This window comes from Vanessa tameamea, chromosome 23, assembly GCF_037043105.1.
Source record: "Vanessa tameamea isolate UH-Manoa-2023 chromosome 23, ilVanTame1 primary haplotype, whole genome shotgun sequence".
Lineage (NCBI taxonomy): Eukaryota > Metazoa > Arthropoda > Insecta > Lepidoptera > Nymphalidae > Vanessa > Vanessa tameamea.
The window spans coordinates 9,544,402-9,682,500 of record NC_087331.1 but is presented as its reverse complement, the minus strand read 5'-3'; the positions used below and the strand labels follow the sequence as shown (position 1 = coordinate 9,682,500).

General features: G+C 37.1%; 15 protein-coding genes across 28 annotated transcripts; 8 read left to right on the top strand and 7 right to left on the bottom strand.

The window, feature by feature from the left end:
* Positions 1 to 7,981: 7,981 nt before the first annotated feature.
* Positions 7,982 to 14,144, bottom strand: LOC113403646 (carboxylic ester hydrolase-like). Its single transcript, XM_026644233.2, has 11 exons — positions 13,936 to 14,144; positions 12,003 to 12,133; positions 11,430 to 11,572; positions 10,882 to 11,024; positions 10,522 to 10,707; positions 10,201 to 10,391; positions 9,838 to 10,006; positions 9,217 to 9,436; positions 8,878 to 8,987; positions 8,556 to 8,688; positions 7,982 to 8,292 (listed from the first exon to the last, which is right to left on the bottom strand). Exons 1-11 carry the CDS (start codon positions 14,108 to 14,110, stop codon positions 8,127 to 8,129), a joined length of 1,767 nt encoding a protein of 588 aa, XP_026500018.2. The 5' UTR covers positions 14,111 to 14,144; the 3' UTR covers positions 7,982 to 8,126.
* A 5,533-nt stretch (positions 14,145 to 19,677) lies between these two features.
* LOC113403645 (beta-1,3-galactosyltransferase 5-like) lies at positions 19,678 to 43,013 on the bottom strand. Its single transcript, XM_064218671.1, has 2 exons — positions 42,769 to 43,013; positions 19,678 to 23,219 (listed from the first exon to the last, which is right to left on the bottom strand). The coding sequence occupies exon 2, from the start codon at positions 23,173 to 23,175 to the stop codon at positions 22,033 to 22,035; it is 1,143 nt and encodes a 380-aa protein (XP_064074741.1). The 5' UTR covers positions 23,176 to 23,219; positions 42,769 to 43,013; the 3' UTR covers positions 19,678 to 22,032.
* A 2,083-nt stretch (positions 43,014 to 45,096) lies between these two features.
* Positions 45,097 to 49,357, top strand: LOC113403648 (synaptic vesicular amine transporter-like). The gene is made up of 8 exons (XM_064218589.1): positions 45,097 to 45,403; positions 45,650 to 45,766; positions 46,725 to 46,946; positions 47,595 to 47,744; positions 47,873 to 47,971; positions 48,050 to 48,093; positions 48,488 to 48,664; positions 49,025 to 49,357. Exons 1-8 carry the CDS (start codon positions 45,313 to 45,315, stop codon positions 49,241 to 49,243), a joined length of 1,119 nt encoding a protein of 372 aa, XP_064074659.1. The 5' UTR covers positions 45,097 to 45,312; the 3' UTR covers positions 49,244 to 49,357.
* A 10-nt stretch (positions 49,358 to 49,367) lies between these two features.
* On the top strand, positions 49,368 to 50,588 carry LOC135193979 (uncharacterized). Its single transcript, XM_064218685.1, has 3 exons — positions 49,368 to 49,564; positions 49,657 to 49,787; positions 50,496 to 50,588. Exons 1-3 carry the CDS (start codon positions 49,387 to 49,389, stop codon positions 50,580 to 50,582), a joined length of 396 nt encoding a protein of 131 aa, XP_064074755.1. The 5' UTR covers positions 49,368 to 49,386; the 3' UTR covers positions 50,583 to 50,588.
* A 2,015-nt stretch (positions 50,589 to 52,603) lies between these two features.
* On the top strand, positions 52,604 to 54,847 carry LOC113403647 (ciliary microtubule associated protein 1A-like). The gene is made up of 5 exons (XM_026644234.2): positions 52,604 to 52,718; positions 52,909 to 53,110; positions 53,410 to 53,688; positions 54,107 to 54,209; positions 54,471 to 54,847. Exons 1-5 carry the CDS (start codon positions 52,697 to 52,699, stop codon positions 54,555 to 54,557), a joined length of 693 nt encoding a protein of 230 aa, XP_026500019.1. The 5' UTR covers positions 52,604 to 52,696; the 3' UTR covers positions 54,558 to 54,847.
* On the bottom strand, positions 54,836 to 56,153 carry LOC113403644 (large ribosomal subunit protein mL54). The gene is made up of 3 exons (XM_026644231.2): positions 55,946 to 56,153; positions 55,398 to 55,543; positions 54,836 to 55,157 (listed from the first exon to the last, which is right to left on the bottom strand). The coding sequence occupies exons 1-3, from the start codon at positions 56,100 to 56,102 to the stop codon at positions 54,996 to 54,998; spliced, it is 465 nt and encodes a 154-aa protein (XP_026500016.1). The 5' UTR covers positions 56,103 to 56,153; the 3' UTR covers positions 54,836 to 54,995.
* A 407-nt stretch (positions 56,154 to 56,560) lies between these two features.
* On the top strand, positions 56,561 to 69,360 carry LOC135193977 (nematocyst expressed protein 4-like). 6 transcript variants are annotated; one of them, XM_064218668.1, is made up of 6 exons: positions 56,567 to 56,754; positions 58,561 to 58,687; positions 59,705 to 59,782; positions 60,202 to 60,444; positions 60,536 to 60,574; positions 66,383 to 69,360. In XM_064218668.1, exons 2-6 carry the CDS (start codon positions 58,582 to 58,584, stop codon positions 66,457 to 66,459), a joined length of 543 nt encoding a protein of 180 aa, XP_064074738.1. In that variant the 5' UTR covers positions 56,567 to 56,754; positions 58,561 to 58,581; the 3' UTR covers positions 66,460 to 69,360. The 6 variants fall into 6 exon arrangements, with proteins under 6 accessions (XP_064074740.1, XP_064074738.1, XP_064074735.1 ...); XM_064218665.1 differs by having other exon boundaries at positions 56,568 to 56,934; XM_064218669.1 differs by lacking the exon at positions 56,567 to 56,754 and adding an exon at positions 56,941 to 57,207.
* Positions 69,361 to 77,569: 8,209 nt separating this feature from the next.
* On the bottom strand, positions 77,570 to 83,530 carry LOC113402170 (uncharacterized). Its single transcript, XM_064218588.1, has 6 exons — positions 83,480 to 83,530; positions 81,724 to 81,847; positions 80,049 to 80,135; positions 79,010 to 79,708; positions 78,681 to 78,851; positions 77,570 to 78,033 (listed from the first exon to the last, which is right to left on the bottom strand). The coding sequence occupies exons 1-6, from the start codon at positions 83,528 to 83,530 to the stop codon at positions 77,930 to 77,932; spliced, it is 1,236 nt and encodes a 411-aa protein (XP_064074658.1). The 3' UTR covers positions 77,570 to 77,929.
* A 1,582-nt stretch (positions 83,531 to 85,112) lies between these two features.
* Positions 85,113 to 94,765, top strand: LOC113402161 (uncharacterized). Of its 3 annotated transcripts, none has more exons than XM_064218646.1 (7): positions 85,113 to 85,123; positions 91,676 to 91,798; positions 91,914 to 92,017; positions 92,362 to 92,464; positions 92,841 to 92,985; positions 93,634 to 93,687; positions 93,763 to 94,765. In XM_064218646.1, exons 2-7 carry the CDS (start codon positions 91,679 to 91,681, stop codon positions 94,371 to 94,373), a joined length of 1,137 nt encoding a protein of 378 aa, XP_064074716.1. In that variant the 5' UTR covers positions 85,113 to 85,123; positions 91,676 to 91,678; the 3' UTR covers positions 94,374 to 94,765. The 3 variants fall into 3 exon arrangements, with proteins under 3 accessions (XP_064074716.1, XP_026498121.2, XP_064074715.1); XM_026642336.2 differs by lacking the exon at positions 85,113 to 85,123 and adding an exon at positions 85,130 to 85,352 and having other exon boundaries at positions 93,784 to 94,765; XM_064218645.1 differs by lacking the exon at positions 85,113 to 85,123 and adding an exon at positions 85,130 to 85,352.
* A 169-nt stretch (positions 94,766 to 94,934) lies between these two features.
* LOC113402160 (uncharacterized) lies at positions 94,935 to 115,041 on the bottom strand. The gene is made up of 10 exons (XM_026642335.2): positions 114,906 to 115,041; positions 104,695 to 104,822; positions 103,318 to 103,473; positions 102,394 to 102,519; positions 101,404 to 101,520; positions 97,298 to 97,412; positions 96,771 to 96,904; positions 96,406 to 96,523; positions 96,189 to 96,287; positions 94,935 to 95,809 (listed from the first exon to the last, which is right to left on the bottom strand). The coding sequence occupies exons 1-10, from the start codon at positions 114,936 to 114,938 to the stop codon at positions 95,708 to 95,710; spliced, it is 1,128 nt and encodes a 375-aa protein (XP_026498120.2). The 5' UTR covers positions 114,939 to 115,041; the 3' UTR covers positions 94,935 to 95,707.
* Positions 97,627 to 100,996, top strand: LOC113402163 (nicotinamide riboside kinase 1). Of its 3 annotated transcripts, XM_064218648.1 has the most exons (7): positions 97,627 to 97,784; positions 97,871 to 97,933; positions 98,211 to 98,350; positions 99,197 to 99,560; positions 99,640 to 100,176; positions 100,305 to 100,431; positions 100,553 to 100,996. In XM_064218648.1, exons 5-7 carry the CDS (start codon positions 99,791 to 99,793, stop codon positions 100,652 to 100,654), a joined length of 615 nt encoding a protein of 204 aa, XP_064074718.1. In that variant the 5' UTR covers positions 97,627 to 97,784; positions 97,871 to 97,933; positions 98,211 to 98,350; positions 99,197 to 99,560; positions 99,640 to 99,790; the 3' UTR covers positions 100,655 to 100,996. The 3 variants fall into 3 exon arrangements, with proteins under 3 accessions (XP_064074718.1, XP_064074719.1, XP_026498129.1); XM_064218649.1 differs by lacking the exons at positions 97,627 to 97,784; positions 97,871 to 97,933 and adding an exon at positions 97,951 to 98,018; XM_026642344.2 differs by lacking the exons at positions 97,627 to 97,784; positions 97,871 to 97,933; positions 98,211 to 98,350 and adding an exon at positions 99,111 to 99,134.
* On the top strand, positions 106,469 to 121,588 carry LOC113402162 (uncharacterized protein). 4 transcript variants are annotated; one of them, XM_026642337.2, is made up of 7 exons: positions 106,469 to 106,606; positions 116,727 to 116,793; positions 117,728 to 117,879; positions 118,196 to 118,342; positions 118,498 to 118,582; positions 118,844 to 119,043; positions 119,544 to 121,588. In XM_026642337.2, exons 1-7 carry the CDS (start codon positions 106,550 to 106,552, stop codon positions 119,679 to 119,681), a joined length of 846 nt encoding a protein of 281 aa, XP_026498122.2. In that variant the 5' UTR covers positions 106,469 to 106,549; the 3' UTR covers positions 119,682 to 121,588. The 4 variants fall into 4 exon arrangements, with proteins under 4 accessions (XP_026498122.2, XP_064074717.1, XP_026498128.1 ...); XM_064218647.1 differs by lacking the exons at positions 106,469 to 106,606; positions 116,727 to 116,793 and adding an exon at positions 116,286 to 116,442; XM_026642343.2 differs by lacking the exons at positions 106,469 to 106,606; positions 116,727 to 116,793 and adding an exon at positions 116,286 to 116,446 and having other exon boundaries at positions 117,733 to 117,879.
* Positions 121,589 to 122,678: 1,090 nt separating this feature from the next.
* Positions 122,679 to 126,880, top strand: LOC113402179 (RNA-binding protein 5-A-like). 2 transcript variants are annotated; one of them, XR_003369201.2, is made up of 3 exons: positions 122,697 to 125,183; positions 125,614 to 125,671; positions 126,205 to 126,880. XR_003369201.2 is itself a non-coding variant. In XM_026642362.2 (2 exons), exon 2 carries the CDS (start codon positions 122,976 to 122,978, stop codon positions 125,181 to 125,183), a length of 2,208 nt encoding a protein of 735 aa, XP_026498147.1. In that variant the 5' UTR covers positions 122,679 to 122,839; positions 122,968 to 122,975; the 3' UTR covers positions 125,184 to 126,880. The 2 variants fall into 2 exon arrangements, 1 of the variants encoding a protein (XP_026498147.1); XM_026642362.2 differs by having other exon boundaries at positions 122,679 to 122,839; positions 122,968 to 126,880.
* A 578-nt stretch (positions 126,881 to 127,458) lies between these two features.
* LOC113402168 (5-hydroxyisourate hydrolase) lies at positions 127,459 to 128,579 on the bottom strand. Its single transcript, XM_026642352.2, has 2 exons — positions 128,254 to 128,579; positions 127,459 to 127,633 (listed from the first exon to the last, which is right to left on the bottom strand). Exons 1-2 carry the CDS (start codon positions 128,545 to 128,547, stop codon positions 127,547 to 127,549), a joined length of 381 nt encoding a protein of 126 aa, XP_026498137.1. The 5' UTR covers positions 128,548 to 128,579; the 3' UTR covers positions 127,459 to 127,546.
* Positions 128,580 to 130,264: 1,685 nt separating this feature from the next.
* Positions 130,265 to 131,153, bottom strand: LOC113402169 (uncharacterized). The gene has a single exon (XM_026642353.2). It carries the CDS (start codon positions 131,136 to 131,138, stop codon positions 130,284 to 130,286), a length of 855 nt encoding a protein of 284 aa, XP_026498138.2. The 5' UTR covers positions 131,139 to 131,153; the 3' UTR covers positions 130,265 to 130,283.
* Positions 131,154 to 138,099: the final 6,946 nt, after the last annotated feature.

Genomic DNA, 138,099 nt, shown 5'->3' with positions numbered 1-138,099 from the left:
AAGAAGTAAGGGTATAAAAATTGAAAGAACTACAAGGATTTTCAATACTAAAAAAGCAAATTGGCACCTCTTTGTTGAAACTCTAGCGCAGGCAAAGATGGAAAAAGAAATCAACCATGAAAATATAAAAAGAATATGCAACAAAGAGGACCTTAAGCACGTGATAATTAAATATATACACGCTATCACGACAGCATGCAACAAAAGTATACCCTTACAGAGCAATAAAATAGTACTTACCATCCCGTGGTGGAGCGAAGAGTTATCTCAACTAAAGAGGACCATGGTGAGATACAGACGCAGGATCAAGAATGCCGCGATATCCCGAAGAGAGCATGTAGTCGAAGAGTACCTGAAAAAGAAAGAAGAATATGAGTGCCAAGCCAAGAAAGCCCAAATAAAAAGCTGGAAACAGTTCTGTGAGAAACAGGATAGGGAAGGAATATGGGATGGAGTTTATAGAATTATAAGGAAAACCACCAGGAGACAAGAAGACTTGACCCTAACCAAAGACGGAGCACACCTAAACCCCAAAGAGTCAGCTGACTTGCTAGCTGAGACGTTCTACCCCGAAGATCTCGCTAGCGCAGACAATGTCCACCATCGCCGCACCAGAGAGGCGGCAGAGCGAATAAACGACAGGCAGGATGATGAGCATCACGACCCGCCGTTTATTATGCTGGAACTAAAGACCGCGATCGGAGGATTTAATCCAAAGAAGGCTCCAGGGGCGGATGGTTTCACCGCGGACATATGTGGTCGAGCTATATGCCAGGACCCGGACGCCTTCCTTGCCCTATACAACAAATGCCTAGAAATAGGATACTTCCCGGACATCTGGAAGGAAGCCACAGTGGTGGCTTTGAGAAAACCGGGCAAGGAAGATTACACGAACCCCAAATCCTATAGACCTATAGGCCTGCTGCCGGTGTTGGGGAAGGTCCTGGAAAAGATGACAGTAGCAAGGATTAAATGGCAGCTGATACCGCGTTTTAGTACTCGCCAGTTCGGATTCATGCCCCAGAAGAGCACTGAAGACGCCCTCTATACCCTGATACACCATATTAGAGGGCTGATAAAGCTCAAAAAGCTTGTCACCCTGGTGTCACTGGACATAGAGGGTGCCTTCGACAGCGCATGGTGGCCAGCTATTAGAATCCGTCTGGCTGAGGAAAAAGTACCGGTAAATATCAGGAGGCTACTAGATAGTTATCTCGACGAAAGGAAAGTCAGACTCAGGTACGCAGGGGAAGAAACGGCAAGAGCCACAAACAAAGGATGTGTGCAAGGGTCAATAGGTGGCCCTATCCTGTGGAATCTCTTGTTAGACCCACTATTACAGGAAATGGAGAAAAGAAAATTTTTCTGCCAGGCGTTCGCGGATGACGTCGTATTAGTTTTTGCGGGAGACACCGCTTTAGAGATAGAGGGACAGGCCGGAGCCGCCCTGAGCTTTGCTCACGAATGGGGTGTTGCGAATAAATTGAAATTCGCACCACAAAAGACCTGCGCCATGGTAATGACGAATAAATTAAAATATGACACCCCACGTTTGAGCATGGCCGGGGTGGATATCGGAATGTCCGACGAGATAAAGATCCTGGGGCTCACGATAGATAAAAAGCTTACCTTTAACAAACACGTCGCGAATATATGTGCCAAAGGCACAGACATATATAAAAGATTGTCGAAAGCCGCGAGAGTGAGCTGGGGTTTACACCCAGAAATAATTAGGCTTATATACAAAGCAGCAGTAGAACCGATAATTACATATGCAGCAGCGGCGTGGGCACCTGCGGCGGGGAAACTTGGGGTACAAAAACACTTAAACGCGGTTCAGAGAGGTTTCGCTCAGAAGCTCTGTAAATCCTACCGCACAGTCTCCCTGAACGCGGCACTAGTACTGGCCGGGATACTGCCTCTTGACCTAAGAGTAAAGGAAGCAGCCGCCCTTTACGAGGCACGGAGAGGGTCATCCCGTTTAGTGCTGGGCGATCGAGAGACCGAACGAGCGGCTGGATTTGCGGACGCTCCTCACCCGGCGATGCAGATGGACCTGGAGATCCGAAGTCTCTCAGACCAGAACCAGGTAGACCAAAACAATGTGCAGCAGGTGCGAATCTTCACCGACGGGAGCAAGATTGACGGCCGGGTCGGGGCCGCATTATCCTTATGGAATAATGAGGTCGAGACCAAGGCGGTCAAACTCAGCTTACCCGCGTACTGCACAGTCTACCAGGCGGAACTCCTGGCCATCTGCAGAGCCACAGGCGAAATCATCAAAAGCGGTGGGAGTTCCTTTGGTCTGTACAGTGACTCCAGAGCAGCGCTGGAGACTGTAACGAGCCAATGGAATCTTCACCCGTTAGCGGTGGAGATCAGACGCAACTTACATCGGGCTTTGGTACAAAGCAAGATGGTATCCTTGTTTTGGATCAAAGCCCACGCGGGTCTCCCCGGTAATGAACGCGCAGACTGCCTGGCGAAGGAAGCAGCGCTCTCGAGCCGGAGAAAGCCGGACTACGACCAGGTTCCGGTTTCATTCGTCAAGAGGAACATTCGTGAGAAGACTCTCGATGAATGGAACCGGCGATACCAGTCGGGAGGGACGGCTTCCGTAACGAGAGCGTTCTTTCCGGACGCGGTAAAGGCACACAAAACAATTCGGAACATTAAACCCCAAGGCTACCTAACGCAGATGCTCACGGGCCATGGTGGATTCTCCGATTACTTGTACCGGTTCAAGTGCAGAGAGAATCCATCATGCCTATGCGATCCACAGGCGGTGGAATCGACGCTGCATTGCATATTAGAGTGCCCTATCCATCAAACGGACAGATTTAACTTAGAACAAAAGACGGGGGTGAAACTTGATAAGAGTAACCTACCGGATTTGATTGACAATAAAGAACACAGTACTGATTTTATGCGCTACTGTGAGAAAATATGCAAAATTGTAAACATAAGAAATGTAGATAAATAGGAAATTATATTATTGGTTTAGCTGTAAGTATTTATAAAATGTTTTTAGATTAGATGTAAGCTTTTAAATTGTGTATAGTATATTGAAATTTAATTGTATTATTATTTGAATTGTATATAGTATATTGAAATTGTAAATTGAAAAATAGCAAATAAAGACCCTGAAAGAATATCAGGGGTAACGGGAGAACAAAAATGAGCATAGAAATTGATTTGCTGACAACGGGGTTTTTAGCCGGTAAGAGTCCGGCACTGCCTGGGCCCTCCATTCCCAGGCGTCCATGATGGATTTTCCCCGTTTGTCTTTAATTTAGTAAATAATATAGAGGGAGCAAAGTTTTAAAAAAAAAAAAAAAAAAAAAAAAAAAACCTAACCTAACCTAACCTAACCTAACCTAACCTAACCTAACCTAACCTAACCTAACCTAACCTAACCTAACCTAACCTAACCTAACCTAACCTAACCTAACCTAACCTAACCTAACCTAACCTAACCTAACCTAACCTAACCTAACCTAACCTAACCTAACCTAACCTAACCTAACCTAACCTAACCTAACCTAACCTAACCTAACCTAACCTAACCTAACCTAACCTAACCTAACCTAACCTAACCTAACCTAACCTAACCTAACCTAACCTAACCTAACCTAACCTAACCTTTTTTTTTTTTTTTTTTTGTTTAACGAGGAGGAAATGCATTTACGCATGCCGCCCGGTCGGGGGACCGGGACGGGTATGTGGGACTCAACCGGGGCCTAATGCCCCGTGCCAGGGCACGCTGATGCTAATGCCCTGTCCTACCCACTAAAACCATCCTCGGGTTTCCACCATGCCGCCGAGTGGTGAGGCAACGGGATCGCCAAGGGCATGCAACCGCGACCCCACCAGCGGCAGCCGCCGTGAGGCGGCTGAATATTCATGGAAAGCGCGCCTAGTGCGCGCCTTCCCCCTCATCCTCCACGTGGGAATGTGGCGAACTCCCCCGAGTCCGCCACTGGAGGCTGGGCGTCAACGAAGCTGACGCCCTGCGGCGGATAAGATGGTAGGCTCCGCCGCTGACCGCCGGTGTAAAACACCTGGGAGGCTCGAGTAGCGAGCCCTCCCACTCCCTCCCAGCCAACGAGGCCACTCACACGGTCCGCCCTGACGCCGATCAGGGACGTACCAGGAGCGGCCCCGCGGCCTCCCTCCCGCCAGTCTTAGCCGCGGCCGACGAGCAAGCTCAAGCCGGCCCCGTTGCCCAGGGTACACCACGAGGAGGTGACTGACATGTACCCCAACCTAACCTAACCTAACCTAACCTAACCTAACCTAACCTAACCTAACCTAACCTAACCTAACCTAACCTAACCTAACCTAACCTAACCTAACCTACCTACCTACCTACCTACCTACCTACCTACCTACCTACCTACCTACCTACCTACCTACCTACCTACCTACCTACCTACCTACCTACCTACCTACCTACCTACCTACCTACCTACCTACCTACCTACCTACCTACCTACCTACCTACCTACCTACCTACCTACCTACCTACCTACCTACCTACCTACCTACCTACCTACCTACCTACCTACCTACCTACCTACCTACCTACCTACCTACCTACCTACCTACCTACCTACCTACCTACCTACCTACCTACCTACCTACCTACCTACCTACCTACCTACCTACCTACCTACCTACCTACCTACCTACCTACCTACCTACCTACCTACCTACCTACCTACCTACCTACCTACCTACCTACCTACCTACCTACCTACCTACCTACCTACCTACCTACCTACCTACCTACCTACCTACCTACCTACCTACCAACCACATAAATATCTAAAATCCAATATTCGTAAGGCTTATTATGCTTTTGATGAGACCGTAACTATAGCGCGATTCAGGAGTATAACAGCGCCATCTATTGCGCGGAGGTTGAATTACTAAAATCAGTTTTTTTTTTTTTGCAAGTTGTTAGTTAAGTAAACATCATAACTTGCTATATAATATAATATATGTCGGCGATTCGCCAGAATTCTCCCCGGGATCCATATAGGAGTCCAAAAAAAAAAACTCTTTTTGCATTAATAAATTTTATATTCATAGTAACAATTGTATAGTGATTTGTTCTACAATAGTCCGAAGAATGCCCGCCTGCACTTACTTCCTTTTCTACTAACTAAACTACGACATCCTTTTTTATATCAACAAGACCATATTTATTTTGTTACAAACATAATATCTATTAATGGCTTATAATAATAAAAAAAAATAATATAAAATTATTTTTGATCTTAATTAAAAATCCAAATATATTGTAATTAGCTTAATTATTTATCACTATCTATATTAAAAAAAATATATACCGGACAAATCAAATTTACGCCTTTCTTGACAAAAACAAATCATATTTATATTTCAAAATTATTAAAACAAATTTTATGACAAAAATAGATCATATTTATATTTCTAAATTATTTAAACAGTATTAGTTAATAATTGCCATAACCAAAACTTCTATTAAATCTTAATTTATTTAATTCCTTACTTATTATAATAAATCTGTCCGGAAATCATAGGTTTAACGCCATAGGTACAAAACAAATGTTAATTACTTGCTTAATACATTCTACATTCCAAAATAAGAAATATAACTTAGTATTATCTAAGATTGATTCTAAAATATGAATTACAATTTATTATTCTAAATTTTGCTTACTTTATTGCTAAGAGTAGATAATAATATTTCCTGTATTATTAAGTCCCAAATTAGCTGATAGATGTCTCTTTACAAATTATAAGTTTTATTCGATTTGTTACATATATTGACAACAGATGGCAGCACGGCGAACGCTCATGGATATAGTTTTGTTTTGTTACATACATTGAAACCAGATGGCAGCACGGCCGAGCGCCCATATATACTAGTCGCCCAGTGGTCGTATCGTACCGTGGTGGTTTTTGGAGTTGCCGCGCAGACTTCGTTCAGTTAATAGTTTTAAATAAAATTTAGCGTCTATTCCTACTTATTATTATCTGTAACAGTAATTATAATTTAATTTAAGTTAATTATGAATTGTATTGATAACATTGATATTAAATAAGAGTGTACTTCGACTTTTCTGTTCAATATTGTGAGTCACGTGGTTTGTTGATAGGATAACTGAGGTTAAGTGAGGATAAGTGATGGAAGGGGTACATGTCAGTCACCTCCTCGTGGTGTACCCTGGGCAACGGGGCCGGCTTGAGCTTGCTCGTCGGCCACGGCTAAGACTGGCGGGAGGGATGCCGCGGGGCCGCTCCTGGTACGTCCCTGATCGGCGTCAGGGCGAACCATGTGAGTGGCCTCGTTGGCTAGGAGGGAGTGGGAGGGCTCGCTACTCGAGCCTCCCAGGTGTTTTACACCGGCGGTCAGCGGCGGAGCCTACCATCTTATCCGCCGCAGGGCGTCAGCTTCGTTGACGCCCAGCCTCCAGTGGCGGAATCGGGGGAGTTCGTCACATTCCCACATGGAGGATGAGGGGGAAGGCGCGCACTAGGCGCGCTTTCCATGGATATTCAGCCGCCTTACGGCGGCTGCTGCTGGTGGGGTCGCGGTTGCATGCCCTTGGCGATCCCGTGGCCTCACCACTCGGCGGCATGGTGGAAACCCGAGGATGGGTTTAGTGGGTAGGACAGGGCATCTGCCCTGGCACGGGGCATTAGGCCCCGGTTGAGTCCCACATACCCGTCCCGGTCCCCCGACCGGGCGGCATGCGTAAATGCATTTCCTCCTCGTTAAACAAAAAAAAAAAAAAAGATAAGTGAAGGAAGCTCCGTACAGAGGTACTTTACACTTTACTCTGTCTGGAGCAGCAAGGTGCTAACATTTAAGGTACGATATAATTTCGTGATATAGCATAATTGTTATTGCTTGTTAAATTATTGACGAATGTATGAATTGTGTTTTTTGCAATTATCAAGATACAAAGTTAGTATTAACGTAATTGGTTTTAATGTAAATATTAATTGATACAACATTACGATTACTTCAACTATTATAATGGTTAAATAAATATTTGTATTCATATATAATCTTTTATTGTCTTAAAACCTTAAAATATAATAAAGTAATTAAGAAATAGAAATTATCTTAAAATATCCTGACAAAAGTATTAAGTATCTATAAAAAAAATCTAACACACGTTGCAAGTGCTGATGATGCAGAGATATTCTTTATATAAAAGGGATCTTCAAAGAAGTCAGGTTTTGAGTACAATAAAGGTATTGTGGTAATATCTTATTTATGTTACATTTATTATTTTATGTATGATAAATAATTATGTAGGAATTGCATTCAACATTATTGTTCATACATGCGTCGACGTCCAGAGACGCGCTCCGACTAAATTAAAAACCAAATTCGGGAGCTATTTATACTACGCGAAAATCGGCAAACGCATACGGCGCTTACCAGCGCGCTCTATCGGATTTTCGTGTCAACACACGAAATGAACATACTAAATTGCGGCGTCGTCATTGGTCGAAAAATCGAACATTTAATTCGTAGTTTAATTTCCAAAATATTTTCAATTGTAATGTATAACTTTTAATTGGCTGAATCATAATTTTTATCATTGTAAATTGTGTAACTTTCTATTGGTAGAAAAGTAAGCGTTTTCTTTGGACGAAAGAATTTATGAATATGCATTGTAATTATTTCATTGGATAATATTATTCCTAGTTTTTGTATATATATCAACACATTTTTGAAATAAAATCATTCCGATCCGACCAGCAAGAAAGTGTTCTTTTACTCAAGAAATATCTACGAATAGTAACAACAAGTAAGCTAGGGACCAGTACCCCTACAGATATATAAGATATTATATGATTATATATATAATGTTTTATTTATATAAGTTATATAGGTTGTAGGGATCTGGTAAGTGTCCGTTCGCCACAGTATTATGTACTTCCTCCCTTATTATAATTATTTCAATCAAACTACGGATGGTATTTAAAATTAAGTTTTATTTGTTTGACCATAAATATCACTTATTCGACTAACAATTATAATCAGACATTAACCTAACATGCCTAAAACAAATACATATGTAAGCAACTAAAAGCACTAAGGAAAGAACACATATAATATCTTAATAAGTTAGAGGATAAAGTTCTTCCCAAAATTTGAGCCTGTCTTCCTTTAGATTTTTGTGCACGCTGAGATCTCTGTCGATGCGCAAATATTGGCGGTTGTCGGGCAGGACGCGGGGCCACTTAACTCCCTCCAGTTCAGGCAGGTCTCCATGGTTGGGGTCTCTGAAATTAAAAAAAATATATATGTTAAGGTATCATATTTTAGTCTTTAGTCTCATCGATTATAATTTCAATGTATCTGTGTGGCACTTTCTTGTAATGTTTACAGTTCTATCTCATGATTTAACAATTAAATTCTTTTGTTTTTAATTTCTAAATCAAAACATAAATATTGATTTAAATAAGTAAATAACGTATAATTAATATTCCTGAAAGAAAGTTTCAAAGGTTAGTGTAGTTGTTTATCACCAAACCCTCGTCCTTACCCGTGTTTAGCGAAGTTGTGCCACAGCGCGGTCATCCTGTCGACGAGGCGCGCGTCGCCGCCGGCCGCGCCCACGTCGGGGAAGCGGTAGCTCAGCGTGAACAGGTAGATCAGGTCGTCGTGGTGCGCCGCGCCTGCCGTTGGTCATTACATTATTACATTCGGCAGCTGGGTAACTATTGAAATGTTTCTTTGGCATTTATAACATTTTAATATACTGCAAAATTCACTCGAATCTGACTGATCATATAAGATATAATGTGCGTTTTTACTTCCTTATTTTTTACCTCTAGTATATTTTCATTTCAAACGAATATAACTACCTTCCGGTTTCTTGCTGACTGGGTCCTCGTAGTGGCTGTGGTTGCCGACGTAGGCAAACTCGTAGTACCACACGGGGTAAGGCGAGTGCCGGCACATCAAGTTCACCAATCTATGAGTATTTTAATAAGGTTCTTTATAATACCCGAAACAACGAACACCGCTTATAGTACACAATTGACATATTATTCCTAGGATTACGACTTGACAATAAAAGCTGACGCAATTAATTTAAACAGTTGTACAAAATTATTACAATTTACACAGCTGTAATCCTTCCATTCGCGCATTTCTTGAGAACTACAAAAAATTGAAGCACAAAATGATTTCATATTATGTACCTGTGAACAGGAAAACTCTCGATGGAGTCCTGGTATAGGAGACCCAGGTTCTTAGCGCTCTCCTTGTCATTCCGCAGCGCCTTGTCGTGCAAGTAGGTGGTCCGCAGAGCGCGCGTCACGCTCGACGTGCGGGCGTCACGAGGCAACAAGAAAGAGATGGGTGCTATGGACTCCCACTCAGAGTTCATTCTGTCCAACAGGGTTTGGTTTCGCAGCGGCGCTGTTAATAGTAAGAGAAATTACGACAAAGTATATAATATAAGAAACAAGAGCTGTCGCTGCACCTGTCGCATACAAGCCTCTTGGCTATTTCTATTCATATCGATTTGTGTAAATAATAAATTGACAAAAAAACAAAAAAAGAAGTCCCTTCGCCGTTTCTTTCCCCGGTTTTGGTCAGGGTATTTTCTTTTCCGAACCGGTGGTAGTGTTTCATTAGTCTAACAATAAGTAAGTGTAATGTTTCAATATTGAATAAAGGAATTTGAGTTTGAGTTTGAGTGATTTTGTTGCCGGTTTTCCTCGGCAGCACACGATACTTAAATGGCGAAAAACGCTCGATGATTCAAAGATAATTAAAGGTATAAATACTATTTGAAAAAAAATAGCACAAATACGAACTGTAGGCCATCCAAAAGAATTCGTCTCGAGTCTGACTGACGATGTAAGGAACAGCGTGCATTTTTCCTTCCTTGATAGCTTTAACTGGATCGATGGGTAGAAACCTCTCCTGTCCGAAATCCTTCTCGACGACTGGCATCCATAATCCCACTGGATCGAAGCCAAATTCCTGTGCAAATTACAATTTATGAGTATCGCGCTTATTGGGGTTTATAGTTGGCAGTTGCCATAACTCTATAATAATAATAGTAGGTATTGTTCTTTTTAAACGATATACGATAACGCGATATATTCAAGAGTTTTCCTTAGTAATTAAATTAATAGTTTTTTAATGACAGATATTTAATATAAAAAAATGTTTACATAGAAGCCGAGTAGTGAGTTTCCAAGATCCCTCCACGGCTTAGTCTTCAAGCAGTCGACGATAGCTTTAGAGTTGGTCGTGGGGCAGTTCAACAGCTCTGCTTGTTTCACGGCCAATGAATACATGTTATCCGGAGTGGGCTTAATGTTGATGGGAGAGCCACTCATGGAAATCCCTCTATGGAATAGACCTGAAAAATTGCAACAAAAACATTTGTAACCTTAATCGATTCTCTCGTAGATTTCATATCTTTAATCAATGCTATTAGGTAATTATCTTTAGAATATAACGACAGTCGAACGTGAGTCGTATGAGTCAACCTTTAGACATGGGGGAGATCATATGCAACATGACGCTGAAAGAGCCCGCGCTGCAGCCGGCGATGGTGACGCTCGCGGGGTCTCCGCCGAACGCTGCGATGTTGCGCTGGACCCACTGTAGCGCCGCCACCTGGTCTTTGTATCCGTTGTTACCGGGCGCCAATTCATCTCCTGTGCTTAAGAATCCTGAAAGGAAATCATTCAATTACAGTAAATTTATTAATATTAATATTGTTAGAACTGTATTTAAATGTGCAATTGACTTTATATTACAGAATTGGTTATAGTTAGTTGGTCTCAAAACTTTCAAGACTTATTATAGCTAAATAATTAATTATTATGTATTATGAAGCAATCTACCGAGCGAGCCCAGTCTGTAGTTGATCGTGACAAGAACGATATCTCTGTCTAGGAGGTAATGGGGTCCCGCCAGATCGCTTCTTCCAGACATGGTGTAAAATCCACCCGCGTGGATGAAAAATATCACCGGCAGAGGTTCCTTTCTGAAAATATAATGTAATGTGTATTACAATTTAATTTAACTTAAACAGCTTAAGAACTTGCATTTCGCATTCTTAATAGCACTGAAGTATTGTTGTAAATGCGAGTAAAGGCCATACCATCTTCTGTTATCGCTAAAAGCGATTGCGTTCGGTAGTTCCGATGCTAAGCAAGACAATTTAACGCGCGTAAATAATGATCACCGTAGATAAGGGATATTTGCACGTATTTTAATAACTAATTTTAAACTAGGAAGCGTATTTGTGTCGGCTCTTCTTGGCGTATAAACTCGTAAAATGGAATTTCAAATTGCTCCTGAGAATAGACCTAGACCTAGAAATCTTGAAAAAAATATTGTGTTCCTAATTAATCTCCCTCTGAATATAATGGTTCTTAGATAAAATTACCTGTCTTTCTTGAGCGGGGTGTAGACATTGATGGTCAGGCAGTCCTCGTCCACGAAGTAGCCTGGCGGGGCTGGCAGTGGACACGCCGGCCCGTCTTCACTCGCGTCCACCGGGGTCTTGTACTCCGTTATTAGTTTCGGTGGCTTACGTGTGAAATAAATTTATATAGTAGGTAAATAAAAGTCTGGTATATTGAAAATTTGTTAACAGTAATATTTCTTAATACAAAATCAAAATATACTTTATTTAAGTAGGCTTTTACGAGCACTTTTGAATCGTCCATTTTACAAACTATATTTAGTAAAGCTACTACCGGTTCGGAATGAAGATTCTACCAAGGAAAACCGGCAAGAAACTCATTAGTTACTCTTTTTCGATGTACTAATAGCATACGATTCACCTTTGTTTAATTTCAATGTATGTCCGCCCAGAGCTGCAATGTCTTTACTTTAATTTCATCTCCGGTTAAGATTTACGTGTTCTAACGGCGACGACATTTCGGATTAATACAAAAATAAATTGTTTCTATTGCAAATTTTTATCACATATTTTTATTTATCGTCACTGTCTCACCTGGAACCTCAGCTTCCCGACGGGCGGCTCGGCGTAGCGTATCCCGCGATAGGTCTCGAACTGTCGCCCGAGACGCGTCACGTTGTATCCGCCGCGGAACTCACCTGAAGCGCTTTTAGTGACGGGTGGCACTTCAGGCAGAAAGATAATTTATTCAAAAAGGGCGATGACAAACACTGTTAAAATACAAAAACCTTACACGTAACTTAGTTCCGCGACAAGGTTTGCAATTTATGAAATATTAAAAAAACCTTTAAAACATTATTTCTTTAACTATTCCAGTTTTCATAACATATTTGTTGAAAATCGCCTTCTTATGAGTCGATCATTCCTCGATAAGTAACGTTTGTTAAGTAACCGGATTAGTTAATAATATTTATATCATATCAGATATTTGTTTTGCAAAAAATAAAGACGTAAAGCAATGAGTCAAGACAGCTAAACTTATCGTTAACTTGCGATAAGTTGTGGTGAGTTAATGTCAAAAGTTACTCGAGACAAGATAAAATACTTTCCAAGCAAAGTGAAATATCCTAGGCAATTGATAAGGCGGGAACTGCTGTGATGCGACTGAACCCTTGTTTAGTAGAATTACGAAAGAAAAGGAGATTTGCCTTTAGCAAGTAAACATTAAATAGGTGTATTTATTTGTTATGTTTATTTGTTTATCATTTTATATAATTATATAATAAATGACAAATGTAAATAACATTTTATTTGGAAACATACATACGAACATAAAATTCTTCCTTGTTCGCTCATTCTATTAGGTACTGAAAACCGCAACAACATCCGTTGAATGTTATAAAAAAGTTATCAGAGATGCAAATAGAAATTCGCTATGAATTGGTATTGAACTTATTAAATTAAATTATAAACAATTTATAGTATACATATCATTAAACTGATAACATTACCTACGCCTCAACATACTACACATAACAAATTCTCGGACGCTTGATACAAAATAACTAAATTATGTTAATTATTCCGTTTAACTCAGGATAAGTGTACTTTTCCCTCAGATAACAAAACAAACGTCAGACGGAGCGCACGGAACATTACATTGAAACAACAAAGCTCCACCTGCCTTCTGTTTTATAATAGACTAAAACCACTCAATACTTTTTTAGCACTCGCGTCGAGTGCATAGAGTGATCAAAATTGGCTCATTTCAAAACGTTTTCAACTTGGTGGCAATCCTCACTTCCTCTGTTTCAGATTCTAATCTTAAATCAACCTATTAATATCTGTGGTTCATAATTCACAACTGTGGCGATATAGTGTATCTATTTAGTTTTAGACTTTACTAAATTCATATATATGTATTAAAATTCGCCTTTGACTTATATTGACTGTATTGATAAGATAAGCTCCCATTAGCTTACTGAGTGAATTCGAAACTCCTGTGTCGGTTCGCTCATTGTGCATCTTTACTGCGAGCGATAAGGCCTTGACTTTACGTTCGTCCTTGAACCCACCCGACCCGCATCACTCGTCTCGGTCGCTGTGGACAGCGGGCAGTCTGGGCAACCAAGCCGTATTTATCTTTTAAGCGATTAACGATAGATTCAAATATCATCAAAAAAATAGAGTTCTTTTGTTTATAGGCGAGGCAAAGCGCAAACCAATGATTGAATGAAATTGATATGTTTCAATGTTTGTTATGAAAAGTTATATAAGTATCTACTAAATATGTTAATTGTTTTACACGTTTATTTATACATTGGTGACCAACCACTCGACTTAATTAACGTAACACAATTACACATCGTGCAATGTAATAACGATGTATTCAAAACAAAACAAGATAAGTTAATCCGTCGAGTTCAAATTATCACTCAGTTTTGATCGTCTTATCAATTTCACTTGCCATTAACTTTTATAAATTATTTATAATAATTATGATTATTAATATAGTAAAGACACAGACCTTCATTAGGTCCATGACCGTGGCCATGATTGTGGTTATGGTGGTGATCTTGACCGTGGTCATGGTTGTGGTCGTGGTCGTGGTCGTGGTCGTGGTCGTGGTCGTGGTCGTGGTCGTGATGGGAGTGACAACACGCGAGCACCACAAGGAGCAAAATATTAAACAACGTCTTCATCTTGCGGACGAAAATATACTGACCGGAAAATTAAATAGAGCCTTTTATATATAACAGTGTAACCGCGGGCATTCTTCGAGCTGTGATAGGTATTATGTTACAATATGTAACACAATTTTGTAGTTATCGATATATATGTTGTTAAATATATTGTATGTGTTTATGGAATCAATAAGATAAAAATGAAAAAATAATATTATTTTTATATGATATAGTTAGGTGGACGAGCAAATGAGCCACCTGATCGCAAGTGGTCACCACCGCCCGTAAAAACGGGGCTGTCAAAAATATTAATCATTCCTTACATAGCAAAGTCGCCACTAACCTTGGGAACCAAGACGTTACGTCCCTTGTAGCTGTCGTTACTCTGGCTCACTCATCCTTTAAATCGTACGAATAAGCAGCACAATAAAGGGATACAAAAACTTTAACGTTTTGATGATTGAAAACTTACACATATTTGAATTCGTTTAAAAACAAACCGATACTTGGAAAGGAAAGCGAGATTGCATGAAAGGTTAAACATGTTATTGATAAGAAAGGAAAAATACAAACCTCAGTACATTGCAATTCGCACATAAATATTAAAATAACATTAAGTGATAAACAAGACTCGCCAGACGTCGATGTACTGAGTCCTGAGTACTAGTCGTGTGTCTCGGTGCTATCTTTATACGAGATGCTTAGGGGTAACTTTAGTCATAGACATTATTTTAAATCAACGAAAACTGTAAAATGCCAGATTTGTAGACCTTCGAAACTTTTACAGGAAATAATTTATACATATATATATATACAAGTCAGAACAACAAAAAATAGATTTTAGAGTTGAATATTAATATCGATCGATCGATCTGCTTGCATCAGATATCAATATAAATCAAACCATTAAAAACACCGATTCAAATAAGTGAATGTAGTTTTTCTTGAATGCAACACGTAAACACTAAATATAATAAATATGATTGAGGAAAACAGTCGCTTCGTTTCGGGAAACCCCACTCACTCAGCTCGCGAGTTGCGTAGATCGTGCGGAATTCAAAATTAACGACTAGAGAATTAATTTCAAATATAGCAATAATTATATGTATTTTTACCATAAACGTAACGTAAATAAATTATTAACCTAAATGTATAATCCATAAAGAGTTGATTTATTTATTAATCTTTGTAGTAAATTTTCGTTTATATAGGTAAATACACTACTGTTCCGACGTGCTTAGATATAAGTTGGTTGACAAATATGTAATTGTATCAAACCACAAAGCATGAAATTTTTTATATTTTGTCCGTCGCATTGAGAAAAGTGTTGTGTTTTTCTTACTATAAACAAAATGTAAGATTTAGAAATACTTAAGTTTTTTTTACAAAATACGACGAAATTAAAAGAGATGATGTGAGTTCCCGTCATAGTTCCACTTTGATCAAAACATTTTGTAAAAACCATAGAGTGCTGTAACGTTTATGAGCCGTGGTACTAAATATATTTACATTACAACTTTTTAAATATAATATTTTGTATATATATTTTTAGTTTACCTACTCGTCATATTCCCTATATGGCTAGAGTAAAAGAAACATGTGTTATTCGTATGTTACTTATAAGACGTATACGCAACAAGAATACCCAATGAGAGCTGTTTCCTTATTAATGTACTGCGAAGCTTTACTTCCTTTGTTACACTCCGCGTTTTCCTCGTTCGAGTTTGTCGCCAAACACCTTCAGCTCTGTGACGACGCGGCGCGGTTCTGCGGTAGGCACCTTATGAAACATTTAACGTAAAATACGATATGATTAATTACCAACCAATAAATGACTACTCCGTTAGTGTGCAAAAGAAAAACCCGAATAAGTCATATTTAATGACAGGCAATTTTAATTGGCTTTCGTTACATTTTCCTACGTTTTAATAAGTTAAACATAACGCCCTAAAACATGAGAATCAGCTTAATTACAGTCAGCAACCAACATTCAGAGTAGTTAATTGAAATTCGGATAAATGTAAATTGTAAAATTATTTATTTATAAATTATCCTTACAAAATTAATATACAATATTTATATACGAGACGGTGATTCAAACTTTTGCTACGATATTTTTCGCAGGCTCTAACTCTTTTGCAGCAATCAAAAACAACACGAGATGATCTTACAATTTAGGTACTTGGTTTACGAAATAGTGTTTGATTTAATTTTAAACAAATGGAAATCATTAAAATGAAAGAAATATTATGTGACTTACTTTATTGGATAACGATGTGAATTTGAAAAATGAATAAATGAAACACATAATACATTATTAATAATAAACTTTACTTTAATTTCAAAAACCTACTACTAAATACTAATAAATAAAACTAAATAAAAATATGTACATATCTATATTTATACTAATTTTATATTGAGATTTGATTGTTTGTATATTTCTTTTTAATGGATAAACGCAAAAACTACTCAACCCAATGATGTTACTCAACCGATTTGAAAAAATATTTTAACATATGGAAAGCATTATATATACATAATTGTAGTGCGTCGGGAATATTCGCGGGATATCGGGTCGATTGTTTCTAATGCCGCGATTTGTCGATGCAAACGGAAAGGTTCGAGTGTTTGTGACCTTTACGTCGCCAATAATGCGGATGGCACTACGCTGCAACCGATCCAATGAATCGATTAAGTATTAATTACCGGAGCCATCCCACAGGTGGGAGTAATATTCAACGCAAAACCACACCTGCGTTTTGTACAATAGGAGCAGTTGTTGTGGCTTGAAAGAAAGTCACACCTTGTTTTCGGGAGGCTGTTTTGATAACAGCCTCGATGTAATGGATTAAGGTCGCAGCGGATATCAATACCCAGTACGGCTATTTTGCTTTGTATCACAAGCGTAGTGCCACAGAGGAATGGAATAAGGGCAAATGGTGACTTTTTCGTAGCGAAAGCGAATACCTGCGTTTTCTTGGCATTAACCTCAACAAGATTATCAGAGCCCCATGAGAATAATAATTTCGGACGTCCTCTCGAGATTAACAATAAGATCCCTCCGCCTCACCTCGATTTCTGCTAGCACGGCTATTGTGCATCCGTGGTAACTAACCCCTATGCACTGTACTATCATCTGCATAGCAATGTAATCTATTCCCAAGAGTGAGCATATCATTGATATGCAAAAGAAACAGCGTGGGGGAAAGCACAGAACCCTGGGGAACCCCAGCATTTACTGCGTGGAATTTTGAAGTACAACCATCAACTAAAACTTTGTAGGATGCTGGTAGTCCAGGTGCAGAGCTGAGCTGGCAGACTTTATGCCGTCAGCTTGTATAGGAGACTTCTGTGCCAGACTCTGTTCAAAGCCATGGAGATATCGAGGCTAACAGCCTACGATTCTCCCCGCTTGTCGATAGCCTCACCACAGAGGTGTGTAACTTACGATAAAAGGTCACCATTGGACCGTTTTGCTCGAAACCCGCACTGACGATCATTAATTAGACTGTGATCTTCTAGGTTACGGATCAGTTGGCTGTTTAAGGTCCGTTCCATTACCAACGTACTGAGATGATAGCTATTGGCCGATAATTTGCCGGGTCAGACCGGTCCCCTTTTTCGAGAACCGCTTGCACATTAACTTCCCTCCAAGCCTCTGGCACAACCTGTAGAAAGAGACAGCTGGAACAGGCGCGTTAACACTGGAGACAGCTCCGCTGCACATTTCTTCTACACTATAGCTGGTATTTTATCAGAACCGCTAGCTTTATGTAAGTACGTCGAGTGATTGCAGCTCTGCACGCACATCCCGCTACCTGATTCCATAAATCCCATTTTAATTTTATTAACTAACTCGGATTAAGGATTCAGTGCAATATTAAATCATATTGGAATGAGCACGCATCTCCCTGCTAGATATATCGTTGTATTTTAATTGTTTTAGTAGTAAGTGAATTTTATTGTGTAGCAGTGTTTACAGTAGCCAGCTGTGAGGGGCTGAATTAAAACCTTTTTGTAATCTATCTACAGAGTGTGAATGTTTGTTTTTGTTAATTGTTCCTTACGTCCTTGACTATTTTTCCTGCATCCTTTTTGTTGCTCTGCTAGTATATTATGGTGATCTATGTATGTATAGATTAAGTGGCTGAAAAATCCTGTTATCATTTTGTATATAGTTTGGAGACAAGAAATAGCTAATCGGTGATTAGCTGGAATTTTGGGATGTTATTTTGTGGCTGTAAATGAATGAATCTACGCATGTGATTTTTTGTACCAATATAATTTGAATGTTATCAGTCCTAGGTGCTTTCCAGTAATATCTATTGCGTCTGCTGATTTTAGAAGCATTTATGTTATGTTTTAATGGGTTTTCCCATATACTTGCTGTAGGCCTTGAGGTGATAGATTGTTTGAGTTCTGAGTACCTATCTAGTATTGTCATCATGATAAGTAAGTATTCATGGTTCTGTAGAACTGTTTTCGTTATTTATAAAGGTTAGGTTCTGTTGTTTACGTTTTGTGCAATTTAAATATTATTTTAATATATTTGATGCTGCATTAAAATTCTGTTTATTTGTGTCAAGAAAGTGCTGGAGCTCTGTATTCAGTTATTTATGCTGTGAATGAGTTTTGTATTTTATTTTTATTTCAATGACAATTTTCGGTATTTGACTTCTATTTCCTGCAATGCCTTACTATTTCTAGTCTATTGTTTCTTTTTTGTTTTCAATCCTCCTTTGCCTTTGTAGGTTTTCTATTGCGACTATTTCTTATCGTATTCTCTGCAGTTTGTACAGCAGAGAATACGATAAGAAATAGTCTAGTGCCATTACAGGTGGCTGCTGTATTGTATGCTGCTAAATGAATTATTGTATATATGTACAGTGTGTTCAAATTTTGGTCATGATACTATACAATTTGAGAACAAAAATGAGAGAGAATTTTATTATTTTGGCATACATGCTCCTGTCTCTGGGTTTGTGTCACTAAACTGCTATCGCATCACTAAATTCTGTTTAACTTTTTCTCAGTAGATGGTTAATCTGTAATGTAATGTGATGTTTGTACTTGTGTAAGTGAAATTAAGATTTCCGTCTCGACTTCTGGTTGACTATAATCTAAATTTTATATTGTTGTATCATTTTACAATGTCAGTTGTTAAGGTTTACAAAACTCATAATGAGGCTATATAACCCATTTTTGTTCAAATTAGTCCGTTAAAACACGAGTAACATGAAAATATAGATATTCGTATCGTGATAATTAATCCCTATCCAATTAAATCTATATCTATACCTAAATAGTATACAACAATGAATATAGTAATATATGATTATTTTAATATTATTTTAAGTTTGTTCAGATTTTTATATTAAATGGTAAAACAGTGCTTTAAAAGCAGTCGTGCTGCCTCTTCACCTTTCTACCACATGACTACGAAGAACCCTGTGGTAGAGACACATCGGTTGTCCGATGACTATGAGCGGTGGTGACTACCACACCCTCAGTTAGCTTATTTTCCTAATGTAATTTTTTTACGTTAAAAAAAATAAAGGTGTTTATTAAATAAAATGCAAGTATTTCTTTACATAAGAGTATATTTTTACGCAGAAGAATATTTACAACTCTTACAACTGAGCCAAAATGTTATAAATGTGTACAATTTGTTACAGGACCATTTATATTCGCTTACGTCATTAAATTACACTAAGAGATTACGAGCATTCGTCTAACAGCGCTCGCACCGAGCTGCCGAGCTACCGAGCTACCGAGCTAGCGACCGCAACTACGCGCACTACGAGCGGGTCCCGCCGCCGTAATTCTCACTAATCTCTTTCAATCCAATTTAAACAAAACGTTAAAAACCTTGTTCTATTTTGTACTTATTAACTAAAAACATTAAAAAAATATTGTTATTTCATCGAAAACATCGACTTATCTATAAAAGTTACATTATTCCGACACACTATGTCATTTATTGCTGTTTAAATTGGGTTGAAAAGAAAAACAAAGCATAAATACATGCTAATAATTGTCAGGTAAACTCGCAACTCTAATCGTGTTCCGAGTGAAAATATCCAGATAGTGAAGGAACCGAAGCGGCGCTAGTGTAGTCGATTTCGTATTTTAAAGATGAGCGTCAGTTTGAGTTTCAGAACGAACACGATTGTAATCGCGAGTGAACGCCATTAGCCTGTCGGTTGTGCGCCCGTAGTTGCCGATCCTTATGAAAGCAGAAGACGCAGTCGCTCAATGCGCGAACATCTATCCCAAGAAGAACAACAGGTTCCCGACCGCGGCCGGCGCCGGGCGGGGTGATGTCTAGTGTAGACTGTGATTTAATATATAAAACTAGTTCATTTCGCTCGCTCACACACAATATACGCATCGTGTGATCGAGATAGCTACTCTTATAGATACTGTCGAATACGTGGCCATCTCGCCCGCGCGTTGTACTGCTATACCCACACACAGCACACGAACGACAATTCGTGTTCTCATTTGCAACATTCATACCAAATCAATTACAATAAAAAAAAAAAATCACAGCGAGCGAGATGCATTTCTCATATAACAGCCGCCTTCTCGAAAACGAATATATTTATATATATATTTATATAAACAGGGAACAAGGGTTGACATTTTGGAATAGTATTTACAGTATCGGTAATTACATAGTTTGTAAAACTCGTGCGGGAACAGAGTCGCGCTATGAGCAAGGCGCGGGGAGCCTCGCTCGTCCGACAACGTCATTATTATACAAATCTAATACCATTGCACTGAGAAACTCATGTATTTCTGCGGCATATCTATTACTAAAATCCAAGATGTATAAAGTAATAACAAAAAATAAAGAGTTTGTATCAGTGAACACATTCACACCACACAAGAATCGATTCGCAAGTCGGGTTTCGGCTCAGAGCAGCTCCACCGAGCCATAGAGCCGACATTGTACCGTCAGTGCTTTTGAGATTGCGATCTAGCAAATCTACAAAATTCATTAATTTAGTAAACTGGTGAACAATATTTGATGACGTATGTTCAGCGCGCCATACTTTGTACAAATTGGATTATATCGTACCGCGGCTTTGGTTGCATCGAGACGGCGCGAGGCTCACGGAGGCGGCGCAGACGCGGCGGCCGAGTGGGGGGTATTTTTCATTTTTTTTATTTTTATTTTGGTTTAAAAACATTTTTTTATCTTTTATCGTAATTTACTAAATTTACTATAACATTGCAGTTTGCACACGCATGAGACAAAATTTGCTGAAAAATACCCAGCAATACGCGGTCCGGTCCGCGCGGCTCCGGGGACTTACCTAAAGGTACATTAATTCACGTATCCTACATCTGTTACGCTCCTCTAACAGAGATCGCGACCCGCCGTGGCCGCGTGTCCGAGCGGCACGACGTTTATGGCAATCGCTTTGTATCGCAACTCGTCGCGAGTATCTTGTCTATCGCTTACCTTTACAATATTTCAATGTAAAATTTACACACGAAAGTAATATAAAAAATATAATTTGTAATAATAAGGTACAAAAATAATATCATATGGATATAAGTTTGAGTAATCGTTAGTCGCACACAACAGTACAGTGTCACGCTGTGAATGACTAGCCGTCGTTGTCACGTTCCGTCTCGCGCTCCTCCCCTCCCCACTCTTCATATTAATACTAGAAACCATTCAGTGAGATTCATTCCCAAATAATATTCTTGACTTTTACAAAAAAACTCTTCGTTCAACAAAATCAGATCTCGTTTTCTTTTTTAAAAATCGGGCTCGTATAAAACTAAAACCGAAAATATTCAGACTTAAGAGTATTCGTACGCGCCCCCGCCGGGGCGGCCGGCGCGCGACAGGCGGGCCGACCGCGGCAGGCGCAGTCTGAGTCACTACGTTTGCAACGTCAGTGTCGGCGTGGGTCGGCTGGCTAGCTGGCACACTTGGTCTTCCCATCCAGCAGCTTACGCCAGAGATCGAACTGCTCGTGGTACTGCACCATGTGTATGGCGATCCCGCGCTGCACCGCGCACGGGTGGAGCGCCACCTTCTTGTTGTAGAACTCCGGCGCGTGCTGGCGACGCAGCCGCAGCTTGCCCGCCAGCACGCCCGTCACGAACACGTCCTCCAGGCGCAGGTAGGGCTCCGCCGGCGCCGCCTCCAGCAGCGGCCGGATCGCGTCCGCCGTCAGCAGATAGGCCGGGCCCGTCGCGAAGTCAGGGAACACCTTCCCCGGAAACTGGAGCGGCGATATGTAATACTTCGACTTGGTCGTCCGCTTCGGCAGCGACTTCTTCACGACCTTCCCCCACACCGTCCGCGTCGCGTTCTCGTGCGCCGCTGCGAAGCGCAGCAGGCGCGGCACGTTAATGAACATGTCGTCGTCCGTCTTCAGAAGGCGCGGCGCGCGCGGGCAGTACGTGTCCGCCCACTCCAGCATCGACAGCGTCTTCAGCGTCAGGTTGGAGTATGAGTCCACGGAGCGGCCCACCACGAGGTCACCGTACAACGCGTCCTCCGCCTCCAGCGCCGGCCGCAGCGAGGCGGGAGGCGCCCCGAGGACGAAGGCCAGCGCCACGTCGCGCCGCGCCGCGTAGTGGCCCCACGTGAGCCGCACCGCGTCGCGGGCCGCCGCGTGCGTCGGGGCCGACGTCACCAGCACCAGCAGGCGCAGGTGCGCGCCCAGCGCCGGACACAGCTCGGGGTGCGGCCGCTCGTGGCCGGCCACGTACAGGTCGCGGGTGAGCACCACGCGCGGGTCGCGGCGCGGGGCGGGCGTGGGCGCGGGGGCGGCGGCGGCGGGCGCGGCGGACTGGGCCGTGGCGTTGTGCCCCGTCGTGTTGGCGGGCCGCGCCGTACGCGTGCTGGAGGCGATGCGGGACGCAGGCGGGACTGGGGGAGCGGAGTCGAGAGGGACGGCTGCCGGTGCGGGGGCTGGGACGGGCGCAGGGCGCGGACGCGGTGGGGGCGGGGGCGCCGAGCGCGCCAGGAGTAGCAGCAGGAGCGCCGCCAGGGCGACGAGCGCGACGGCGTGCGAACGCCGCAAGGCGCCGGCCGCGCCGAGGGCGCCCATCGCTCGCCTCACCCGCCTCCCGATAGGACGCTGCACTGCCGCGTCTGTAAATTATTTACAAACTTTGACTCTATCGATCGAATTTAAGATCCTTATAAAGCTAAATACATATATTATTGTAATAAATATAAACTCTAAAATTATATTCGTGTAATCAGTATTTATTTCTAATATAAATAACATCAGATCTCACATTACGAATGTATAATGCCTACTGACGGAAACGTATTGTGAAAAAATAAATATCAAAGCTAGTCAACAGCGGCTGCGCAGGAACAGTTTGTGTATCTTCCCTGATTTGACATCCCTAACATCAAGGACGGTTGATGAAACCACTTCAATTTGAAGATGTGTGCTTACTTATTGATACTCCACCAGAAAACAGACTTCTTCAAAGTATATTTGATTCAAAGCAATCATACACACGATTTAATTGATTTATTATTTTCTAATTACCTAATACTAATACAAATAAATCGAACAATTTATTTATTGACAATAATTGGCAACCGTCAGCTTCGAGATTCTATGTACTAAGCGCTCTCGCGTTATTAACGATGTACAAATAAATATTTCTACAAATTTTCCTCCCAAAATAAATATTCGTGAGCAATAATAATGTTATAATCAAATAATAGGTAACCGTGTCAAGGCGCCTCCGCCGGTCACGTCTCCGTTTGGCCAATATTGATCTCTCACGAACGAATCGCCTCATTTGTTAATTAGATGATATGAACACGGAATCGGCATTACGGTTATAAAGGTTATAAAATTAATTGCTTAAACATGTACATATTTAATCTCGTCTCGTCAGTCGTCACACTCGCAGGGACCTTCGTAAACTCGTATTCACTTTAAATCATTCATGTATGAAGTTGACGAGAACTTGAAGAATATTTTAAGCTGACACCACGTCGTGACTTGACATAGCTTTGATATTGACATAATAGACCGGGAGATGACACAAAATACTAGGTCATTTGTACCAGTAAGGCGGTTCTTCAGGGGTCTAATTACGTAAAGGCAAAAAGGAAAATGATGGTCATAGCGCTCGCACCGGCGACCCAATCGCGTGGGCGTTAATCGAACGCGTCGGATATTTTTTTTCGTGTCTTGCTCGAGTGTGACAGTTATAGTATGGGATTATTTTTTTTAGGTTGAATTTTATCCAAATGAACCGAATACAATGATGCCATACTGTAACAAATGATTTTATGTCTTGTACCTTGAAAACGTGTCGAAAAATCAGGTTTTTGAAGTATGGCGCCACGTTTTCCCTCTACTACAAGTATGGCAAATATAATAATGGTCACATTGTATCGTATAATTTCCAAAAATCCAAATGCCATACTGGTACAAATGGTCAACTTTTTTTTCTTTTTCACCTTTTAGCTCAAGTCCGACAGTCATCCGCCCCATGTTTACAATCTGTAATAAATTTTTTTACGTGCAATTGCATCCAAATGACGAGAATACAATGATGCCATGATATAAAAAATGATTTTACGTATTTTACAGTCGTATTTTTAAAACGTGTCAAATAAATAAGTATTTGAAGTATGGCAGCACTTTTTCCCCCTATTAGAAGTATGGGAAAAATAATAACGGTCACATTTTGCCAAATATTTTCCAAAAATTCAAATTATATATATTAATACTCGACGATGATTAGCTATGCAAAAATGAGCCTGGTACAAATGGTTGAATTGTTTTATTTAAATTAATGTATTCGCGTCGGTATGGCGGGCAGTAAGTCACACCCGAGAAGTATGGCATTACGCTACCGCCTACTTCTTTTTTTTTCGACTATCTGAAAATACAAGCATTTTTGTGGAACAAATCGTTCGACACTCGTTATTTATCCGACGCGTTCGATTAACGCCCACGCGATTGGGCCGCCGGTGCGAGCGCTATGACCATCATTTTCCTTTTTGCCTTTACGTAATTAGACCCCTGAAGAACCGCCATACTGGTACAAATGACCTAGTATTTTGTGTCATCATCTCCCGGCTTATAACAATTATAACTAATTTAAGAATATTCGTGCGATTGGGGATAAGGCCCGGATTAAAGGGCAATTCACAATATACAAATTTGATACTTTTTAGAAAATTTGCATTTAATATTCGACTAAAATATTCGGTTTTTTTAAGGGATAATACACCCACTCTGGGCCCAACATGGACATTACTTTAGAAGTAAATCATCTTATGAATTATATTTGTTACTTAAATATATGATAATTTACTTGGTGGTAGGGCTTTGTGCAGGCAATTAACCACGACGATACAATATGACAATTCTTGTACTTTATGTAGGTAATCAGCAATCACAAATTATAAAGTAGGTATATTATAAATATCCGAGTTGCGTGAACCGACGGTCCCGTTTGGAAGGCCCAAACTGTACCGCTCTCTATAATAATATTTAGCTTCCGACTCATCGCTCTCCAAAGAATTCAAAATGTGACAGTTGTCCCTTCAAACGATTCCGATCACGTGACTCATTATGTAATTAAACATCCGCCACATTAGCACGCGATAATTCGTATGAAAAAGGCTATTTATTTAATATTTGTTCAATTCATGGGGTATTCCGTTACTTAATGCTGGCAGGATTTAATAAATATTTTAAATGTACACGGTTGTCAATCAAATTTTTATAATAAAAAACAAAATGTGATATTTAAAATGGACTAATGTGGATCTCAAATATTACACTTCCAAGTCCACATTTATACAGCGTTCGATGAATTTTCTATAACGGCCTAAACACGAAACTACGACTACTACTTCTAATCAATTACATAATGTATTGATAGTGGTTTAAACCTTGCTAAGGTACAAAGCCATACGATAGAGCCCTTCGAAATCGTAGCTGTTGTAAAGCAGGTGCACCCCTTCAGGTAAATGATAATTTTTTCTTCAGAAGGTTTTTACTATTATCTACATTATTCGACAATAACTTAAAAAAATTAATCATTTTTATGGTCCCGAGAAATTAGCTTATTTGTCACAACTGCTGGCAGCAGGTACACAAGTACAAGTGAGGCACAAGTACTGACAACAATTTGCGCCTCCGTCAGATGTATCGATGGCAATCAATCTATTAGACGACTAAGAAGCCAGTTGTTGAAAACAGACACAGAAAGTGTACTAATTTAAAATTTGGTTACGGAATGGATTCAATCTCAAGAGGTGAATATTATTTACTTTTCACTACTGTGCTCCTGTCTAAGTTAACCACGAAGTGCGTTGCAAAAGATCTTCAACTACATAATATAAAGCAAATTCGCTTCCCGCTGTCTTTCTGTCCGTATGTATCCTTAGATCTTTATAACTACGCAACGGATTTTGATAGGGTTTATTTTTAAATAGATAGAATGATTCAAGAGGAAGAAGATTTTTATGTATAATACACGCACAATATAGTAGAGTAACACTGATAATTTTAGAGGTTTCTAATGTGATGTCGTAAATAAACAATTTTTTTGCGCTTAGATTGCAGACGCTGGTTGAATTAAGTGCCGTAACGACACTGTGCACGTAAGTAATATAGATGAATATGGCCTACAAAACATTTTCAGAAGATATTACAGATTTAAAATGTAGGGAAATAGCGTTTCTATTGTCTAATGACAAAAAAACGTGAACGTTGTATATAAACACATTCTGCAGTGTATTTAGTATCAGCATCACGGGTGCACCGGCTGAAGACGGGGCGGGCCGCTAGTTATTTATAAATTCAACAGGTTAGACTAGTTATGCCAGTTATTTTTATAACTGGAATATTTATTACTCATGTAGTAAATGGGCCACCTGATAATGTAAGTGGTCACCATAGCCCATAGACAATGGCGCTGTAAGAAATATTAACCATTCCTTACACCGCCAATGCACCACCAACCTTGGGAGCTGAGATGTTATGTCTCTTGTGCCTGTAGACTGGCTCACTCATCCTTCAAATTGGAATACAACAATACTAAGTATGGTGCTTGGCGGTAGAATATATGACGAGTGAGTGGTACCTACCCAGACGAACTTGCACCCTTACTCTACCAAAAAATAAAGCCTACATCCAAAAAAGCTCTAATTTTTTATACCAAAAACAATCACACTCCCTTCATAAGGAGTAAGCTTAATCTTCGAGGGGGTAAAATTGAGGATGAAGGTTTGTGTTCTATGAAGTTTTATAAATTTTACTAATAATTTTACGGATAAAACCGCGGGTTCAACTAGCCACATTATAAAACAAATTGCGGCTGCGGGTCGACACGCACCTTCATCCCTCATGGCACATGAGGTAAAAGAGCGCATCATTCGTTTCATACGGAGTTTTGTTCGCGGGCGCGGAGGCGTCGGTACAAACTTGCACAAAGCACTTCAATAGAAGTAATTACTACGAACGTGAGCTTTCATTGGTTTTCCGATTTCGTATCTGAAGTGAATAGTTCCATAAATCCTATCTAATATTGTAATACGACTCCTTCCGCGCGAATTAAAACAATAATTTTGGCTACACGAATTACCCTTTTACAACTTACTTTTAATCGCCCTCGGGCCTCGGTCGGAGTTACTTACCTAACACGAGTAGGTACTATTGAAACCTACGCAACAGATAACAGCTAGACTAATAATATTTTCATAAAATATTCTGAATTTGTCTGTGCTACATACTTGTCTAAGATTTTTCTTAACAATTATTTACCTTAGACCTTAATTGTATACAAATAGAAGTAATATACAAATCATGACCGCATGGAATGATTGCAAAACCGCTGAGGAATATTAATTTCCCTGTTGAATCGCTATTCCGATCCTCTGGGCAAAAATGAGCCAGCCCTCCTGTCACCAGTGGAGATAATAAGACAAAGTTATTTTGCTTTGAATAAAGGGTTTTGCACTCCTTTTGCACTACTCCTCCAAGCTTTCAACTGCAGAAGGTTAAAGTTTTCTAAGCTCATGTCTTTATTCATAAACATGACACGTGACTTCGGTGAGTTGATCTTCTTTCGTCTATTTTTGTGTCATAAATAGAAAACAATCGGAAGTCCATTTTATAATTTCAGTTTTGCTGTTTATTGTGGCGGTTACGTCTTTTTGTATAAATTCACAAGTTCATCTTAATTAGTACTTATTTTAAAAACATATTTAAACAAGTTTTCACGAACATTATCGTCACAGTATAAATTCTGATAATTATAATTGATTATACGGAAACAATATAATCGTGCGATACGTAACCATACTTTCAATAATTATTATTTATTCACGTATAAATAACATTTAGACATTTATTTATGAAATCGTGTTTATTCGTGTTACGATTGGATTTTGTGATCATACTAATTTACATAATGAAGCTGTTTGCGGAAATAACATATCACAGATTTGATTTTCCTAACTGGAACTGTCTAGTACGAGCACTGGCTCAATTATCCAAACACGTTAAGCGGACAATCGATTGGGACTTCTGGCAGAATCGAGGACTAGGCAACCTCGTACTCGTCCACGCCCTGGTGGATCAAGTGGTCGCGATCCTCGTAAGAGTGTTAGTTCCCTCTGGTAAAGAGGGTTCCCGTAAAAGCTAATAGAAGGTGACGTTTAGTGGAATCGCGGTCGACTCGAGGCGTGCTCGGTAAAATAGAAAAATATATGCAAATTATCCAACTAGGAAGCAGTATTCCAACACTTTCTTTTCTCTAATAAAATCAATACCAATAGGAAATGACCATGGAAAAAGTGTCTGTTGATTGTAATAATTACATTATTTTTTCCTTAACGATTGTTAACATCTCAAGACGTCAATTGTTGTATTCCGGTTTGAAGGATGAGTGAGCCATTGTTATTACACAAGGGACAGAACTTATTAGTTTCCAAGGTTGGTGGCGCGTTGGCGATGAGCGAATGGTTCATATTTCATAGAGCGCTTATGTCTATGGGCGAAGATTACCACTTGCCATCGGGTGGGCCATTTGCCAGGCCGCCTAACTATTAAAATTTAAAAATAGAGCAGCCACTTTTTATTTCCTATAATCTTAACTTAAAAAAAAGCAGCGATACATCATAAATATAAATAAAGAGTGCTAATTAGTATTCGAATTCAAGTAACCTTATTCAACATAGAACTATTACACGTTCTCATTTTTTTTAGAATTGTACGAGCGGATCGGAAACAAACCTCAGACCTGAGAAAAAACGACGGAGGAAAATCAGAATATAAAATTATTTATTAATTATAATATAACTAAGTGGGTGAATGTCAAACAAACGAATACACGAAAGAAAGCTCAAGCGAGCCGAGGAATGTTAGAAAACTATCGGACACTCTTACAAAATGATGCGACGGTAATTTATTTTGTTGAAGATAGAACAACCGTTTTGTGATAACTGAGCACTATAACGATATAACTATAATATAACTATAACCGATGTACCGATGTATTAAATAAACCTCACTTCCTTACATATACTACAAAGGCGAAAGTTCGTATGTACGGATGTTTGTTACTCTTTAACGCAGAAACCACTGAATGGATTTTAATAAAACTTTACATGAATATAGCTTATTTATAAAGATATTGTGTGAATAATACCTGATAACCGACCCCTAAAACGCAAGCGAAAACTAAGAAACTCTTAAGGGAGCTAAATATTCTTGGATAAACAGAAAAAAAATACGATATTTGGCGCTTTTTATCACTCATTTCATAAATCTTACACTCAGGAGTTAAAATCTACATAAAATTGCTCCAAACATACTCCGAATATAATATCGATAACTAGTGCTTTTTGTATATCAAATGAGGAGAATACGGTTCGTTTAAAGTAAAATAAGCCGCAAGTGTTAAATACCCGTTGCTAATACATCAAATAATTGTAAGTATTAGCTTAATGTTTATCTTTACGTGACATTGCTGATCGTGCGATCAACGACAATATTGTCTGCCTTCCGGGGTCACCGTATCTGTGCTGTGTCTGTATACACATTACGTGGAAATTGTGCCTGAGTACATGCTAGTACCGCGACGATAGTATTTACCCTGTGCTATACATGATACGGAACCATAGAATAAACACGAGAAGTGAAAAGTACCAAGTATGAGGTATTGCAAGGAGTTCGATTCGAAACTTAGTAAGTTTAAATATTTTGTTTAAAAAATCATGAATAAGGAATACTAGCCGATAGCAGATCATATGGTATATAGTAAAAAAGCGTAAAGTGTTCGTTGAGTTTGATGTGGGTTATAGATACATAAATAATTTTGTCCGGATAACAAAACATAAAATTTGGTCTATGTAAAGAGCATAGCAACTGAGCTTCTCGCTGGTTAGTTCGGTAGAATCTACATTCGGATATTACCTGTGATACCGGATAATTTTTGAATTACAAAACGATTCAAAAGAGCTGGTCGTTCACGAGCTCGGAGCAGCCAGCACCTCTCGCGCGTCGGCCGCGTCGCTGTTGCCGCGTCAATGTCAGACTTTATCAATTAGTGGAATGCTCTTAATTACAATCGCCTCGCCAATTCAAATGTTGTAGCGTTGATAAATATCATCATTTTTAAATATTTAGACTTTATTTCAGCCTAACATAAATATTACATTTAGATATGGTGTAATATAAAACGTCCTTTAATCAACTAACTACTGGGCTCCATATTTATTGTTAGCATGTATATTATATGCAATTATATATAATGTAAATGTAAATATTTTATTGTAATGTAAATATTTATTATTAACATACTATTACTTCGAATATTAGGTATTATACCTAATATTATACCTAATAGGTATTATACCTAATATTCGAAGTAATAGTATGTTAATGTTCTCGTATAAATTAACTTTCAATTTGAAAGTAAAGGAGTTACGAATTAATGCAAAAAGCATCTCACACATTCGACTGTTAAAAATAATAAAGAAATTACAAAATTATTGCATTGAAATCAGTTTTGAAATATATTAAACAAATATGGGCGAGAAGTTCTCGGGTAGCGGTTAGCTCAACACGAACGAGCGGGCACACAGGCGGCGTCGAGTCGGATCACTAGTATAGTATAGTTGAAGATGGTGATTATCACGGCGAGTGCGACAGCGGAGCGACACAAGGCTTTGTCACCAGAACCAATCAATTAAGGGGAAATTGAAATTCAATTCTATTCCGAACCGAAGTCCGCTCATCCGCCCCGTTTTTAACAATATATCCAGATAGAAATTTAAATTGGAGCGCGCTATTGCCGTTCGCGATAATCAAAGAGCGTCGAAGATATTTATGTTATATATCATTGAATAAAGTTTGCTGTTATTGAATAATAATAAATTATTATAGGTTGCGTCTGTACTGAAACATACATTACTTATCTAATTAATATATAACTCACATGGATCCTGTGAACCTGCACCTCATAAGAACAGCAAGGAGCTTGGATCCTCCTTAACGTCAGCGTCCCAAAGGGAATTAGAGTCTGGTATCAACAGTAACCGCATTGTCCATAGAAATGGTCCCGGATCGCTCCGCAGCACCAAGGGAGCCTGGCTCACGGCCTGTCGCAGTCGCGGAGGCTCGCCAGCGAAATCGTGGCAGCAGGAATGTGTTGAGCTTTGCTCTCAAGTCTCTAGCCTCAGTCAGCGCCTCGATCGGGTTGGAATACCGAGAAGTGATGTTTAGCGGGAGAATAAATGATAAGAGGGTAGTACCAACCCAAACGGGCAGTAAAACCTGCACTACGCACTACTGAAATGGGTAGTTAAATGCTATATTCACGGATCTTATTCTGCAGAATGCAAGCCATCAGAAATCTGTATTTAATTTCAATGCAACGAATGGTCTCCGCGTCCTAACAAATAATATTGCCAAGCTTTTTTTAAATTCTCTCTTTCCAAAACTGACATTGTTAACGTATAAAAGTACGTCACGTACAAATCATACTGTATAAACGGTATCCTTTTGTCATTCGTGTATATGTATGTAAGGTGACTTTACTCACAAACTGATAGACGACGTCTCTCGGCACGAAATATAACAATATTACTATCGCACACTCGTCAATTAGCGGCGGAGTATCGCTGCCCTGGAACCGCTCGGTTGTGTAACTAAGCTCGGACTGCACTATCAGCGACGGCGAGATAAATATATATGTAATATTAATATTGCTATTGGCAGTGAACCGGAGACGTTAGCTTACTAACCGTTTGTAGGTGCATTACGAGGATAACATTAAAAAACCATTACCATTAAGTTTTATGAACATAATTAAAATTAACATAATTGTCTGACAGTCACACGCCGTCTTATTTTATTCAATTGATGGTTCAGTGGATAGACAGACAATCCTAATCGTAAATAGCGACTTAAAATCCGGTCAACTATAGCTCAGTTTTATGCGCTGAATTAATGTTCAAAGTTTACCTCGTGCTCGCCTCAGGACAGAACAACCTCTTACCATAAATGTGTCCAAATTTTTTTGACATATCTGTATCCACTATCCACAATTTACAGGAGAGCACGCACTCACCTGCCGCGAAAGAGGAGCCGTTTGCAAACCGTGGGACATTAACAGGTTGCTCCTATTTATCTCAAAAGCGATTCTTAAGCCTAGCATGAAGCCTAGATTCTTCGAAGCCAATAATGAAGATGAAGACGGACGTACACAGTTTGCTTCATTTATTTAATGTAGTAATGATTCACGCCATTGTTTCCACGCGCATACATTATCTTATAAGTTAGTGCATGATTATCGCTAACTTCAATCGTAGCTTTTAACTGTTAACTGTTATTAATAAAATACGTACTGTATGTACGACTTGATTCCAGCCACAGCCAAAGTCACAGCTACGTTCAATCAGTTCTTATAACTGTTAGATATGGAGACTAATACTTCACTGTCTGGTTCGAGCACCTTTCGTCTTAATTTATTTTTAATTTACATTTTGAAATAATCGTAATAACTTACTTTCAATTTTAATTTTCTACTTTCTCCTTTCCGCTCTTTCGTCGGGTAAGTGTTTTCTAGAACTGTATCATGCACGCTTGAAAAAGTTTTAATTTTTATTGTATACAATTAAAGAAAAACGTAAAAACTGCGGTATTAACAAACCTTTTGCCTACTTCATTGAAGCATAACAAACAAATAACGCATGTTCCTAGCTCAAGATCAAGGTTTTATTGAACGACATATCAAAAGCTGTTCACCAAACCAGAACTGTGATCAGGTTGAACGGCAATAGATCAGATGCATCCTCCGGGCATGGAGGGCAAGAGGAATGTAGTTGCAGGTACAGGTAGCCGTGAGTCAGTGGTCAGCGAGGTCAAGGCCCTCGACCGCTCTAACGGAGAACACACGCACACACACACCGCTGTCACGACACGAACGGCGCACATGCCGCGTGAATAATGAACGATTCGTATAAAATTATTGAAATATGTATATTTTATTATTTCAATTTGACTAAATGGACTGCGGCGAGTTTGAAAGATACGAATAAATTGCAACTAAGCATTTGCAATTTTAATGTTGTTAAGGGATGATCCACTGTTAAACAATGCTTTGTCTTAAAAATCAATGTTTTAATCAGCGAGTATTCTGTAAGCTTAGTTAGCTTAGCCATTGAGAGTTTTTGTTTAATGTTTAGTGCCAGTGCCGCGTGTCGCCGTCGTCTCTCGCAATTGCAACACCGCCACCCAGCCGCCACCCCGCCGCCGCCAGGAGCGCGACCGCAGCACCATGCGCTAACAATTATCGCTTGTATCCAACGTGACTCTCATTTTCTGCTCTTGGGAATCATTTCAGTGAAATATACGATGTCGACAATAAATATAAAATATTATATATATAACGCGACAATTAAATTCCGTCTGATATTTATAAATGCAATTATGGACAACTCCTTAATATGAAAATCGAGGCGGTGTACCTGGGCCAAGTTAGATAAGAAGATTTCCGAGGATACAATAAAAATAGTATGCGTCCCTGATGGTAGATGTAAGAAGCACCACTCGTAATTAAATTGCAAAAATATTTTATGATGGACATAGTAGTTTGCGCTTTTACTTCAGTTTACTTCGTCTATGTGGAACTCGTTTATTGCAGGGAATGCTGCCTGTTCAACGATTCATGTTATCTGCGAAGAAATGTGGCCCGTTAACAATACAGGCACCGGCACGCCAACCATTCACGATAATAATATAATTGACAGAATAACATTCCGTTTAGAATTTCTGTAGCTCACTTTGTAAATGTAACGACCGGAAATGATTAAGTCATGACAAAACTTTTTATTACAATTTAATTTCATCCGTAATTAATTGTGTAATTACGATCCACACAAAACCTAAAATTATGTAACAATGATAATTAGAACACCGATACATAATTAGGTGCATTATATAACGGTCCGGTGCCGCAACACGTGACTTAAGGAATCATATCAATCTCTTTTGTTTTCATCCAGTCACTGAAGCGAAGTTTCGAAAAATAAATTTAGCCAATGACACATATGAGGAACATTGCCTGAAGACTCGCCTGGTTTGGTAAAGCATCAACGTGGAATGTGCATAGAGCCAGTAACTCTTTTGCGGGGCAACGTTCGGTTCAATACGGGCAATACGTATACTACAACAAGATCCCAGTAAGCGTTCAAATTGTTCTTTCTCTGTTGTGTATGTGTTTTCTCTGTTAACAAATTTAAAAAAAACGCTTGTGTGGAAGGTTGTTATACAATTAGTGAGTTCATGGTTGATAGCACACCTTCCGAATGAAACGATCACCTCCTGCTTATTTCTTTTGATATTGAATATCTGTAAATAAACACAAATTAACAAAAAAAAAGACCCGCCGAGTTTTCGCCGAAACTTCTCAGGTCAGAGTATTTTCTTTTCGGAGCCGGTGGTAGTTTTTTATTTGTCAATCAATAAATAAATGTAATACTTCTCTATTGAATAAAGGAATTTGATTTATTTTTGTCAATATCTAGCTTTTCGTCTCTGCAACCGCTGGTGATCTCGACCATGAAACGTTGAACATATCAATTGTAATTTCTTTAAATATGTAAATAATTTCGTTTCTATCGTTAAGTTTGTATGGATGATAATTATAACAACTCGTGGGCAGAGGTGAGTCGCGGCGATGAACGTATATTGCAGAAGCTCGCCAATACTCCACTTGCACTAATTTTCGAGACATTCTCTCAAGAGAATATACAATTTAGATCTATTTGTTGATGTAATATAGTCAGGGTATCGGGCATCGGGCCATCTGATGGTATGTGGTCACCACCGCCCGTAGACAGGGGCCCATAAGAAATAATAACGTTTCCTAAAAACCAACAATGCAACACCAACCTTGAGAGCTCAGATGGTTATGGCCCTTGCGTAATTTGCTATAGAATGATTGAATATAAGATAGAGTAAAAGCAGTGATGTATGTAAAAAATACGTGAGAACCCCTAAACGTACCAAAGGTGGACAATAACGGCCTCCTAAGGAAACACTTTGGGTTTTATTGTACACGCGACCCAAATGCGAATTATTATCGACCACTACATGGCTTTTAATTTAGAACTTTATTCGACGTGATCATGATCTCACTCACACTTGGCCGGGTTTGTACTCGCGATTTTCGGTGAGGATATGAGTGTTATGGCCACGTCACTTGTTCTATCCAGAGTCAGCGCGGTCCAGCGAGTACGTATGTGTGTATGTCTAAAGTTGCCGAGCGGACGCGTGTACTCACGACAAAATACAGTTACGCTAAAGCGTTCAAATTTGCTATCGCTATGAGTGTAACTAATTCACTTCTCTGTGACGAATATTAAGACATTGACTTACACTACTCGACAACGGCGGAGGCCTCTTGGAACTTCACGGCGAGGCACTTCGCTACAGTGAGATATCCTCTTTGACAAGGTTTTTTACATTCTCACCGTCGCCGTTTAATGTCGTAAATCAATAGGTATTTAATCAACGCTCGAGCATTAACAAAAGAATAAAAACATTAGTGGCTCGTTCATCCGTAACTTCTATTACCTAGGTCTTGCGACCGAAATATTCATTGAAGCATGCCAGGGTTGAAATGTACATTTATGTCGACTTTGCATGTTCGCAACAAGTTGTGGAGCGGCTTTTAATAGTAATAAAGAACGTAATACACGGGCGGTCGCCTTTTTACTTTGAACTAAATATACATGGTACGTAATAATTACTGAATCTCGACTGACTCACCGGACTGGTCCTGGACAGACGGACGGACGAGAGTTTGCGTACAAGGAAAGTGAAATTAAATTACGACTAACTGTAATGTCATCCGATTGTAAAGAGACTAAATTAAAATAAACTTGCCTGCGCTAATGTGCAACGCGATTAAACTTGCTACCAGTTTCAACGCGTACTTCCCACGTGGAAACTAATACCCATGAGAATATTAAAAAATTATCGTACTCTATTTAAAATTTATTTTTCAACATCGAAACTTCAATATTCCTTGTGTTAATTTTTTACATCTGCTCGGAGGACGTTTCCCTCGTTACCTCATTCCGCTTATCCGATATAAACTCCGAATGCCAACGCGGTGCTACACTTGCTCTAATATTTAACAGCGGCCGAGTCGAAGGTGGACGACCAGTACCTATTAGAACAGGTTTTTATTTTATTTGTTGCGTTTGCGCAGAACACGCGCGCCAGAGATACTCTGACTAACACATTACGTCAACTTAAAGCATCTACTTACATTTAACAAGTGGTTTAAGTTTAGTTTCTATTGCTTCTACTTCTCTGCTCTACTATTTATTTGAATTTCAAACATCGTCTTGTAGATATCACTATTTTATTGCTACTAATCATGACGGGATTTTGAAATATATATGTTCGTTAACCTGAGCAAGTAACAAAATAACAGATTTCATATTCAGAAGACTTTAAAAAAAAAACTTGAAACATTTTACTTTGAAGAGTATGAAAACAAACATTCATAATTCTAATGTTGAGAATTATCAAACAACAGTGAAACCTTTCAAAACGGAGAATGCGTCTCGTCGAAAGACAACTAGAAATAATGAGGTGTGCATTAAAAATAGTAGGTAGTGTGGGTTACATTAAAGTCTCGGAAGCGGCAAAGTAAAAATAAACTAGCCGCACTGTTGGTGATCGCGAAATTACAAACAGAAAGAATTCTAAAGAGTTAAGTGAATGAACAAGCATGTCATTAAGAGACATGAAATAATTTTCTATTTTCAATATTTCTTACAAAGAGATATTATGTTCTACGAATTTTTTTATCACGTTTCGCTTTACCTAGCTCGGCCAAAAAGTCCAATTACGATGCACCGCGTACTCACTCAGTTGACGATACGAAATTTCGCAGCGATGTATTTATGAAAATTACAAATACATTATAAAATACGGATTATTATACCAGTATAGTTATTATACCAGTTCTTCGTCTTTTTAATTACCCGTTCTTTTAATGATTTAACAAATTTATATATGTATGTAGTTGAGATATTCTGCGAATGGACAAATCTGTCATTAGATTCATCGCCAATTTCGCCCTCTTGGGTGATGAATTCCCAAAAACGCTGTAACAACTGTCTTTAATCATAAAATTTAACATGAACATTTCCATAAATTCTATCCCTATTTAACCCTTTTAGGAGGTTAATGTTGAAAAATACTCTTAATGCTCACAAGGAGCTCCTGTGTAAAATTTCACCCCGTTCGACCCACCGATTCAGGTTGCGCGTTTTGTGTCAGGTAGTCATTTTAAAATTTCATTACGTATTTATTAGAATAAACAATGTTAACTTCCTTATCGCTGTTTTCAATAAACATGTTTTCAATTAAAAATTGAAAAATAATGAATAATGATACTTAACGAGGACAATAATCCAATAAACCAAAACAGACTTACGAATGTTTGGCAACAGTGCCAATTCGGGTCGGGAGCGCTGCACGGAGCGCCCGACTGACAAGCAATGAAAGCGACACTAGCTCTCGTATGAATCCCTCATCCCAGCCGGCCGACCGACGACTCGTGTCAGATTGGCTGAAATACTCGGAGCAGCGGAGCCGTGGGAAAGTTCTTTCAATCGACATCTACAGGATAATGTAATTTAGAAACAATTTTCCTGTCAGATAGTCTTTAAACAAATAAAAATCTCCCTCCGAGCGGCACACTCAACTCGTCCAACAGTAGAAGTGTGCCGAGCCCGCATTACTCCGCAACTGCAACTTGCAAAGCAAAGCCCCGTGACTGTGCGCGTCTGGATTTATGTTCATTTCCATATTTATTTAATGTCAGACGGATGTTTGTTGTGACGTGACCTGAGTGTCTGTTGAATGGTTTCATACAGTTTTCAAACAGTCTAACCTAGTGAGAGCCGTCGAGTCTCAAGCAACTTACATATTAAAAAGTACTCACTGGCTTCTAATTCAGCTTTACTAAAATATGAAATAGGCATTCGACGCCGGCTCGGGCCGCTCGTTCGTATCTATTATGGAGTACTACTTCAATGAAGCAAACTTTTTGTATAATCTTTTATTTTCATTTCGGTTTCTTATCTTTTTACTAGTTTCCAGAGCTGTCAAACCACAGACCAATCATGATCCACTATAGATTATTTCTCTGCTAAAGTATTGTACGAATAGAGGGCATTGATTCAAGAGGGATCTGAAAAGTGATAAATTTAAGTAGTTTGATGAAGTATGTGAGATTAAAAATGCAATCAATTATTCATGACAACAAAAATTGATTAAAGTATTCCAACGGCCCCGCTCTTAGCCCCGGATCGCCTCGAGTCACCGAGTGTGACCGATAGCCTTGTCTCCACTGACAGACCTTAGTGTTTCTTATAATAATTAGATCATACTAGCGCTGCCCGTCGCGTCCGCGTAAAGTTAAAAATAATATTCAGAGCGTGTTCGGTGTTCGGTGCGACATGTTGGTATAATTCCAAAAACGTATATGATCTTATTCATTTGACTGGATGTGCTATGAAGAGTGGAACTTTGAACGACGCGAAGCGACCGTTATTTCTTAATTTTTTGTCGCACTTTACAAAACGAAGATCTCCTCCAAATTACAAGCTCCAGCTCTGCGTTGATTATTATCATTCAAGACTATAGAACATGGAATTGACTTAAATATTGAAAAATGATATACATATATATATATATATATATATATATATATATATATATATATATATGTATATCTATATATATTTCAATGGGTTGTAATAAAACACAATTTTCGTTATAGCATTTTAGTCGCGCATACCTAATATTTTTCTCAACTTATTTAATTAAATTGTATTTTTTATGAAATATTCTCAATAGCTTTCAGTTTGATAGAGTTTTACGATTTTTATACATGACGGCCTTTTTTGTAACTCAAGAAGCTTATGTGTTACAAGATATCCTTTTTCGTTGTATTCGATGTATTTTCATTTGAATAACCCCCGTAAAGCTATAGGCAGCCTTGTAGCCGCTTCCGCACCCGGCAGCCATTCTCAACCGATACTAGTCAACTGCATAACATACGTCTTTTAGTACACCAGTGAGTCCGCAAAGAGATGTAAACTTTATTCCCTCGTCTTATAATGTACAAGTTCAACGAGGCTGACGAATATTACAGACAGACAATATTTTCGGACAAATGGTTTATCAGTCTCTAAATCGATTTGTAAATGTACACACACGACCCAGTCATCGTCACCATGTGATTTTTTTCCGTAGAACGTACAGATAACAGAGCCGGTGGTCAACCCACACACGCGCTCCACGGCGGCGCGGCGCTCGCGAGTCCCTCGTGTCGTGTCGTGTCAATTACCTATGAATAATGTATAAACAACAGGAGGTGCCGACCATAAGCACTGATAAAAAACATAATTACGCTCGTAATAACGATTGTCTATAATTTCCGTCCAGAATAAAATGAACATTTTATTGTAATTACGACGATAGCACTTTTAGTTCGTCATAATTTGGAGTTCAATACATTCATCTCGAGCAATTTTTTTGTCCAATAGTTTTTCAATTGATTAAAATGAGTGCTTACAGTAATGACTCATTTCCGTCGAATTAAAAAAAAACTTGGAAAAATAAAAATATTGGAACAGAAGAGTAAATCTATAAATATGACAAATGGGTATCTAGCGGTGTTTTAATTAATATAATTGCAATTAGTCAATTCTACTATCGGTAAGCAAAACGGATCGTTTTGTTAATAAAATGGCCAGTCTAAGTTACATTTATGCAAATAAATGATTGTTTACGTTTACACGAAATAAGAACAATAATCATCTCGCTCTTGAATATCATATAACGTATTTCCTCAATTCACATTTTTTCAAGGACTCATTCTATTTTTGCTTTCGGTAAATTTTACATCTTTGATCAGTAATTAAATCCAAAATTGTCTAATTACGTCGTACGCATTTAAGGCACCAATTATTTCGCAACGTCCGTCTGTCGCACTTTTATATCGTGGCCGCACATTTAATTGACACGCAACCGAAAATAATTGATAGCAAGTTGAAGAGAACATCGCTTAGGACAGTAATCTGGTATTCATCTTAAGAAGCTTTACCGGATCCGTCAATTCATTTAAATTCAAATTTCAATTATACGGGTTTGGATACGAGTTCTATCGATTTTCTCGTTCATGATGTATCATGCCAATTAATAAATAGGGCAGCGCTACTTCGTAAGGTATAATGACACGTTCCCTTCGCCGTTCTATCGCCAATAATCTAATAAATTATAGTGTAACACTACTTGGGTGTCTCTCCCTTTAATTTTCCAAGTTATTTTAAATCAAATTTTTCTTCTTTTTTTTTTAATTGCACGCCAGAATGGTGTCCAATTCGTAAAAGAAGTCTTCAAATCGAATCAAATCAAAATAGGTAAGGCTTTAAAGTCCTTCTTCAAAGCCATGTAATAAATTAATACATATAAACAAGTGAATAAACTATAATATAAAATATAATATAAATAAAGGTCTTATACTTATATAAACCAGCTCAGGCGCCGTAAATCGTAGCTTAGTCGATGGCGATTGTAAAATAATTGACTAAAATGACTTGTGTTATTTTAAAGAGAAACCACTTTATAAATTACGACAGACGGACGTGGCGAACTCAAGCAATTTTAGATTAATTTATTGATGATAGATGCTAAATAAATCATACGAAAATGTATAATTATGTATTTTTTACTTTCAAACTGAAAATAAAAAAAATTAAAAATGATGTAAGAAAATTCATGCTAATTCTACACTTGCTTACTTAGGCATGTGGAAACAATGCCCTTACACAATATTACTGAAAACTGTTTATACCTTTGTTATTATACCTGAGAATTTAATTAAATAACACTCCTGATATGTTACCAGACCACACATACGACCCGACCACATATGTTCGACCCCCGTGTCTATGTTCAGTGATAATTCTAAACCTAATCAATGTTTATTATTTACAAAAACAGCATGATCATGTATCATGGTTTGTAATGATTTCACTAACTAAGTTTACAAAACATTTCCAGTTTGAAAACATTATTTATATTTTAATATGAAACAAACTATCTAATCAAAGAATGGCATGTGAATTTGAAGACCTAAGACAACATCCATATCTTTATTCAATAAAGAGTTACATTTTCTCATAAATTATTTAGTTTGGAAAGAAGTATTGATGAAAGAAACTTGTCAAATTATACATATTTCTCATTGTGGCTTGCAATAAAATTGTCATATTAACCCAATGAATATTGTAAAACATTACCAATAACAAAAACAAACACTAAAGATGCAATATAGAAAATTAGTTTCCATCTTAGCTTCATAAAAAATTATGAGAGGCCTTGACATACACAATGGATTCAATATCAGACACAGTTTCAGGAGTCTGTCCTTGATATTGGATATTGTGCTGAGAGTTGAGACATTATTAATCTTGTCTAAAATATTCTTTCATATACATTTTTTCAAACTAATGTTTTTGGAGAAAAACATTACAGACCGGTATACATACTAAATAATCAAGAGAAAATCCATCCACAAATAGATTCAAGTTGCGATACATAAGAATACAAGTGTATTCTATCATCTAAACTTTATTATTGATGATTACATTCACATTATTGTATTTGTAATATTTGTTTCTAAAAGTTATTATAAGTAATATTTTACAACAGTAACATTACCCTTGAAGACATTGATACATGTCATATTGATGAAAAATGTATCCTCAAAAACGAATAGTTTTAATTATAAAATAGTAATTGAATTCTTCAATTCGTTTTTTTAATAAGTATTATCTAATAGGAAATTTAACTTTTTACATTTTAAACTTTAGAATACAAATACTAATATAAATTATTATTTATGAAGACAGATTCATAAAAATAAATACATATATTGTACTGTAAACAAATAATATTATTTTAAAAAAGCTTGTAGGAGATTTTAAAAAGTTTTAATTTACAACTAATGTTTTTGAATTATTATTGCATATTGTATAGCTTGCTTTTCAGTAGTAATTATTTTGCAATAGATTTGTCAATTTTTAATGATTAAATATTTCGACTTACCATAATAAAACACGGAAACAGAAAGAAGCGACGATCAAAAGATCCCTTCAGTAAATCACTAATTGAAACTTAACTGATGTCTACATTACACAGATCGAAATATATAAACTTCAAAGCCCCACGACCGCTAGAAACTAGTCTCCAATAAAGCGACACCACCCTGACTGTAAGCTTGAGCCATGAACGAACCACCGCCACCCAAGCTCCGCCGACCCGAGCTGCTCTTTGACATATTTGACATTGACAATTATTTGACAATTCAAGTACGGACCAACGTTTAGTTTTTGCTATGGTAACTACGTTATTTATGAGGGTGCTAAATTCTTCCATGTATCTTTTTATAAAAATAGAAGTTGTAATAGGTGTTTATTTGAGATTTATAGCCTTTAGCGTTATTTGACTGATTACTATGAAAGTAGTTTTCATACTATCCACTTTGTTATTACTCACCGCGTGATAGCTCTGCAGAACATCAATTTCTATACCGTTCAGTTGATCGCTATAAAAATTGGTAAATACATCTACATTATAACTACATATAAGACAATGTATATACACAGACAGGACACAGAGAAATTTCAAACAAAGCTAGTACATACATAATATAATACGTATTAATTATTTATGTAATGTATGTAAATAGAAAAATATTAAAATTATTTTAATATTGTAAATTTATAAATTTTTACATCGGTATTTGTTTTTTTCATTTTATTCATAAAGTAATAATACTAATAAGATAAGATTTACACAACTACCATATTTTATTGATGTTTAAATACATGTTAGCGATACCTTTATGATAGATATGGTATCACTATATAGTATAGAACAAAGTCGCTTCCCGCTGTCCGTCTGACCCTATGTATGCTTAGAAATTTAATAGATAGAGGTTTTTTTAATAGAAAGAGTGATTCAAGAGGAAGGTAAAAGTCCGCGATGGTACATATTTATGTCTATCTCTTAGGGATAACCCACAATAACCATTTTTTTATCTTTACTTTTTACGAGAAATAATGGCTTTTACAATAAAGTACCTTAAATAGATTATGCATTTAATGTAGATCAATATGGTCCTGAACTGACTAATAACGCTGTGAACGATATATATAAAGACATTCTGTAGTAGATATATTTAGTATAAGCATTGCACCCGTGTGAAGCCGGGGCGGGTAGCTAGTATATTATAATATAATGGCTTTGAGTATTAATTTATTTAAGTGAGCTCACAATTCCCAAAAGCACTTTAAAAACATGGTGTTACATTATTTATTTTTTAATTTATTTAATAGGAAGTCAAGTTGATACGTAAAGAACTTTGAATGACGTATCATTTGACGATTATAATAATTGTTTACAATGGCGGGATCACAGACCACAGTATTGAATCACCGGGTCGAAAGTTAGATAAAACCGGCAAGAAAGTTACTCTATTCCTCCAATATTGGCATACAAACCAAATTCAATTATATATTATTTCTCGTGCTGAAAATGAACGAATACTAAAAGCTTATTCTCACTGGGACAAGTTTAAATTTTCTGCCGAACCTAAATATGAAGACGCATACCATGCTCTAACCTTTATTGACTTTGCTATGCTGGAAATTACCTTTACTTCTTCTCGTATTTATACAATTATGTCGCTGGTTCTTTGACAAGAAATGTAAATATACTCACGTTGCTCAATATCCCGAAGTTAGTCTCGAATTTCGAATTAAAATTCGTACGTACATATTTTTTTATAATGTACTTATTATATCTAGTAGTAGTCTGATAGTACTCTACTATACTACTACTACAGAAGTACAGTAGTGGTCACAATAACTACATTTGAGTTTTGAAAAAAATGTGCGATTTATATGTAATGAATACTAAATAATACTTATACCTAATATTGATGTCCTTATACTGGCGCGTATCGACGCACTATTTGCACAACGTATATAATATTTTATTTTTGTTGCATAGACTTAAAAACCTAAAAACCTAAAAAAAAAGACTTATTTATTGAAAATGTACTAAAAATTGTTTTCCTGTGACATTAATCTTTGATTGAGACATTTAAACATAAAAAAAATTAGAATTTGGCAATTAACAATATTATGCTTTAGTAATGTATTGTACAGGAAACATTTAAAGTTAGTTACTTGGTGGTAGGCCTTTGTGCAAGCCCGTCTGGGAAGGTCGTCCATACCACCCAGTCATTATATTCTACCGCCGAACAGCTAAAAAAGAATATATTTCGTTTATTTTAATTTGTTTTATTTATCCACTATTTTGTTTAAAAAATGTAAAAAAGGAAAAAGTAATCAGTCCTTTCAGATATGTCATTTAAAATGTACCTCATCTCAACCCGTGTCTCATAAACGGCACCCTTCACCGTAAAATTGTATTAAGGGGGCGCACACGCGCGAACGAGCGCTGATTGAAAACGAATTGCTTGTTATCAGCGGGTCGCACGCGCGACGCAAATGGATCCGCCGCGAGTAGTTCTGGAGCCGCAGTTCGTTGAGAACCGTCCAATGGTAAGCTCGAAGGAAGGCGATGCAGGAGTACAGCCAGTCCACTGGGCTGACGGCCTTTGCTTTGGTCTATTTGACATTTTTCTTGGACAACGTTCTGCTCACTGTACTGGGTTAGTGCCATATGTTATAGATTTTACCCCAATAGTTATCTGTTTCATATTATTAACAAGACAAAAAAATACTACATATACATGTAAATAATATGCACATGAGATAGATTTCATATGTTTAGTATTATCTTCGTGTTTGCGATACGTATGGGCTATTCTCGTACTAGCACCATATTAGTATGTTTTTTAACTGCCAGTTGATTTCATCATATTAGAATGATAGACCTGAAACTCTGTCGTCTCCAGTGCCCATAATCCCGGATTGGGTGCGCGGCGAGTCGCTGGCTCTGTGGTCGGAACACGGCACGCCGCTCGCCGCGCTCCTCAACACCACCGTGCGCCACATCACCGACGAGGACGACGGTAAGTACTAGCATTTTCTATCAAGTCCTTCGTATGAATAGGTTGTTTTATGTAACACGTTTAGGTGATGTCCTGCTTGGCATATCTATGTATGGTACAATGAAATTCCAATCATTTAAGCTTCTACATAGAACGAGCTAATATAATCTCTTACTCCTAAACAAAAATTTCTGATAACTTTGTATTGCACGAACTTATACGTAGTTTAGTCCAATAGCGGGTAGACTGCGATTCGGGTAAACTATACGTACATAGGAGTTAATTAAATTTAATGAATTATTTTGTGTGAGCCGAGATGGCCCAGTAGTTAAAACGCGTGCATCTTAACCGATGATTTCAGGTTCAAAACCAGGCAGGAACCAGTGAATTTTCATGTGCTTAATTTGTGTTTATAATTCATCTCGTGCTCGGCGATGAAGGAAAACATCGTGAGGAAACCTGCATGTATCTAATTTCAACGAAATTCTGCCACATGTGTGGCGTGTGTGGTGGAATATGCTCCAAACCCTCTCCTCAAAGGGAGAGGAGGCCTTAGCCCAGCAGTGGGAAATTTACAGGCTGCTAACGTAATGTAAATGTAATGAATTCTTTTATTATTCAAAAATATATTAAGCCCGGTCGCTCGACAGCTGATTCGAGCACAGACAGATGTGCTATGTCTGAAAAAAATCACAAAATTTTATAATTTTATTCTGTGATTCATAAAGCCTTTGATTGTGAAATACGAACAGCTTCATATAACTTAAAACATATTATTTTTGAATTCAGCTTATCGAATTGTATTCAGTGTGCGAACATCGATAAAGAGAAGATCGATTACAAGGTACCTGTTACCTGCCTCCTAGTCCTTATAACTTTATTCGTGATATTTGTTCCGTAATCTATGACAGGAACGAAGCATTTGCTTGTTAGACCAAAGACTAAGTAATTATCGAGAACCTCATTGGCTCCGTTTCAGGTAAGGGCGTGGGCACGTCGCAGGCGGTGGTGGGCGCAGTGCTGGGGGCGAAGGCGGCCACGCAGTTGGCGCTGTCGCCCGCGGCGGCGTCGCTCACCGCCGCGCGCGGCCCCGTCGTGGCGCTGCGCCTCGCCACGGCTCTGTTGGCCGCGGCCGCACTGGGTATACAACTAACATGGTTTTTGAAATCAGTCGGCAAACGGACAAAAAGACCACTCGATGGTAAGTGGTTACTATCGCCCGGGACATTGGTGGACCACACAAATAATGCGTGGTCAAAATTAAAATACATAGTTACTTCGAACTACTGCACAATTAAAATAAAACTACTGTTCCTCCTCCTAGAAACTCATCATTCCCAGCCAATAAACATTTTTGTTACTTAACTTCCTACGATATTATGCTAAAAATTCAGATCCCACATTATGGCGGCATTTATTTCACCTCGAAAAACAATGCACGTCACATTCCAGTAATTCATTGCCGCTGCGACGGGAATGTTAATTTGCAGAGCATTAGGAGTAAGTGAAAAGTACTTGAAAATGAACAAAGACAATTTATTTGTTGTTAGTAAGCACTCACGACATAAAAAAGTCATACTCACATAATATATTCACTTCAAATTCAATAAAAACTGTGTTCAAATATGCTCATACGAGTACTTTGAAAATAATATCTTTTACAAAATAAATTAAACTTAATACCTTCACTCGGCAGTTGGGCTTTGTCTTTCATTGACTCGTCGAGGACGAATTCTAACATCACGTGTAGATGTTCTAAGGAACATTTCCGATGGACAGCCAGTAGGTAACGTTATATTTAGTCTTATTGTTGTCAAAGTATTCGGGTGGTGCGCCGGTCGCGACACAGGCGGCGCACTGTGCGCGGGCGCAGGGCGCGTGGCTCACGGCGGCGGCGCGGCGCTGGGCGGCGTGGCGGGGCTGGCGCTGGCGGCGCGCGTGCTTCCGCCCGAGCGCTCTCACCGAGCGCTGGGCGCACTTCTTGGCGCCGTCGCACTGGGTACGTTATCACTGTGCTTCCATTTTTTTATATACTACTCTCTTTTTTATAACTTGTATGAGATTCCTGAATGAGAAAAGTTCACTTTATATTTATTGTACAACTCGGAACTATAATCGTTGGTACAGGTGTGTTGGTGGGATACCCCTTTGGAGGCGCCGCGTACAAACTTTGGAGTCTAGCCGCTCCCTTCCAGCTCATAGCCGTCGCCTTATTGATCAACCTCGGTGAAAAGAAATACTATTCTTAAATATTTGTAAAATTGTTTACATGAAGGGCACAATGCTTTATTGAGTTATTTGCAGGTCTCCAGTACTTGCTCCTTCAAAAAGAGGAACAGGAGAATATGGTGAGTATAAACTGAGTTGATCATACAAACTAGGTACCTACTGAATGTTATTACAAATAATGGATTATATCTCGTTAATGTATGTTTGGGGTGCTCATATCTCCCTATATTTCCGGTATAAAATACAAACTTACGAGTCGACGAGTGTGCGGCCACGTCTTCGCCGACCTACTTATGATACTCCCTATATTTTATTTTATTCTATGGCAGAAGTATCCTTCATTTGAATCACCTCACATGAACATCCCTCTACCATCAAATGTCAAGTCTGTGGAGGTCAGACAGCAGTCGTTCTATGTGAAACTAGTATCCAACACCCTGACCCTGGCGTTATTGGGCCGGAGAAGCTGGAAAGGCTGGAACGAGTCGTAATTGTTCTTCTTGGCTGATTCAGAGTACAAGCGACATGGAAGGCTCGCACGGCGCGGCTACAGGCGCGCGAGTGATGTGGGCGGAGGCGCGCCGTGACGCGACGGGCGCATGTGCGGGCGCCGTGCTGCTGACCACCAGCGTCATGGCGGCCCTCGAGCCTTGCCTGCCGCTGTGGATCATGCACAAGTTTCATCCTGAGGTACTGTTTCTGCATTCGCGATATTTTTGAGGGATGGTGATTTTAATATTTCACATTAAACATTGAAAACTAATTTCAGTTCACCTGTCTGATCATCTGCCCATAAGTACTTACAAGAAATTATTATTTTCGATGATTAGTTGTTTCAAATATTATATCCTTTTAATTAACGATACAGGGAACAATCGATGGATATGATTTTAGTTTTTTTCAAAATGTATATTATATGATATTTTATAACTCAGGACGTCTCTGCAAGATCATTTAAATGAAAAGAATCTGGAATAATTTACAATTTAGCAACGACTTTAGTCCAAAACCCAGCTCCGCTGAGTAACACGTGTTTGAAACGGCCGACAGCGCTGGGCGCTGGGCGCAGTGTTTCTTCCCGACAGCGTGGGATACCTGGTGGCTGCGAGCTCACTTAGCGCTCCGGCGCGGCGGATCGGGCCCGAACGCGTCGCCGTCACCGCCGTGGCATGCGTCGGCGTCGCCGCACTCGTGGCTCCGCTCGCTCCCTCGGTGCGTCGGCAATCGGCATACTGCTACCCTAAACGCGTATTACATTTGTATATGTAACTTTCCGTCCGTAAAGCGACCTGAAGTTTCAAGTTACATCGTCCTAGATAAATGTCCGCCCTAATGAACTTACGAAATATATTTACAGAGTTTAAAACACACAATTAACAGCGTATTCACACCATAATTTTATTTGTCATGAGATGATAGCGTCACCGTTTGCGAAGGTGGGGTGGGTGTCGCTGCCGCAGGCGCTACTGGGCGCGGGGCTGGGCGCTGCGGACGCGGCGCTGGTGCCGGCCGTGCTGGCGCGCCGCCGCCGCGCGTTGCCGCACCGCGCCGCGCTCTTACAGGCCGCCTCGAGTGCCGCTTACGCTATAGGTAACTAAAAATGAAAAGAAAATTATATTAACAGTATATGACCTCGAAGCGGGTGCGGTTAAATACTCGTAATTGAGATGCTCAATCGCCAGGCCCGGTGGTTGGCGGGCTGGTGTCGTGGTGCGCGGGTTTCGAGTCCGCGCTGCGTACGCTGGGTGTGGCCAACTTGCTATACTCCGTCTGCCTGTACCGCGCGCTGGCGGCTCACCCACTCTCCGAGCAGGTGACCTCTCCTCATTCCACTCATATTATACGGATAATTCAACACACGATTATTATGTATTGGGTAATTGTTAAAGGTCACCATTGCAATTTGACTAAACTCAATAATATTATAAAAATAAATCATTTAAATACCTCCAAAATACCTACGAGTATATTCAAATTAGCAAAACAAATACAATTACAATGCAATGGAATTATTGTACTATATGTATATTAATAGCAAAGTATAGCATTATAAGTTACTTGTTTAGCTCGTAGGACAAAAGGCTAACTTATAATCTCGAGGACCTGGCTCCAAACTCCGGGTTCTATCTATTCAAAAGTTATGGGTATTTTTTTGTTGAGAAATTTTCAGTAAACTACTGAACTCTATTCGGAAAAGGGAATTCGCAGTTTTTGCACTTTCGTAGAGCCATTGGTCCTGGGCTTCAACTGTTTCCGATCGTATCGGACCTACTGACCCATCAACGACACTGATGAAAAGGAGAGCGTTTGCGCACACATTTGTAACAGTCCCTTGAGAATGCCTGTCTCGCAGTGACGTATCGTGGTCAGGAGGACTTCATTATCGTAAGTGATTAACAATAAAAACCGATGTATCAGTATGATACATGTTGGATGTATATGTATCGACGTATATAATACGTATTCTAGTAATCTGTATTTTATTTGTGCGTAACACTATCCGCTCGGTGCTCGGCGACAGTGGGGCGCCAGCGCGACGCCGGACGACAGCGAGGCGGAGGGCGAGGAGATGACGCCGCTGGAGCCGAGCAAGCGGCCGCTGCCGTGACTCGCGTCGCGCGTCTCGCACCACAACTCGCAAGTCGTTCCTTTTAGCGACATCTACATGCTTTGTATTCTGTTGAAAAATTTAATATAAAATCTCCTATACTTAATAAATAAACCTTGTTTTCATATTCTATACATTCGTACATCGTTATTCCGATTGAGCTGAAGTCGTGCTTGTACGAAGGTAGCGCACATCATTTAATTATATAATTTTACATGAATAATTTATTATTTTGTCTTCCACGGAAAATATTTTACCACAGTGGTCAGAGGATAGACTGTTTATAATTGATGCATAATGAAATATACATATTATCAATTATTAAATAATTTTATGAATACATATAAAACTATAAGTATATAATATAAATACACACTTTGTATATAATAAGAACGAAAAAAACGATAAGACCTCAAACATAACAAGAAAGAAAAAAAAGAAAAATACAAAAACTAATAAAAATAAAATAAATTATTGTTGATAAGGCATTTGAGACAAAAAGTGATCTTTTTCACATTTTTTTAAAAATACTTTTGAATTTGGCCTCCCAAGTATTTAAAGGAATGCCGTTCCAGAGCTTAATAGCCTGAATTGTAAAATAATTATTATAAAATGTTGACATATGTTTGGACACCCTTTAAATCCATCTTTTCAAAGAACGACGCACTTCTCCAGGTTTCCCTAAAAATAAATCTTGTACGCTCTTCTTAACATCACACACAGTAAACTAGTTTAACGCGTACGGAGGATAAAGAGGAGTCGAAGTCGTGGAAAGTAAGTGAAGACTACGCGTTTAGTCGAACTATCAAATGAGTTCGAAGAAGAACAAAAATACTGACTTAAGATTAATTCTGAGAAGATTTACCAACTCCAACAGTTTCGAGAAATTTTCTATGAGGGAAAAAACTGTGAGGGTCGCCGATCTCTAGTGAAGTTTGAATATGGCGTCGTTGTGCATCCCTACATAATGAATTGCAGTGACTAACTAGCCTATGATTTAATTAGCTTTATGATACTTACTTCGATTTTCGTCAGTCATTTAATTTATATTTACTTTAAGCAACTTTTTTCCTGTATATGCACTACTTTTTATATCTTTTGTAAACCAGGGAGCAGGTAGGTGTTTCAACTTCACTGGGTGAATCGGCGCGTGAACAAAAACATCAACCACATCTTCAATACAAGACACCGACCAAGCCTCCACTGCTAACCAAACAATATTTCGGACCGTACATAGTTGTTTCACATCCATTCTAGCAAATTTACGCCGCAGAGGTATCTTAGGTTTAACTTTAGGAGTTCGCAATTTATACGAAAAAAAAAAAAACATGATAGGAAAAAGCATCGGCAGAACACTGACCGTGTTTAGAAACGAGATCAGGAGAGGACACAATTATAGGGTCAAGAAAATTAGGGTTGAAATTTTGAAATCTGTGGGTCGCTGTAAAGGGTAGAAAATGCATATTACACGCTTCACGTATGTATACAAGCTTATTATCTCTACTGCTATAATATAATTTTTTTATATCTTATATGATATAATTAACTCAAATAACACTATTATGTATGTATATTTACAATAATATAGAGCTCTTTTGAAGGAAACGGTGATATTCATTGAATACACTCGAGGAGGAGAGGTAAACTGTTAATACCTAGTTTCTGACTCCCAAAAATTAAATATTACTCAATACAAGATTATATTCAAGATAAAAATGTAGTTTACTGACATACCCTGTAGGTAATTAAAATGATGGAAAAGAGTAACTACTGAGTTTCTTGCCGATTCTTTTCAGTAGAATCTACTTTCCGAACCGGTAGATTTACGTTTCATTCAATGTAAAATGATAATAAAAAGTGCTTTTATGCGCCCATTTCAATAAAGAATACTTTGATTTTGAGTGATAATAATAATACTACAAAATATGGCAAAAATGTTAATCAAACACAATTAGTAAAAGATTAAAACCTTTTTATATAAAGTTATTCCAAATTTAAAAGGTACAACTTTAGACAGCATCATAAATTGACGAGTAACGTCAACATTACGTCGCTGCAGATGTAACGAAATTTTAGTGTATTGTACTCAAAACAAATATAATTTACCACTCAAAATGGCTTGCAAAAAACCCTTAGGTGAGCTGGATGCTAAATATAAGTTATTTAAAAGTCAATATTCAACTAACACCCTATCAAATGACATACTTATTTTCTGTCAAATGATGCTGCTAAACAGCCCTCCATAAGAAAATCTTAAATATTTACCTACAAATAACTAGACCGAAGGTATATTAATAAATTCTCCCATGCCATTCGGTAACAACAGGGCCCGGTCCGGGCGCGTACAAACTGCCAACAACAGTGGGGTTCCCATCCCACGACCCATCTCGTTATCGAAACCCAATGTTCTCTTTTGGGACCAACGCCGGATTCAGAGTGAAGCAGCTCGGTCCCGGACCGGCGTACCGGATTGACCAGATCACTCGAGAGGGACTGATGTCATCACCGGCTTGGAGCTTCGGGGCACGGTAAAAGGAAAATCACAAAAGTTAAAATATGTTAAATATGTGTGTTAATTTATGTTAAGAGCCGAGATGGCCCACTGGCACACAAAACGGAATTTTAAAACTTTAAAAAATTTAAATGTAGACTCTTGTCTTGTCTTGTCTTCTTGTTGACTAAGAGAAATGTAACATGATCGTGAAATTATGCTTCACAAGTAGATCAACTGCGGTGTACATTCTCAATAAGTAAGCACAATGGAAATAGTTAGAAAGTGTAAAGTATGATGACACAGGTAAAGAACGCCTACTGATATCACACACAGGTTTCCCACCCGCGCAACGATGCGAACCCCCGGACCTGGCGCGCACGCTCCGGAGCGCTGTCCGCCGACGCGTGAGCCCCGTGCGCCGCAATACTCGATGGGTGCCCGTCTCGGCTTTGCGCTCAAGCGGCCAGGCCCTGCATCTAACGCTTACGCCTTGCGCCTCGGGCCCGGAACCCCGGCGTATACGATGGGGGCCCGTGTCGGTTTCAATCTTAAGGCGAAATCTCCAGGACCAGCTGTCTATTTCCAGAGAGACGCTGATGTGTATAAAACAAGGTTAATATAGATATAACTGCTCTATAACAAACATAATCGAAAAAATATATTTTGGAAATTTGGTTAGCTCTGAGTTAGAAAATTATTGTAACTCATTTATATGAATTTAATAAGACTGTCTGGAAGAGATCCCTATTTGAGAGAATTTACCTTGGCCTTTGCACATATTTTTACAATACAGTATAGTACAGTATTTTATTATCTGTTGTATACTTAGGTATTTTTGTATTGCAAGTTGGTGTAACACTAACTATAATGCCTCGGAAAACAGGTAAAGCCGATGGTCCTGCTGCTACTGATCTGGCCGTGTTGTGTTGTCATCCTAGAGAGATATAAGAATGACAGAGCGAGATCACTGTCAAAAACTAAAACTATATATTTTTAATTTGTGCTTGTTTATAAAGAGACATTCGCTCAGGTCCCCACGCTACACGCTGGGCGCGCGGGCCGAGGGCGCGGGGCGCGCCACACGCACTCCCGGCCCCGCCGCCTACCCGCCTAACCTCTACAACACCAAGAAGGTCACTTCTACTTGTTTGAATTCTAATCGATAAATGCCTACTGATATATAGCTTGCTAGTTTGACATTAGATTCACGACTGGGGCGTATTGCAAAACCAATAAGTACTTTTCCTTTTATGAAATTAATGATGTATTTTATGTCTTTTTTCCCTTAAATCCTTTTTCTTGATACGAATTATGGCACACGACCTTTTGCACTAACAGTAGCGATATATGTTATTCTTCCGTCTTAACATCTATTACTTCATATGACATTGCAGAATCCCTATTCGTACTCGTTCGGCACGAAGCACGGCGACTACGCGCCGCCCATGATCATTAAGGAGGACACTATGGACTGTCTGTGATAAGATGTATGTATGGAACAATGCCAGTTATGAGTTGGATGAAATAACAGCACCTTATCAGTTTTCTTCAGACAAACTACTTGTATAGTTGTTATGTAACTTTAGTGTAAACTAACTTTGTTTTTTTAAACTGTAATCATTGTAAGTTTTAAATGAATGTGTACTTTTTGTTAAGAAGAAAAATTCAGTAATGTTAATTTCTAACAATGACTTTCCGAGATCTATGTTTTTGTATTTTGGTGAAGTAAACATGTTTTTTAAAAAAATGAAAAATATAGTCCTAAAGTCAACATCTTTATTTACTACTTAACACTAATCTTAAGATAACTAATATGTAATTTTAGATTTTATTTGAAAAAATTTAAAACAAAAGAACTATATAATAGAAGTTTATAAGTCTCTCCCAGGCACAATGTTTCATTTAGCATTTTTTGGCCACTAGAACTTGCGCATAGATCGTAGACGATTATTCCTACGCATGCCAGCAGCGCGCACGCGCAGCCAGTACTGCTTGGTGTTTGGGTCTAGTTCCTCTATATTTGGAGGTTTGCCAGTATGTAGATTCCACAACCAGTCTGGATACTCGCTGTCTTCCTTTAGCTGAAATCATGAATAAAATAATAGTTTATTTATGTTTTCAAGAAGAGGCATATATTGCAGATGGTCGATTTTCTCTAAGAGACAATAATCTAATATTAAATAAAAATCTATTTTTTATCAGAAGAATAAAATTGATGGTATATAATTATTTTGTCTGTTAAAACATCAAATTACTACAAATCTAAAGCTAACTACATAAATTCATATTTAAAAAATACCTAAGGTGTAATCTTATATCACCTTAACATCCTCTCCAGTGATGTAAATATTAGATCCACACACATAATTGACCAATTTTTCTGGATCTGTCTCCACCGGCAGCTCTTTCTTTTCCATTGCTCCGAGTTTACCTAGCTTTTTCTTTCCTTTACCCAAACCCAGCACACCTGGCAAATTTTAACAATACTTATTTTGCATTGAATAGCATAACATTATAGACATTACTTTGACATTATAATATACAAAGTATATCCTTGTGGAAGCAGAACGACTGATGTGTAGTGAAACTTTTTTGTTGGACATCAAATACTTGGTATTACTGGACTTCTTGAAGGGCCAGTAAGTCAATTAGAGACACAAACAATGAAGCAGAGTTGGTAAAATTATGCCTAAAGGTATTGATCACTCATGTTGACGTCTGATGGCCTCTTTCGTCACATACAAAAATATATACATTTGGTAATTGATTTTCAAATACAGATTTCAAATTTTCCAGAATTAATGTGATGTAATCGTGACCTCACGTCCATATGTGTATTAACTATTTGATGTTAGTGATGAAAATATACCTCCGGCGGCAGTTGTAGTTTTCTTAACAGCATAATATGTTACGTCTGTGTGAAATTTTTCATAGCAAGTTTTATTTATGCTTGCTATGTGAGGTTGGAAAACTGTCCGAGGCACTACACCTATTGTTTTTTGTAAAATATAACAAATTTTCGACATTATGAGTTATGGAACTAATTTTTAGGTTATTTATTTTGACAATTGATAATATTGATATATTGCTGTTGACAACGACATTTTACTGTGTTGTGCTATCAAACTACATCAAAAAAATCAAGTTATGATTTAATTTAATTAAGTTGATGAAAAGATGTTTTGTGCTTTATATTACCCTTGTATATTATCTATTTTATAAATATTTGAAATAAATTGTATTAACAAAACACCATGCATTATACATCGTTTATTAATAGTCTCAATTAAATATACCATTACTATAATATGGACAATCCTAATGACTGTCATTGATTTGCACAGTCATTTCGTTAACAGAACAAATGGATTGACGAATAAAATTTTTACGGACGCAAATTTTTGTCTTATATTTGACAGCACTTGTCAACAAAATGACAAATTTGACAATTTGCAATCAGTGGAGCGGTACTTACTACTTGGTAGATTGTAGTCTGTAGATTGATCTTATTCGAATTTCAACATTTATATAGTGTAAATAAATAAAGACAATTCACTGTTAATTAAAAAACCTATTTAAGCACAAATAATTAGAGCATTATGAGTTAATAATTATACGTGTAAAAGAAATAATTTTTGGTGGGTCTTTAACATTTGCGGTAAATACCCGTTTTCAAATGTGAGTCATAGAAATTTATATTATGAAACAAATTATATTTATAATTTGTACTTTTCCCTCCGTATCGTAAATCGATTAGTATAATGTGAGTTTTGGAATCAATAAGTCGTACACAGTAAATTGTATATTATGTTTGATTCTGAAGAAGAATACGACGAGGAAATCGAAAAAATTTTTAAAGTGAGTCTTGTGTGTCGATTTCAAAGCCTGTTATCAGATATTCTAAATTTGACAAATAGCTTGTGTTCGGCTGTCAGTGCGGTGGCAGTCCCCAGTTTGTTGGGTTCTATGATCGAAAATAACAAGTATCTTAGTCCTGGCCTTCACTGCATTTATGTGGTGGTTGTGACGCGACTTAGTGCCACTTTATTGTGTATTGTTTAATAATGTGTTAACCTCATTTAGTGAATTGACCTTGACGCAAGGCCAGCAGTGCTTGAGAATTCTTCACAGGTAGAAGTAGATAGTTACTAACTTCTGAATTTATAAACCTTATTAAACTCTTATCTTTAACCATTATTTATATTATTAATATACTTAATTTATAGCTGAATTCTAAACCCTTACCAAACTACAATACTTACTGGTATTATAATCTTAGTCACATCTAAATCATACATGAAATAAAAATCATTTTCAAGATATTGTTGTGTTATAAATTTATTTATATTTGAATGGTTTTGTTGATATATATTAGGCTAATAATACTATTTATGTGTGGTGCTAGAAAGAAGGAATACATTCACCTTATTGAGTTAAGTTTTCCATGTACATCAGAATTAGCCCTATTTTAAATATTTTAATTTCTTTATATTTCATATTCTAGTTGTTCTAGTAGTTAGCACCGATGAATACAATTACTAAAAAAAATATTTTCCTTGTTTTACAATAATGTAAAGATTGAGGAAGTCATATAAGAGTTGGTATGTTATTTTTGTTGTAACCTTATCTACTTTCTAACAACACGAAGAGGTTAACCATATTATTAATAATCATATTCATATCTAGACTATGTGAATATAGTGTACTACTGTAGACCTTTATAGGTGTAACTGGGTACATATTTTTTTAAACAGAATTCTATTAATTCTAATTTTTACCATGTAATAATTGGTTTTACTGAATAGTTTAGTAAGAATATATACAAAAATGTGTTGTGATGATCATAGTCAGCTTAGTTTTATCACTGTGACTTCATTATATTAATTAAAAAGTTAAAATTAAAATATTCCTCTAAAATAAATGTGTTCATGTAATTTTCAAATGAGCACTCATGAAGCAAATGGTTGCCTTTATCTAGAGCAGTTCTAATGTTATCAAATGTTGGTTTTTATAAGTTTATATAATGTGAGTCAGCATTAACAGTATGTACCTATTAAACACTAGTGGTTCTATGTTGCATTTTCAACCAACATTTTGTTTGAGTTGAATCATTTTTCAATTTTTTAATTCTATTTAAATAACTTCTGCTTCTGTTTGAGTAGTACTTATATTCACTTTAATTTTACTTTGAAAGTTTTTGTTTACAGCTTCAGCGACATTAGAAACACAATTTTTTCGTGAATCTATAATGAATAGTATTTATTCAAACTCAACAAATGTTGTTTATTTGACTTACTGCTCTAGTAGTTGGAGCAGGCTACATGCTTATACAGAGCTGAAGCCCATATGTCAAAAACTAGTAGTGCGATTTGAAACATCGTATGCGTTAAGAGGGTTATAAAACACTACTTTGGAACGACAACGATTGAAATTGCGAAGCAGCTACAATAAAATAAAGGTTTTCTATTAAAAATTTGTTGACAGATACACAATACATACCCAGATATGGATGTCAAGAGGATAGTGTACATCGTGATCGCAGTCGTGCTGCTGCTGCTGATAGTGAGCTGCTGCCTGCGCCGGAAAAGGAATCGAGGCCGAGTGCTGACGCGTGAGTATTCGCAAGTTATCGATATTAGATCAATTGACTGCTCGTCATCGGCGGGCAGACTTCAGAAGTGGGCAGTCACCACAAAACAAAACCTCTGTAGTTTAAAACGTTTGGGACGTATTTATCTCGTGCAGTATCATTGGTATCGCCTACTGAAACTGCGAGGAAAATCGCAATCACTTATCGCCGACATAATTTGCTGAAATTGTTATTTACCTACAAAGAGGAGCGTTTACAGCCGCAGACGGCGCGGCGGACATATTTATAAATACAATAAGTATAATTATATGCAGCTGTGGTTATGAGTAGCATGCCGCTATGGGTTAAACGCCGCCTAGCGACGTATGACGTCACGGGATCGACCTGGTCGTCTCCACACGAAGCTATCCAAATCAAATCATAAAATGACTTTATTTTAGTAGACTGTTACAAGCATTTTTAAATCGTTTTCAATTTTCCAGAATTGTATTAAACATACAGCTACCGCCGGTTCGAAATGTAAATTCCACCGAGAAGAACCGGCAAGAAACTGTAGAATTTGAAATACAAAGTTATAGATCCCCACTTTTTTATCACCTATATAATCTTGGGTTGAATAATATGCCTTATTTATATATTTTTTTTTTAACAAACGGTACGAATTTATGAATCGGCAAAGTTATAAATATCTGCGGGATTCATTGACTTTGCGGGTTAAAAAGTGTTCGTACAATGATCGTCACTAACTCTATCAAAGTGATCTATGTTATTGTGAATGTTTGTAACATTATCACCCGTTATTACTGAATAGTACACATTTTTACTAATATGTGCGTTTTTTCGTGATTAAGTAAGTAGGTATTACGTCGAATACGGTTCAACAATTTGCAAAACGCTCCTCAATAGAACGAATATTCGACCGAACCAAAAGGAGCCGAATATTCGAGGCATTTCTACTTCAAATGGAAGTTTACTCGATCCCTCGGCCACTCACTTGCGATGTGTTTTAGTTTTCTAATATAGTAATAAATGTCGCAGCGGCGCCCGCGCCCCCCGCGCCCCCCGCGCCCGCCCCCGCGCCCTACCCGCAGCAGCAGTACGCCGCGCCCTACCCGGGTGAGTCTATTGTGTACGGAATAGGAGACTAACGGTCAGGAGGCTGATCCGATGGAAAGTGACACCGTCCCTTCATCAGCGACACGTTCATAGCGGAGAGTTCATTGAGGTTACAGCCGATATTCCAGTGAAAAATATTGGTTTCCAACCGTAGGTTGCATGTTTAAATGCTGGGATGAATCACGGAGTTTAATTTGAATTGGAATTGATTGTTTATAATTCGTCTCATGTTCAGCGGTAAGGAAAACATTGTGTGGAAGTCAGCCTTCAATCAGTCAGCCAGGAAATAATAAACATAAGCTCAGTCGACTTACTTTATATGAACACATTTAGCGTGTTGTGTTGCGTTATTATGCGGAGGTACTTCGTGTGTCACCCATTCTTTGTGTTCTTCGTGTTTATAAAGAATCTTTTTCCAGTGCCCGTAGTGACGGCGTACCCCGTCGCACAAGCTGCCAGCCCTTACCCCGCTCCGAACCCTTATGCCACAAACACCTCGCCCTATCCCCCTTACCCGACCGGGATGCCCGTGGCCACTCACCAGGCGGAGTCTCACACTGGACAGTACCCGCAGGGCTTCGCTCCGGGAGGATATCCCGCGGCCGGGGCGCCCTATCCCACTGCGAGCTATCCCTCCGCCCCGAGCGCTCCAGACGCTAACGGTAAGCTGAACATACATAAATCGTACATGAAGATAAACAAACAGACGCGTGTGACTGTGATACTATGATTTAACACAATATTTTCCGACAGTTTTCTTCGGAATAGCAGCTCCCGGCTGGAACACGCAAGGTCGGTCTTAGAGTTCGCTTAGTGTTCTTTACTTGGGTCTGACTGATTCTAACATGTAGTCATAAGCATTGAACAAATCTGTAACAAATTTCGCATTCGTTGTAAATATTTACTATGAAAATCGACGAAGTGTGTTCTCTTATTTCTGTCACGTTTCTTTGTTCTTGAACGACATAATTGGTCGTGATTTAAATGAATCTGGTATTCATCGTGAGAGTGAAAAAAATACGAATGTTAATATAAAAGTCGATTTCTTGGAGAACCTTGAAAACCTTGGTATGGTAAATACAGATTTATTAATCAAGAACTGATTGTCGTGCATATACGAGTATGTAGCAGCATGGCAGAGCTACTCTCGATATAACTAACATTACGTCGGCCATGTCCTCAGACCGCGCCCACGTGTCAAACCCCAGTAAAGATAGGTATGTTCACTCACGAATGCGCTTCCATGTTAAATAATCGGCGTGCATTAACAAATATTGTCTAAATTGTATACTCTTGTTACGTTAGTCGTCTGACCGACACAAGGACATGTCATCAGGTGCATCTAATGCACGTCGGTATCTGAAAGCGGAGCAGCCTTCGCGAGTGAGCAGATCTGTAGCAGTAGTTCTAAATGTGTCTTTCGGTATTAACAGAGGCAACAGTAGTGCTCTCACTGTCCTTGTGTGATGGGGACTTAACTTGCGTTTCTTCGTCCTTTCGTAAAGGAACCGCTCTTATTAATACTGTAATGTTATTATGTCTACAACAATGTAACGAAATTCCAACTACAGATGGATTTACTATGTAGATAGTGCACATGACTTCGTAGTTTGCGTAGGAAGTGCATATTTTCGAATTTTTTTATACAAATACATATAAATTCTAGGTCTGCTTAGCGCCAGGGACATGTAACGTTATTTAAAACAATGTAAAGGATTGTGTGTTATTATTCAATCAGCTCGTAGATGACACCTACCTTGGGAAGTATCTCACTTGGGAAATGTCGGCAATTGACTTATGGAGATACGCCATTTTGACACGTCGTGTATCCTATAAATTTTATAATTATTATGATCACATTCTGAAATTTTACGCTCGTTTTCAGCGGTGAGAATCGAGTTTCTTGTTACAGAATAGCCCTGCAGGCTATTTCTTTATCATATTGAAAATTGTCAACAAAATAAGATTTTGTGGGTTCATCTCCGATCAGGCTTTATTCCTTTCCGAACCGGTGGAGTGTTTTACTCGAACTAGTAACCATAAGTATAACCATGTAGACGAGTGCAACGAATACTATCGCAATATGTAGCTCGATGTCAGTAGGGCGACCGTATTTTGCTACGCAAATATAATAATAGCGTTTATCGACCTTTCGGGAAACTATGGATCGTAAACATTATCGCAATATTTAAAAATTCTACAGTGCGTCTGTAGGTGATTGTCTCGTTAGCTCACAATGCTCAGCCCCTGGAGTCTTGGGTGTATAGCTCGAGTCGGGCAATTAAAACATTGTTATTATTACTGCGTTCTTCTGTCTTGAAATGCTCAGTAGTAGCCATGAGAGATAATGATGGTGGCGCTCCACGAGAAGCATTTAAAGTCAAATCGGACAAGAATGCACGAGCTGCTTGCGCCCACATTTGCGCTCTGTCATGTTGAGTACATTTGCCGCCATGGCCGACTTAGTCAGGAGAACATTATATAATGCTATAGGTATAAATATATTGTTCTTTTTTTCTAATTATTTTTCATCTGACGCATACCGGGTGCGCCTTTATTCTTTCACCGCGAGATGAATTATATAAACAAAATGTGTTATGTAGATGAATTATACATGAAAAATCAGTGATTTTGAGATGTCAGCCCGAGCATGAATCGCAATAGTCGTCAGATTTAGGAGTTCGAACCGCTGCGCCACGTCGTCTGTATATAATAATTAATAATCATATCAAATTAAAATTAGTTAATGATTCATCTGCGTGAATAGTCATTACTTACGAACGGAGCCGAGCGATCGTTATCGAGAGCTCGCCGTGCGTACGGGGCTGCTGTTCTATTGAATTTGTATATTTTATAATTATATCAAGCCAAGCAAGCAAGTAGCACAAAAATATCTTTATTACACTCAGGTTAAATACAAACACAATTACAAAGCCAAAGTTTACGGGGCTCGGAGGCTTGTCAAAGCAAAAATCTAAATATTCTTTATTCAAGTCGGCTCATATAGCCGCTTTTAAAGCGTCGTGTAATCATGTTACAGTGTTCAATCAAATGTAAAGCTACCACCGGTTCGAAAAGTATTCTACGGAGAAGAACCGGCGAGAAAGTCCGTAGTTACTCTTTTCCACAATTTTATATTACAGAGTATGTCAGTAAAGTACAAATATTTTTTTGTATATCCTGCCTAGGTATCAATAAATACTAAGCCCTCGCTTTTTATCTTCAATATAATCTTGTATTTAGTAACGCCTTATTTATCGGTGTGTTTTATTATAAATGAAAAAGACGTTTCTTATCATTCGATACGATGGTATCGTTCGTCAAATATTGGCTCTAGTAGGTGATATATTTGCGTATTGCTGTACGACATGCGATCATATGGACGCACACTCACTCCAGATATAAATTACGTACGATATCAAATCGCTTGAAGGAAGAGTAACGCGAAAAGGTTTCTTCGAATCGCGCCGGCGGCGGATCCTTGGATCAGCGCGAACAAACTCATAAAAGTGTAAACAAAAGATAACGTCGACGTGCAGTCGCTGCTATCGCACTCGGCTTTTCCGAGATCACTTACTTGACCTTGTGTTGTGGATACAAAGGACGCCTTTACATGCTTATGGTCCGTCCGTTAGTGCGCACGTCACGCGGAACCCGTTTAGCTTCTATCGAGTTATTGAGAGCGATGTAATGTAGTGATGTTCAGATACCCAAGGCTCTCGACTAACAGAAACATAATCTTCTGGTCTGGGTAGGTACCACATACTCGTCATCAATTTTACCGCCAAACGGTAATACTAAGTATTGTTGGTTGTCGGTTTTAAGGGTGAGTGAGTCAGTGTAATACAGGCATAGGGGAGTTAATTCCCAAAGTGGCGATGGCGATGTAAGGAATGGTTAATATTTCTCACAGCGCCGTGGTGTATGGGCGGTGGTGACTTACCATCAGGCGGCCCATTTGCTCGCCCGCCTACCTACGTCATAAAAAAACGACTTCCGTAGCCGCGAAAATCAGTTCATAATAGAATAATAGTCGAGATTTTAAAATCTGATGAGGTTTATTATAATTGCATAAAGCCCAGTCGTAAGCGCAGTACGAGCCGTAACAATATGGCGGCTCGTATTATCGGATTAGGTTTCTGCCGACTGCGCGCAGCCCGTGACATTCGATTCATTGCTAACAATGCATGAAGTAATAGAGCATAACTCAGTCAGAGCAGGTCAGTGTTAAACAAAACTGACCCAGCGGATCCAAAAAGTGTTGTAGACAACGCTAGGGGTAATTTTTTAAGAATTCTTAGACTTTGTAGAGCTCTTACTAAAGATTGTGATTTAAGATCTAAAGAAAAATAACAAAGAAATTAACTAAACTCAGTATCAATCAGTATAACAAAATACGAACGACGATCGAGGGCTCGGCTCTAGGTGGTCCCTCTTGCCGCCACCGGAGTTGTTCACTTACAATTTTCAATGCAAGACCATTGTAATAAAATAAAATATCATTTTGTAACTTGATGTAATTTCATTTTACACATTTTCAAACGTGTTTAAACTTATTTAACGTTCAATTTGCAATATTTTGGAATGTATGGGATTAGGTATAGAAGTCGATTATATCGTGAAATTGGACATTGCATTTATTTTTAATTAGACGCCCGTGCAGTACGATTACTGCACGGGCGTCTAATTGCCAATTGCGTTTAAAAAGCCGATGCTAACGGATAGGCTTAAAAGTGTATATGTTTGCTGATCGTTTATGGAATGTTCTAGGTAACAGAAGCTCACAAATGGTATTGTAATAAATAAGTAAAACCGTCTAAATAAACCGTGAAAATATAAATTAATGTACTGATATAGTAAGTATGATATTAAACGAAAACATGCGTAAGCATACATCGGACAAGTTACAAAGGCTCACCATAATTCGATAACTGTAATTTTAAGTAATCAAGCAATAAATATAAAAAATATTGATTAAGAAAGATGATGTCCTTCCGGCCGATTCCGGCCGCGGCGACCGTGACCGGCGCGCTGGGAAGGTTGGCGTCCGTCAGTGTGTGCGTGTGCGTAAGCACAAATGCACTCTACTCTTACTCTCACTCTCATATTCCGATAGAGATAGAACGACGAAGTAGTCTCAAAGCTACTAGACTCTTTTTGTTTGAGTTAGCAGACCTGAGAAATTCTCCGGCGAAATCTTCTCAGACCCTACTCAAAGTCAAAGTCAAAGTCATAAATCATTATTCAATATAGAAGTGTTTACACTTGCTTATTGATTGTCAAAAATCTACCACCGGTTCGGAATTTAGCACCTCGGACCTGAGAAGAACCGGCGAAAGAAACTCAGCGGGATATATATATATATATTTTTTTTTAACCACTATTATGTACAATGATAATTATATTTTAGTTATTTGAAGCAGCCTGGAGGCGATCATTTCATTCCCAAGGTGTGCAGTCAACTAAAAAGTCATTAGTGTTGTAATATCCTTTAGCACACAAACGCTCTTTAACGATTCTTTTGAATTTTATAATTGAATAATTTTGAACGTTTTCTGGGATCCTGTTGTAAAAACGTATACATTGCCCCAAAAAAGAGTTACTAACCCTGTGTAATCGGGTACTTGAAGTAACAAGTTTATTCTTGTTCCTAGTGTTAATAGTATGTACGTCACAATTTCTGGGAAAATCGTTTATGTTTTTGCGTACATACATAACATTATCAAAAACAAATTGAGAAGCGACAGTCATTATTTTAATTTCTTTAAATTTATCTCTTAACGAATCTTTTGGGCCCAGGTTATAAATTGCACGAATAGCCCTCTTCTGCAGTACAAAAAGAGTATTAATGTAATGTCAACTCGGGGTTTAAGCTGCGGTCTGCAGCATTATAAGCTAGAAACTAGACCAACGAGTGTGATGCATGCGTATGTTACATACCGTAAGGCCTTTGGAATGATCTGTGGTGCGGTGTGTCAACTAGCCTGACTGCTCGCAGCGGGGTTGTATTTCATTTCCGTGGGGTTTTCTGAACACGATTTGCTATCACCGCAAATCTGTTAATTTATACAATAAAAGATATGGATATGGAGGTAAATCTAAAACATATTTAATATTTAAAAATATATTAGTTTCTAGAGTTTATAATAGAGTATTAAATATATGTCTGTAATTGATACGCTAATACGCACACACACATCTGTATTATAATTATGCTATTCACCGATAAAGTTAAGAGACTATCTGTGAACTAATACACGACCTTTGAGTTATGACCGTGGCATTGGTTTTCGATGTCATTGATGTCGTTTTGTGAAAATAATCTTCGATATTTTGTCGCGGGAGACCCATGAAAGCTTTTAAGAGTTGCAACTCCATTTTTGACGCTATGATGCAAACTAGACTATACGCAAAAGTAGTTCCATTACAAACAATACGAAAATTGATTATGTAATGAAATATAGGGAAATAAAATATATAATAATGAAATTAATATTTGAGCATGTATAGCTTTAGTGTTCTGTTTAAGAAATTTGTATCATTTGTGTTTATATTTTGACAACCAACAGTAAGTCAATAATGTGTCGTTTGCTGTTGCAGCCATGCCGCCGTCGTACGAGCAGGCGGTCTGCGCCAAGTCGCCGCCGCCGCCGCACAACCCGTACGCGCCGCGTTAGGCACGCGCACGCACGCGCACGCACGCGCACACACGCGCACACACACGCAGCGACTCACGCGGTGCGGACACTATTCGACTTTAATTTTATTAACGTAGGAACATATCGAGGTGCGCGTTCTTATGTTAAGTCACTGCCTTCATTTAAATATTTGCATCATTCGATTGAGAAAAGATTTATAAATGGATGTTGGTCTCGTGCCGTCTCAGACGGCAGCCACTCGCACCCCTCTACGCTTTCATACGTATCCGTACAGATGCATCGCTTTGAATTATAACTTCGCATTAGTTGGAATCGCAATTGTTAAAATAGTTTCCCCAAATAATGGGCACGCTCGTTTTGTGCAGCGACGCTGACGTCATCGCTTAAAGTGTAACGAGCCATAATGACAGCGTTACAATAGAAATACTTCAAATATTTAAATAAATTGGTGCGCTACACACTGGTACGAGTTGCTACAATTGATGCACGATCGATGTTGCGCAACCGCGAACTCGTTACGTCAGAAATTACGCGAGAAAAGAAATAATTGCGTTTTAATGTCGTTGCCGTCCGTACGGGCTGAGTACTTTCCCCATTTATAGATCTTTGCCATTATCGCGTTGTGTAATATTGTTGTAAATTCTAATCACTGTGAACACATATATCGGCTCTACTGTGTGCACCTGGGTGCCATTTTATCTCTCATGTGATTACTGTCACCGAATATTGGTTGCACTGAATTGCCTTTTATTGTATGGGTAATAAAACATTATTCCTTTAATAACTACGATATTTATGTTGTTGTAAGAAAATATAGTTGTTACGATTTTGTCTCTTTCGTATAGCTGTGTAAAACTAACACGAGAAAGAGACGACTATTTAGATCGTAAGTCCTTTTAATAATAAAGTAAGGCTAAGTACATTTAGATTTCGAGGCTTTTGGCTCAAATCGAACGATTTTATCTTCCGTAGTCGAAACGCGAACGGATTGTCTCGTCGCACTGTGAAACTCATCGAGCGACACATTTGAAGTTTATTATTAAGTAGAACAATATTTGTGGTTTTTTCAAATAATGTCGTTGGATTAACTTGAGAATTTATGTATTTTTTTTTCTAAAGCGAATGGAATAAGCAGGGTTATTTTGATTTAGCGTTTTTTTGACCACTTTGCGTAAAACTTTAAGTGAATTTGTGCTAACTTTATAAATGTTTGGTTTACTTGAACAAATTTTTTATAATAATAGTTCGTAAGACTGATATTTGATGAATGTCGTAGTATTATAGTTTATTATTATAATGTTAAAACGCCACACTTCTACGTCAGGTGAGCCCGTGGTGCGCTTCGTTTCCTAATAAACTAAGAATATACAATATATGTGCTGCACATAATGTAGCGCAGCGCTCGAAACATTCCTCTCGTCTCATTAATAGATCATTATATAAAACACTCTCAATAAGACCTCCCGGTCCGGTCCGCGTGGCTACTCGTGACGTCGAGTACGCTTGCGAACATTCGTATATAATCGCATTTTTACAGGCGCTTTTGATCGTCACAAAATACAAAGTTATGTTAGTTAAACAGAACACACATGTATAATATATCCAAGTCAACGAGTATTCACTTCTCGTTTTTTATTTTCAATCACCACATCAATGGAACGAGTGTTCTGTCCGTTCGTGTCGACGTGGTCATTCGATACGACGCTGGTCCGTCTGCGTAGCGGTTTGTTACGCACGCGACGGCTCTCGTTGAACACCCTCCTGTACGTTTTATATAAGTAATTAGCGTGTAATTTGTTATTCGTTTGAAGAAGTATTATCTATAAATGTTTGATATATTATATTTTATATAATTTAATGTAAGATTAAATGTGTATTTACTTCCAAAACGCTATTAACATTTATATTTGTCACGCCATTAATAAAATATTACTATTGCTCAGATATTTAAAAGAATATAAATAAATCAAACGTATTATTATGAAACAGTCTTGATATTTATGTAATTCTCCTACAAACCCACAGTTGCCAAAATATTAAATCTGCCAAAAACAGTGAGACGCCGCAGCTCGTGAGCACGGGGCGAGTGCTCTCGGATCATTCACGATCGCCGAGTGGGCAGCTCGTCGCCCTTATCTGAAACATATCTCGGTTCGTCATCGACGCCGTTCATCTTCCTTCGTAGTGTTTACAATCTTAATACATATATTTTTTATAAAAGTAATTTTTGTAGACATTAAATAAACATTAAAAGTCAGTTAACGATGTTGAGCGAAGACGCGGGCGATGACTAACTCGATTGCTCATTACATTTGCTCGTTTTACCACAAACGAGGCGATCGCTGGAACCTGACCGGAATTTTGAACTAATCGGAATTGCTTTTAATGCGTCGTGTGTCGGTATTCGGAAACGAGGGACTGTCGGGACAAATATATGTGGTGTTACCAGATAGAAAATCATACGAGCGGCGAGCAGCGAACATCCCGTAATAGATTTAGTCTACTAACCGGCGGTTTAAAATATTCTGTCTCCCTCACACATCCTCTATGAAATGTTGTAAACAATTTACCGATACTGGAAATTGTGGCTTATGAAAATATTGTCTGTATTTTTTGAGAATAAGGAGAATGTGTCCCATCTAAATAATGTAATTCTATTGTTATAGTTTAAAGTGTTACCAATTGTTGACATTAAAGGCGCAGGACAGGTCTTATAGTTTATGTTTCAGACACAGTATTGTATTCACAAGTTATATTATTATAGAAGCTCTAAAGATTCGTTTCATGTCGTTCGAGTCTCGGCAGCTGTTCGCCGCGCGACTTCAATGCGTACACTCGTAACAGATTGGTGCATTTCTATTCCTCCCTTCGATGACTGAGAGTTTATTTTGTATTTAAATTAAACCAGATTATCTTGAATGTGAGGCTTTTATTCGTAGTTATTGTGCTGACCCAGCCTGCCTCCCTTCCTAGTTCCCAAAATTCTATATCCCTTAACGTGGTCCTCATTTTCCTAACTTAAAAAAGTATTATGTCCAGCTTGTGAGCGGAGGGCCGCTGTCGTATTGAGAGATGAAAGTTGTTCCACCGGTGTGCTCCAATGTGATGTGGTGGACGAGTAATAAAATGAATGGCAGCTGCTGCTGAGACGCGGCGACGCGACCCGACGCGCCGCCGCCGCGCGCGGCAGCTGCGGTTGCTGCTCGGACGCCGTTAAATTTCAGCCGGTTTTATTCCATAAATATGAACGTTTAAGAATTTGTTTATATGCCCTCATTCACCAGTGAGCTTACAGCATCCGATGTCTGTAAGCTGCAGAAGAGGAGAATTGACTATTTGAATGTTTTTTTTTTTTAATAAATATATGATCGTCTGTACTAATTATTGCGTAAGTACCTAGCTATGTATGTTTGTTATCTCATCACGGCTAAGTCTGAATTATATAAAAAAAGACATGTATACAATATACGCAAGTCACGGAAAGAGCAGTCTCGTTATATGTTTGATATAAGACTTATTTTCTTACTGTTGTTTTAAATATATCACTGAAAACAAAATTATAAAAAGGTTCATGGTCGATATTAGAAACTTGGACATTTTTGCGTACCAGGTACATATTTAGGACATTATTGGTATGTAAGTTGTCGCGGCGTCGAAAGCGATGTCTCTTGATACTTGCTGCTAAGGTTGATAAGGAAATTTGACTTCATGAAATAAATTGTGAGGAAACCTGAATATCTCGGGTTAAATTCTGCTAAAAGCAGCAGGCCCGTCTTAATTCACGATGTAAGGGCTGCGAACGACCTTGGCCTAGCGCCTTTGGAGGCGTCTCTCCGATGATGATACAATCTTATACTACGGGAGAGACTGAGGAGATCGCCATCACATCGTACAACATTTGCGAGCTTATATTTTCTAATGTATAAAATGGGAAGTAAAGTACTCAGAATACATTTTGCACATTGATGAATATCGGAAACAATCGTATTCTACTGTAATGTAACTTGTTCCAAAACAGTACTTACAATTAATAACCATCGATAAGTTTAAACACGATGAAGGCTTTTTATGGCAAGGAAGGTCGGGCAAAATGGTCGGTCGGCAAAACGGACAATTGGTCACCAAAGCCGTGGTCACCGTAGTCATTGGCAACGTAAACCATTCCCGACATCGCCATGCCAATGCACCACCAATCTTGTGCCTGTAGTTACTTTGGCTCACTCACCCTTAAAACCGGAACACAACAATACCTGGTATTACTTGACGGTAGAATTTATAATGAATGTGTGTTATCTGTAATTGTGTGGGTAATTATGTGTACCAAGTATAAAATACCATAATCCTAGTCGTGTAATGAGTTATTTATATCTTGCCACGCTCACTTATTATTGTTTTGAATCTACTTAATAAATATTAATAATGGCGTTTCGAATGATTTCTTATTATTATATTATGACATCATACAGTTCATTTTCATCTCCGTGATTAATTTTTTTAATGTAACATTAAGTTTTCATTTTCTGAATCGATTATGAAACTTTCCATCTTCGACCTCAAGCTCCGATATCTTGTGGGGTTAGTATTTTTTATTTTAACCAACAATTTACAAACTATTATTGTTGACCCAATTTGGAATTACTTGGCTTCAGAATACTCTTTAACTCGCGAAATGTCTATTGTTTTACTTATACAGGCAAGTTTTGTGACTCGTCCGTTAAATAATCGCGAACCTATATTTCATATTAATGTATATTGGCCTCTTATAGCGTTAAGGGGTATATTTCGGGACGAATTCTATGGAGATTTTTTTTTTTTTAGATACGCTGGATATATCTAAGAGCATTATTTAGAGATCATTTTAAATTTACTATTATTTTATTTAGTAGTAAATAGTAGCAGACAATAAAATTCGATTTAAATACGACAAAAACGTGGTATATACTTATTTTATGAATATTTCTACTTGTTAATAAGGACTGAGATGGCCTAATAGTTAGAAGATGGTTAATCTTAACCGATGATTACAAATTCAAACTGACATGATGCATCTGATCTGATGCATGTGACGGCTGTTTATATGCCACATGTGTATCCATCAACCCGCATTGGAGTAGCGTAGTGGAATACGCTACAAGCCTTCTTCTCAAACAGAGATAAAGCCTTAGCCCAGCAGTTGTTACAAATGGCAGTTACTGCAAATGGTAGTACCTATACCTTTGACGGTACATTGATCGTATTTTTTATTTTTTTTATTTGGAACACGCGGCACACTAAGAGTATTAAATTACTTTATATAGTAGTACTACTAAATTAACTTTTAAGTAAAGCGCTAGGACGTTACATCGACAAAAGCAAGCATACGAGTACATATCTGAACGGTAACGGACATTACCGCTCAGATTACTGGCAACGCACTGCAAACTACTTTCCTAAGACTTCTCTTTGTTTTGATGGCCGAGCTGATACACGCTCAACTAACCATCGGTGTCGTAGATTAATCTGTTTCGATTAACTGTTTTCCCTATTATTACTTTATCTGTGAGTACATTCAATACATAATGATGTATAGACGTCCCTCCCGATTCAGTTTTTGAGTTCGTTGACCTCTGTTAGTGCTTTCAGCGACGTTTTTCTCAGCTGATTGATGGTCCACAGTGCGTGCTGCGCATGCGTCAGTCGCCGGCGACTTCTTGACGCCGTATCCTCCATAAACACATGTAGGGGTTGACAACTCTATATGACAATTTAAATAAATAAAAAATACAATATTCGCAATTTGCGTACGATTCTGACATGCGGGATCCCTTTTTCTGCCCGCGGTTCGACCCGTGCCAAGATGACATGCAAGTTCTCACAGCTAATGCTAATCTCTACAGCTGAATGTTTATTATATTTTATCTTACTCAGCGCATCCAATTTTGTGTTTCTTTATTAAGAGTGAGTCTTCTTACATGCACAAGGGATAAGCATCTTAGATTCTATGAAGGCTTTGACGGTGCACAGAATGTTCTTGCCTTTTACACTTTTTACAAAGCCACACCGGCTTTGGTTGAGCCAATGACTACTTTACAAGGAGGGTCGACTGTCTTTCCAAAATTTATTAAAAAAAAATAGTATTTATGGTATTGATTCCGTATAGCTACCTAGTAAAATTCCAATAGCATGTTAGTTCGTTAATATTTTGTTATACGCTAATCTGCCAGCCCTGATCAAAGGCGTCGTGGCGCCGGAGCGTCGCTGACAATAGTTGCGCGTCTCGCCGCCTCACGCACGACCCCCATAACTTGACACTAAGTCACTCAGCTCTAGGCGAGACCACAAACATCTGGCTAGGAGTGATTTGCCTGCATACAAGATATTTCAATACATATTTTATAATGAGTTGGCAACAATTTTATAACGACTATACTTAAAAAATAAACTGGTTAAGTTTATTTATTTATTTATTGTACTTTTAAATTAACAATCAAATATAAAATAAAATGTATCTTCGAAGTGCAACTATATGTGAATAATTTTGTGTAAAGTGAAAACGAATTAGTTATGAAGAAACGGAGACAAAGTCGCTAGCCGATACGAGGAGCGTCAGTCAAGAGGTAACGAATACTTTAATAAACTATAAAATAAGTTTCAATCTTGTAACAATAAGACAGACTTCTGAGAATACGAAATAGTTGATTAGTTGAAACATTTCAACACAGGTAGTTCAACATGGCTAGCGACGTATGCACACTAGAACGGGATAACATGTCCCTTGTATGTCGCACTAACTCATATAAGCCAATAACAACGTATTGCTGTTTAGCGGTAGAATATATGATGAGTGACTGGCAGTCGCCACTAGCTACCCAGAATTGTACTACGAACATGTCATTAGTAGTCCGTCTCGGAGTACCCGCGGCGCGATGGGGTCGGTGCGCGGCGCGCGTCCTCCCTCGCACACCGCCTACTACGTGGCGCTGGCCGGCGTGCTCTCCTTGCTGCTGTTGCTGTGCTGCTACTTCATATATTTCTGCATACATAAATGTAAAGGTACTAATCAAATCAAATCATATCGATATTAAAAAAACTACCACCGTTTCAGAAAGCAGCCTCCAGAGAGAAGTAACGGCAAGAAACTCGCATAGTTTCTCTTTTCAAATAAACAGATTTACAATGCTGTCTTTTTTTACAAAAAATAGTGTCCTGTGATGGAACCCGAGCCTAAATCCAGGCTTTTTTTCTAAAATGTACTCATTTAATGAATATTAATTTAGTCTTAATAAACTTTTTAAATTTCGTAAATGGTAAATTGGTTACATTTCCCGGTATCTTATTATATATGCGTATACCATTGCCCAAAAACGTTCTCTTTACCGTATGCAAACGGAAAGTAGGGGTTACAAGTTTAATCTTATTTCTTGTATTAATAGTATGTATATCAGTTTTAATGGAATACTTTTGTATATTCTTCTGCATAAACATTATATTATCATAAATATATTGTGAAGCAGCCGTTAATACACCTATTTCTAGAGCTAATATTATAAATAATTCGGATAGCTCTTTTCTGCAGAATAAATACTATTTCAATATCTGCTGCATTACTCCATAACAACATTCGATATGACATAAGACTGTGAAAATTACTAAAATAAACTAGTCTAGCAGTACTTATGTCCGTGGGTTTTCTTATTGTTTACTAACAAACTGAATCCAACTACATCACTGAGAAAGAGACTTTCAGTGTCCCGAAGAGGCCGAAATGAATGAACGTAATGCTACCGACGTTTCTGACTTATAAGTTTATATTTCGTTCCACAGAGTTGGCGACGCAGCCGCTCCCGGAGCCGGTAAAGTCGGTGCGACCACCGCCACCCCCGCCGAAGCCTGTCGCTTATCCTGTGCAGCCAGGTCCGTATAATTGATATAGACATATACTGTCAAACGTCTTTAATTTTGAAAGTTTACAATTTCCTTGACGAAACAGCCCACAAAACAGTAACTAAAAACCACGAGTCACATAATATGAGTCATGGTTTTCGTTTGGCCCGCCGACGAGCCGGAAGTTCTCTGGTAACTGTCTAGAAAAGACACTTGTACTCGCGTATAAGAGTTTGTGTGAAATTTACTTAGAAATTAATTTGCCAACAAAAACGAGGCACTGAATTAAAATGACTCGGTGAATACGCGTCTCGTCCTAGGCGTCCGAGAGAGCGCCACGGCGATGGCCCGCCTGTGCCAGCTGCCGCCCTCGCACACGGACACCGTGTTCCCGGCGGCGCGCGCCGGCTCGCTGCCCGCGCCGCGCCTCGTGCCGAGCGCGCGCTGAAGGGGCCGGCGCGGCGAGTGCGATTCTGAGTGCTGTCAGTATTGTGATTTTTTTACAAAAAAACTAGCTTAAATAGAAGAAGAAGTAGTTAAAGCGAAGAGTTTATATCTTGCAATAAATGTAATCTGTGGATAAAAAAATATATTATGAAGTTGAATTTATTACATTAGCACTGATTGTGTACTTATTTTATAGGAAAATTAAAAATTTTATACGGGTACTTAATACATAATTGTCCAAGGTATATCTCGAGTACTCTTTTTATCTTTATACCTCAGAAGAGGGACCATGGACTAATGGACGATTTACGAAAACTATTTATAAATTTTTATAAGCATTTGAAATAGCAAAGCTTCGCTTAAATTTTTGGGGAACAGCTGGAATGCGTTTCGGAGTATCTACCTAACTATTCAAAACATTACCTCCCGTGGGTGTATACTACTTACACAAAAATACTCTTACAAGGCAAAAATACATCAGTCGCAGTTTTGTTTCTTTCTGTAAACTAAAGCGACACTTATTGAGATACCGTATGAAGGATAGTGGTAGCTTTTGCAGGAATATTTTTCATTGTAAGCGTTAACACTTTTCGCTGTGTGTAATAATTATTAGTTAGATAAGTTGGTTGGTGATGGAGAAGAATTAATGAACGAAGGAAGAGGAAATCATGAGTAAAGTTCGTAAAAACGTACATTAAATTCAGATTTCGAAATCACTTTATTTAAATATCGTATAATAAAATATCGCATATTTACAAGCTGAACATTGTTATTATGTGATACATGTGTATTCATTACAAAGTATATTTTACAGGACGTATTCGGTATTAGTTTTTTATGAGATAGGTAGGTAGGCCGACGAGCAAATTGACCACCTCATGGAAGGTGGTTACCGCCGCCCATAGACAATAGCGCTGTGAAAAATGTTAACCATTCCTTACATCGCTAATGCGCCACCAACCTTGGGAGCTAAGATTTTGTGTCCCTTGTGCCTGTAGTTACACTGGCTCACACACCCTTCAAACAGGACCACAATAAGTTCCACAATAAGCATCACAATAATAAAGCTGTTTAGCATTAGAAGTCTGATAAATGAGTGGTACTCACTTATCAGACTACCCAGACGGGTTTGCACAAAGCCCTACACCAAGGAAACTATACTATATTTTCAAGGAAATTTTAGAACAATTGTAAAAAAGTAAGCAATTACCTAAATACGGATGTTGACCTTTATTTTATTGTCTACATTCTAACCCAACCTGCGCGCTAGGGGTGTAAAGGATAGCTTTGTGCCAGGCTTTCATTTGAAAGCTACGTATAGCTTTGTCTAGCGAGTGACAAGCGATGTATTCACTATGTACCAAGCGTTTAGTATATAAATATAATTGATCAAGTATATGAAGTATACACCGCTACGATACCTCTACATACCGTCTAGACTAATGAAACTTTGCTATGAATCAATGTATTATTATAATGTCTCATGTGCCAAAATATTTATGCTTATTTATTTTTGAATAAAATGTTTTGAAATAAGTATAGTTTTATTTACTTATTCCCTTTTTACCAATTCTAGATACACGATCATCCATTCTACATAAAGTATGTTTTGGAAGCCATTCACAGACATTTTGAAATTGAGAATAATATATTTTTTTATTTTAAAGACATTATTATATTAAAGAGTAGCAAACCCGAAGAGGATCAAAAAAAAAACGAATGTATAATTTTCAAAAATGAACTACCGTTGCACATGCCATATTTCACGCGAAGAATAAATAACACGTCAACGAAATAAGTATATTTATATTAATAGCCACAGTTGAGTTTTTGTTTTGGTTTCGATAATTTTTTTAAGCGACAATGATTATTTACAAGAAGGCAAGAATGCTAGCAACATTTCCCCGCTGAGTCGCAGTGCCGATCCTCTGGGCAAACGCCCTCCCGTCACCAGCGGAGGCAATAAGGCGAGGTGTTATACTTTTGTAGAAGCTTTTGGCACTACTACTCCAAGGTCCACGTGTTTTAACAGCAAACGGGATAAAAAACATAATTTGGCAAACTGTTGAAATACATAGAGTATATATTATAATTTAAAAAGTTATTGCTATAAATGAGAACAAAGAAATCAGTTTGTGAACAATCAACTTTATTTCATAATACAATATCGATAAAGCAATAATCGTGATACAATAATAAGAAAAAGAACAACAAAATATTTCAATACAAACACGTCTTGTCAAATGTAAAAAAAACTAAAGTAATCAAAACATTTTAAACATTTATCAAAAAAGTAAAAACATTATCTTTATATTTCTACAGGTCATCAGTTATTTATATTAAAACTGAAGACGAACAATTCAAAAATATACAATACGTATCGAAATGCAAAAAGGTTGAAAAAGCAACGGCCGCGTTCCTCATAGATTAGTGTTTGGTAATTGACTAGAATCAGAGGTGCATTAAGCTCGCAATGGCCCGAAAGAAACAATAGGTCTATAAATGATCAGAAAATAATTTATGGAGTTTACGAGTACATCCTCAAGTACTTGGAGACAAGTGGTGAAATTAATAGACTGTTAATAGCACTCGGTAAATTATAAAAATAATCTCATTTCAAAAATACTCTCATTTCTCATTAATATATGATTTATTATAATAGTGACTGTAATGAAAGTACCGGATTGTCTGGTAATCGTGATAAGCTTTTTATTTAACGCCTTCTGTCAATTCGAAACCCTATCGTGACGTATTAATGTTTACACGTGAAACTTTTTATTATATTTTCTAAAACCAGTTTTTTTTTAAATGACTAGAGTTTAGAAATTACACTCCGTTAAATATACATTAGGTGTATTGTTAAACACAAATGTTGTTTAAAAGCTAAACAAAATTCACGATAGTCTTTGCTTACAGTCTTCTAATTGATGCTTCAGGTGTCCGAGATGATAAATGGCAAATATTAATTTCCGAACGGAAGTTCTTAGTGAGAAACAAAAACAAAAAGTGTAAATCTTTTCCATTAAAAATAATTGAAATTTTTAATACAAACTATGGAATTAAGTAAAACCTGTAATGTATTCAGTTATGAGGTTTGCAATCTAACGTTTGCTTTCAAGTTTTATAAATCAATCAAACCCGGACACCTGACGACTACTTCGCCGTACGTATGAGACGCCTATATAGCCGTCTCTTTCCTGTCCAAGGAAGCCAGCAGTTCGACCTCGTCGTAGGCGGGCGGAGGATCGTCGCAGCCATCAAGCTCGAAATCTAGATCACTCTCTAGAACATTCAATAATATTAGAAAAAAGTTTTTTTAAAATAGACTCATAAAAAATATATCATTCTATAATTGAATGGCTTCAGCAGATTCGAGTCGAGTAGAGCTAATCTACCTTTGGGTATGGTAAGGCAATGCGAGTGTTTTTTTTAAAGTAATTATCAATCGCACAAAGTGAGCACCTGAATTGGTGACGAATAATCAATGCACCAGCAAAATATTTTTTTAAGGAAAATTGGTTCACTTTTTCCATACCGTGCGCTTTAATAATAACTAAAATATTTTTTTTTCAATTTATAACAGAGAAATATTGTTAGTTATGATTAATATTTCTATAAAGTCTCCAGATCTCGATCAAAACATTGTGTACTTGCTAATGCCAATACGACACCATCGACTTCCCGTGGCAGTGTCTACGACTGAAATAATGCCGGTGACTAAACTATTTTAATGTATAAGTCAGTTTTGCATTTCCTATCTACATTTGCTCAAGAGATACTGAAAACCTCATCAGTCGCCAACAACAGGATATTATTATTATATTCATTGTGTCTGTAAATACACTGATCACTCACAATAACTATTACTGGGTACTAAATAACGTTTTTGTTTAACATTAGATATTTCAAGGATGTATGCGGCAACGTACCGGAGAGCGCGCCGGACTGCGGGCGCAGCACGGGCGCTAGCACGTCTCCGGCGCTGGCGTGACGCGCGCGCGACCAGCCCGCGGGCGGCGGCGCGACCACCGGCGCGCGCCACACGCCCGCCGCGCCGCTCTCCTCCATGTACGACGCCTCCCACTCGTACCCCACCGCCTCTGTGTTCGAGATGTTACAGTTTAAACAGGACGATATGTAACTTTGCTAAATTTATTAAATGAATTATCCCTTTAACGCTCGGTGCAGTAAAGCAGTTAGCTTAAGTTAATTATATTTTTCCGGCGAGTGCGCCAGTATTTTGTGTGAGCTCACTAACCTACGGAAGGAGGTGGAGCCGGTATGGTATGAGTGTTGTATAAACTCGACCGAGATTCGACAGTGTGATGCGTTGCCCCCGACCGGTCCAGCTCCACGTCGTCCATGTCGTTTAGCTCGAAGCCGGCCACTTGGAATTCCGTGAGCGGTACCAGCGGCTGCCTATGCCTGCCTATATCCTTGCTCTTAATGGATTCGTTAAGACATTGTTTAGCTTCCTTGGGTTTACACATTTTCTTAAGCTTATGCTCGACTTTTATTTCGTTAATGTTCTCATTAGGGCTCGCGGTGTCACTCGCGTCGCCGATATAGAAGTTAGACACGCTCTCGGTGGCATCCTTGTCTTTGATATCATCATTTAGTGATTCTTTGTTGAGATTTTTTTTACGGGACGATTTAATATTAGTGTAGTGTTTCTTGCAGGTTCTGACGACTACTTTATCCGTAGTCTCTTCAAAGGATTCGTCTTTATCTGATTTATCGGAGACATCGCTTGCATTGGAGAATTCATTGTCCGACTTTAGGGGTATGTAGAGGTCTTTGGTAGATCGTTCCCAGTCTCTTCTGTGTATGACTTCGTCGATGACGCTGGGCGCGGAGTGGTAGCGGGCGTCGGGGTCCGCTGGCTCCAAATGTGACTTTCGTCTGCACCGAATCTCCTCGTGACTCCTGTGGGAAGACAGTGGCTGTTTCGTGTGGCCTATAAATATAAAATGAAATAAATATTTTTATTTTTACACAGATATATGTATATAATATGAGACAGATTTATGTATATATAAATATTTCCAACCTTAAAAAAAGTCTGGATGTTTGGCTTAAACACAAGATGGCAACGCAGATCTCATTAGATGTTTGTATTGTATTTCTATTTATAAATAATTACAAATTTTGAAGTTGTCTAGTGGCAGGGCTTTGTGTAAACCCGTCTGAGTACTTATATTATTTGTATGAATGTTATGATCAGTTTTTTGGACGAATGAGTAGACGCTACCAGTAGTCACTAAAGTCAAGATAATAGTAAAATGTTTATAAGTTACCAGATGTACTGGGCGTGTGCAAGGACACCGCGCTACTCCCAAAACGTCTTGCGAACAACTCATTAGAGCGTTGTCGGGAATTTGATTCTGCAATGTATAATAATCAAATCAAATTTATAAAATCATAAAAAGTAAAGTCAATTTCAAAGGTGAATACTTCCTCTCTTAAAGAAAAAGCTTAGGGCTTGTTTCACCGAATTACTCCGTTGACTTGATGGACTTTCATTTCACAGAATTTCATCTGATACTTGAAGCTTTCTGTCTTATGTTTTATTCGGAGACAAATTTTACTATAAAAGCTCAGTTCATGTACTTATTGATAAGTGACAGACAGGTCTCGCTTCTTTTGACCTATATTAAAATAAGAAATAAACAATATTATTAATTTAAAAACAGGTAAAACTAAGTTACCACGTGTATTTATAAAGTCGTTTGCCCGGACTGACTATAAACGCACAGCCAAAGCTACTGAATCTAGAAAGCTGAAATCAGGAACATAGATTTATTTTATAACGTAAGTATCCGATAAGAAATAAACTTTAAGAGGGGTTAATGCCATATATTTGCCGTTGTCTATTACAATTCGTCTAGTTGCTATTATATATTTTGGCAAACAAACACACCAATCGCTTTTATACTATCAGTCAGTATGATCAGTGGATAATGGATATGATCAGTCTATAAATGTCATCGCATTGTATGTTTCCCTAAAATGAAGATTTTAATAAAAACGAAAGATAAACATTGAAATTTCTACTTAAAAATTACTTATATTTGGAAGAGTTTATATTTTCTTTTATTTTTATTATAATTTTTTCGGTTAACTGACAATCACTCATATCCTTAAATGTAGTGATTAATTAAAATTAATTATAATATTGAAAATAAAGAGGAACAATTTGAATATTCCGGTTAATAAATCGACGTCGAAGAAGTGGATCAAGCTTCTGTTTGCATATGTATGTCAACTACAAATGAGAAAATAATACATAAAAATTTAATAATGAATATAACATTACCTTCAATTTAAAGTGCGATTGATGAAATGTACTCGTGAATCGCAAAAAAAAGAATATACATTAATACATATTTCACGCACATTGACTGGTTATTGTTTCTAACACGATGATATAATGTCCAAATTAATATTGTCGAACGAAATATGTGGGAATAATAAGTTTGTGTATTAAAAACATCTTAAATTCAATGGATTTTATGATGAAATAATACTATTTTACACACACATACACAACCACTATATAAGCAAATATCTATGTTATTTACCGTTAGATATAACAGGCTTTTGAGGATACTTTTCAGAGCTAGAATCTGTAAAAAAATAATATATTTTCCTGGTAGAATAGGTATGCATAAATACAATATTAGGTACATATATAGATAAAACATGCATTATAAATATTCAAATACTAGTAATCATAAAAAATAATATTCTATAACACAGTATTATATATAGAACAGAAACTGAACGGCAAAAGAAATATGCTAGTATTACTGGTCACCCGAAACACTAAGCTTTTTATTATGCCATTCTTATGATAGGTATCTGTCTTAAAATATATTAAAGGCTTACAATTTTGTTGTTACCAAAATAGTGAAGGTCAAGCATTCAATATGCGCGGATAAACAAGCGGGATGCAGAGCATGTGCATGTTACCAGAGCGGTCGTCATCAGGCCAGCAGCAGAGCCAGCACAGCAGCAGCAGCGGTGCGCACACCTCTGCCGCGAGCACGCCCCCCGCGCCGCCCAGAGCGCCCACTCCGATGCCACCCATGCTACTCTATAACATGTACATGTAATCCTATTTTAAAAATTGTCATCCTTAAATATTTGTTTTCACTCTATAGTGTCTGCACTACACAAAAGTTTCTTTGTTCAACATCAATGACTATTGTATTTTATTTAATTAAAAAAAAAATTTTGATAAGTATAATTTTTCTTACCTCAAATTTCAAAAGTGGATTAACTTCTAAATTACAAATATAAATATTTATTCATATTTAGTTTTAGTTGTAACTCATAGAGACTAGGGAGTGTATCAAACGAGTACGAGTGAATATTTGTTACACAAAATACTCTCACTTTAGCGCGCACTATCGATTGCAAAGTTGTGAAAAAATTCAAATAATTAAGATTACGGTGTGTGTACTGATAGCGCACTGGAGTGCGGAGTGTGGTGTGCGTGAGACTGAGGGCGGCTGTGCCATTGGTCCAGCTCTACCGAGATTCAAGACGAGTAGGCCAGTGACACACTCAGCACCGCAGATTTTTTACATACATACCTATTTTTCTTTTATATTTCTTTTATAGGTAGGTGGACGAGCAAATAGGCACCTACCTATAACATGGTATGTGACGGTAGAATAGCTGAAGAGTGGGTAGTACCCGAGCTTGCACAAAGCCCTACCACCAAGTAAAGGTTATCTGTAAGTACCGGTCCATACTGTTAAATGTAAACAACAGTGATTACCTGTAAACGTGTCAGAAACGTGTAAAATTATTGTTATTAGTTTTGTTAATGAATACTAATAATAATATTAAGTCTACAACCATATATAAAACTACTAATAATTTTAAAAAACAAGCTTATACAATATTCGGGTCTATCAGTTGACTGTTGACAAGTTCCTCGCCTTTAGCCGAACCAGGATGTAGAATCCAGTCATGCAACAGTAAGGTGCATTGTCATTGGAACTGACCCACATGTAATATTCATCTTTGTAGCGTAAGAGTAATTGGTTCTAATTCAGCTTTCAAGATTGGACCTGAACAAACAAACAAACATTGCTTTTCTTTATTTTATGCTATAGATGTCAAACGAACAGGAGGCTCATCTTATAGAGCGTGACTACACCGCCCATGGACAACTGCAACACCGCGGGGCTTGCAGGTGCGTTGCCTGCCTTTAAGAAATGTGTACGCTCTTTTCTTGAAGGTTCCCAAGTGGGTTCGAAAAACCTCCGGCGAAACTGGTTCCACAGAGTGGTTGTGTGAGACAGACAATACCTTAGAAACCGCGCTGTTGTGGATTTTCGGCCACCTAGGTGGTGCAGGCGAAACCTGGAATTTCGACGCGATGTCCGAAGGTGAAATTCAGCAGGCGGGATTAATCCAAACCATTACTCGGCATTGTCCCCGTAAAAAATACGATAGAGGATACCAAGTGATCCCAACATAGAGATGTTGGCGTAGAGACGCAAAGCCAAAGGATCAAGCTGATCGGAAAGGGCTTAATCGTCCATAATTAGTACCGCTCTGCGTTAAATACAATCAAATCATATTCATTTATATTAAAAAATTGTGCCATGTCTATGAATTATATAAATATGTCATCAAATTAATTCGAACTTGTAGGTTGTTTCTCTTGATGTGCCGCCGGCGGAGGCTGAAGGCGCCGGAGTGTCGCACTCACATCGATCCTCATCCCCGACATCTTCCGTCTCTGTCCGTCGTCATATCGCATTTTCCTATTGTCCCACTATTTCCATCTCCCTTGCCAGCATCTCAATGTCTCGTCGTTGTCTTAGTCTTATGTAATTAGACAGATAATATCAGTATTCCCAGTCGTAAGATGACTTCTCACTAAAAACATAAAATGATTTTTTAATCTCAAAGATTAAAAATAAACGTATTTTTATTAATTATTCCTTGATAAAAAATAAGACTGTTTAATAATAATGAAATAATAAAAATAATATTCATTGATATTCATACATAAGAAATGACCATGACCCCTGGATTTTGACTACGAAAGACTTAATGTAGCGTTAGAGATAAATATTAAAAACGTATAATTTATTTGATCATTTAATTAATATGGAAAATATTTACAAAATATAACGAATGCCCTAAAAGTGTATGCAATTTTCAGCATAGTCAGTTGAAGTAAAGTAAAATGTGGTGCTGGTCAAAGTCAACACACGTGTCGGTAAATAAAAATAAAAACTCATTATCCAATTCATGCCGGAACCCTCAGATTCTTTTTCGCCGCCCAGAAGAAATGAAAAGGTTGTTGATCGGCTTGAACCCGCAATCTTAATATAAGGTTTGTTTTAGGCACTGGATCATCTTTGCCCTAGTTTGATGTAACTGAGTATAGAAACAGTCGGAAAAATCGAATCTAATCTTTGTGAAATCCCCTCTGCCGCCAAACAACAATACCTAGTATTGTTGTGTCCCGATTTACAGGGCAAGTGAGCCACATATAACATCTTAGTTCCCAAGATTGGTGGCGCTTCGGTGATGTGAAGAATGATTAATATTTCTTACAGGATCAATGTCTATGGACAGTGGTGACCACTTACCAGCAGGTGGCCCATTTGTCAGTCATGCAATGAATGAATGCCATGCACGTCTTAATATAATTTTAATGTCATAGTTTAGACTTTTTTAGAACATTAGAACAAATTAGAATTAAATGTACATATATAATTAACCGAATGTAAAAAATGTAATTACGATGTAGCCGCAGAGTGTACGTGTACCTTCCAGCTCTAGTGTGTACAACATGGATTCAAGCAAGACTTGAATACGTTACATGAAACGTAAAACATGAGGTCAATGTCGGGAGCGAACTTAAACTGACCTATGATGTACAACCGACTAATGAACGGTTATTTTATTCAAGAAACGATTGGTATTCCATACGGATCGTAGCATTATCGACTAGGTTTAGTTTTTTAAAGGGTCACTTCAATAAGAAGTGTGCTTTGTAAATTCGTACTCGCGAGACGTAAAATAATTGTTACTCCTAATTCAAAAACGATCGGTTACTGATGATCAATAAGGATTCGTTAAATACTTATAGAATCCGTGCATTGATGTTTGATAATTATTACCGACTGACGTGCTGAAAATTGTATATCGCCTCTAAATTGTGTAAAGTACTAAAACTGTTAAGTTGTTGTTTCAGTAAATTAATGTAGTAAACTTTTTCTCTAGCTATAAATGAATAGGTACGATTGACCTCGCAGCAAAGCATTACGGTGTCGCAAGTCGTGCAGTGAGCGCGCTAGCTTCAGCGAGTGTAACACGGGTACGGTAACGACGCAGTTGTGTAAGGATCTGGTTCGGCCGTCGGCGTGGGCCGCCACTGCGCCTGCGCGGAACACCTTCCAGCATTACCAGCATTTACTTGACACTCCGCTTTGCGTTGCACGTATTTTATGTAAAACATCAACAATATACACAATAAATACCGTTTTTACAAATAAGTGTAGTTTATGCGTCAATTGTGATGTGCTAGTCGTCAGTGCAAGTGTTCGTTCGGCGTGGAATCGCTCCCGGTGAGTTTTAAGAAATCGTTAATTTGTGCAATCAATGCTACGTGCAATGCTTAAATGAACGTCATTATTCAATAGCCAATTTGTGATTGCGTTGTTCTCGATCGTTCTAATTATATATATTTATGATTTATTCGAATTTGTTTACAATTGTTATTATACTTTAGTATAACTGTGATATATAATAGGTGATCGTTACAGTTACCTCCTTGAGATCATATTATATACTAATATATGAGGATCGAAAATAGTCAACAGTGTAACATAATTTATCAAAAATGTAGGGGATCATAACTTATCACCAAACGAAAGTATGTACCTACTATATATCTGCATAAACAATATTAGTATGAAAAAAAAAAAAATCTACAAACACTATTATTATTTAATTCTCGTATATAATATAAGTTTTAGTTATAATTTAAATTTTCGTCTACATTCTTACGTATATATGCGTTCTATTGTCTTGTACCGATAGTAATAATTGTCAGTACGCGCTATCCCTGCATTGCAGGCTGCGTTGCAAATAAATTTGACCTGTTAAGCTATTCTGTAAGAAGTGAATCGAAGCTCACCGCATGTTACATCGTGACATGTCAGAATCTGCCAAGCTACATTGACTTTAATAATGATAACGTTTAAAGGCTTCACGCATCAGAATAGCGTACAGCCGACAGCCGGTTATCCTAATTCGCTTCTTAAGATACGAGGGCAGTTCTTACAGACCCGCACCGGTGCGACTGTCTCGACACAGGGTTACAGGGTTGCAACTTTCTACACATGAAGTATTAGTATTTTCAATTAAGATCTTAGTCGAATTAATATTATTTTTTGGTATATTAATGTTTGCTTGTCTTTCCGGCGTGCATCGCAAACAAACAATTAGGAGGAATTTAGTGAAATTATATAGTTTGCTCGTCTCTACCCGTCGCGACTTCGCTTGCATAATCTTATGAAAAAAAATGTTAGTTTTCTTCGCAATCTAATCTAATCTCATTGGATTACGTTGATTCGGTTGTTTAGTATTGGTAGTTGAACGGATTAAGTCGAAGATTAAAACGGTATAAGTATTAGGCCTAATTTCAAATCCCACATCGTTTGTTAGCGCGCTCGTACAAAACAAAGGTTTCCTGAAGTTTACGCCATCTCTTATTAATCAGGATGACATTAAGTAAAAATTAACAGGCTGTAAATGTGCCGCTGCTGAGCTAAGGTCTCCCTTGGATTGATTATATATCTATAGAGTCTCGCAATACAACATAACTACAACAAACGAGCCAATTTATTATCTTTATGGGCATGACAGCTACGCTTGACACTCGTCGTACTACTTTGCCAGTGTTCGTGTACTTAGGGGCCAACTGCTGTCCATTTTTTTTTCGACGCATTCTCAGCTTTGATAGTCTATCTAAATAATCAAACCCATTTGAAGAGACGGATGACATTGCCTTACGTTAAACAAATGTCAAATCTGTTAAACCTTGTACATAATGTCGTGGATCGTGGTTGTGATGTATGAGCTGACAAAGTGTCAATATGGGGAGTACATTCACATCCAAGAGAACGTCAATGGTGCAGTCTTGTTTAACGCATCAGCTGATAGCAGGTTTGAAAAACGGTACTGAAATAGAACTTGTCAAACTTTACAAAAAGTGTCAGTTTTAGATTTCCAAAAGAACTAAACTAAACAGATATATTAGATTTTTTTTAAAAAAAGACGTATGAATGTAATTTTATATATTTGACAACGTTTTTCATTTGAGTAACTTCTTTTCGATCATCCCAATGTATAAATGTCACAAAAAACGTCGTTGTCCTACACAACATCGTATTCATTTTAAGGTCGATCAAAATCGTTCATAATCATAGCCCAAGTTTTTCTTTTGGATTAATATAAAACCGTATCTATAATTACTAGCAACGATTACATGGCATGTATCAATAACATATACTTCAATTTAAATTTAGTGGAAACAAACGAATACTACCTCCACATCTTTTTTATTATCGTTATATTTTTTGTAATTTGTATTCTATTACAGATTTTTATAACATATTTTAACAATAAAATATAAATGTATACGTATTTTATGATCAAAGCGAATGTTTACCTGAAGGCGAAACGAATAATGATGTTAATTTAATTTGAGTTAAGTCATTTAAATTACAAATTACTTTAGTTTGTCAAGGATAACAACAATTTGACAAATATTTTGTTTGTTTATCCGATTATCCAAGTCAATGGCGCAGTGGATAGGACACGTAGATCTGAAACGATCCATCGAAAGGTTTATGTCCGGAGTCCGTACACAGCGCCGAGGTCATTAGGGCACTTCATTTGTGTTAATTATTCAAGTGTAACACATTCGGATATCGGATAGTTAAGTAAACCACTTCAAATATATGTCAGATTAGAAACTTCTTCGAATATATGTCAGATTAATTATTGCCTTAGCCTGCCTTGAAAGCATTAAATAACATGTCAGGACACTTTTTTTTTTTGTGGTAGATATCTGTTATTATCTTTTTGCACCATACGTTTGGGACTTTAATATCTTGATAACGGGATCCTGAAATATCGGGATCTCCCATCCAATATTGCCCCAGTCAGTCCTTCAACTCTTTCATGACAGTTGTTCCGAACGAGTATACACTCAGCGCGAGGGTTTCAGCTGTTGGCTATCTTTTGCAAATTTTAAAAGCCTTTATAGTACCTATGAAACAATTAATGCTTTTGCACAGTTATTTTCAAATAAATCTTTAATTTGATTGTAATCGATTCAACTTTGTACCTTCAAATTAGATTTATGTTATCACGACTTGCAGGATCCCGTATATTAATTAATTTTAGTTAATTTAATTCATACACTTACCTACATAATAGAACGAAAAATTAACAATTTCAAACTTCGTTTTAACTTTTGCTGCACTTTCTATTTCAATAAGAATAACATTTTATTTATAATATTTTGAAACGAAAACCAAAGTTATTTTCTAAATGTCATCAACAGTTGCGATCCAGACGGTCTACCCTCCACACGAGGCCCGTAAGCGCAGGTCAGTCATTTCAAAAACTACCTTAAGAAATGTTATCGGTCCTACCTTTCGGGCGAGTAACTTTTAGTTTAAATTCTAGATCTTACTAGTTTCAAATAACTTTCGTGTAGTGCTGTCGTGCGAACTCGTCGGCGTACGTCTTATACTCAATTCGCACTTCTATACTACATTCCAACCCAGTCTTTACTCTCTCTAGTATTGATTTATATAAAAATAAGAACCATCTTATATCCTTGCCCGGTACTAAACTGTATCGGTACCAAATTTCATACCTATTATTATAACCACATATCAGTAGTTACTCTTAAGCAAAGTTTAAGTTTACAGAATTATTTATATTTTAATTATTGATTAGGTGGTATGTGTTTCTCGCTCGCCCGACCGCCCCCTACAGTCAAATTACTTTGTGTAAAGGACAAAGTTTATCTACTTTAAATATCAGAAGCACAATTTTTTTTTTCTTTTTATAAATGTACAAAATTTGCTTTAAAAAATAAAGTATCAAATTTTATTGTAATTATGGTTCAGTATTTTGACAATAACAGCTTATGTATAAAAGACAGAAGTATGCTGCCTCGGACTTTTTAAAGAAATATCTGAACATTTCTACCATACATTATATTCGTAAAATTCACGCCAAAATAGCTCGGAGGATGACGGATATGACGGAGTTCCTTCCGACGTACTTAACACTTATAGCTACATTTTGTCAATTTACACAATCATTACATAAATAAGTCGCTTACTGCTATCTGTCTGTCCCTGTGAGATGCTTAGGTTTTTTAAATTACACAACGGATTTTGATGTTTTTTTAATAGATAGAGTGATTCAAGAGCAAGGTTTATATGTATAATACATGCACAATATAATAGAGAAACCCTGATAAATTTAGAGGTTTCTAAGGTGATGTCGGATATAAACACAATTTTTTGCGCTTACATTGCAATCGCTGGCTGAATCCTACGGGACACACCAAATAATGTACTACAGTATTGTACCCCTTCAAAAATCTACGAAAATGTTTGCGATAGTACGTGTCTATCTCTTAGGGATAACCCACCATAACCATTTATTATCCTTTACTTTTTTCGAGAAATAATGGCTTATATTCGAAGTAATTTTAAGCAATACAGCATTAATGCTTATCCAATAAAGTATCTTAAATACATTGTGCGTTTAATATTAGATCATTATGGCAATGAATATTTACGAAGATATCACAGATTTAAAATGCAGGGACATAGCGGTTCGTATTGTCTAATGACAAAAAGCTATGAACTTTGTATATACCTAATGACATTCTGTAGTATATTTAGTATCAGTATTGGATCCGTGCGAAGCCGGGGCGGGTCGCTAGTATATTTATAGTATAGTAGAAGTTATAGCCTATGTGTTATTCTGATGTAAAAGCTATATTATTTTAAAGTTTCATTAAAATCCATCCAGTAGGTTTTTGCGTGAAATAGTAAGAAACATCTATACATCCTCTTCGATAAAAATCAAAATATTCTTTATTCAAGAAGACTCATAGAAGCACTTTTGAATCGTCATATTGAATTAATTGTAAAGCTACCACCGGTTCGGTAAGTAGATTCTACCGAGAAGAACCGGCGAGGAACTGAGTAATTACTCTTTTTCCACCATTTTAATTACAGAGTATGTCATCAAGAACAATAAAAATATTTTACGTTCGTTTCGTTCGTTACGTACGTTTTTATTAATTTTAAATATTCGTACAAATGTCGAATATTGTTTATTAATTCTGGAGGATATTTCAGTAATTTGAAATCCATTGTGCCGGGAGTTACACTAGTTCATTGAATAGAACGACGTAAAAATAGCTTAATTTGCAGGTTTGACCTTTGAAAATCAAATCAGTGGCCACTGTACGAGAGATTATAATAGGCTGTGTGGGCCCGAAACGTGCTTCGCGATACTTGTATTGATTAATAATAAAAAAAGAAAAGTACAATGTGGACGCGCTCGTGTGGATGCAGGTTCAAACCCAGGCGGCACTGAATTTGCTTGTGCTTAATTTGTGTTCATCACCTGCTCGGCAATGAAAGAAAACCTTGTGAGGAAACCTACATGTGTTTAATTTCAATGAAATTCTACCAAATGTGTCTCCACCAAACCCCATTAAAGCTGCATGGTGGAATAAGCTTCACAATCTTCTCCTGAAAGGGCCTCTCCCTTAGCCCAGCAGTGGGACATATTAATTTTTATTGTAATTATAAAAATGAATATGTAACTTCTAAAGCAATGTTGAATGAGTTATTACGAAATAAATCGCGACCTCAACTAGGAGTTGATTTTTATCCCTTATATTATATTGGGCTACAGTCGGTAGGATTCGAAACTACGCTCACCGATCTAAGTGATTGTGTAACCCGTATTTCGATCCATAACCCGTATGTCAGATCAGATGGTGGGTACGGTAATGACCTACAATACGTTTGTCTGTTTTCTTAATTTTGTTTGTTAATTAAATTTAATCACCTTAAATATTTTGTATGTACGAGTTACGGTTTGTACGGTATGCTCAGCGTGTGTTTAGTAATGTGGCATAATTGAGCATTAGGGCATTAAGCGGGGCTGCGGCGCAAACTCGATCACTTAACTGACACGCTACTGTAACAGAAATTATGTTGATGTAAATCTTAGGAGTAATATTATTTCCATTTAAATGTTGTGCGTTTTGTACGTAAGAATTATATAAGACGATGTTTTAATGGAAAGGAAATTTTAAAATATAGGCACGTACTTTCTACATACAATATATTACACAGCTCATTGCGTTGAACACCCGTGTGTCCTACCACTGCTTACAGGACTATTTGTTTTTTTAACAGCGAATCACAATCGCGGACTGCTGATAGCATTCATCCCATCAATCCTTGACGTCATCATCAGCGCATATTTAAGTAATATTTAACTTTATATTATTGTGTGGATTATTGGGATGTAGTTGTGTGTAGTTTATTATTATACTTTAATATGAGTATTCGAATGTAATAGTTATTATCCCATCCCGTTTTCTTACAAAGCTTCTATCAAAGGTTGTCTGTAAGAGATCGCTATAAGCCATAAAACTGCCATTGCACACCATTAATTTTTGATTATTATTATTTTTGGCTTCTCTTATATTATCAGTTTACTTATAAAGCATTTCAATAATAACAATAACTTTAATAATGAATAACTGTCCATATAACAATCAATTAGGCAAATCAGTGGATATTAAACAAAATGTCGTGTCAGTTGACAGAGGATGCAGGCGACCTTGCCGCCGGTATGGTCGGAAATCGAGCGCTACCGGCGGCGGCGCGGGCGCGTGACGCTAGCGGAGCTCAGCGAGATCACTGCGCGGGCGCACCAGATGCACATGCAGGTAAATCCACTGTATATAAAATAATATAAAATATACAGCTAATGTTTAACAATTAGACATGTACCTATGTAGTTACTACCTAATGTAATAACTAAAGAAGGCTACTTTCATGCAGGAGCTGCGTCGTCTCCGCGAGCTTCACGCGCGTCTGGACTGGCCGCGCGTGCACCGCCCCGAGATCCTTCTATACACGCCGAACCAACTCAGACAACTCATTCGGTAAAGATTGCATTATTTTTACATTTTCCACAACTGCTGTTATATATACTCGTATCCTCTTAAGGGGAAATTTTAGAGCTCATACGCCTCGACACTACACAATGGGTTAATGTTGATTTTTTTTATCGACACCTTTTTCCAAGAGAATATTTTTCACAAACTGAAGAATAAATTTTCGATGCACTTTTAGTAATGCTACATACAGACAGACGTATTATATAATATCCTCCTGGCTCCTGAAAAGACAGGTACATAAAATATACAGAAATATATAAATAAAAGAGGCGCTCTGCGTAATTTCTCATTGGTGTAGAATAAATATTATTATTGCGAATGTCTCGCAGACTGGGGAACTCGGCCGACACGGCGGCACAACCCACGTCGGGCAGCTCGTGGCGCCCCGGCCCGCTGGGCGCGCCCTGGCACTTGCCGGACAACGAGGCCTCGGTACTCGATCTCTCCTCACATAATACGTTGTTACAATTATTACCTATTTAGTAAAATTAAATTGTTATTTATCAATAAGAAAAGGTTTTATTGAGATGCGAAATTTTTAATCTTGATTGTTATAGTGAATACAAAAGAAAAAATATCTAAATTAAACTTGAATATAAGTATAGTTACAATTTAATAATTAAATTTCGATTTGATTTCATATAATGTGTTTGAATAAACTATGAGGTAGGTTCTACGAGAGCTTAAAAACAATCTCTAACTCTTTGCACTAGTGAATTACATTTGGTGACCTTCGACCAAATGTCCAGAATTTAAGACATTGAGTTTGAAGGAGCTAATCTCTACGGCGCGAGGTGGGTGTGCGCAGGCGGAGGGCGGTGGCGAGCGCGCGGCGAGCGAGTGGTGGTCGTGGCGCGGCTGGGGCGCGGGCGCGCTGCTGCTCGTGGCGGCGCTGCTGCTCGTGCGCGCCACCGACCGCTGCTTCACGCGCAACTACGCGCGCTGCACGAGCTGTACGGGTCGCGAGCATCTCACTATGTTTACATTTTAGTTTAACGCCGCCGGTGCAGCGGCCGTACTCCGGCAGAACATCAGATCCCGGGTGCGAACGATCCGGGCGAATGCTAATTAAAGTTATAAATAATAAGTCAAGATTGTTATTCCAGATAGAGCAGCTGCTGAACTGTGCGGCATGATATTCTCTAAGCATTTGGCTACTATTTGTTGGGAATGTCTACTGTTACAAGGATATAACATAATGGATATATTACGACCTCATTAGATTAATATTAATAACGCCTAAAGCATACGATTAGCTAACGATATAATATTTAATGGAATCCCTATCGGTTACTATCAATCGGACCGACGTTCGTAAACTCTGCCTGTTTTCACCGAACAGCAAGCCTTTGTGTAGTAATAGTTTACTAGTAACCATGTTGAGTAATATAAAATATAAATAACGTTAATTAAAGTTATCAACTCAAATCTCCTGACACACTTTATCTGTCTATATTTGATAGAGCTGGACAGTTGGACATCCGGGTCAATAGAAATATAATGACGATATTCAAAAATTGCCATATAAATTTATACGGTTCTCAATACACGGACATATTTATTATAAATAAAAATATCTCTAATAGATATCTGTTTCGCAGCTCGAAGGAGACGCTCCGAAGAGTGGCCCACGCCCAACGTGCTCGCCACGAGTAGTAAGTATCTTTGTGTTCGAAGTGAGTCCTACGTTGTTATTGTATACGGCATCGAACACTCTTAACTTTCCGTAGTACTCACACACATACTTTCAGACCGTCACCCTCTCAGCGTAGACGCGGAGACCTCTCCGAATGAATTCGAGGCTTATCCCTCTGAATCGAGCGACTCCGGCAACGATATGGTCTTCAACGCCGATCTTCCGCCGCCGTATTCCGAGTGCGCCACCGACGGCAGCAAACATATCACCAGAGAGGAACCGCCCCCGCCGTACTCCGCCTGCTACGTCGCCTTCTCCAACCCCAAGGACGGGACGCCGTCTGTCAGGTTCTTCAACGGCCAACGACAGAGCATGTTCGAGAACGAAGGCTCGCCGACCTCGACTCACTCCATAAACGTTCAGACCTCGACGGACGAACTGACGGAAATAGCGCATTCCAGCAATGGATTCAATCACTTCGACACCGGTCAGATTTCTAACAATCCGATCGGTGATCGAATATACAAGTTACCGTACTTTGATAATACCAATATCGAAACGGACGACTCCGACGAATGCAACGGAGAGTGCATCGCCAACTCGCTGGAGTGCATCAACATCGGGCCGGCGCCGCTCGCCACGCAGGACATGACCATCGACATCTGCGACGCCGGCGCCCCCGGCGCGCCCACCGAGTCCTGTTAACGCTACGACGTATGCAGACGGCTGACCGAGAGCTGTGAATGTTATTGAAACGCTTATACCCTTTAAGATCGATATTCTTATGAAAGTCATATTTTAACTATTTGTGTTTCAATAGAAACATTCGAGTAGATAAAATGAATTGTTATAGTATTATTTTACTAATCTTCGATGGCCTCCCTGCGAGGACTACAAAATCATTTTTAAATGTAAATATATCAAAATGTCGATGGAAAATTCAGGTTGTGTAGAGATAAATTTTAATAAAATATACTTTTGTAGAATCTCCTTTGTCACTGTACACAGACACACGTAGTAGATCACGATGTATACCCCCAAATACCTAACTTTGGATATAAAATTATGAACAAATAAAAATAAATAATTTCTTAAAATATCTTTAGATTAACAACCGACTCCTGTTTTGTATTCAAAGAGAAATATATTATTTACAAAAACCCTTCCCGAAATAAAAGAATCAATTAGTATTAAGTGCTTTATTTAATAAGTACATTTAAATACTAAAATACAGTTTAATTGAACTACCTTAAATATAATTATTTATAAATAAAATAAATGCACATTGAGCTGAGTATGTTGTTATAAAAATTGTCTTAAAAATTCACAAGCATCATAAAACTTTATTAAAAAAAGTTACTTATGATCTAAGAATATTGTTCATTTACAATTTTAATAAAATATTTACTTAACGATTTTATATTAAATTTAATTTAGTAAAATAAATAAAGCTTACGATTAAAAGCAATGGTATCGAGTAATATTAAATTAATAATATAATTACGGAGATCTCACCGTGCCTTTATACTTTTATCTAAAACTGTATTTACACTATGAACACGAAAAACGAAAATGCATATATTCGTAAATATATTATTATTTTAAACCTATTTTAGAGAATTTCAGAGTATAAATACATACGTCTAAAACGCTTTTAAAATCTTATATAAAATACTTTTCATAATATGAGTTAACACAGTCTTAACGTCACAAAGTCTTAGCACCAAATAGTTCACTTAGTTGATTTAAAAACGTTTGTAATTAATACTAGGAGAAAAACAAGTAAAATATACCAGACAGTTTTCGTAGTAAACTAATTACTTTTCTTAACTATGAAATAATTCTGAATTTCGAAAACATAATCCGATGTGCCTTTTTATTATTATTTTGTTTTCATAATTTGTTAATAAGAACGAGTATCTCGACATCACAATGCATCTGTCGATCTCAGTAACTTCATAAAGTCGTATAGTAATCTCTAGTGGTTTACAGTTGGATGTGGGTCAGTGTGTGCGTGAGTGTGCGCGTGTGCGTGTGGCTCACAGCTCGTGGTGGTTGCGTCGCACGTAGCGCGCGAAGTAGTCCGGCCGCCAACACTTGCACGAGCCCGGCACGAGGAACCAGTCGTAGTACAGGCGGACCTGGTAGGACATTTACGAAACGAGCTATCTAAATATCTCGATCATTTTCAGAGGTGAAAAACGTGAATGAGAATATCTAAACGATGAAATTTATCAATATTTGGTCACTTAATGATAAATTAATTTGTCTTTTGACTCTAAATCGTAATAATTCAATTACATCAAAATATATCACCGACTTAAAACTCTCTTTAAAACAAGAGTAATATTCAATTTGATAAATTCCGCCATTAATGTAACCTAATAGAATATTCATAGGGAATGAAAGTAAAAAGATGCTTGCCTGCCAGTCACGTGTAGGACGATGTGATAAAATGTAGATTTTTAGCAATGAAAGTACATAAGTATTATACTCGTTTTTAGTCATCACTTAACGTACCTGATAGCAGCCAAGTTCGTCGTGTCCGTCACAGTGCGGCGGTTTCTCGCTGCTGCTGTCGGTTTCACCCAGACGTTTCTGAGCGAACTGCTGGTACTCCTAGTTTAAAAAAAAATTAACTTATAGATATATAAAAGTATACACATAAATTGTTATCGTGCGTGTGTGCGTGTATGTGTGTGCGTGTATATGTGTGCGAGTGTGTGCGAGGGCGTACGGCAGGCGCGGGCGCGGCGGGCGGCGGCGGGTAGTGCAGCTCGGCCACGAGCAGCGACAGCCAGCGCGGAGAGCTCAGGCAGCCTCCCTCCAGGTAGTGGCAGCGGGATTGCATACATCTGGTAGTTATTTGTTTGTTAGGACTAGACAGTAGTGTTTTACAATTTTGATACAAAATAAATATTAAAACAAAAAGAAAACAGATTCTTTGCAAAACAATTTTTTATACATATATGTGATGATTTCACAATTTATTACGAATGGTCGTCATATTATTTAAATTATTATCAAAAAACGGTATTTGTTATTTTTTTGTAAATGTAACTCGCCTGTCATCATAATTTCAAAGATACAGATATATTATACCTTGTGACTTCAACAGTCTGCGTAAAATATCCCTCGTAGGGAATCTGTACTACATAGCGCCATACTCCTTGGTAGTTACGAGCAAACACGGGAGTCGCGTACTCCACGCGGGCAGGGCAGGGAGTGGGTGGACCCTGAACGATGGAAAAAAATCTTTTTAAATAATGGTGTAAATATATTATTGAAAAAAAAACTCCCAAACCTGAAGATAACAGTATTATAAAACTCTATTTGTAAGTTATAGCCTTAATTACTAAGATTCGTTTCTTTATTTAGTAATAATTAAATGTTAAAAGAGGCCTAGATCCTCTCTTAAGCATAATTTATACCAATTAAATTGATTTTCATTTTTAATTATATAATAATTATTAGATATTTCTGTTGTAATAAACAGTAAATTAAAAACACATTGCTTGTTGTGTAAATAAATAGCAATGTTGCCAAATACACGGTCGAACTCTACCTAAATATGTTTTATATTATATCCTATTCTAATTTCTAACATTTTTTATTTATGCATTTATTACCTCATATTTATGAGGTGGTGTATGAGGTGTGTGTGTGTGAGTACCCACACCAGGGTCTTCTCGACGTTCTGGTCCCGAACTCTCACCATTAATAGCTCGGTACAGCATACATAACCTAAAATATAAAATCAATAATGATTATTTTAACACATCTTGTAAATTTAGCAACGGTTGCCTGATTTTAAAAAATTGCGCATAGTAGCTGTAGCAAGGACGCCTATGTCACAAATTTAGACTTGTGATGTCACAGTCGATATTTTTGGGCTGAATATGTAGCTTTTTTGCCGATGAATAAAAGCTTATTAAAAATATTTTTTGTCAATTTGTCACTGTCAGTTGTCAAATGTCAGGCGGACGCATTTTAAGTTGAATTTATAGGTTAAAAAGTATAAATATTAGTAAAAATTGTTATGTTTTTATTAATGTTGATGATTTAAAATGTCTTCGGCGTTAGTGCGTCAGGCTCTTGCTTTAGTGGATCCTGAAGGTAAGGAATACTACATGTTTTTTGTACTAGTAAATGTTTGTAGTACTATTAAATTTCAGAGATAATTGTATTTTTCTTGTTTCTAGAAAACAAAAGTAAAGGAAAAAAGCGTCGTGCAAACCCAACTCGGCATCAGAGCGTAGGTCAAGGTTCGTAATGTAGTAATATGTTGCATCATTCATGAGTTACACAATAAACTTATCATGAAGTAGTTTATATTTATAATTCTTCGACGTAAGCCGTTTTGCGTAAATTTTGCTACTCTTTATAAATCAATGAACATAATTAATGTTTATAAGAATAAACCTCTAACTTCCAAACATCTTCGTAATGAAGGCTGAATAGAGATTAGCATCTCCCACTTCCCTTAAATAGTCTGATATATTAAAAAGTAAATGCATAATTTTAGTAACTTTTTTATTTTAGTTAACAGTCACCCATACCATCAAAATAGTAAAAAGCACAAGCAAGCAGTAATCAAATCAAAAGAAACAATAGTGGAAGAAAACATAAAGAAGCTCCTAGCACTGTCAACACCAACAGCTGACAGTGCCGTGGCTGAAAAGGTAAGAACACTTTAATTAATTTATTTTATTATAAGAAGCAGTTGAGCAGGTGTGATATGTGGTAGTATCTAACCGCAGGAGTAAAGATAACAAATAAACATTGACATTGAATGATATCTTGAAATTCCACAATTTTTATTAAAACTATTTAGAGGAAGTAATGCAGGTTTTAAACATTCATTGAAGGTACACATCTTTTTCGTTTAAGAGAAACCCACCTTGATAATTAAAACCTATTACTATAAATAAGTTGTATTATAAATAAAAATGTAATAATCATTAACTGTTTGTGTATAATATAGAAAAATTAACAAATCATGGAATGTTAATCTAAGTTTGTGGATATCTATCATTTTGTCTAAAATATATAGTTATAAGAAATTCTATATTGAACACACTTTTTTTATTTCAAATTGTATGCATACACAACACTGATTATAATTATAATGTCGTATCATGACAGCACTGTGCTTCACTCATTTTCATAAATACATTCTGTAACATAAATTTACTTTATATGAATTGATAAGAATTATCTTGAATATAATTTTATTGTTGTATTGTATTATTGTACTGATTAGATACAATCATTGACTTTAAATTAGTCTCCAAAGTGTTTTGATGTATTCACAATTTTGCCTTTAGATAGTCAATAATAAGTATGACAAAATTTTCAACTCAGTTTTGTTTAAATTGACTTCAAGGTCAAATATGAACATAACAAATTAACTAGTTAATTCACTCAACGCAATGGTTGCTCTGAGTTAAACCGGAAACATTGCTGGTCATACATTTGTAATAATTTACAACTAAGTATTTAAAATAAATATTATATTTCTTTTACAGATTGTGGAGCGAGCCATCAAAGGCAAGCCTCTTGCTGAGAAAATTGATGTCAAAGTTGATGAAGTGAAGTCCATTCTTTTTGCAGAAGAGCCATTTGATGAATTTGAAAAGAGTTATTTCTGTAGTTAAAATATCATTGAAACTGTTTCAATAAATCTTTGAATTCTTTACAAAATAATCATTAACACAAAATCAAATTTATAGTGTATTAGACCCTTCATAGGATTCACTTCCATTTGGTTGAAAGAAAATGCCTTTATGGACATTCTTGATGCAGTTTTGGGGAAACTGATTTTGGTAACGACAGTTACTGTGTTTCTGGTTTTCGTTTTTTGGATCAATTCTTATCCTTTCATAGACGAAGGTAAGACATAAAAAATTTAAAAGAGTTAAATCTGTCATTTTATAGTTAACTATAGTTAAGAACACCTTTATGGTTTCAGATCTTGCTATCTACAAATACATTCCTGATCCACAGTGGGCATTACTAGCGTGCGCCGTTTGGGGCTTCTTCTTCATCGGGGGACTCATGTCTTTTACTCTGTACCACATATATCCACACCTCTAACTTATTTACATAGAGCTCATATCACAATGGCCCATGGGAAAATGGACAACTGGATTATCATAGGAGTATCTGGTGTTACTTGTGGAGGAAAAACAACACTGGCAAATAAATTAAAAAACCTTCTCACACCGGTGTATGTATTCCATCAAGATAAATACTTCTATCCGGATGATAGTCCCCATCATATCAAATGTGACGGTTTGGACCACAACAACTATGATATACTGTCGTCTCTGGACATGCAAGCTATGTTCAATGACATTATGAAGACTGTGGACGGTGAAAATAAAGCACATTCGTTTAATGATGTACAGAGTGGGGGGAGGTTACAAGTGAACGGTAAAAAGTTTATCGTGTTGGAAGGGTTTACGGTGATGAATTATAAACCCATTATGGAAATTTGTAACTTAAGGTATGTAATCATTATTGTTATTTATTACTTTTACTATAATCAATAAATAACATTCGAAAAACTAATTTTAGCATTTAAGCTCACCCAAAGTCATTCTTCATTTATTCCGGTCGTTAATTCTACTTCAGATACTACTTCGTGTTAGAATACGGCGAGTGCCTGTCCCGTCGCTGCCACCGGCTGTACGAGCCGCCCGACGTGGACGGCTACTTCGACCAGTGCGTGTGGCCCGAACACATCCGATACAGAGCCGAGGTACGTGCCGTCTCTCTCTTATCTTTACGCTCTCAGTGAGACGGCTGATTTTGACAGCTCAATTTTTATATTATATTATATTATAAGTAGAATAAAAATAGGTTTTGTTTTTAATTTACAGATAGAGAAGGACAGTCGTGTCAAAATCTTAGACGGAACGTGTCACGACGCTCTGGACATTGTCGTCTCAGATCTTAAAACTCTCGGGGCCGTTAAAGTTTAGCAAATGACAGAGGTTCATAGTAATGAGATTGTGTTGAACTTTTAACGAGCAAAAATGTATACAACACTTTAATTGATTATAGTATTGATGATTAAATCGAGTTCATATATATACTTGTATTATTGGTAGATCATTAGTATAATGAATGGATGTGCTTGGAAAAAGATATTATATACAACTTCTTATAGTTACTAAAATTTCCATGTCAATGTTGCTTTTTGTGTTATAAGAGACAAAATGTATCGCGGGTTGAAATTTTTATACGCAGTATTTTCGTATGTTCACTTTTTCTTGTCTATGACGCTACACGTTTCTAGTAAATATATATAAATACGTTTCTAATTGTAATTTGTTTTATTTGTGTCCTTGATAACACGAATTATGATCGACATCAGTTTTAAACGAATCAGTTAATTTGTCACTTCTACGAACTAGGAATAAATACGGGTTCATGATCGTTCCCTGTGGAACACCTCGATCGTATACAGTGATGGGATTTTTTTTATGAAATAGATAGGCGGATGTGCAAGTGAGCCACCCGATAGGAAATGGTCACCCTGGCCCATACATAATAAATTTTAATTATTTCTTCACCTCCAATGGGAAACCAACCTTGGGAACTAAGTCGCTTGTGCCTGTAGTTACACTGGCTCACTCTGACTTGCAGCAGACATGTGATTAAATTAGATTAACTGTCGGCTAACAATGTCAAAAAGTCACGATCAGTTTCTGTGTGTGCGTGTACTCACACTCCGCCGCCGTCGCAGAAGTGTCGGTTGTCCCTGGCGTCGGCCCCGCGGTGCTCCATGCGCAGCTCGCCCGCCGGCGCCTCGGCCGGCAGCGACCGTTTGGCGCGCTCTTCCAGTCTGTGGCGCCAAATTACCAACGTGGGTCAATCGCACAATGGAAACACGAATACAAAGTCACCATGTAAAGTTACACGAAATATAAATTTTAATCAGAATGACTACTACGGGTTAAATCCTAATTTTAATTTTTTGATTCTATACTATTTTTATAGTATAAAATTTCTTGTATTCTATTATCAGTACCCGGGAATACAATTTAAAAGTGTAACAAATTAACGCTACAAAACGTAGCCCAGAATCAATTCTACGCGACGTAATCCTTGAAGCTTCTAACTTAGAAGTAAAATCATAAAAAATATATTATAGATGAATTTACATAAAAATCAACACACCAAGATTCTTTTCGCGATCGATTTAATGGATTTATATACGGTGGTAGATTTTTGAAAATTCAAAATCAAATATGTTTCTAGTTATCTGAAATTTGTAAAGTGGACGTGCAAGTCGTCCCGATACAAACGACAACAACATCTAAGAAAATCTCATATATATCTATTTTCTGTAAGTCTGTACTCACCACGGATGGAAAATTAATTGTTCAGTATTTGAATGATAATACTAAAACCGCCATCCTGCGTTTTCGATTTTAGTTCTTCTGATATTGCTGCTGATATGCAGCACAGTGAGAGAGTGGTTTCACAATGTATAAGGCACCGCTGGTTTTCCACATACATAATTCGTTTATTGGGACCCAAACTACTGTCTCATTATTTTCCGCGTTACAAAATAAACAATGAGTAATTAAGATGTCTTCGCTTTGTTTGTTGATCAGTTTCTGCCGTTTACATCAAAGCACTCGCACCAGCACAAGTTAAGGAGACGAGAAGGAGGAGGAGGCGTGCGTGGCTCCGAGGCGTGCGCGTGGGGTACCTGTTGTGCTGCAGGTCGGGCAGCGCGTCGGGCGCCACGTGCGCCACGCGCGGCAGCGCGTCGTCCGCGCGCAGCACGGGCAGCGTGCGCGACAGGAAGCGCAGCGTGTGGTTGCGTATCAGCTCGCTGCACATGTGCCGTGGAGTTAGCAACATTCACATCGACCGAGGACCTCTCCCGTATTTATCTCAAATAGCTCTTGGGGCGTGTTATGTGAAGTTAAAAATTAAATGAGAACTTGAAAATGATTACAACAGTGGTCTGATATAAAAAGTAATTAATTTTATTGTCTTGTGTTGTCTTCAAATATTAGGAATATCAGTAAAAAGTAGTTAATTATTTTATGTATAAATCTAATTTTGAATGATTATATTTGAGGGTAGAAGGCTACGTTAGACTACGCCGTCGGATTTTGTAGTAATAATCAGTATATTGTAATTAGTAGTTAAACACAACAATAACTCTTTATTGATAATAATACATAAGTATATACATATGTCTCCCATTTATTAACAAAGTTAACTATTATTGCGCGTAGTTCATAAATATCCTTATGAAAAAATTTCGCCGCAATAACAGAATTGAAAGCCCAGCCAAGTAAGCAGAATGTTTGCTATAGTTCAGTAAATTTCTTCTCGCTCGTACGTCGATGTTATAAAAATCCGTCAAGGTGCAGGACCAACGGCTGCGCGTTTTTCGGACCAGAGGACATTATATCTACCAATACTGAGACTGAACATTTCTTAAAAGTAAAACCAAGTAACTTGTTTTGTCTCAATCTAGGATACGAACCCGGGACCAAACTTGCGGCCTATAATCATGCTACATAACCAACTAGGCAGCCGATATATTATTTTATCAGGCTGTTGTATAAAATTATAATAATGATAGTTAAATAATTATATTAACTTGGTTGGTACTTACAAAGGATAAGGTTCGCCATTAGGATTCTGTCCCATCGGGTTCCGTGGTATGAGGCCCCTGTTGAGGTCCCCGCACAGGTTGTTGGCGCTGACGTGAGCGCGATCGCCGGCCGACGCACACTCCGACGTCACTTGTCGGTAGGGAGGTGGTCGCACTCTACAACCACACTGAACTATTAATATCTGGACACTTAACCACCGAAGCACTATAAGAAGTGTGCAAATGCACTGTGCCTCTTCTTAAACGGGTTTAGTTACAATTCAAAGTAGTACGCTAATATAGAGTAGTAGTTTGGCCGCCGAACAACCTGAGTGAGTAGTACTTACTCGGGTGAATACATCCCTACAATCTGTTCTCCCAAATATCGACCCATAACATACATTTTTATTCATACTTTTCGCGAGTTTTATTTATTAAGAATGAAGATGTCCTTATATCGTACTCGTTTAGGTTGAAACGAAATGTTTTTTAAATGTACTATTAATGTGCGTAGGTAACATAAGTTCATACCAAAATAAAGCTATTATTTCAAATAGTCATACCTAAATACAATTTGGTTCATTCAAAGCATCCACCATAACGGATTCGATGACAACACCCATTATGCTATATTTGTAACGTGCTAGTGAAAGTGGCGTCCTCTAACCGCCCACCGTCCACTGACCACTTGTTACACTCGAAAGTGATAAACAAGTAATCAACGTTGAGAGAGAGCCGAGAGCTCGCATGTCTGGACGAGAAATCTTTGCATTATTTTAAGCCATGTTTATTGCATTCGGATGGGACTTCATTTGCCGACCGAAGACCGTAAACGTTTTATTGGTGAAATTACTTTGAAGACCGATTGAAGCTTTATTAATACCAAGATTTGTATTTTAATGGATATTACCTTATTAAGAAGTTTTAATTTTTATAATGATAACTGACAACATTTATGTAGACATTATTCGAAAAAAATATTTCTGATGTCGGTATTTAAAAATCAAAAGTTTTATTTTATTCCGTGTTCAAATTTATATTCAACTCAACGACCCGGAGCTTATACCTATAGCCCAATATCCTCCCTCCCGATGACGCTCTAAGCAAGGGGCCGACTTCACAGGGCAGCCCCTTACGATATTCTGAGGCCATAAGCGGACTCTCAACATTACACTTGTGTCAAAACTGCCCTTCATCGCGGTGAGGCTGCTACTGCGATGATATTCTGATATGTTACAAATAATTTGAAAAAAAAAAATAGTAACAACATTACTTACGAAGTATATATAACATTATTTCGTCCAAGATTGCAAATGACAAACGTACATTAATATTAATCCGCCAAATTCCAAAAACAATAATTAAACGCTATTAATTTGTTAAAGTAAATGATATTACCTAGGTGGAGTAGCGTTCGGTGACTCGACGAAGGCGTAGTAACCTTCCGGCGGTTCCTCAGCGTCGCTCTGAGCGTCTTCTGTCTTCGGCTCAACAGTCGGCTCCGACATGCATAGTGCTGCCAGTGCCTGTAATTAAGTAAAACAGTCTGTTACTACAATGGACATTATAATTATATGCACACCTAACCTTCAAGAACAAAGGCATGCACACTTGTATGACTTTGACAAGAAAAAAACAACAAGACGGCAGTAAGTCTCATCAAAACAAACGTTACATTAATTTTAAATAATAAATTCATTCACCTATAACCTATTCCAATGGAAGTAGGAAAAAGGATAAACAAACCTTAGATTTAAATATTTCATGCGAATTGCTAATAACTCAGCTATATTGTGCACTACTAAGAGTTTATGATTAATATATCTTTATTTATAATATAAGACCATGCAATGCATTTGACTAATTATTTCCACTTTAATTTTACCTCCAAAATTCGACGGTTCGTCGACGTTCAAAACGCCACTTTTTCGCAAATCCACAGTGAATATCACAGACTAATCAAGCTCTCGACCAATGATATCGCGTCATTTGCTGTCAAATGTTGTTTATTTGGCTTTTTTCCTGTTATGGTTGGAATAGAGTATATGTACTTTTACACTATCTATACTAATATTATAAATGCGAATGTAACTAATTAAATAATTTGCTAAAGGAAACGGTCCACTTATACTTAATAAATACAGCCATAGTTTTCTCTTTTTCTCAGTTCGGTAAAAGGTTGCATCTATCCACACGAAGCTATACAAATCGCCTTATAAGTTGAGAGCCGGCGCCAACGTAGCGGCATATGCAAATGACTTCCAATGCCCTAATAGACCTTACTCTTATAAACTTAAGGTTTATTTTAAAACAGGGAGTAGGTACGTGTTTATGTGTAGCGCAGTACGTTTTAGTCAAGTCCGTTACGCCTTACTAACCTGCATACCTCAAGCATTTATCGCGGATTCAATGAAGACAGATACAATCTACAGTAATAATTTCTGTGCGATTTGATTCACAATCGATCAAGTTGAACTGTTTCAGGGAAAATGGTTTCCAACTTTTACCAGTAAGTTATTTGTTGGAGCTACAATGACAGTAATATATTGGTATTACTGTAGTTATTTATGACAAAAAATACTGTTTAGGGAGCTAGTTTGTAGTTCCATCGGGTGGTAAGATGTCACCGTCGCTCATGGGCATTGTGAACGATAAACCACTTACACCATAAATGTGTAACGTCAATGGGTGTGCACCCTTCAATCAGGAACACATAAATCCAAGGTACATCTGTTGTGTAAAATAATTGGTGAGTGAACAACGACCACAAATTCAAATTTCAATCTTTATGCTGTTTTTCTATATATTGTCACTTTATCGCAATCGAATCAAAACGTAACTGTTGCCGTTATCTTATACTTACACAAAGATACAGTTGCGTTTTGGTCGAAGTTAGTTCGGAATAGGGTCGGGAACGTATCGTAACCGTTATAAATTTATCCGATTGGCCCATGTAATGTCAAAAATGATATTTTTAAACTTTGCAATCGTTTCTATTCGTGTGTTTGATTTAAATCATTTCTAATGTTAAGGTTAGTACTTAAAATAAAATTGTCATGGGGGATGACGTCGCGCGGAACAGCTAGTATAGAATATAAGGTAGTAAACAGACAACATCGTTTCAGATAATTGAGAAGACATTACGTGTCTCCAGACGACGGTAACCGACGCCGCAAATTATAGCGAAGATGTTAAATCTACGTTCACTCGACCACATTATCCGTTGAGATTTATCATTTTCATTATTTATGCAATGGTCGCCGTGAGTGCCTTTCAAATATTTGAGTTACGAGTGGAGTGGATTACGGAGGTGAAAGAGTACTGACGATTGTAAATTTGTTTTTAATGGAGATTTTTACTAACGAGTATCTGGACATACATATGTAAAAGTCTTGTCTGATAATTGAATAAAAATCTTTATTTCCAATCCTAATAGGATATTCCTTTTTTAATTCTCTTTCGAGTTTAATTGTGCGACAAATAAATGTTCGATAAATGAACTAAGTGTCCAAAGTGAAAATTGATTTAAATATCATGACCATCCTTATTCCATTTAGGGATTGGTGTTTATTCGTCAATATTGTCACAGCAAAACGGATTTCGGAATTTTTTGAATTTGGCACACTAAGACAAATAGGGGTATAAATACCGTGTCCCGCTAAAAACGTACTTTTTCTAACTTTGCGCCCGTCCGTAGAAGATAAAGAATTACTTTATTGTCCTACTCTACTTAGTACGTAATCACATAACTGTCGCGGTTCTTATGACCGACTGTTCGTCCACGCAACGCTGACTGTGGCTGCCTGCTCTAACTCATAAACTTCTTTTTAACGACCTGTCATGAAATAGAATTTTTATTTTTCACCTACATATTTATATTATGTCTGTATTTCGGAAAGGAAAACGGGTCGTTTGAAGTGGTCATTATTGCAGATAGACTTTGCAGACACTCACACCGTCAATGTGTTGTCATCGGATCTTGGATATTCTATAACTTGAAATAACAATTAAGCTTACAAATTAAATTAACTTTAAAATAGAGAATTTTTAATAGTCAATATTTCAACTTTACCGCCATCTAGGGAAGCAGCCTCCAGCGAGACGAAATGTCAAGAAACTTGCATAGTTGCTCTTGTAAAACAAACCATATTTAGGTACAACTATTTTACTATGAACTATTATTGTTCTTGATCAGTCATGTCTTGGAACCCGAGCTTAAGTCCAAGCCTCTTCACAAAGTATTATGTTAACGAGTAATAAGATTCATTGAAAAAATGAATTTCCGTTATTTAATAATTATCTGTATACTGTTGTCCGAAAACATTCTCCATACGTGCGAGCGGAAAGTAAGGGTTACAAGTTTGTTTTCATTTCTAGCATAAGTAGTACTCAGGTATACATATAAACTTTAATGGAATATTTTTATGTATTCTGCCGTATAAACAGGGTAACAGCGTATCGCACGGGTGCAATGCTGATACTAAATATACTGTAGTATGTATTTATGTACAACGTTCATAGTTCTTCAGTCATTAAACAATACAAACTACGCTGTACGTTTTAAATCAGTGAAATCTTCGATAATATTCTTAATTTTTTCAAGAAATAATGAAAATTTCCATCAAATCCTATATATACTATATGTAACAACTATATAACGAATAACGAATAAATTTAACTTGGAAAATTAGTAGAGTAGTGTTTTACGGTATCGGAATCAAATTATTGTAACAACAATTAACAAAGCGAAATACATAATATTGACATTTATATATTTTGATAGAATTCATGAACTGCATTCATAGTTGTCTTAAAATATTATTTATCTATATATAAGGCATCGCATAGATTTCTCAAACTTTACCTAAATCGAATTACGACCACGGAAGCCGATCTCAAAGAGTAACTCTGCTGTGTGAAGGACGCGAGTGCACAAACTCACGTAGATATTCCAATGGTTTCCCAGCTTTCTCGTTCGATTATCATCAATCATTGTTGCGGGTTGTTCCCGGCAAAATATCATAGCATTTCTAAAACTAACCGAACAAAAACTAAATAAGAATATATTGTGGGTTAGAACGATAATTAACACGAACTTTCTTAATATTGTTAAGTAGGTTGATGAAGTAAAATCTACTAAGCGTTTAAGATAATTATTGCCTCGTAAAATTTCATTTTATTAATGTTAAGAGTTTATTTAATAGGAAGAAATAAGAATAAAAGATGAGTATTGTTAATTATATAGCCTAGTTCTATTAGTTTTAGTAAAAACGTCCTCCGTGAGGATACTTTTTTGTCTAACTGAGAAAAACGACTAAATCAATAGACATAAGCTTACCGACACGCAGCGTATTTCGGAGTAATTTTAGTTATACTTTATATATTAGTCATATGTATGTATATGTCAGTTTTCCCAGTTTCGAAACCATTGAATTTATAGACTGTTGACGTGACAAGTGTGAATTGTAAAATTTTAAAAAAGTTCATGTACTTTTCCTGATTGATAATCACCAGTATAATGGATATATTCCAAGAACATTCTAGTAAAACAATATACTCTAGGAGATTTGAAAAATATGAATCTCTTTAGTTTTGATGCTCTATGTTTGTATGTTAAAATTAGCTGCGAATCCGCCGTCTTTGTTTGTTTTTGGTAGCTTTATACTAAGGGAATGGTGAAAGTTTCGCCAAAACTGTAAACTCTCTCACTTTTCCCTTTTTATTACTTTTAATAAAAACTAAAATGTAAACACATATATAATAAATATATAACTATTGGGACGAATAACAACTAATGTAATAAAGATATTATATTATTTTGTTCATATTGCGATATCGCAGTAGGATGCTATTAATATTCTGCGCAAGTGTCATGTCGCAGAAGGAGGCCGCGGAGCGTGAGCGTGAGGAAAATGCCTACGCTGACCCGCTCCTCTGAAGACCGAGAGGAAGGCGTTGGTGCTATATAACCTCCTCAGCTTGGAGGTCACATAGGTAGGCCAACCGTCGTGGCGTCACGGTAGCATACGGAAGCGATCCCATGATGCTCTCCGAAGAAACGAAGTGAGTAACGGTCGTTTTTTAGTGCGTATTCCACTTTATATGGAAACATTTAATGTTATTCATTAATACGTAATTTTGTTTTGAAGACTTCGAGTGACCGGTGTCGTAAAGCTAGCAAAAGTAAACGGCTTGTCAACTGACCAATTACATCAGGTTTCGACCGCCTTTTTTTTATCATTAGAAATCTAAACATATCGAGGAGCCACATATGAAATCTTCATGTCAGGTGGTATGACGTGACGCAAAGCGACGTCAGGTCCCGTTATGCCGACGCGTGCAGGTTCAAACAGAGCGTATCGACTATCGTTTGCGTCTAAACTTAAATACTACCACAGACGAATACAGTTCACGTTATACCTTATTAGATGCTTATCAAGCACCGTACAATGACAGGGGCGCGTGTGACATACATTTGTATCAACGATGTGTGCGATTACGCTTAGTCTTACTCATGTTCTACTGCTAACGGAAAACTCCGGTATTTCTTTGTGTACCACGATATTTTCCATGTACTGTAATTATAACTTTTTCTTGTACTTTAATCTATAATAAATTAGTTCTAAATATTTTCATATTTTGAATTCATTTTCCAAATCTTTAATCTTTGTGCTTATAAACTATGTATGTATGTAAACATTACTTATAAGGGTGTTTTTGACTTTAGCATTGTTCCTCCATTCTAAAAGAAGTTATTTATCTAGTAGGTAGTGTCTACAAAACTTTGACAAAAATAAAAAAAACAGGTATATATATCTCTATATATGGGGGATTTAGAGATTTAGAGTACCTGTCCTTCCAAAGTAAAGAATAACTAATAGAAACACTTCGACCGTTGGAACACAAATATTGCCAGATCCATTAATAGAATATAAGCCGTGCGTTCGTATGTATTGATGTAGTAATAGATAATAGTGTGAGTATGTGTCAAATCATGGAACTAAATTATCAACCTGTTGACCGTTAGAAGTGAAATTTTGGTGCTGGTAACAATGCAAATCAAGTATGATAATCTTTTTTCGCTTAAACTAATAAGAATAAAAGCTATTATTAAAATAGTTTTTTTAAATAAAATTTATTTTCAGTTTAATCAGGAAGTCTCACTTATCTATAGCCGCACGCTATATATTTATAAATGTTTACGCTACCTTTGGGTTGCGAGTATTATGTTCCCTAGGAGTTGACATAGTAGTCTCGTTTATAGCTTAATACTCCATATTTATTTATTTTTAGGTAACCTGGCATAGACGCTAGTCGTACGTAGCTTTTTGACGTACTAATTAATCTATTTTTTGTTATAATATAGGTAGTAATCATTGGCACTTGAGGATTACAGAGTAAATATTATTAATGTTTAGATGAGAGGTGCCTACAAATGACCAAAGTCAACCAAAAAACATGTTGCCCTAAAGTGTGTCGGTGTATCTTGCGACTTGTAAACACGTTTAGATGTCACGGTGTCCGTTAGGTCGACCTTGCCCCACTGTGCCGGTCACTGACCCCACGCAAGTCATCGCTGACCAGTGAACGTGGAACGTATCTTATGTTTTAATTGAACATCTACTAGTTCTTCGTCTATTAATTTACATATTAACGGTAATAATCTATTTATAACATGTTTAAGAAAGTAAGCTTGCAAAATATCGTGCCTATGAAGTATTAGGTCAAGGATTTTCAAGACATAATCAAAAGGCAGAATAGCAAATTGTGTCCCCATTGTGTATGCTACGCACAAGCATGCATGCGTTCTAGTGACGTACAAACCTCACTGGATATTGCAAGTAAACCTGCTCGTTGGTCCTGCGCCTGAATGATCCAATACCGATCGGAATATCACGTCCCATCAGATTATGAGCGTAAGTGAACAGACTATCAACACTTGGGTTTTTCGCACATACCTGCCCGCAATGTAATTATATTCTGACCTTGAGTTGAGACTTCCTCGTGATTGGGCGCTACTTTTCAGTGCAGGTCCAACTTGCAATTGATAATTTTAATAAGTGTAAAACCTTTTCTTGGTGGTAGGGCTTCGTGCAAGCCCGTCTGGGTAGATATCACCCTCTCATCAGATATTCTACCGCCACCAGTACTCAGTAGTGTTGTATTCCGGCTTGAAGGGTGAGTGAGCCAGTGTAACAACAGGCACAAGGGACATTACAGCTTAGTTCCCAAGGTTGGTGGCGCATTGGCGATGTAAGAAATGGTTAATATTTCTTACAGCGCCATTGTCTATGGGCGGTGGTGACCATTTACCATCACATGGCCCATATGCTCGTCTGCCAACCTATGCAAGTAAGAATTATTTAATTTCAAATGTTTGTACTATTATACAAAGCTAAAGAGTTTGTTTGTCTGGCTGTAAACATCAAGCTACGACTGTAACAGTTACGATACTTTCGCGGTTCTATTTCGATCCAATTTCGACCGAAGCACAATTGGATGATTTTGTTATTATAGTAGGAAAACGGCTAAACGACAACGATCAAGTTTCGAGTCGATTGCGATAAAGTGTCAATTTGCTAGTGGAATTGACCTCTAGTAGCGTTTAACGCATTAAACTGCGCGTATTCGCTAGTTTATTATAAACTCATTTATTATAAAACTTAGGTACAATACTGTATATTCCATTAATGTAAATAAATCCTTTGTGTACGCGTTTTGTTGCTTTGGTTTAGTTTAAAAATTTAACTGGAAAACCCGATTTGTGATCTTTATGCTTTGTAAGCTATTTCATGTATGAATTAAAAGTAGAGTTTTATAAATCGCCTTACTACTTGTTTAGTCCGTGACACTCATACCGATGATTTGTTCACTACACAAATCCGTTCAAATTAACTTGGTTTAAGTGGATACGCGGTAACTATACGGGACAAGGTGTGACTGTACCGTGTGCTTATGTTAACAATAGTGTTCCTAGCCAACTTCAGCTACGGCGTGCATTGCATATCGGATCAGCAATATTCATACTGCAGAGTGACCACGCACTGGATTATCGGCTATATGCCCTATTGAAGGCAAGGCAAGGCCAAGGTCTTCTACGCATAAAATCCCCTAATTTCGTCCGACAGGGATCTGAAACCGATACTTTATGATCTGGAGTCGTACAATACAAGCAAACAAATATACAAATGAGGCTGATTATTAAGTACTGTAAAAATGTACAAAGTTAACAGCAATCCTTTTTGATGTAGGCAATTAAAACCAGTTCTTTCTTATTTTTCATTTGCTTCGTTTGAAAATTCCAATCTTGGAATATTTGTTTCTATTATATTGGGAAATATAATCACTGGTTAACATTTATTGTATAAAAACAACGTTTTCTTACGAGATAAACCAGATGTTTAAATAAATGCAACAAAAACATGAAGGCGAAAGTAATTTTTTTTTATTACAATGAAAGTGATTATTACCCAAATAATTTCAAAACTCGAGAAAGTGTAACGGCGCCACACATTTCCCCCGAGTTCAGACCTCTTAGTTTGCAATTATCAGTTTTTGTGTTTATTACCGCTATCTTGCGGTTCCGTCTTAGAAGAACAACTATTCATGATAAAAAAAATCAAGAGTCAGACGGGCATATGTGTCACCCGATACTAAATAGTCACCTAAGCAGAAATATGAACCATTCCTTACGAGAGAAAAGATTACGCTTAATTATACATAGGTACACTTCCACAACTATAATATGTAATTAGTGATTGTCAAGTCCTGGTTTTATTTTAAGATCGTGTGCATTGAGGAGGAAGAGCAATGGACTAAAAACAGATTCTTGTGGGATCCTCACTCTTACTGAACCTTGGGTTCACATGAATTTGGGTCCCTATTGCTAGATATTTTCAATATTATTTCAAAATTAAATATCTAGCAAAATAACAATGAAACAATTTATTTTTAATTTTAAAAATCGTGGAATTATTAAAGACTTATAATTAATTAGGTACCGTACAGATCATTGGGTGGTAAGAATTACTCAAGGAGTATTTAATCAAAATGAAGAATACATTTTATTTATAAATTGATATCATCCGCTATCATTTTCATAACGCTTACTTTAAATTTACGAAACTTTCCTTTTAAGTCCAGATTTTCCTACAGTGGCATCTCATACACTATTCAGTGATAACGGACCTGCGCCTGCGCCGGAACGAACGAAACGGTACCTACCGTCACATTGCCTTCGCTGTAGCCATTCTAAGAAGACTAAATGGATAAGTATATTGTAAGTATCTAGTGCAAGCTGTCAGCACTTTCTTTATATTAAGCAGGTACTTACTCTACTTTCATCTTATTGAAATAAATGTTTTAGATACTAAAAGGTTGAGTCGTATCTTATGGCAGCGTTCATCGTTTTAATCGAGTATAAATCGTTTGAATTTCTAACATAATAACGAATTTCTGGAACAGGGAAAGAAGCAAAATAATATAAACGGATCTAATTTAAAACAATAATAAATAAAGCTTAAGCTATTCTAATTACAATCAAAAAGTTATATATATATAGTATATCTAATTCACATAATACAATAAAAGAGTACCGATCTGGTTATATGTCTTTTGATAAACTTAACAGCAATTGTAGAGGACATTTTTTCCTCAGGCTTTCCGACTTTTTCTGTAGTTTCTGTGCTTTGTATTCTCTATGCAGAAATATCGATATATGCAGTAATACCTTTTATTTTTTGTCATTATATTGTCGACTGTTTATTTTCATGTGTGATCCAGTAAGAAAAAAATAGGGTTATATGTATGTATGTGGTGACAGACGACAGTTTATACGCTTATACCTACACAAGACTACAAAGCCTATTCTAACGATGTTTCTACAATAGTACATGATAGGTACCAAGCTGTTCAAATTGGAAGCACATTATCTCCGCTATCATTGTATAAAGTAAGAATGAGAACAATTCAACGCATTACTCGTTTTGGAATACATTCCTACAATTTCGCAGCGCGCCCGCCGCAGCTTTCTCTAATACTATTGTAAGTTGTAGGAACGGACTCAAGCAAATGTCGCACCTAAAGCGATACATTGAGCGACTATCGCTTCAAAAGGAACTAGATTTGAATAGTAAGAATTGAGAGAAATACTCGCCTACCGAGGCATGAATGTGTTGTAAAGAGTGTCATTAATTATGCAGTCCATGGATATCTCCTTACACAAATAATTATAAATATTTATGATTACAATTTTATTCAATGCGACACATTTATTATTTTTTAATTTCTGACCCATTATATATATGGAAGTAGCATATATGTACTGTAGGGCAATAATGTAAACAGTCGTAATAAAAAACCGCGATCAAATAACCGTAAAAATCTCCAACTTTTTATATTACAGAATACAGGTAAACAAAAATATTTTGATATTCTTTCAAATAAATTATTTTAAGAAAAAGTGTTCCTCAAAAGTTCTTTTTAAAATAATTAGAAAATTGAAATTTACACAAAACTTTAATTATTTTAATTCTGCGTTAGAGTTTATCTCTCACTTGAAATTTGAAAAAAAAAATAAAATATATAATTATTTAAAAGAAATTACTTACCAAGTAAACTAAATACCGCATCATTGTAGACATCGTTTTGGTTCACTAAAACAATTCACTGTTCAGACACTAATCACTAAGACTTCATAAATTATGTGTATTGTATATTAAATTTGTCAATATTACAACGTATTTTTTATTTCGCGCGTCGACTGTGTCCCTTATTACGATGCTCTGGTCGCGTCTTGCTCTGCCTGTGAGTTAGACAGTGACTGTTACACGAGCTCTAGCATGTAGAGGTATCATACGCAGTGCAGTGGGAGAAAAGATTACCGTTTTGGTCAAAAAATTGTTTTCTTCATCAAACAAAGGTGTAAATGTACTGTTTACATATTATTATAGTTTTAGGATTCCCCATCTCCCTAGCTAGCCAGAGGTCCAAACCTGAACAGGGTCTCCACATGTTTGTATTTTGAACTACTACTACTACCATATGATTCTATATTTAGAAGATTCTAACTTTGTCTAACTGTAGTGTATATTATTTATTAGTATGCTATCAAAATTATAACAATCAATTGTTTTATAATTTATTACTAGCATAATACGATACGTCAGTTGGCTTTTTTATAGCGGTTATCTAAAAGAATATAAATATATTAACCATAAGAGGAGTTAGTTTCAATACACCTTTTCTAACTCATTGGGCCAAAGTTAAAATTTTTGCGAAACAGCACCGTTGACACTAGGGCTGTTTTCAAAATTAGCCAGACACATTCCATAACGATACAGTTTACGGCTATAGATCTATATTTATAGCAGTTTCGACTAGAAACTGATAGAGATTTTAAATTTACCCACTTTACGCACCAGACCTTGTCCCAACTGATTTCAGTTTTTTTCAGCACTTTTGTAATATATACAGGGATTTTTTTTTCAGATCAGATAAGACAATGCAAAACGCCTTTAGAGAGTTAATCGATTTAAATCTGTTGAGAGATTTTTTTTTTATCTATCTTAATTTGTAGAATTGCAAAAAGCGATGCCTCAGATAATTAAAATGCCTGCGGAAGTGTTAAAATATATAGCCTGTGAAAAGTCGAGTGATATCTTAAAAATATGAGATCATGTATGTATGTATATTGTAAGTGGAGACAGTAGACACACTACACTGCTAACAAATGGCTTTTGGATACCATCAATGGATCGTAAAATAGATATCTAGTAATTTTTTTAACATATACAACAGTTTATTTTTGAAATATTGGAAAAATGAGAAAGTGATATTTATTCGAAAGGAGTATTCAAACAAATATAAAAAATATTTCATTATTCAAATAAAAGTATATAGATTTATTGAGCTAAATTTGACTGAGTATAGATAATTAAGAAAATACAGAAATACACGATTGAATCTCACTACCCATTATCCCCGTACCTTTCCTGTTTGTTCCCACCCGCGCCCTCGCACCGTGACACTCGCGCAGTGCGATGCGCTCGCCCTAAATCGCTAAATCGGTAACTCGCTCGTGACGTTCATAAACACTACACAACATCATCATAACCTTAAACCGATCCATTATTGGATATTATTTACGTAAGTTCTTCTCAAAATTCGTTTCTATATTTATTCGAAATTGAATTAACTATTTCAAACTATCTCTCGATGTAAGGTTATGTTCTAGTTTTAAAGTTTTGTTCAAGCTCCGGAAACTGAGAGTTAAATGTCGCCTTGTAGTTTTTATTAAAATGTCAAGTTAAAAAAACACTAGTAGCTACTAGCTAGTAGGTGATTTGACAAAATAAATTATTTCTGATTTGAGATGGGATATTGTTAAGCGATAGCGAGTGGTCCAGTGCATTAATGTCACATTTTTCCAGGTGGGCTTGAACAGTAAACCATTGAAAATGGCGATTAACAATTGGTGGAGAGAACCTGATATGGGAGGTGATAATTTCGTAGTATGTCATAATTACTGCCTACCGATAAAAAGTATATTTTTATTTGTGTCACAGACGAATTCATTGCATGGTATAACCTTTTCACAGAAATATGTAACTGTTATGTTCAGTTATTTTAGATGTTTAACAAGTATATAGGATATAATCAACAACCACACATAACTAACAATATCATTGTAGTTTTTTTTTTTCTAAATTATAATAATATCTATGAAATATTTACAAATACCATATAAATAATCAATTATTTGTTACAAATTTACAAAAGGTTTTGTATTGAATTTAGTAAACAGTGTTATCACTTATGATCAATATAAAAAATATTTAAATGCCCAGTTTTAGGCAATAAAAGGGTCATTCGATGAAAATTGTTTTTACAGTAGTCATGACCCTTACAATGTATACTATACTTATATAATATACATAAACTTTAAAAGTAATTTATGATTATTAATGTCCTTAGAAACTGAATGAACTTAGTAATTATGTTGATTGGTGTATTAATATAATATAGTGTATATAACAAAATATTAGGCTAAGTCGACAGGCAGTGATAAACAAAATCATGAATTGACTACTGGGTTCATATTATCATATAGATTTAATATCATTATCACAAAATTTAATACTTTTTCATACTAGTTAAATTATTTTGCTTTAGTATATTAAATTTAGTTACTAATATATATTAACAGTCGGCAGTGGGTGATGTTACTTTTTCTTGCCTTACCTAGTATAAAATATGATTAAGAACTAAAAATTAAAATATGTACCTTAAATATACTTTATGGAATTATAACTTTTGATATAATTTGAATTTTTTATTAATATCCGAGTATAAGATGTGAATATATTTTTTTTATATGTAATAATTAGCCATGAAAGGCTAGCACTGACAGTGTGTGTGTGTTTGTGTACAGGGGAGCGCGAGGGCTGCGCGGCGTCTCGCATGTGGCGCAATGCGTGCGGGACGCTCGTGGCGCCGGCTGCCGACCAGGCCTGGCAGGAGATTGTCGATGCAGCCCCACCGGATTCCGTCTGGCATTCCTTAAGGAATTGTATCGCTTATCAGGTACAATATTTGTTAATTCATTGTTAAATCTATTTTCAATATGAGTTTCAGTAGGGATAGGTCAGGTGCAGAACCAAAAGGCTTTATGCTTTCTGAGGACCGGGACCTCTGGATAAGTACCCATTTCAGTGAACAACCAGGACGACATACATTTTAGTGAGACATTTATGGCCTTATTGAAACAACAATTAATTGGTTTTAAATGTTGAAAACAGTATGTTTTGTAGACCTTATCAGACCTTATCATAGTATTAAATCAGGCATCAATGTATATACATTATATTACTACAACATAAATATATGTATATGTTCATAGGCAGGGGTTTGGCAAAATCTGTTGCTGAAGGGCATCCCGGACGTCATGCAGCCGGCCGCATTCAAACTAGCAATAGTTCTGCGTCACACACCTTCTGAGCTGACCGTGAAGCTGCTAGCAGACTTGTTGCATCTACATCCGCAGTCTGTAAGTAACAAGTTCTCAATCATTTTTAAAGCTTACACTCATTTAAACCTATTTCTTGAGATAATAATTTGTGTTGCAGTAGACTTACAGATTTTTACTTAATTTTCTTTTGATTGTCAAACTATTTTACTAATCATTTCAATCATATCTTCCAGCAAGATTTGACGGCATACGTGTTAGCTCTGTTAACCGACGACGAGGCGTGGTGCGGCAGCTGCGGGTCCAGTGCAGGTCTACCCGGTATATAAATTACTTTCATACTATAAATTATTAATTCAGCAAAACAGAATTATATCTTTCTGGTCTGGTTGGATACCACCAGTTGTACCTACATCTTTGTATCGACTCAATTTATTTTTCTGGAAGTTGGAAGTGTGCACACTAACGCAACTCGATGCGCACGAAAAGCCGTCGGACCCGCGCCCGAACTCCTTCCGGTCGGATTTTCCGACCCCTCGGATCAAGAGAGAGACAATAAAGGGATGCGGCGGGCGCTTGCAGTGGCGTGCTCGGCGCCGGGGCTGGCGGGCGCGGGCGGCTGCGCGGCGGGCGGCGCGCCCATGCGCGACCTGCAGCTGTTCGGCGACTGCGAGCTGGCCGTCATGGCGGCGTCGCGCGAGGAGTACGACGCGCACGCCAAGCTCGTGCGCGCTGAGTACGCCAACCTCACGCAGGAGAACTACGTCGAGCTCAGGATCAAGGTCAGCCCGCCCGACTCGTGAGCTAGCTGAACCCGTGGCTTTACCGACTTTATATCACACAAAGCATCACCCCCAAGTTTGCTCCACGAGGGGGGAAATTAAAACATAAATAGCCTGTTCCTATCAAACTATCAACATACCAAATTGCATCTAAATCGGTTCAGCGGTTACTTTCGCAATTATAATATTACTAGGGATTTTAATATTAATGAGTGGTTTCTCAAAAGCTCTGTGGTATTGTGCTCTATAAACAATTCTTGATTATTATATTCTTATTTATAATCACTCATATCTTCTAATTTAACTTCTACAGTTGCAATAACAACTGACCAACATTGACACAAAAACGACGGTACCATGTCAGTTCGGAATCGAAATTGTTTGTTTATCTTTATTCCTCCTGCCATTGAAATAAGCTATTGATGACTTTGAACAAAGTTAAATTTCCAGTGAATTAATTACAAAACAAAATGTTTACAATATTATTCTTATGATCGTAGATATTAAACCAATTCGTCCAAATCCCCAAACTCTACAACACGTTGGAGTTCGAGAGCTTCGAGGCGGCTGCGAGGGAGAACATCGAGCGAGAGATCTGCACCCTGCGGGAGCACCTGCTCACGGGGCGACACGAATAGCGCCGGCTTTTCACTTATGACTCGGACGATTCGCTCAGTTGAATTGTCGCGTCATAGTGACACCCCGACTGTTCCTGTTTTATTTGGATTTCTATGTGTTAATGAAACAAGAGAATTAGTGACTCTAATTATAGTTTGTTTTTAGTGCATAAAGACAGGTCAACGGATAGTTTTATTTTACATTTCTTTTTTGTTACTATTTTTAGTTGTGACTCTTAATGTTCTGTAGTATATAAGGATTTAGTTATTATTAGTTAATGACTTGTATGCATTACGATAACTTGTTGATGGCTGAACATCAAAATGATTAACACTAGCATCAACAACATCTGAACAAAGTTTTAACGGCCCCAAGTTTAATGATCAGTCGAATGATTATTTTACAAAAACTATTTCATAATTATTCAGGTGACAAAACATGTTATTTCTGTATAAGAGATCATTTGACAACTTTATATAGCAAATTTTAAATATTTATAAATATTTTTACATAGCTAATTTTAAAGATTGACATGCTTACCTATTTATAAATACAGATTAAATCAAATGATTGTCAGAAGATACTTTATGAATTGAAAAATGGGTTTGCAACTAGTTGTTCAGTTTATTATTTATACAACCATTTTGTATAAACATGAATCATATTGTCAGAAGCTTTGTAAAATGAAAATTTGTATTTGATCAAAAAATAGGAATCAGTTTTAAATGGTATGAAAATTATTAGTAGTGCATATGGGACAAACAATGTTATTCAATTTATTTATGTTAATAATGTTAGATGTTGGTTGAATATTGAAATAGATGATATTTCAGAATACAATGGGGATTAACAATGTAATTGAAAGAATGTAACATTATTGTAGTGATTGCTACTCGCTAGTTGGTAATGTTGAATGTAATAAAGGGCTTTTGATGACTAGAAGGATATACATAGCAAAAATACTGAAATAAAATAACAAAACATATACAACTAGAGTTTGACTTGAGTGTGACGATACTCAACTCAATGGTGTACTTCGTACGCTAAAATTAAGCATATTTGCATACTTTTATAAATACATTTATAAAAGCTGTGTGCTAATTGTTAGCGAAGCTTGTTTTATTAAAAACATAAATTAAGCCTTAAATGAAAATCGAGTATTTAATATTATAAGTGTTGCATTTCATTCTAGTGTTGCTAGCCAATAAAGTAAATATTATCTATGAAATTTTAGACAAGTATCAACTTGTGTTAATAGTTTTAATATGAATTTTAAAAATGATATTGTTCGACTTTGTCAAGTGAGTTTATCGTGATAGTGTTGCTAGATATTATATTATAAATAGATTTAAATATTTTAGTGTGTTTTATACATACATTTATGGAATGAATTTTCACCTGTCAGTTAAATTATTTATTTTATGTCACCGCTGCTTGAGTGCAAAATATTATCCCAATGTCATTTATCGAAAAGATGACATATATTTACACAATATATACTTTGATTTTGTAACAGATTTTATACCCATTCTTTTTTTAAAACATCAACATATTTTTTTACAAAAATTAACTGGCCTTTGAATTTGAGTTTATTTTAAACGGATTTGAGTAATATTTAAACAATTAGTGTCTTTACATATAAATGTTGTTTTGTGTTATTCATTTCTCTCTTTCTTACATTATTTATTTGACATTCAAGAGAAGAAGACACATCATTGTTTAAATATCCATCCTCATAACAACATTTAAAGGTGAGCTGGAATAAGGTTAAAGAAAGCTATTAGAAATGTAAGTAATTTTTCATTTCTGTATTTACTTCTAGAAATTGAATTGATATGAGCTGTGATTTTTGCTGTCAAGCAATATTTTTATTATGTTACTCTGCTTATATTTAAGTAGAATAGTTATGATAGACAAATAAAATGTTACACTTGTACCAACTGTGTTTGTTTTACTAAACTTTGTGTTCTCGTTTTCTTGTATTATTATTTCTATTATAATATTAAAAATAGGTGAGTTTCAGTTGAAACAAATTTGACTAATAATTTTGACCACATCATTACATAGTATAAACCAAAGTCGCTTTAGTCGCACTGTCTGTCTTTGTGTATGCTTAGATCATTAAAATTACACAACATGACAACAGATGTTGATGCGGTTTTTTTAATAGATAGATTGATTGAAGAGGAAAGTTTATATGTATAATACATGCACAATATAGTAGAGAAACACTGATAATTTTAAAGGTTTCTAAAGTGATGTAAATAAACACATTTTTTTTGCTTACATTGTAAATGCTGGCTGAACCCTACGAGATAGATCAAAATAATGTAGTACAGTATTGTACAACTTAAATTTTTTTAAAAAAGTCCGCGATCCGCCAAGAAATAATGGCTTATTGTAAGCAATACAGTATTAATCTTTATCCAATTAAGTACCATAAATACATTGTGCATTCAATATAGCCCTTTACAGCATGTAATTTAAATGAATATTTTCGAAGATATTACAGATTTAAAACGCATTTATTAATAAAATGTGAACGTTGTAAGACATTCTGTAGTATATTTAGTTTCAGCATTGCACCCGTGCGAAGCCGGGGTGGGTCGCTCGTTAGATAAATAAAAAATATTTTTTGTTTGCTCAATGTTTTTTTTTAAACAAAAGTGTTTGTTTTTGATTTGTTACTAGTTTTATTAAAAATAAATATTAATATTTATTACTTATATACTTCCTAAAGTTTCAACACAATATTTGTTGCGATATCATTTGATGAATTAATGACTATATAAAAAAGGCAAGTGCCATGCCTATAGTCCTAAATTAAATTTTCTACATAAAAATATGTTGATAGTCTAAATGTACCCTTATTTTTCAAGATTAATATTTTACATTTTATCAATTCACTATTATCCATTTATTGTAAGATATTATATCAATTTTTCACAATAAATCCTTACTCCCAAGTACGCATTTTGCAATAGATTTAATTAATTTAGTAATGCCATTACCTTTGGATAGTCTGTTGTCTATGATAAGTGAAAAAATATTAAATATGGCGTTCAGTACATAGTAATATTTGACTTAATTATATTTTTTGTCTTGATTCATTGACATTAAAAGTATAAGTCTTTTAGGTGCTCTAAGGATTAACTTTTGTACAGGAAAGTTTCAGCAGGTAAAAATACATAACATAAGGAAAAGGTTTTCGTCGTTGTACTCGTAGGGCTCACCGATGATTGAAACTTGGGATCAACGTCAAAGGGTTTGTGAGTACGTTTGTTTCATTATGTGTGATGTTCACAGGCATTGCGATGTCGTGGAGAGGTCGAGACGAGCGTACATCACGCTGGGGTGAGAACAGGCCCCGGTCTCCTGTGTGGGAGAACCGTCGCAGCGCTAGTCCCGACAGAAGTAGGCCGTTGTCACCGAGGGATCGGCAAAGAGATCGACGCGAACGTCACGAAAGATACGATCGTGATCGGGAACGTCGCGATCGCGACCGTGATCGTGATATGGATCGTTATAACCGCCGCGACCGCTACGACAAGACGCGTGACCGTGAGCGTGACAGGCGTAGATCACCTCGTCGCTACGATGATAAAGATGTTCCCAATGCACCTTCACCTCCCACTATCAGTGGTGATTTTGAAAAATGCGCCGAATCCCTGTCCAGCAGTCGCTCCGGTAGTCGCGAGCGCCAAGATAATTTAGAAGGCTTTGATGGTAAATATGACAGAGATAAGCACGACGATCAAGCAGCAAATGCTTCCCCAGGGGATTGGTTCTGTAAGTGTGGCTCATATAACTTTAAAAGACGACAAGTATGTTACAGACGTAACTGCCAGGGAAAAAGATCAGAAGGAGTCGTATATGGAGGTGATTCAGAAAGAGGTAGTGCTTCTGAGTCAAATTCTGGAATAACAAAGAGATTGTTATTTAGGAGACTAGATGCCCTTACAACTGAGGAGAAAATTTTAGAAGCTATAAAAGACTGGTGTTCCAAAACAGTTTTAGATTCCATTGCTGGTATAACTATTGGACGAGAAACCTTAACTGGTGCATCAAAGTGCCTTGCATACATTAATTTCAATTCAATAGCTGATTCAACGGCAGCATATTCTGAACTAGTGTCTTTAGATCCCCCTTTGAAAATTGATGGCAGAGAAGTACTCATAACTTTTTATAATGAACCACAAAAAGTACAAAAGCCAGTTAATTGTAATTCAGAATACTCTAATTATTATGGACAAATGGGTAGTTTTAACTCTACACAAGCAATGTCTGAAGCTGACAGAGTAAATGCAGCTGCAGCGGTTGCTCAGTCTGCTATCTCAGCTGCTCAAGCCAGACAGATGGCTTGGACTCCTGTATCTGTGCCAGTATTTGTTGCCTCCTCTGCCCAAGCTGCTCCTGTTGCTAACATTCCCACCGGTGATGGTAAAACTATATACAGTGCCCCAGATGTCAGAACTTTCATGTACGATGAGACATCTGGCTATTATTATGATCCAGCAACAGGGTTATATTATGATGGCAACACTCAATACTTTTTTAATAGTCAGACCAACCAATACATGTATTGGGACTCTACTAGCTCTACATATATTGTTGCTTCACAGAACTCAACAAATTCAGATCAGCCTAAGTTACAAAATCCTCCACAACCAAATGCAGACAATACCATCACAAAAGAGCCTGAGGAAAAGAAAAAGAAAGATAAAGAAGATAAAGTAAAGGTTGCTAAAAAGATAGCCAAAGATATGGAGAGGTGGGCTCGTACTTTAAATCAGAAGAAAGAGAATGCTAAAAGTAACATAGTCATGGAACAACCGCTTGATACCGGAGCTAGCAAAGGTTCTGCCGATATAGGTTTTTCAGTGCTGGGAGCTGGACCCTCTCCCTCACTTACACATGTCAGGGAACTGTCTCCTCCTCCTATCTCCACTGATGATTTCCTTTTGAAAAAGTCTGAAATAAACATGTTTGATAGTGATGAAGGCATAATAGATTGGTCAAAACTCACTTGCTTGATTTGTAAAAGAAAGTTTCCCTCAACTGAAGTATTGACAAAGCATAAAACATTATCAGACCTTCATAAGCAAAACCTGGCAGATTTTAGGAAAAAGAGTGACTTGATGCCTCAGACTAATGGATACCGAGACAGGGCAGCAGAGAGGCGAATGAAATTTGGTGAAGATGACCCACCTCCGATCAGAAAACGATATGAGCCACCAGAGGTCCATGCACCTGTAGTGTCACATCCACCACCATCAGTTGTAGATACTATAGGAGGCAAAATGTTACAAAAGATGGGTTGGTCTGAGGGTCGTGGTCTTGGGAAAGAGGAGCAAGGCAGGATAGCCCCTATCGAAGCAGAACAAAGACCAAGCTTGGCTGGACTGGGACAGAAAAGGGGCATATACACTCCTACACCTGGACTTACATACCGAGACACGGTAAAGAAGCTCATGATAGCTAGGTACAAAGAGGTGGTGGGACAAGAAGAAGGAAATAAATAGGTGGGTTCATTTTTAATTTTTCCTACTAAAAGGGTTTTGTTGCAGGTTCACTGGCTTGAGGTCAGTATTTTTATGATAAAGCAGTTTTGTTGAAAAATATACTTACTTTCATTTTTATTATTTGTTTTAAAATATATTACAAGAACTCTTGCACAGGCAACCTTGGTACTAAAACAGTAATATATAATGTTATAATGAAACCAACAGTTTTTAAATACTTTTTGGTCATTAACTTGTTATGATATATTTCTAAGATAATACACAAGAAACATGTTATGTATAACGAGGAAGAACCACTCTAAATTTTAACTGCGACACTTTCTGGACATAAAACGCCTAGAAGTGGCTTTATGGGTAAATTGGTTTTGGTCGGTCATTGCGGCGAATACACGCACTGTCTAATCGTTTGATTCTGTGTTCACTACACTAGATGTGGCGCCGCAAAGCTTCAAAGGGCCAGCGCTAAAGATATGCCCGGCTAACATCTGGTGAGTTTTATATGAAGATGTCATTTACTATTATTATATTTACCTAAACTTTCCCTACAGGTGTAACAGAGGTAAATATTAATGGAGAAATTGTGAGCATCGGTGGAATTAATACTCATATGTTTTTTACAGCATTTTCATAATTTCTTTACAGAATATGCTACATGTCTCATTACAAGATTGTTTTATTTGACATAATATTAATATATTTGTTGTAAATATTGAAACTTGTAAACAGACTTGTAGCGTGTACAAATGCACTCAATGTGGTTGTAGACTTTCATCAAAGATACGTTCTATTTTGAACATTGCAAAATTATTCCAATAAGTTGAAGTGTAGCGCATAATTTAGTTCATCCAGCGAAAACAGCAGCTTCGGACAATGTACGGACTATTTGAGACTTAGTTGGACATTATTGCCGTAGAACAAACTGTGATACGTCCTGTGATATTTTGTGTGTGACATTACGAAGAAACGGTGATTGTGAACTTGGCGTACAGCTTACTGACGAATGTGACCATTTATATTACAGAACCGGCCGGCGGCGAGTCTGCGTGCCAATCAAAGTTCAATTGTTTTAATATGAATTATCAATGAGCGATAACAAATTTTTGTAGCATATGATTTTTTAAAATACAATGTTAGGTGTATTTGTAAAACGTATTTTTAACTTTAGTGAATCGTAGTGCATCTCAGTGTTTCAATAGACAACCATTGCGAGCGTTCAAATAAAAAATAATTTAAAATGTATAAGTTTTTGTTTACGAATTTATTACGCACATAAACGGTTTTTAATTTTATTTTAAAAACAGTGTTTCCGTTGATGATTTTGATGTAATTTAATTTTTCTTTATAGTTTCTTGGTTATAAGAACAAAATTTTATTTTATTTTACTTAATAATTACTTAATATATAAAAATATTCGTCTCTTATGAGACGGTGGCGTGACTTTACATCTAAGAATAAAATATTATTTTATTTCATAATGCATTTAAATATATTAGAAATATTTAAATAAATGCCTTCTGTAGGTTAGTGTGTATAAAAATTTAAATAGCAGAGATTTATTTAATTTTAGCTTTTTACAAGTTAGGTGTATACGAAATAGGAATTAGATTTTATGTAAATATAGATCTTTAGAATATTTCGATATAGATAATTAGAATTATATCATTTGTACTATCACCTTAATTAAACTGTTAATTGTTTATTTCGTCTTTTATTTGTAATTTGAAGGTTACAAACAGGTTGTACCTATTATTCGATCCAAGTAAAGTAAAGCCGATATTTTTGTATGCTTTACATTAACCTTGATAGATTTTGTTAATTTAAAATAGGCGCACTGATGGGCCACCTGATGGTGTGTGATCGCCATCGCACAAGGACATTGACACTGAAAGGAATTTCTGATTTGCGCACTCTTGTTTGGTGACATTAATATTGTAATTTGTTGAAACGGCCGCAGTTGTAACAAGACTAACTTTATATCAGCTTTATCTGCTCGATATACAATAAAAATATTTGACGACTATTCGTTTCAGAGCATGAATTCTTACTTTTTTTTATCCTTTTTCTGAACTTTAATAACTATGCAGGTTGAGGTATAAAGTAAGGAAACAGTATGTCATTTTGAAAATATCAAACTTTCCTCAAAGAGCCTTGCACAATCTTAAAGAGTGACTACAAGTAGTAATCGGCGAGAAAGATCTCTCCTCCATTACTCTGAACTTGCGTACGTCTGATGTCTTAGCATTCATTTCTGATTTGAAAAACGGAATATCTTGTAAAAAATAGTATATTTTATTCAGTTATATTTACTAGATAAACATAATCTTAAATGCAGTATAAAATATTGGTATCGTAACATTAAATTTTTAGCTTCCTCTGTAGGTGGAGTAGCCGTACGGGCTGAGCAGTAACGGGACGTGGTAGTGTTCGTCTTCCTTCGTTTTAAAGACAATCTGAAATTAATAATAATTCTTTGTTAGATAATTTAGATACATTTAATATTTATTCATACAATTAAAATATACTTCCTTTCGTTGAAAGTTAATTAAAACAAATCTTTAAGTTATATAAAAACAAAGTAGATTATCGCGTCATACAATTTGTTCACTAACTACTTCTAAAGTACATGATGAATTTTGATGTATTTTCAAGATAATTTAGGATTATTATTTCCAGTTTTAGTTAATGTAATATATTTATATTAAAATTAATATTATGTAGGTACCTACTATGGGATCGTATCCTTGAAAAGCTGTGCAGAAAGGTCCACAACAGCATATAATTATAGAATTCACAGTAACTATCTAGGTATGTAGTTAAAAAAGTGAAAATTTACTTTTTAAAATATCCTTATTAAAATAAAAAGCAGATACATAAAAATTGTTTTAAATTTCCAATTTGAACCAATAGCGTTAGAAATGTTACAAGATATCTTTTTGAATATCGTAATCGTTATTTGCTATGCCGATAAATGGTTACGTAAATTGTTAGTTGTATCGATGGTAGATTTAATGTTTCTACTGATATTTTAATTACATTAAAACGTATAGAAGCACGTTCGGCGTGTACTTACTTCCACATATGGGTACAAAGTTTCCTGATTGCTTCTCGTGTAATGGTCCTCGACGTTGAATTTCAGTTTGTACGTTCCTTCTGCCATAGATTCCTTTGAAAACGGAAACTGTATCCTTCCATCGCTCGATGTCACTGTATTATGCCATAACGTCCAGCCGTTGTCTTTCTTCTTGTATAATTCAACGAACATTGCCACAGCCGGCCGGCCTGTGGATATATCTAGCACGTGAGTAGACAGAACGGGCCGAGACATTGTCACAGTGTACGTATTTTCACTACTCGAATGTGACATCAGAGAGATATGAAGTTCAGAGGTCGAGCGACACTGTCGCTGCGTTAAGTTGCGTCTGCACTGTTTATTAACTATTCGCTATATTAACTCGTGTTCACAATGGCATATCAGGTAGGTAGACTAAGTGAAAACAATATTAATTGAGTTTTTAGCAAACGAGAGTGCATTTGTACTAATTACTTCTTTAATTAGCAAGAAAAACACATCACCAATTGTTTTTTGTCAAGAAAATAACAGCATAAAATTTTATTGGAAAATAATTGGTTTTTAACAATACATTTTTAATATATGAATGTTTATGACACTTAATTAAAAAATACAGGTATAAATATGTATTTATTAAAATTATGAAAATCTTTCAAAATTTTTCATTAATTCACCGCATATCCGTCTGAACCGATGAATAAGTAATAGTAACTGTACTTAACACCTATTAATCAAAGCTTATTAACCTCAAAATATACCCACTTATAAAGTTATTTATTGATACGTTCCGATCATTGGTTCCATGTAGTCGAGCCACTGAGTAATCTCAGCTTAACATAAAATAAAACATAATTATATTATTTTGTAATGTCACTAATGTGCTTACACCCTTACTAACTAGTATTGCGGCTTCGAGTGATAGCATTATCGCATGAGAATATTTATAAATACGTATTTGCTACTGTCATTTTTAAATAATTGTAGTTTTATCGACAAAACAAAATTTGTTTTAATTATTTTATCAGTTAAATAAAACTTGTACACCATTTGAGAAGTTAACTAGAGTTCCGCTCTAATGTCGCAGCGATGCTGATGCTGATAAGTGATATCACTGTGCGAACTGTTCACACCGATACGATACGCACACACCAGTAAATATTATTATTTATTTAGTACGTACTTTTTTAAGAACCGGTTATAATTAACGATGCAGAAAAACGTACAGAATATTATTTGATTTTACACGCAAATGAATCAAACTCGTTACCTCGTACCTCGTGTTACAGCCGTTTACAGTTGATGATATTCGGATGAATGGTAATTTAATCGTATTCAATTAATGGAATTTAATTGTAACCAGTGGGTCTCCCGGGAAACTTCGCCTTTATTCAAAAGATTGTTTAGGTCACTCTACATCTACATTTGGCGCCAAAATGTTTAAACCTTTTTTAAAGGATATTTTCAATATCATATAGTATACATTAGTTCAGTTAGAATGTTTACGTTTTTTTTTCTTATGCAGCTGTAGTACCGTTCTCTAACAGGCCAGTAACTTTTTTTACCCTCTTTAAAATTAATTCTTTGTTAAATTGTAACAATTTAGTAACTAGCAATAAAGAATCCTCATTAATTTTCTGCACATCTACGGCTGGAGCTCTTCTAAATGCGACTACAACCGATTTTTTATATTGCCATCGTCCCATAATCACTGGGACAAAAATGGGCTTACGCTTAGCTTAATAATAATGAATATATAAGTGAATGTCATGTGCAATAGGAAAAAATACGTATTGAGTTTCCTACCGGTTATTTCCGGTTCGGCATACCGTATATGGATGCTGGAGGAGGACCTATGTAGGTATAGATATTTCGCTTATGATTGTTCAGTCTGGACACGAACTTTGCGTGTGTGTCTTCAACTGTTCGCATATCATAGGACTAAGGTATTATTATTAGGTAATATTACTAAGTACCTATTTAGCATAGGTTATGAATTAAAAACAATTGCGCTTAAATTTTTATTAAAACATTTATTCAGCAACCGACCTTGTATCTAAGTTTTTTCTAATATAATTATTTTTAATGTAGACGTCCGGGTGGAGAACGTCTTTCCGCGTGTCAACATTACCGTCTACGATTACGGTCGGTCCTGTTTTCAGAAATCCATGAAACCCGTCGTCTTGTCCGAACATGTTGACACTAGGCTCACCGTGTTTCATGTAGTCTATTCTCCAAACGGGCGGATCGACGGGTTCCATCTTATACGAGAAGTGTTGGTGCTTCCTCGTCTGGGTCATGTCCGGTATTTCAACAGACATGGATAGCTTTTCCTCTGAATTTTCACCGAAGTCCTCCTTAATATTCCTGTTCGCCTTATCCCTGTATTTTACTTTATGCGGGTAAAACTTACGGAGTTTCTTTCTGTTGTATACCGCTGTGTGCGTTTTGGTCTTGATTTTCTTTCTTTTCTCGCGCGTGTCTTTTCTATAATCTTTTTTAACGAAGTAAACTTTATCCGGAGCCGGTTGGCTCGACAAATCGTTATTTACGATGGGAAAAAGGGTCAGATATCCGGGAAAGGGTGTCGTCTTTTCAAAAGAAAGTTTCTTGTAGTTTATTTGCTGTATAGATTTTTCTATTAATTTTTTGAGCGCCTTGTCGTGCAGGATCATGTTGCAAGGTATCGTCGGGAAGTTTTTACACAGAACGTTTTGCATTTTACTTAAAATAAGCTGACTTTCTTCCTTCTCGTCGGAGAAGTCGTTGTCTTTGCGAAAGTTCGAAACCATTTTTGTCATAAGTGCATTGTTTCTCAATATCTTGGCCTGGTTCGTTGTTAAGAATATCATTGTAGTCATAAATAATACTTGCAAGTAAGACCGCATCTTTTGAATGGAATCTGAAATTAATACATTTATTCTAAGGACATCTTAATACACTTTTCAGGCGAATCACAGGTAAGGTATCAACGTCAATTTACAGGCTGCATATGCTAGCTTTTGCAGCTGGGAAAACGCTGCCTCTCTATTGAGAAGTCTTGAAGATTTCAACCACGAAGCTCTTATGCGGGTCGGATTACACGTGGCAGAAATTGAACTGAATTATCAGCTTTCTTACGATGTTAACCTTCACTGCCGAGCACGCGATGATTTATAAACAAAAATTAAGTGCTCAATTGCGCTCTTCCGGTTAAGAATCATTATTCTGACTACTGAGTCATTTTGGCTAGGCCACTTTAGATAATATAAGTAGGTATATTTAAAAGGATCTAAAACAAACCAGAAGTTTGTTAAATTTAAGGATTGGAGAAATAAGAGGTACTAATAATTATATCTTACTATTGTCTGGTGTAGTTTATTGAATAATAAATTTACCAGTATTGTACTTACAAGCAATTTAAAAGTCTTACGAGCCTGAACAATTGTTGCTTAAATGTAATCTTGCTGAAAACTTCGAGATCAATTCGAATACTGTTAAACTTACTGGTATTACACTAAACAGTTACGAAGGAAGTTTGTGTTATCGTAAACGGGGTAACAGTCAACACAGGTGTATGTTTATAAGCATTTTTTGTCGTTATCATTAGTTTGGTCACGTGACAACAGGGTCCGGTAAAATAACATGAAAACGTGACGAAGGATAAAATTTGACCAACGAACGAAAGGAAGAAATGCATGTTATGTTAGATAATGTAATGTAAATTAAATTCCCTTAGGCTTTTTATTTCAACAACTTATTTTTTAATTAAAAAAATAGGTAGGTAAATGGACAGTTAAAATAGTTGTAGGTAGGCGGACTGGAAAATGGATCATCTGATGGTAAGTGGTCAACACCGCCCATATACATTGACGCTGTAAGAAATATGAGCAATCAAAATCAAAATATTCTTTATTCAAGTGGGCTTATGAAAGCACCTTTGAATCGTCACACTACAGGGTTGAATTAAATGTAAATCTACCACCGGTTCGGAAAGTAGATTCTACCGAGGAGAATCGGCAAGAAACTCAGTAGTTACTCTTTTCCACTATTTTAATTATAGAGTATCTCTTATGCCGTCAACGGGCCAAACTTGGAATCTAAGATTATGTTTTTAATGCATGTAGTTGCACTGGCTCAATGACACTCCAAACCAGTTGGGCTTGCATAAAGCCCTACCACCAAGTGGCCGTTGCTGGACATGAGAAGGCTTGAAATTATTGCCTCACGTTGCTCTAGTGCTAAATGGTGCATGGTAGAATATTATCACATGCATACAGATTTCTACACCATATTTTCCTACACCGCCGATCCCAAGATTAATTACTTATAAACAAATTAAGCATAGAAAATCATCAATGAAAATCAGTAATGTTTTTTTTGGGTACGAACCCTCAATCTTCGGTTAAGATGTACCAGTCACTGGGAACTCTTGGTTGACTTGGTGATAGGGTTTGGTGCAAGCCCGTCTGGGTAGGAACCACCCACTCATCATATTCTACCGCTAGGCAGCGTACTAAGTATTGTTCCAGTGTGGAGGGTGAGTGAGACAGTAACTACGGGCTTAAGAGACATAGCATCTTAGTTCCCAAGGTTGGTGATGATCAAAATTGGTTAAATTGGTCAACGGTGACCACTTACCATTGGGTGCCCACGTGTACGTCGGCCTACCTTTATCATAAAAAAGCTCTTGAAATACCTTAGTATAGGCCTCAGTCCAGCAGTAGAATATTAACCTATTATTACAAACTATTTAAAAAGCTATTAAAAATATGTAACTCTTACACTTTTGATGGTTAAGTATAATGTTGTTTGTAAGCAATATCAAGCGCCATCTAGTATATGTGATAAGTAATAGTTCGAAGTTCACAGCGGATTAGAACGTTTTTGATGACGTTGTTAGTGACATCTATTGGTGACTAGAAACGATAAAAGACATATGTTATTTTAAGCTATCTGACAAGAGATGGCACTTATTGTAATTCTTGTTCTGGATGGATAGAAATTTTATTTGTGAATGTTTTCGTACATTAATTAAACTTATTTTTTTTATATTTTCATAATTTCCAAATGTATAATAAATAATATATGACAAGGACATAGCGTTCAAAGATGATAAGTAGCTTAAGTAATTAACAAAATTATGACGTAGTACATATGCTAATTATAATTGTCGTTTCGTTGTGTTTCATTCAAATACTGGTACTAATATAACAAAAAACACATCTTGCGCACTGATATTTTTAAGTCAATCAGGAATTTACTATATACTTTATATAAATGTATGAAGTTCTGCTGATAGACTAGAAATGGAGCGTGACTAGAAGCGATTCGGCACTTGTTACATTTTTGAATACAAAAAACATTCGTTTAATAATTGAAGGAAATAAAATTCGAAATATATTGAATCCCCAATCCAAATATACCAATTCGAAAAACAACGAAGTCATCTATCAACCCGGGAACTATTGAAGTCGGGCAGTCATTTGACCGAAATGAAGCGACCGGCGCGCGGCGGTCGGCGGCTTGCACGAAAGAAAAAAATCTGCGTCATAAGGCGCCCTCTGTCAGAGTCACTCGCACTCGGCAAAAATACGACAAAGAGCTGCTGCTCTAATGCTTTGTTTTTGTTGGTCAGCCAGTTCGGAGCGACCGCGACGGATTTGTGTGGACGAGCCCGGGTTTTCTATTAGGCACAGATTTTAATTTTATCGTATTTAATCCCAGCCTCAAAGTGTCCGAAAATGTTACTATGTTGTAAATACTGATAAATATAACAAAACTTACCTATATGGTTGATACTATCGTACTGTAAGGATTCATTTGAAAGTAAACTGTAGAGATTCTGTTTGTAGCTAAATATATTATATTCTTATATAAATGAGCGACACGCAATTCAGGTATATCTGGAGACAAAACACACGATACAAAAATATGTGACGAAAAAAATTCTTACAAGCTGGAATTATAATTGATGAAATATGAAAATACGCAAGAAGGCATCGCTGTCTCCTGATAGGTATAGCCAAGTGTTTAAGTAATATTGTCAATCATTTGGGTCTGCAGCGAGCTAATTAGAATTTCAGCGAATATTAGAAGAAAGAAAATAGTTTAAATGTAACATCTACACACGCATAAAGACCGCAAGAGATAGTAATTAACATAATATGCATTTATTGTCTATTTCTTGTAATACCAAGGCATCTCCTCTTATAAATAACCTCTACACCCAACACATTAGGTAAATATTATTATTTAAGCTTCTTTTCTTTCTAACAGTTTCTTACCGTTTCTTCTCGATAGAAGCTGCTTTCCATAATGATCATTCAAACCGCTCTATTATAAAGTTTACTCCCTTAAAATATACTCAATTTCATCAGGAGTCATGTCCACATTAGCCTTCGGCCGATGTCAGTATGACGTACGGCGGTCATTTCTCTGTCAGCGCTGTTTGCGCTGCGCACTCAGCGCTTTACGCTATGTGCAGGCCTTAGGACTCAGGTATTTAATGCTTAGTATGTGATAAAACAAAACAATGTTCTAGCGGACCACCGGACCGGCTCGTACGGAACACTACGGCAGTATGGGAAATTAGCAAGCTCCATTTGTGATGTTGACTTTTAGTATTTCTTTAAGTTTGTATATTAGAGATTAAAAAAATTAAGCGCAGTGGGATGCTCAGTAGATATGAAATTATTGGTCATTAAAATTATTATGAGTTAAGGAAAACAAATATATACATATAATAATATATAGCAACGATGTATACAATACTCGCGTTACGCGAGAGACACACGACAGAGCCCGGCGCCGCACAGGACGTAATACACGAGCGTCATGACTGTTGTCGTCACGGCCGACGGGTCGGTCTTGCCTTCTTGGATTCTTGGAGTATTGTGGTCGTAGGAGACAGCTTGGTGAATACTGATTATTGTTTTTAATAATTAAATAATAATAGTCCCGCACCGAATGAAGTCAGAATCACAAATTACAAAACAGAGCAGATATTGCTAGGCTGCCTTATCTCTCCCGGTCTTCTACTTTCCAGGTCATCTTTTCCTGACCAGGAGAGAATTTGAAGCTTAACTCCACAATTTTCCATAATAATCATATGTGGGGAAATTAGAAAGTTAAGTAAGTAGGTATATATTGGTTTATTAGTTGTTATTATACAAAAGTATATGTGATGCAGTTGCAGTTGAATGTATAGATTAGTATATAATTACTGGAATATATAAACTTAAAACAAAATACAATATAATCATTTTTGCTTTTTATTTGTATAAGAATTTGGTGTCCCTTGGCACCCGCGGCGCGGGGGCGCTCACAACCCAAGGGCATAAAGGATTACAAATTAGATAAAATGATTTGCATTAACGTGACCGTTGCAATAGAGAGATGTAGTTTGATTAAGATGCATTCTGATGTGTCATCACCCCACTGCATTCAATTCTCTTAAATAAAATTAAGCCAAATAAATTGAATAATAAATATTTAATGTGCCTGCCTGCCTTTTCTGCTTTGTAGATAGAAAAATGAACAAAAAAATAATTTTATACTTACGACATATTTTTTCTATGAAATAAGACAATGCTACAATGACCCAGCTTCGCTCCCTGTAAACATATTATTTATCTCGTGTGATTATTTGTGTATTACTGTGCAGTACATTTTATAAATATATAGGACGAGTGTGTCGTCGTGACGTGGGCTCTCAGTCCATAGACAATAGAATTCCTTACATTGCCGTACATGGGGTTTAATTTAACTGAAATTCCGTCTATTTCAAAACGATTGAAAACAATTAATTTGATTCTCCAATAAATTGGGGAAGAATATTAGACAGTCTAAGCGGTGATCAGTCAGCAGTCACTAATTTCAATCACGTGAGTTACCTTGTACTAATCCAAGCTTTCATATTTATAATGTTGGCAGATTAGTGAAGTTATTTTAAGTTGAAAGTTGAAGTGCGCAGGACGAAAGCTCGGAGAGTTACTGTTGTGAATCAGTAACGAACTCCGCCTGTTTCTGAGCCGCCAATCCGGACTCTCGCAACTGTAGCGATACCGCCATTGGACACTGTTGCCAGTTCCGGGTCTCGTACTGGTCTAACGCCTGCCTACACAGTCACCAGACCAACCTCTGCACATATAACATGTATAATCTGGTAATTGCATAATTAGAATTACGTTAAATAACAATAATTTATAAAACATCGCTTAATACATTTACCTATATATTGTATATAGAGACGATAAAATGCGAGGCGTTAGTATTTGTTGATCTTCATGCATTAATTAATATATCAATGTCATTATTTCTGTGGAAAAGTCACTAGTTAGATATTTGTCGGGTCTTAGTAGAATCTATATTCCGACCGGTTGTAATTTCAAACTCAATTTCAAATTAAATCTTTACAAGTAGGTAAGTTTATAGTTATTCAAAAGCTTTTTGTTCGTGTAATTGCGGTATATTTTATTTAACTTAGTTAATATTTTAATTTAAATAAATAAATACACTTTATAGTAATAATCATTGTGTATTTTTACACAAAGCAACATATTACCTAGGTGTACTTGAATGAGATCAATTTTAAGAAAAGTTGGAGGCTTCGTGCCTGTCCCCCTGGACGAGTGCCACACGATCTTTTACTTCCATAATATGAACAAAGACTTGAGTCGGCGCAATGGTTCGAACGCGTGAAACTTAACTAAAGATTGCGGGTTCAAAACCAGGCAAGCACCATTCATGTTTGCATATGCATAGTTTGTGTTTACAATGCAGTGCGTTTGTCGGTGAAGGGGAGGCTGCATGGAATAACATTTTGAAAAAATAAACGATTCGTTTAGCTTACGGGTAGTGATCGAAATACGGAACAATTTCGGTTACAGCAGCCGTCCTCATGAGAGATCAGCCATCGATATTGTTGATATCATAGGACGCAAGCGCGTGTGCACGCAGAACTCGCTATAATCTGTATTACTCATCATCGGCATCCAATGGGACGGCACCACAGTTCCTTAAATTTAATGCCGTTCATCGCTTATCGAGGCACGCGAGCGTACGAGGTACAGCCAATATTTCCATATCCGGATTGCTACCTCGCTCCTCGAGATCTAAAGCAACAAGCTACCCGCTACACCGATGAGGAAGTCAACGAATACTATAATTGTCTAATTAATATTTTTTTATTTTATTATTTTCACTTTTATTCTACAAATGACTGATGAAAAATGTTCAAGTGAAACAAAGCATAATATAACAATAAATGTATTTTTATTTAGCTCTGCGAAGTCATCTCAAAAGTATTTACTAAACTTAAAAGGAAGTTATTCGACTACGAGCGAATTATATGACATAATTAAAATATACTTATCTTGCATTTACTGTTGTGTACGGACACACACAACTCGGATGAGACACAAAACTACGGACGACTAAGAGACCGACTACGTAAACCTCTGTGATTACAGATGTTTATTATAATTTTAAGTCTATTATTTATATCAAAATTAATAATGTAGAGACGACATGACTCACGAGCCGGGGTAGTCCAGTGGCTAGAACACTTAAGCCGTAAGCTTAACCGAAGATTGTGTGTTAAAGCCAAGTACCTACTAATAAGTTTTCATATGCTAAATTTATCTTTAAAATTGGTCTTGTGTTCGGCAGTCACGGAAATCATCGCGAGGAAATCATTTGTTGAATCATTCTATCGCATGTGCATTTACTAATACGCTTTGGAGCTTCGATTTCCACTTCTTCGTCGTGCAAAGGAGAAATCCATCCCCCAGGAGTGGGACTTAAAGTCTATTACTTGACTTAACATCTGATAAACTTTTGACGGTTGGCTGTGGCCAACTGGCTCTC

Bases quoted from the DNA above. Each gene is read 5' to 3' on its own strand.
- LOC113403646 (XM_026644233.2), bottom strand. From the start codon at position 14,110: ATGAAGACGTTGTTTAATATTTTGCTCCTTGTGGTGCTCGCGTGTTGT. The intron at 11,025-11,429 runs GTAATTTTATCT...TTATATTTTCAG, and splicing joins ACCCCGCTCAAGAAAGACAG to AAAGGAACCTCTGCCGGTGA. The intron at 10,392-10,521 runs GTTGACTCATAC...GCAATTTTTCAG, and splicing joins GATCTCCCCCATGTCTAAAG to GTCTATTCCATAGAGGGATT.
- LOC113403645 (XM_064218671.1), bottom strand. From the start codon at position 23,175: ATGGGCGCCCTCGGCGCGGCCGGCGCCTTGCGGCGTTCGCACGCCGTC.
- LOC113403648 (XM_064218589.1), top strand. From the start codon at position 45,313: ATGCAGGAGTACAGCCAGTCCACTGGGCTGACGGCCTTTGCTTTGGTC. The intron at 45,404-45,649 runs GTTAGTGCCATA...TGTCGTCTCCAG, and splicing joins CGTTCTGCTCACTGTACTGG to TGCCCATAATCCCGGATTGG. The intron at 46,947-47,594 runs GTAAGTGGTTAC...GTCGCGACACAG, and splicing joins GACAAAAAGACCACTCGATG to GCGGCGCACTGTGCGCGGGC.
- LOC135193979 (XM_064218685.1), top strand. From the start codon at position 49,387: ATGATAGCGTCACCGTTTGCGAAGGTGGGGTGGGTGTCGCTGCCGCAG. The intron at 49,565-49,656 runs GTAACTAAAAAT...CTCAATCGCCAG, and splicing joins GAGTGCCGCTTACGCTATAG to GCCCGGTGGTTGGCGGGCTG. The intron at 49,788-50,495 runs GTGACCTCTCCT...GCTCGGCGACAG, and splicing joins CTCACCCACTCTCCGAGCAG to TGGGGCGCCAGCGCGACGCC.
- LOC113403647 (XM_026644234.2), top strand. From the start codon at position 52,697: ATGGCTTGCAAAAAACCCTTAG. The intron at 53,689-54,106 runs GTTAATATAGAT...ACATTCGCTCAG, and splicing joins GCTGATGTGTATAAAACAAG to GTCCCCACGCTACACGCTGG. The intron at 54,210-54,470 runs GTCACTTCTACT...ATGACATTGCAG, and splicing joins ACCTCTACAACACCAAGAAG to AATCCCTATTCGTACTCGTT.
- LOC113403644 (XM_026644231.2), bottom strand. From the start codon at position 56,102: ATGTCGAAAATTTGTTATATTTTACAAAAAACAATAGGTGTAGTGCCT. The intron at 55,544-55,945 runs GTATATTTTCAT...AAAATTTGCCAG, and splicing joins AACTACAACTGCCGCCGGAG to GTGTGCTGGGTTTGGGTAAA. The intron at 55,158-55,397 runs GTGATATAAGAT...TCATGATTTCAG, and splicing joins TCACTGGAGAGGATGTTAAG to CTAAAGGAAGACAGCGAGTA.
- LOC135193977 (XM_064218665.1), top strand. From the start codon at position 56,884: ATGTTTGATTCTGAAGAAGAATACGACGAGGAAATCGAAAAAATTTTT. The intron at 59,783-60,201 runs GTGAGTCTATTG...ATCTTTTTCCAG, and splicing joins GTACGCCGCGCCCTACCCGG to TGCCCGTAGTGACGGCGTAC. The intron at 60,575-66,382 runs GTCGGTCTTAGA...TTGCTGTTGCAG, and splicing joins TCCCGGCTGGAACACGCAAG to CCATGCCGCCGTCGTACGAG.
- LOC113402170 (XM_064218588.1), bottom strand. From the start codon at position 83,530: ATGCGATATGACGACGGACAGAGACGGAAGATGTCGGGGATGAGGATC. The intron at 80,136-81,723 runs GTAACATGCACA...TATACATTGCAG, and splicing joins GCCTGATGACGACCGCTCTG to AATCAAATTCCCGACAACGC. The intron at 78,034-78,680 runs GTACGTTGCCGC...TGAATGTTCTAG, and splicing joins GCAGTCCGGCGCGCTCTCCG to AGAGTGATCTAGATTTCGAG.
- LOC113402161 (XM_064218646.1), top strand. From the start codon at position 91,679: ATGCAGGCGACCTTGCCGCCGGTATGGTCGGAAATCGAGCGCTACCGG. The intron at 91,799-91,913 runs GTAAATCCACTG...ACTTTCATGCAG, and splicing joins CGCACCAGATGCACATGCAG to GAGCTGCGTCGTCTCCGCGA. The intron at 92,465-92,840 runs GTACTCGATCTC...GGGTGTGCGCAG, and splicing joins TGCCGGACAACGAGGCCTCG to GCGGAGGGCGGTGGCGAGCG.
- LOC113402163 (XM_064218648.1), top strand. From the start codon at position 99,791: ATGGCCCATGGGAAAATGGACAACTGGATTATCATAGGAGTATCTGGT. The intron at 100,177-100,304 runs GTATGTAATCAT...ATTCTACTTCAG, and splicing joins ATGGAAATTTGTAACTTAAG to ATACTACTTCGTGTTAGAAT. The intron at 100,432-100,552 runs GTACGTGCCGTC...TTTAATTTACAG, and splicing joins ACATCCGATACAGAGCCGAG to ATAGAGAAGGACAGTCGTGT.
- LOC113402162 (XM_026642337.2), top strand. From the start codon at position 106,550: ATGGTCGCCGTGAGTGCCTTTCAAATATTTGAGTTACGAGTGGAGTGG. The intron at 117,880-118,195 runs GTACAATATTTG...ATATGTTCATAG, and splicing joins GGAATTGTATCGCTTATCAG to GCAGGGGTTTGGCAAAATCT. The intron at 118,343-118,497 runs GTAAGTAACAAG...CATATCTTCCAG, and splicing joins TGCATCTACATCCGCAGTCT to CAAGATTTGACGGCATACGT.
- LOC113402160 (XM_026642335.2), bottom strand. From the start codon at position 114,938: ATGTCTACAATGATGCGGTATTTAGTTTACTTG. The intron at 96,905-97,297 runs GTAATAAATGCA...TCCATCGTTCAG, and splicing joins CACCACCTCATAAATATGAG to GGTCCACCCACTCCCTGCCC. The intron at 96,524-96,770 runs GTATAATATATC...AATAACTACCAG, and splicing joins CAGACTGTTGAAGTCACAAG to ATGTATGCAATCCCGCTGCC.
- LOC113402179 (XM_026642362.2), top strand. From the start codon at position 122,976: ATGTCGTGGAGAGGTCGAGACGAGCGTACATCACGCTGGGGTGAGAAC.
- LOC113402168 (XM_026642352.2), bottom strand. From the start codon at position 128,547: ATGTCACATTCGAGTAGTGAAAATACGTACACTGTGACAATGTCTCGG. The intron at 127,634-128,253 runs GTAAGTACACGC...TATTAATTTCAG, and splicing joins CTTTGTACCCATATGTGGAA to ATTGTCTTTAAAACGAAGGA.
- LOC113402169 (XM_026642353.2), bottom strand. From the start codon at position 131,138: ATGCGGTCTTACTTGCAAGTATTATTTATGACTACAATGATATTCTTA.